The sequence below is a fragment of the Lepisosteus oculatus genome, chromosome 1, assembly GCF_040954835.1.
Source record: "Lepisosteus oculatus isolate fLepOcu1 chromosome 1, fLepOcu1.hap2, whole genome shotgun sequence".
In the NCBI taxonomy this organism is placed as follows: domain Eukaryota; kingdom Metazoa; phylum Chordata; class Actinopteri; order Semionotiformes; family Lepisosteidae; genus Lepisosteus; species Lepisosteus oculatus.
The window spans coordinates 59,057,696-59,173,689 of NC_090696.1; the positions used below are offsets into that span (position 1 = coordinate 59,057,696).

The 115,994-nt window shown below is 37.8% G+C and overlaps 2 protein-coding genes across 7 annotated transcripts in view; one reads left to right on the forward strand and one right to left on the reverse strand.

The window, feature by feature from the left end:
• The window catches only part of anp32b (acidic (leucine-rich) nuclear phosphoprotein 32 family, member B), a 17,229-nt gene extending 5,457 nt beyond the window's left edge, over positions 1-11,772 (forward strand). Inside the window, exons 2-7 of one of the 2 annotated variants that reach the window (XM_069190806.1) lie at positions 2,843-2,992; positions 5,447-5,569; positions 6,000-6,192; positions 7,357-7,475; positions 10,217-10,286; positions 11,208-11,772. In XM_069190806.1, coding sequence (XP_069046907.1) covers positions 2,843-2,992; positions 5,447-5,569; positions 6,000-6,192; positions 7,357-7,475; positions 10,217-10,286; positions 11,208-11,281 — 729 coding nt within the window. In that variant the 3' untranslated portion in view covers positions 11,282-11,772. Of the gene's footprint in view, positions 1-2,842; positions 2,993-5,446; positions 5,570-5,999; positions 6,193-7,356; positions 7,494-10,216; positions 10,287-11,207 lie in introns of both variants that reach the window. The other variant, XM_069190805.1, reaches the window with a different exon arrangement.
• A 6,183-nt stretch (positions 11,773-17,955) lies between these two features.
• On the reverse strand, positions 17,956-95,389 carry coro2aa (coronin 2Aa). 5 transcript variants are annotated; one of them, XM_015345282.2, is made up of 13 exons: positions 95,106-95,389; positions 57,840-57,862; positions 41,890-42,090; positions 36,388-36,504; positions 33,346-33,495; positions 32,456-32,635; positions 31,224-31,340; positions 29,123-29,227; positions 26,894-26,990; positions 25,779-25,891; positions 25,206-25,296; positions 24,065-24,327; positions 17,956-23,344 (listed from the first exon to the last, which is right to left on the reverse strand). In XM_015345282.2, the coding sequence occupies exons 3-13, from the start codon at positions 42,088-42,090 to the stop codon at positions 23,213-23,215; spliced, it is 1,566 nt and encodes a 521-aa protein (XP_015200768.1). In that variant the 5' UTR covers positions 57,840-57,862; positions 95,106-95,389; the 3' UTR covers positions 17,956-23,212. The 5 variants fall into 5 exon arrangements, with proteins under 5 accessions (XP_015200768.1, XP_015200766.1, XP_006629904.2 ...); XM_015345280.2 differs by lacking the exon at positions 57,840-57,862; XM_006629841.3 differs by lacking the exons at positions 57,840-57,862; positions 95,106-95,389 and adding an exon at positions 62,218-62,318.
• Between the last annotated feature and the right edge of the window lie 20,605 nt (positions 95,390-115,994).

Here is a 115,994-nt window from a genome sequence, read left to right on the forward strand (position 1 = left end):
TTCCTCTAGTGTTTGCCTGTACTTTGCTCTATCCATTCTTCCTTAACTCAGTCAGTCTGTGCCAGATGTAACTCTTGGCATTTAGTCCATAAAGGCCACATCATCTTTCGCCACATGCTTGGAGTATCACTAAAAATCTTTGTGGCAACCTCCATGATCAGATGGCCATTCTGCAATACAGACCAGTTTTCTGGAATGACTGGGATGTTGTTGACTAATGGACATTTTCTGTTAGCCAGAACTCTGTAATAATTTCTGTTCAGTTGCTACCGTTGCTGGCTCTCAGTCCTGGGGGCCCTGGGTTTAGTTCTCAACCTGGGGGGCTGTCTGTGTGGAATTCGTATGTTCTCCCCTAGTTCGTGTAAGTTTCTCCTGGGTGCTCCGGTTTCCTTCCAATTAGGGCTGGGCGATATGGCCAAAAATATTATCACGATAAAAATGTTCATATCAGTCGATATCGATAATTATCATGATAAATGTCAAACCATTATTTCTTTCAAGTTTAAAGGCAGATTTTTTTCTCCTGAGTGAAAGTTGAAGAAACCAGACAGTTAATTGGTAAATTAAACAACTTTTTATTTTAAGAACACAACAAACACTTGCCAAACAGCAGAAACATTAAACAAATCTGTTAGCTGCCCGGTCTGCAACACGCACGCGCACTCGCGCAGTATTTTGTGCGCATGCGCATTTTATGCACAATGCATAAACATATATATCGAACATTTATCAAACTTTTGTTAAAATTATATCGAGGAAAATTATATTGCGATAATTATCGTTATCGAATTATCGCCCAGCTCTACTTCCAACAATCCAAAGCTTTACTGGTTTAGGTTAATTGGCATCTGAGAAAATTGCCCTAGTGTGAGTGTGTGGCACCCGTTACTTATTGGGATGGGCTCTGGCTTCCCTGTGACCCTGTATTGGAGAAAGTGGTTAGAAAATGGATTGATGGGCGATAGGTATTTTTTGTTTTTGTTTTTTGTTTCAAACATGTGAAGTATGTTATATATATAACATCTATTGCTACTTCAAAATGTCACAACTGCAAGCTTAAAAGCAACAAAATGTGAAAGCTGTGCAAGAGTGTGAATATTTTTGTAAGGCTTTACATTGTATATTCCTTTAAAGGAAGTTTTGAAACAAACCTCTGAGGACAATAACCGCCTCACAGGAGAATGTGAGAGTCGGAGCTGTACAGTGCAAAGATCCAAAATAATTGCTCAAACAGCTTGCTTGGTAAACAGGTAATCTTTTTTGGAATTGAGAATTAGGCGTTCCTGAAACAAACGGCAGACATGATATTAACTAAAGTGGTTCAGGTGGGTAGCTGCGTCAGCATGCGTAGGCTGCAAAGGAACAAGTAATAGGTTTATTCCATGCTGAAAAGAGAAAAAAGAAAACACAGCGTTTCCGCTATGGAGCCATCTTTGGGTGTTACTTGTTCCGGCACTCTTAGTATTAAGGCATAGGTGCCTTAAAGGTGCAAAACTAAGTCGAACCATGAAATGCCCCATTTTGATATTTCTTAAAAAAGTGCAGCTGAACAAATTCATTGGCTGAACTGAGCAAGTTAGTCCACGTTTACTCTACTACCATTTTTAAAGTACTTTATTACTCAGAACTCTCAGAATCTGATAAATCTGTCAGGGTTCTAACAGAAAACTATTCTCACAATGGCTTTGGTGGAACTAATTTCTGAATGTTTAGATATTAATGCCTGTAAGTGTACTGAGAGGCATTTAATATGCAACACATGCTATTGGTTGGAGTATTCATTTTTTGTCTCTCCTCTTAAATAACATTTTCATGTTCTTCAATGGCATGTAGACAAAAGATTCACCTCATTTGATCAATTACGTTTTAGTCTATTTTCTAACAATATTAGTGTGGGAGACAGCAAACACAATTGTCCATTTCAGCCTGTCTGAACCGTCCTAAGCTATTCATGATCAAGTAATAGGTCTATTAGTGGTTCAGTTGGGTAGCTGCGTCAGGAACGAGTAATAGGTTTATTCCATGTTGAAAAGAGAAAAAATAAAACACAACGTTTCAGCTATGGAGCCTTCTTCAGGTGTGCAGGCTCCACGGCCGAAATGTTGTGTTTTCTTTCTTCTCCTTTCAGCATGGAATAAACCTATTACTTGTTCATTAACTAAAGTGGTAGGGTGTTCAAACATTTATTTAGGCTGTATCAAATTGTAACTGTATTACAATTTAATTGCATGACTCATTGCATTTTTCATTGAGTATGTATAATAGGTTATTTACTTTTTAATTGGGAATTCATTCACTCTTTTATGAGATTAATATTGAATAATTTTCAGTTGTTTATAGTATAGAATATATTAAATTGGTTATTCATTTTTTTTACATCCTATATTGCATAAATGAAGCAATTTGAGTAGGTGGTGTAGGATATGGAGATGGATTATAGTTATCATTTGTTGTTTAGAAACTGTCAGTGGAAATTAGAATAATGGTCCAAGTGTCATTTCCATGCCAAAAGATGCATTTTATATTTTATTTATAGTCTAGGGGCTCAAGTCAATCAAATGAACAGAATGGTGCAGCTGCAGTCCTGGTTGGGAAAAACCCATTGACTTTTCATGTTAATCTGAATTTCAGTGTTGTGCCTGATGCAGTGGTTTAACCCAGTTTAGCTGGAATTAAACCTAGAAGAACACAAGGGAAACTACAGATACGATTCTGTGTTCTTGTCTGCTAAGCTACAAGAAAAGTAGAGACCGCGCTCCTGTTCGATTAAGATCAGTGCGTCTTTTCAGTTCCTCTGTGGTGGTTCTTTCTTTTCACTGGTTTACTTTCTTATATCCGACAGGTACGAGAACTGGTCCTAGACAACTGCAGGTCCAATGAAGGCAAGATTGAGGGCCTCACCGCAGAATTTGTGAACCTCGAATTCCTCAGCCTAATAAACGTTGGCTTAATCTCCGTGTCCAACCTCCCCAAGCTCGGCAAATTAAAAAAGGTAAAGTGTTGTTCCCTTTCAAGCGTTGCAATGGGAGTAGGAATTTCCGGAATGCTGGTTTAGAAGGATGAGCAATTTCCCCCTTGAAACACTTTTTTTCCAGTATGGTTATTATTCCTTCAAAATGTTTGATGACAGGCATTCCTTACAACGCACACAATCATATACTGTGTAAGTCTAAAAAGTCCCTGCACATTTATTTGATGATCCCATCTGAAGTTGGGGATTGTTTGGCTGTAATACGTCTAGTAATAATCTGTGGTAAGGCTATTTCGATATTGATAAATTAGTTTGAAATGGGTCGGCCTAGTGGCTCCGTGGTTAGCATTGCTGCCTTCCAGGGTTGAAGGCCTATGTTCAGTTCCAGACCTGAGGTACTATCTGTGTGGAGCTTGTATGTTTTCCTCTTGTTTGCATCGGTTTCCTCTGTGTGCTCTGGTTTCCTCCCACAATTCAAAGACATGCTGGTAGGTAAATTGGTTTCTGGGAAAATTGGCCCTGGTGTGAGTGAGTGGGTATCTATGTGTGTCTGTGTGTGCCCTTCAAAGGCTTGGCCTTGTATTCAGGGTGTGTTTAGCCTTGCGTTTGTTGCTTTGTTGGATTAGGCTCCATCTCCTCCATAACCCTGACTTGGATTGATAGTATGAAGTCAAATACTATATGTAACATACTTAATAAAGGAGTAGTATCTTTAACGTGACAGTAAATGCTCACTTCTAATTAATACAATATTACAAACCCAAAATATAGACGCTTAATCATGGTCTATCAATGACTTTAAACTGCATTAGACTTGATAATGATTCACTAAACTAGCAAAGGGGCTCAAAACACAGCACAAACCAATTTTGTAAATTCACATATATTGGGCCAGCTGTGTAAAGTATTAAGAAGGTAAACTTTACATTGTTTTAAAGTAGTAGGCAGCTGACTTTTGGAAAGTGGAAAGACAGTGAAATGAGTAGTTGGTTTTATTTAATACCGTTTCACAGAAATCAGGTGACTGAAAGTTGAAGGCACTAGGATCATTAAGGGCTGGTAATTTTGAAATAGGTATGGAAAAATTGACTTGTGCGTTTATCAGAAGTATCATTAGTCTTTTTATGTTTTCTCTAATGCATTCCAATGTTTTATGTTTTGTTTTCATAAGATGTCTTTGTGACATGCTTTCTTTTTTAAATAAGATTACGCTGGTTTCTATTTGCAGTGTTATTGCTATCTAGGTATCTTTAATGTTTACAGTATTGGACTATTAAAAATGTTAGGTTGAAGAGTATACCAAAATGCCAATAAAATGTTTTTAGGCTAGTTTCAGAAACCAAGTTGGTTTTGGTTTTTCACCTGTTACCTTAGTCCAAATTCAGTGCTTTATAGCCATAACGACTAGTTGCATAGAATTTGGTTCTGTGAGCACATACGGTTACAGACATACAAAGTATACAGCTTAAAGCCAATAACAGAATGCATCCACCTGACCTGGTTCACCTCTGATCACATTAAGAAAAATACACCATCTTTGAGGATTAGTTTATCTTTTTAGATAGAAATATCTGTGTATACAACAAACAAAGACATCGCTGTGTAATTATTTTTTTGCTCTGCTAAAATATCTCTCTACTCTGTACTTCAGAGTTGATTGTATAGTCGTAGACTTCCTAAGGTAGATATATTGATTTTTTTATTTAACAAATTTGTAGTCCCTGTGAGTCATCTTATAGCCTATTGAATAAGAAACAATATTTTGTGCAGTACTTATTCTTAAATTAACTGAAGTGAGAATGATTTTATCTATGCTCTCTAGTATGTGCTATTATGAGCAGAATTAATTTCCTATTATAACGAGCTAAAGCTGCTAAAGCTGTTGACATGTTTTGTTATTCCCTCAACTCAAATTAAATTTGATCTGTACATTTTTTTAATTCAGTCTTGCTGCGTTGTAGCAGTCTCACAGCATAATGTGCAGTAGCCTAGAATTTGATATCAGTTTTTATGTCTTGAGGATAATATTTACAAAAACAAAAATCACAAGATTGTACTCTTAATAGGCTGAAACACTAAATCCACTAAATTAGTTGACTGTCACTGCAGTGTCAGTCACTACTTACTTTGAAATAAAAAGGACTGACACGATGAAATGGCATCCAGTCTCCTCATGCACAAGCCGGCTGTTACAGTCTCTAATCCTAGAGTAGAAATGTTGTGTTCCAGCACAGGTTTAAAGACAAACTCGAAATAAAAAAGAAGGTCAATTTTAATCTTTATTCTTGCAACGTCAATAATACACCAGCAAAAGGCAGAGTGTTAAAGTATCTTGTTGCCGTCTGAGACTTCTAACACCTAAAACTGTTTAAAAAGTAATATCAGTCACCGTGGAATCGCCAGCATGATGACATACGGGCCACAACTGGCTTTTTGAGAGTTAGGTTAATTTAGCCGTCCTTTCTTCTTTTTCAGCTGGAGCTCAGTGACAACAGAATTTCTGGTGGCCTTGATGTTTTAGCAGAGAAACTCCCAAACCTCACACACCTAAACCTAAGCGGGAACAAACTGAAAGACATAAGCACGTTGGAGCCTTTGGTAAGTGGATGTGCTGAGAGAGGTCCGTTCACTCGATTCCTGTTTATTACTATGCCATTACAGGGTGATTTTCAAAGCTTTTAGCTCCAGCGAAGAACCCCAAAAGCGGCCCATTTTCTTAAAACCATCGGGAGATATTTGAAAGTCGGGGTGAATTTTTGGTAAACTTGTCTATTCTTTTAAAGAATGTTTAAAATCATCCTTTAAAAAAGGGCAAGAAAGCAATAATAGGCCACCACTTGTCTCTTCAGTGAGACATTCACAAGTGCTGTGTGTTTTGTATTAACCACCCGAATAATTAGACTTTCTCTCATTGACTTTTTGACCCACAGTGTTCCTTCCATCCAGGGAAGTAAGTTTGTTTGCTGGGGAAGCTCTAGCTGATTAGGAAGTTTGCAAAACCCATGTCGTCCTGTGCTCTTCCCACTAGAAAAAGCTGGACAACCTGAAGAGCCTGGACCTGTTCAACTGTGAAGTGACGAACCTGAACGACTACCGGGAGAGCGTCTTCAAACTGCTCCCGCAGCTGACCTACCTGGACGGCTACGACCTCGAAGACCGGGAGGCGTCCGACTCGGATGGCGAGGTGGACGGAGACGGCGTAGACGAGGAGGACGACGAAGGTGAGCCTGGCGCAGAGCCCGGGCGGGCTTTTGTCAGAAAGGCGGAAGGTGTTGCACGTGGGGATGCTGTTTAGTTGAGAAGCTGATTTTTTCCCTGTTGCACTGGATGCTTGCTGCACAGTTAATAATAGTAATTAATATTAATTGCTCACACTTACATAGCACTTTTCTAGACACTCCACTAAAAGCACTTTACAGGTAATGGGGACTCCCCACCACCACCAATGTACAGCTATAGTGCTCCAGTACGCTCATCACACACCAGATATCAGTGGGGAGGAGAACATAGATGGGGATTATTAGGAGGCCATGATTGGTAAAGGCCAAAGGACAACGAGGATAACACCCCTACTCTTTTTGAGAAACGCCCTGGGATTTTTAATGACCACAGAGAATCAGGACCTCGGTTTTATGTCTTATCCAAAGGACGGCACCTTTTAAACTGTAGTGTCCCTGTCACTATACTGGGGCATTAGGACCCATATGGACCGCAGGGTGAACGCCCCCTACTGGCCCCACTAACACCTCTTCCAGCAGCAACCTTAGGTTTTCCCCAGGAGGTCTCCCATCCAGGCTCACACCTACTGACCCTCAGTGGGTATTCAGTCTTGAGCTGCAGGGTGATATGGCTGGTGGCTGAGTGTGATGTGTATTTGTGCCCACTATGCGGTGAATATAGTTAGAAGAGCTCACAAATTCAAGGCAGCCTTCTTGGTTATTGGACTAATAACTCTACATTCCCTTAAAGTAAGACAATGCATAACTTGAGAGGTTGTATTGAAGCATTTGTTAATACACAGTTGTCGTTTTAGATGGTTTATATTTCCTTAAATTCACACCAACCAGTTTGGTGCAGCATACTCTCAATTGGGGCAATTGAATGGATTTTGGTTTCCAGTGATCTCTGAGATAAGATCAGACCGGTATGTAAAACCAGAGATGGACAGCGAATAAAAGAGGCATGTGATTAATTAGATATGATGAGACTAGGCCATTCAGCTGTTCATTTAGCTTGCAGGGTACTGATGCGAGTTATGCAAATGTGCATCAGTGTTCCAAGTCACTGCCGTAAAAGGGCAGCGCCTGAATATGTGCCATGCTGGCGAGTGGTTTAACATGCATCCTCATGTCACACCCATAATGCTTTTTTTCTCTCCGGAGCAGAGGGCGAGGAGGAAGAGGATGAGGAGGAAGATGGGGAGGAGGAGGATTTTGATGAAGAGGAAGACGAGGACGATGAGGATGAAGAAGAGGAAGGAGAAGGCGAGGATGATGAAGAGGAGGTCAGTGCAGAGGAGGAGGTAGGGTCAAAGCGTATTCTTTAGAGTGACTGCGGTAGAGATATAGTTGCAGGTAGGATAGTCATTATGTATCATTAATGGGTTTCATAGTACAGTACCAGAGTAGCATGATGGCATTATTTCCAGGAATCTTGCACGTTCAAATCCCCTATGGAAAGAGAGTTTGAAATAGCAGGGTTTAAGCAAGCCTGGCAGAGGCGGAAAGCTCAGAAAAACCTTCCAGATTCAAAAAGACCAGCGCTGTGGCTTGGATCATACTTTCTCTACTCCAGTATTATTCCTTTGTTGTTGGCATTCCACGTGTGAGGTAGCCGTTATTTAAAAAAAAATGAATCATGGAATAAACAACTCCATCTGGCCATATATTTAATTATCAATTATGTTTTCAAAAACAAGTAAATATATATGGATCCACATATATTCAAGTATAAATACAAAAAGGCATAGTTGTGTCCACTTGTATGATTTCTGGCATTCCCAAAGGTGTCAGAGTTATTTGTTTAAGAGCATAAGTGAAAGGAAGCCATCATCCTCACTTGGTTGCCAGCAACACATTGACCTAACAATCTTAATCAGCCACTTCCTGAGGATTCCCGGGCTATAAACTTTAACAACATGTCTTGGCAGCTTGTTCAGGATAACCACCCTGAGATCTCCGGACACATACAAATCACAGCTGAGCTGTACACAGTTTTTAATAAGTATAGGGGTTGCATGGTTTGTCTGTTTTGTGGTCTTGAGTTTCATGCACCTTGTTATGAAGTACAGAGAACCATATGATAGCTGCGGAAGGGGAAATGGGAACGATTGGCGATGGTGTCATGGGCCGGATCAGCTCTGTGTTCTTGACTGTGAAGGATGGTCAAAAGAATTCACAGAGTCAAAAGCAACGGAACACTGAATTTGTTGTTAAACTCTTATCACCCAGTTCCATTTTTAGCTGCAGAAGAAAAGTCATTTATTTAAAATCACTCCTCCAGCTGCTCTGCCAAACCTGTAAAATCGTCCGGACCTGATCAACTTACACAGAAAATTCACAAGTATTTATTTTTAGTTTTGGAAACTTAGCAGTTGGCACTGTGTTGCAGTGTGTACTAGTTCGGAGGCCTGTAGCTCCCCTGGGTTAGTTGGCCCTACAGGAAGCAGGGCCAAAGCTTTCCTTATGCATTACGTCCGGTATTTCGTTTAATCGTCCATCTACTTAAGAGTGCTGTAGCTCCATAGTTTGGGAACTTGACGTACTGATTTGCTTGCAGTGAAATGTTTTTGGTAACATAATTCTTTGTGTTTAGTGTTATGAGATTCAGAGATAATCCATCCATCCATTTTCTAACCACTTCATCCTATTTAGGGTCGGGACAGGATCCCCATTCATTGCAGGGCACTCACAGACACAAGCACACACCTCACATTGGGGCCGATTTTTCCAGAAGCCAGTTAACCTACCAATATGTCTTTGGACTGTGGGAGGTAACCACAGCACCCAGACCAAACCCGTAGCATACAGACTTAACACAGACAGCACCAGAGGTCTAGAATTGAACACAGGTCCCCAGATCTACGAGGCAGAAATGCTAACTATTGTGCCACTGTCACCCTTCAGAGATGATACAAATGCTTATTATCCCTGAAAGAATATCTTTTATGGGTATTTGGCATACCTTTCTTATAGCATTGACTGTTCTTTCTGTCTGTCAAGCCAGGTGTGATGTTTGGGGGGAAAAAAGGTAATGCCTGCTTCATACACACCTGGATCGTGTCTCCTTTGTTGGACTCAACAGAATTTATAAACAAATTGCAGGATTGACCAAGGACTTGTAGATTAATGTAATTTCCAGGTTTTGTGAGTTTCTGCAGTTGTTTTTAGAGGTTAGTGTAGAACATTTACTGTGGATAAAGGAAACACAGTTACACTGTCTTGTTTTGTAAGGGTAATGTTTTATGGCCATGCTAAAAGCAGTACTTTGGCCTCTGTTTTTTTGTTCTATGATCAACTCCCTTACTGACAGACTGGGGATGTGGTACTTTTCCTTGTGATTTGCCCCTTTATTGCCACCTACTGTCTGTTTTCTAGATTCCCTGCTAGATTTCTAGTTTTTATTCCTTTTCCTTGTTTTCATTATTCCTACAGTACGTTCTTATATGTCTGTTTGTGTATATGTTGAAAAGAAATATGTGCTTTCCTGGGATTTGTAAATCTGTTTAATGTTGACCTTGTGGACCCTCTGTGAAGGGTGCAGTGTGTTCAGCAAAACCAGCTTTTGAAAATATGAGCAGATACAGACACAGGAACGGTTAGTTTGGCTGGACAGCAGGTTTCTAGGTTTTTCACTTTCTTAATTAAAAAAACTAAAAGTTTGAGGAAAACGGTTCAGCTATGTTAATGAACTGAGGTCTTTAGTTAAGATGACATTCCACTTAACACAAACTTTTAAAAACTGATGCTCATTTGAAATGAACACCACTTCTCTGTCTCTTTATTAACTCTTAACTGAAATTGCAGTTTGTTTAAAACGTTATCAGCACGATTAGTGTCTACACCAAGGTGCTGTTGTGCAGTCTGTCTGCAAGCACTGATTATTGCCAAAGGTTTCCAAAGCCATGGAAAAAAAGTCTTAAAACCCACTATTTTTTTTATTTTTAATTCTGAAAAATAACCCGATCCAGGAAAACATTCCTGTTAGTCTCAGGTCTCCCAATCTAACTGAACTCATGACTTCCAGGAGGAAGACTTTGGACAGGATGGAGAGGTAGATGATGAAGAAGATGAGGATGAGGAAGAGGACGATGAAGGTGAGTTCAGAGTTTGAAATGAGTATGCTTTTCTGTTATCTGCTGTCTGAAGTGTGTTATGAATTTAGAATCCTACAGATGTGCACGTATGTTTACTTGAACACTTTTGACAAAAAAGATTAATTGTTTTCCACTATTTACAGTTTAGTGGCTTAGACGAGAGATGACTAGTGTTTTAAAAGCAGAAGGGGCTGATTTTTAAGTTGCGGTTGTTTTATTCCTTACCTTAATTGAAGTTAAAGGGAAAGAGATGCACATAATTGAATTTCTGCATTAAACAGTAAATGAGGAAAAACTTTCCATAAGGAAAATAAAAGCTTTTGTACCAGATTTGGCTGGTCTTGTGCTTAGTTTTTTGTCTTGGTGAGGGCTGTATGTGACTCATTTGCACAGTGAATACAGCTTTTATACTGAGTTTTCAAACTAACAACTGATTTAAGGCATTCTAAAGCTGAAATTAGTACTTTGCATTTCTCTCTCTATATATAAATATAGTTTGAATTTGGGGTGCAAAAGTGATAATTCTATCACTGATTTTTTTTGTCTTTTTACTTGTTTTATATTGTTAACCATAGCTGTCTAAATGAATGGTTAAAACCTATTCTATAGCTGGGATTTAAAATGGATGATTTTAAGGATTTTGACTGCATGCAGACTAGAATTTGCTTTTCGAAAGCGTACTGTGCAATCATGCAAACAGCCTTAAGATGCAGTAAAGTATTATGTGGGTTTTAAAATTCATGAAACAGATTCTAAAATACCTACAAGCCCCCATTTCCCTGTACTAGGTTTTGTAAGTCTTTGCACTCATTCATATTAATAAGCCTTCTGGTCTCTGCATGAGGCTCAGTTCCTCTGTTCCTCCTGCTGGCACTGGGGACCTGCCGGGAAACTGTAACTCCTTTCATTTTTTTTTTTCAGATGAAGAGCAAGCCGGCAAAGGTGAAAAGAGAAAGCGAGAGGCAGATGACGAAGACGACGAAGATGACGATTAAGAGCAGATGCCCAGTTGGTCCCCTCCCTCCCCACAACTTACTTTTATTCTTCCTTCTTTTCATCCATCCCTCAAATGAACTGTATTGTATCAGATGAACTGACCCTGTGGAAGTGCAGCTACGGAACTTATTGGAGAATCTTCTTAAGAGCAACGTTCCATCCAGCATTCCACAATTTCTACTGTCAATCCCTAGCGTGATCCTGTTTGAGGACTGTTGGTAACAATGTTTAGTTGGGGTCAGCGTTTTTAATATTTCGTTGGGGGCTCCTAGTTTTTGTTTTTGGTTTTTGGTTTGTTTTCTTTATTGGTTTTTGTTTTTCTCGGTAAGATTATTGCTATAGCAACAAGGAGAACGAAAGGCTGTGATTGGCAAGCCATGGTTTTCGAATGGCTGCCTGTTGCACAAATCAAGGTTGTAGCAACATTTTTACTTTCTGTAAGTCAAAAAAAAAAAGCTTTGTAAATAAAATCTTAACATTTTGTTCTTTGCGCTCTGTGCTTTGCGTTCTTTTGATCCCGTGATTCATGTATGGTAGTAGTCCTTCCTCCCATTTTTTTAGCCATGTACATTTTTATGGATCACGGGTAGTGTCAAGGTAGAACTAGAGCCATACAGCAAAAGCCACAAGTCCGGAATCTGTTTTTCCTGAGCTACGGGTGCAAAACATCAGATAATGGCCTACTTGTGCTGTGGTGTTACCACCTTCCAAATCGGCTTCATCAGAACTGAAGGGCTAAAGAGCAAGTTTATTCGTGCCACATCTATGTAACCTGAGCTGTAAGTTTCACAGAATTAAAAAAAAAAATTATGATGAAGAGGTTCCGTGTTTCAAGGAGCTATCTGCACATTTCTGTTAAAACCTCTCGCTGTTGAGTTTTCAGCACTTTAACCTTCAACTCCGTTATGAAGCTTTCAATTTATTTGGGATTTTCTGCACAATTGCATTTATGTCAGAGAATTGCAACAGACACTGTTTTGTGCAGTGTGATGTAAAGTTTCGCAACAAAGATTGCTGTTATTTTTGTGCACCATTATCGCAATACTTCCGTTAATGAGCCCGTCGGGGTACATACAGAACGTGTATCCGCGGTCTACAATATTTTTCAGTGGTTCTTCTACTTCAGTCACTGGCCCCTTAGACATCCTTGAAAGGCTACAGAACTGTTTTGAATTTTTTTATAATGATGGACATAGGTTGAATTTCAGATATATAATTCTTCTGTTAGAACCTTGGTGATCTCGGTCTCATTTGGACGTCTGTCGTACTAAAAAACCCTGGTACGGCTCTTGGATTAAATTGCTGCAGCCTTCTGCCATTATCCTTGTGCTGTACACAGTTGTTTCACCTCTTACTGATGCTTTTTTTTGAGCATTTTATACTCTTCAGAGTAAAATGTTTTCTCATGGTTTGTTTGATTGTGCCTGTCATCTATCCTGTTTTTCTACCTTGTTTTGAAAGGGTGTATTCGATCTTTAATTTAACTCTTAAATGTATAGCTGCTTCTTCATAATGCACAGGGCAGTCCCCCCTGAGGAGCCAGGAGTAGGATTCCTTTTGAGATTCCTGAGGGAGTGGAGTTTGAGACGCTGTCTGCATACCAACCTCTGCAATTTTCTTTTTCTGAAGTTTTAAACTATTCATGAGGTCTTGAGGAATTTTAGCAGAACATGTGCAATGCAGCAGAGTGCTGTCTTATGCTTCCTAGAAGCTGTTTGTGCAGAAGACAAACTGCATTACAGAGATGTATTTGTGCAGATGATGGCTCTTCTCTTCTAATGCGTGGAGGGCCTTCTGCATGTGTTGGGGTTTCACATTACATTATGCTGTGGTAAAAGCAGGCTTCTGTAAAACATGCTTTGTCGTGGAGAGCTGCAGTTCAGGAGCTTCATTGCCAGCACCTTAAAATTTAGGGAAGGTTGTTAAGGCAGGGATTAAAGATCATGGTTAAAATAAAAATGTGAAGGAACTATAGTAAGACTAAGGCTTTTCCAAAGACAAAATGTCTCACGATTAGATAAACAACGTCTACAACAATTATCTTGCCAATCTGTACTTACCGGTTTCTTGTGATACAAGTGGTGCAAAGAAAACCTTGTTTTTAACATTTTTAACACTATACTGTTAGTTCAGGCAATATATTAAAAACCTTTTATGCTGGAAGTGCTCAAATAATTCAGAGACTGACATTTTTATCAGATTATTTTATCTTTAACATATTTTGATGTTAAAGATAACTTTCATAAGGTCCCAGCATAATCCACGGGTGCAAAAGAAAAGAGATTCAGTGGTTGGATTGTTGTAAGTCCATCAGTACTCAATGAGGAGAAAGTCAATTGGTCAGATGTGGCCAAAGCTAATACTTTGTTTGCTTTAGATGGAAGAATTATGAGTTGCTAATGTGTCAGGAGGGGATTTATGGCCTTTATGATGCAATAAATCATGAATGAATGTCTTTGATCATTTTGGATAATGATTCTTAAGTACCCATTTTACAAATGTTTTATGGCAATAAAAAAGTTTTTTTATGTGGAATGTGAGGAGTACAATTATGATGTTCCTTTTAAATCTTGCCATAAATACTTTTGTGTTTACCTGAATTTTCAATATACTGTTTGTCTATCTCCTGATAAGAAAATATGTATTATTTTCTGACTTGTAAAATCAATTGAAGATAACTATGCATGTTAATTAAGCAACAATAGTAATTTGGTAGGGATGCAGTGCCTCATTTAAACCTGTTTAAGGGTAACTAACCAACTTTTAGACCTTTCTGGTCTAATTACAATTCAGAGTATGCAGGACTGTATCGTAATTCTGGGAAGAATTTAAAAGAGGTGTCTGCAGTCAGTGAAAACTTGCTGGTGGCCATTTTAAAGTTTGGTGATGTTGTGTAAGTGGATTCTGTTGAAAGCATGGGGGGAATTCCAGTACAAAGACACTCCTGAATCAACCAGTTTTAGGTCTTGCACATTGAAAGTTCCCGTTTGGTTTGGAAAGAAAGATGTGAAGAAACTTTTGGGATAATTACATGCATGCCTTTTGATCGTATTTGAACGGGAGCATACTTTGTATTCAACCCAGCGAGGACACAAAATATAGGGACATATAAAGTACACGAGCGTAAAAATTCAGTAATTGGTTGCATGATTCATTTAACTTGCGAGTTTCTTCATAATCGTGTGAAATGCTTTGTTGAGCTTTTGTTGCAGTCACCTTACATTTTTGCCTGTTCTTAGAGAAGGTGTTCTTACTTCAATTTGCTCTTCAGCATGTAAAATGGATGCTCAGTTTGACCTCTTGATGATGTTTTGGGTTATTGTACTTCTGCATGGTGAAATTCACCCAATAATTATAAATACAGTAGTTTTGTCTTCTCGAAAAGTCAAGTTCAAGTAGGTAGCTGTGTCAGCATGCGTAGGCTGCTAAGGAACAAGAAAAGGTTTATTCCATGCTGAAAGGAAAGGTCAAGAGACACAATGTTTCGGCTGTGGAGCCTTCTAGAAAAGCAGACAGTTGTCTCTGTACGTTTCAGTTTCTTCTGCTACTGCCATAATAAGGTCCATCATCTATAAAGGTAAGAAAACTGGTACCAGTCACCTCTATTATGTTTCACAGATAAAGAGGTGTTCTTTGGAGCATCTGTAGGAGCATTCTTTCTCCACACTTTCCATCATTTCAATAAAGGTTTACCTTGGTCTCATTTGTCCATAGAACTTTGTTTCAAAACTTCTGGCATATTATAAATCTTGGCAAATTCTTATCCGTTTTATTTTGTTCTCTGTACAGATGGTAGGTTTACATCTTGTAACGCAGCCTCTGAAATTCTGAAATCTCAGTCTTCTGTGAAGGATTTTGACACCTTCACCTCTGCAGTCTGAAATTTATTGCCAGTTTCACAGATAGACATTTTGGGGTTTTCCTTGACAGCTTTCATATTTTTTTCAGTCATCAGTTATAAAAGTTCCATTTGGCTGACACAGTCTTACATGATTTGTAATTATACCTGTGGTTTCTTTCTTCAGTGTTTTCCCAAATCCTTGCTTTTGGTTTAGTTCCCAGCTTTAGTTCCGATCGAGTTTTTTTCATTCCTTTCAGCTTTAAATTAGCTTGCTTTTTAAAAAGGAAAGATATTGGTTTCCATTTTGACTTGACTTCACTACAGATGCCTGAACACTGAAATCAAAGCTAAGCAGGTTGATATGATGTTTACAGCTCTTAAGTGAATGTTTATTATCAAACAGCTCCTTCAAAATAAAGAGGTTCAGCACCATCAGTTTAATTGACCCAATACTGTAGATCTGAATTGACTTTCTACAAATACTAAAGTGTACTTGACACTCATGGTTTATCATGAGAAATTAATATTAGTGTTCATTGTGAAAATCCCAGTTTAGATGTCACTGTGCCACTGTTACAGTTGTAGATTTCTAAAAAATGACAAACTGTATTTCACCAAATCAAGACAAACTGAAAAAGCCAATTAAGGTCTTTTAGTAAAAAGAAAGTCAGAGTGTGTTATATATAAACTGGAAATCGCTGAATCCAGGCTTTTCAATTACAGAAGTAAAGCTGGGTGATCATTGCTAGGATAGCTTTAGACTAGGAAATAATGGAGTTTAATCCCAAGGTTCCCCCCATCATTGTCCTGTGGGGGCTACTGTGTCCAGGACTTCTTAATTTTTGCTCCAGGTAAATTCTTATTGCTCTCAATTTCTTATTCAGACATATTTTAAAATTTGCTTTCAGATCTTAAAAGGTGAAACAGCACCTGTAACTCGTATCGAGCTTGTACCCCTTGCTGAGTTTCAGAACTCACCCCATTCAGGTGTGCTGCCTGACATAATGTGGGAGTGTCCGATACACGGTCACTCCCAACTGTCTTGTCTTTACTTGATAAACAATCAAGCTGTTCAGTCAAAAATAAGAGTAATTGTGTTAAGGAGAGACTGCTCAAAATTCTTTATGCCAAAGATTGTGAAAACTACCCTCGAAGTAGGTAAGTAATAGTACGAATGAGTACAAAAACACTGTCCCTGAAAGTCTATACCACAAGCAGATGATTGTAATCATTTAAACTAGTCATCACTGAGCACTAGAGATTAAGAGCTCAGCTGCAAACAAAATCCTGGAGGCACAGTCATCTCCCAGAGCCAAGGCTAGTATCACTGGTTTACATTATGAAGAGTGCACAGAATCTAATTTTACTAAAGTTACACTAGACACCCTCCATAGCAGCTTTGTGTTTCGGGCAGTAGATTTTATGAGGCACACAGATGAATTAAGAGTACTTAGAGTGAATCTATAAAGTTGTAAATCACGTTTTACACAAGAAATAAAAAGTTAATACAATGTAAAGTGAGTAGTGGATATTGCTTTGAATATTAACTTTTTATCTTGACAGTAGAGGGCACCAAAGATCAAAACAAAGTTGTACAAAACCCCAGCACTACAAACCAGTGGAACGTACAAATGATCCTTAATGTGGATGGAATTAAATTAATTCTTTTAGTTTTTTTTGTTTTTCTGAAGGCTTTTCATCAAGTTCCTTTTAATATATTAAATTTTTAGTTGAAAGCCAGGCAGTAGATATTGAAGGCATGTATTTAGATTGATTACTAGATAATGAGTACAGATAAGAGATGGATGATCACAATGATCCTGGTGTGATACTATTGTTGGAAAACCACAGGAATCTGAGAGTGGTCAAACACCTGGCAGAAGACATGTAATGATTGAATGATACATGCAGAGTATTCCATTCAAGTATTAGAAGTAAACTATAAATATATAATCCTGAGCATGAAGAAGCTACTTATGAAGAAAACTTAGAGGATTATGATTATGTATCACTTACCTCTTCTAGACAATGTGGCAAGCAGAATATTAGAACATGTACTGTAGCCAGAAGCATAGATTTTAATCAAGAGATGTTCCAGTAAAACCTGATTTAGAATACTGTGTACAATGTTTTGGTTACCACATTACAAACATATTGTGCTGCTCTAGACTCAGAGAGCAGATACATTTCTATGTTTAAAGGCATGGCTTGAACAGAGAAGACTATGGGGGGGACCCCAGTATTCAAAAACCGTCAAAGGCCTTGATAAAATTAAAAGCTGAAAAGAAACCACAGGACAGAAATGTAACATATAGGGAGGTGCATTTAAACCTGAGAACAGGAGACACTTTCCTACACTTTCTTCAAAGGGTTGTGGGACTGTGTAAGAGGCAAACCTGTCATGTTGTCAAATTTGACACCTCACCTGGATGAAATCCTGGGATCGATGACCTGCTAGAACCCAAACAGGTTAGGTTGGCCTCCATTTGACCATAAGCATCGTGACACACTCCTATTAAATTACATCTGTACGTCATTTACTTAACTTGGGAGATTAGTAATTGTATTAGAGGATGGTGTTGAAAGGTGTTCTGTACAAATAATAAAAAATAGTTTGATATTTCATAAGAAAATGAAACAATATGTAATATTGCATTGCATATTTTAGAAAACAAATGTTTAATTTTGTTTTTGCTACCTAAAAGTAAAAGTCAATACAATATAAATGACTAGAGGTCTTGTGAATAAGCCTTATTTTAAAAAATGAATAGGATTAATTCGGATTTTTATTATCAAAACAGGAAAACAGACAACTTACATAAAACATTGTTTCAATTGGTTTTAATTCAATTCTACATCTTCAGTGTACAGATTTTTTCAAAGAGGAAATAAAAATTATTTATATTTTTGTAAAAGTACAAGGTGTTTTTCAATACAATATCTTTCTTTTTGTGTATTTGTAAATAATGTTAAAGAATACAAATGAAAAAAATAACAATAATAAAATAATAATGAACTGAATTAAAAATTTAGGCACAATCGTATACTAGGCAATATTGTCCAGCAGCAACATCCAGTGATAAAACTACTGTCATTAAAAGTATCTATTTTAACAGTGAGCTGTTCGTGACTTCATATATATAACAGCATGATATGAAAAAGTATGTCTATATAATTATTAGTATATTATATATTTATGTATAACATACAGCACTGTAGAACAGGGAATTGCAAATGCTGGAAAATAATCTCTTAAAAGGTACTAGCTAAAGCTGTTGTTTGTACCTCTCCAAAGCACAGGGTCTGAGGGTCTCATCATTTTACAGAAGTGAACAGAAACAGTTTTTGAAAACGACATTAACATTACTCCTGTTTTTGAAACTAAAGGAGGATCCAGAAAGTTTTTTGAAGCTCGGCATTCATACTGAGCTATTTAAATTGTTTTGTCACCCTATCTTGGAGACGCAAAGAACTCTAAACAAAACCAGATCATTTTCTTTTAGTGTTCAGGTATCTTAACACACAAAGTAAAAACAACATTTCTATTTTGTACCTGATTTGTGCATATTGCTTTACAGGAGTACATGAATTAGTAACTGCAAGAGTCTGGACTGATTTTATTTACATTAAAACAGTTTTCAGTGCTGCATCTTTTGTACACAAATCTCCAGCATACTGTATGAAAGAGATTATGTTTTCTTTAACAGCAATGGCAGTAGTCTTTTTATTTATAAAAAGCCACGACAAGAGTATAACTTGTGAGTAAAGAGCTGAAGGAAGTTACAAAATTAATAAAATTGTTGGTGTTTTGGAAACCCTGTTTTTAAAAATAATAACAATGAAAAATACTGAATTCAAAGTCACTTACGGCAGCAATCAGTATAGGTTGGGAACACTCATGATCTCATTTTCCCCTGTTAGACTGCAGATTTAAATTTATTTAGGCAGTGTGTATTCTCCAAACAATTATGGATTTAATAGGCCTTCAATGCTACATTATTCCTGGTTGAATAGCATTATTTGTTACAGGATTACAAGAGCATGACTAAAGAAACAATATGTAGCATATGGGCTTCATTACACTGCTTGTGGATTATATGTTCAGCAATATCATCCAGCAGCAACATACAGTGATAAAACTACTGTTATTAAAAGTATTCATCCACAGGTATAGCACAAAATGTTGGATGATTGGTGATGATTAACAGACAAGTGGTGGTGACACTCAAAATCTTACTCTTCAGGATGAAACTTGTATATTTATAACTGAGTCCAAACTGAGTTGCGGGGTGAATCCACAAGTGAAAACAAACAGGGCAAATGTAAAACAAGTAATATCATACTAGGCGGGCATACAATCATTAAATATCTGATGCTCATTCAATGTAAACTGAAAAATGTAAACTTGACTGCAAGAAAAAACAAGGAAGATTACCATTAGTAAACAAGAAGGTATTAGTATTTTCTTAAATACATGACCCAGAAAACAGCGCAGACAGTGCTCCTACTTTTGATCCACTTTCACCCACTTTCCATTGTTGCTTGAAAGAAAGAAATAACAATGAAACTAGTTCTTTCTGTAAAAATGCAGAAATAACATTTGAAACTGTTGTGAGTTTGTAAGGTGCTCGGAAACACTTTATTTTCAACTGAAAAAAAGGCTGCTTTAAAACTGAAACTAAAAAACTAAAAAAAACAAAAGAATGATTTTCTTGCTGTTCTGTTGTTGAAGTAAAATTTTGGTTTTGGTTTTATCCATCAACTTTAAATATGAGTCCGGACTACTTAGCAGAGACAAGTTTGCACAATCACACAACAATATACCAACTTCTAGAAGTAGACATCACATATATTTAAGGTGGTAGAGAAATAAGTACTGGAACAATAAGTAATCAAAAGGGAACTTAGAATCTAGAGTGAATAACAAGAAATAACATTAGTATGAACAAGAAATGCAAAATTCTATTTAAGTTGGAGGAAAAATTACCGCTTTAGCTCATCTCTTTGAATTCAGGATCCTGTAACATCACAAATGCTAAAAGTTTAATTTAAACAGAACAGGCAACTTCTAAATGCTTTTTTTTTCAATCTCCAGTTGATTTCTGTGAATGGAATCCACATACTCAAACTTTGTAAAGCCTCTGCTCAAAATACTACTGCTCTCAGATTATGCTACCGAACTCATTCTAAACGTTTAAAATTACCTTAAGGAAAACCCACAGTTAATATTATCAAGCTTTAAGCATTTTTAAGGTAGAAATATAAAACCGTCATTCCCACAGTAGATAAAAAACATGTTATGCTTTAGTGAGAAACATGTGTAAATTTCAGTGAAACATATTACTCACAAAAGTGATACAAGGTATCAATAATGTTACAGCTCTTGATTATTGACTTTGTCCTATCAGTGACTGGATTTAAGTTTACAGTAAATGGATGGAAATCCCACATGTAAAAAATATGCTATTACATACAAGAAGATGCACAAGACAGAATAGCTATGGAACTGTAATATCCCTGACTTAGTGAATGTTTTTTTTAAATATGGTCACCAGCCAGTTTGTTTACCATAGCCTGTTTTTGACAGCATGCCATAGCTAAGCCAGCTTTATCTCAAATAAATATTTCAGTACTACTCAACTGTAATGTGGTCTGGAATTAAAGCACAGTATAACACATAACTCCAGCTCTACAAAGTGGGCCTTGTCTTTTGGCATAGTAGTATTGGATAGTAGTGCTTAAAGTTCAATTTTTAACTAGTTTCAGATTTCACTTAAAATCCAGAGCTGTAGCTCTGTTATAATATAATTTCAACAGATTTCAATAGCTGGCCACTATTGGCATAGGCATTAAACTGCAAACCTGTGTACAGTTTCAGAAAGCATAGTCTTTGCTATGACAGTTGAATATGCAAAAATCAATGCATTCTGGGCATTATATTTAAAAAGCAAATCTTTAAACTTCCAGTACACTAAAGCAGCTACACTTGTATTCACTTCATATTTGCACCATGTAAACCACTTGCTTTGTCTTAATATGTACTTAATGCTATATGCCATAAACAGAACGAAACACAGTGATATTTGGATTGAATTTGGATTAAAGTGATGAACAATTTAAGAACGGTTAAGTGAAATATTCTACAATGCTCCTTTTAACACGTTTGAAAAGGAAGAGAATGTTAACAGCAAACACTTTGTGAAATGGTGCAAAACTGAAAAGAACAGTGGTACAGCTCCATAAAACAAGAACAGCAGATATTACAGATGTACAGCTATTACAAAAGTAATCAGATTTTGGGTTATACACGAAAGATTTGCAGACTTATATATCCAGTTTTTCCACATAATCATACAACAAACAGTGTTTAGCAGGACCAAGTGGGTTACACCAGTGTTAAATTAAGAATACTTTGCAAAATGGCTCTTTTTCTGATTGAAGGCTTATAATCCTGAGCTGATTAATCAGACACAGCGCCCACCATGAGTCACAAAAGTGCTAGAATATAGATTTTCACTGGTGCCTTGAAATATTAAAATATCTGAAACATTCCCAAAATCCTTAGTAAGTGAAAACAAATTCCCAGACCAACTTTCTTTAAGACGCCTTATTCTTAGCTAGTACTGTCAATAGATATTGTAGTGATCACTTGTCTCTGAACATTTTATAAAAATTGGCATTACACCCTTTAAAACTTTACATATCATTCATAAACAGACTATTTTTTTTTTCAAAAGTACCATTTAAAAGGTTTGAGCGCAAGCATATCAGTGTAGGAATAACTTATGTTCCATTTACAAATTTTTCACTCACATTTTTTTTTCTGAAATTCATTTTTACAAATAACATACTGAACCATCCATTGCTTCTGAACTTGGAATTGCTTTGCATTCTTCTTATTAATAAATAAAACATTATTTATTAATTACAGTGAATGCACACATTCACTGTAATTTATCTAACTATAATGACTAAGGCTGCCTCATTTCTTGAAGCAGACTTATTGATACGTTCTAAAAATAAATATTCAGTGTTCTCCGACCTGCAAATATATTCTATTAATCTCAAGTACAGTATCTTAGACAAGCAGATTCAGAGTAGAGCAGAATAAATTCTGCATCTTATAGAAAGGTATTAATGTGGTATTCCTACAAGTAGTCTGTTAAAAAAAGAAAATGATTACATCATAAAGACAGGCACAGATTTAACAGTAACAAAACCTGAAAAAAATCTTCAAAGTAACATAATGATAAAACACTTAGCAAATTTAAAAAGCAGACATGCTGTACTGTAGAATTTGTACACTGAGCTAAAGCAAACAGCTTTCCAAACTGCTGTTTCCACATAAGACTGCTCCAGTTTAAATCATCAGAAAGCAAGTTTGTGAAATACCCACAAAATGTATCCGGAACTCAGCTTGTTCATTACATGCCTTCCAAAACTGCTTTCAGTTTCAGTTCAGTTTTGTTACACTTTTGAAACACCTTTCTCTAACATTTGCATCCATCTCTACGTTTTGAAAGAATGTGAAATACATTCACTGATACACGGGGTATTTGCAGGTGCTGAATTCTGTTTGCGTTGTTTTTCGTACAACCCTAACACACAAGTCAAGTTCCGTATGCCATTTGGAGCCTAGCAAAAACAAAACCAGCTTTCTAGAATTTTGCCTCAAGCATCATCTTCTGTGTTTTGCAAGAAGGAAGCAGTCGTAGGTAGAGCAGCACATTTGGCAGACCGACATCTTTAACCCTTTCACCTTCTGAGATATTTTTTTGGCTCACTGTCCAAACTGCCTTTTTTTTTGGAAAGAAACGTTAAAAATTGACCTTACTTATGTAGTCTTGGGGATGTGTGGAGTACCTTAAAAAAACCATACCTGCGGTTTTAGAAAACGTGAGAATTAAAATCTATTTACATGACTGCAAACAACAACAAAAATGTGCACCATGCATGTTTGGTAAGCTTAAATTATACTTCCTCTAATAAAAATATATTATAATTGTACAAAGAGCAGTCACAGACAGGCCAGGTGTGATTGCATACTGGGACTGTTGTCTGTCCAGTGGCAGGGGGAGGGAGATGCCTCTCAGGAGCTTCCCTGGGAGTTCCTCACATTTTTTATTTCCAGTTCCAACTGTTTTATCCGGACATCCCGCTGGCTCAGCAGATCTCTCAACCGCCGGATCTCATCCTGTTGCCGATAGAACATTTGCAAAAGCTGGAAGAGCAATAATAATAACTGTTACACCATACTGTGTATTTGTCAAACTCTTGAACACTTACAACTTTCAGTTAAATATTTGAACTCGCAATTCAAACGTTTGGGGACACCTACAGCCTTTTAACAGAATTGTATTAGACATCCAGTTGAGTTGTTTTGGAAACGTTTAGCTCAAAACACAAGGAATTAGCTAAATTAATTTGCCACCAAATAAAAAACATATGTTTCATTTGGTAGAAAAGGTTTCCTGAGATTAAGTTAAATAAATTCTGTTGGGGTTGCCAAATTTTTAAGTGCTTGGGGAAAAAAAGCTTCCAAAAGCTTCAATCTCAGCTCAAACACAAAAAAGCATATGCAGAATTTCTTCTTGTAGTCCTTTGTGGTAGAATCTGAATCTACTTCTCTTTGTAGCAGCAGAGAGTTAGCTTCATTTAACTCGCTAAAAGTTTAACAAGAACACCTTTTACTCAACACACGTACTGCTCATTATGCAATTGTTTCAATAAACCAACTAACCCTATCATCTGCCTCAACGTGTATCAAAAAAGGCACCCGTCAGAAGACGGCGAACTGAAAATCTGTAATTGTGTCCTTGATTCCTTCACCTTCATTCAAACATTCAAACCAGTTCCGCTAAATTGAATGGTGTTATTTCGATACAGATTTATGTCCACCTGTGAAAAGACCACATCCTCCGCAGTTCCCTCATTTCCATACCTCATTCTCAGTTTTGGGAGGGGTGCAGGCCAAGGGCTCACAGCCGTTCGACACTCCACTGCGGCTCTTGTCGTGGGCCTTCAGGTCATTCAGCGGCTTGGGCTCGTCCGTTTTCATCCTCTCCTGGATCACCATCACCTCCGTCTGGCCCTGGGGGCTCTGGTAGCACTTGGGCTCCAGAGCACCTAGAGGTTCCTTGGGCTTCAGCACAGGGTAGGGCTCAGAGAGCTTGCACCCGGGCTTCAGAGACATCAGAACTGGGTCTGCTCCAAAAGAGTCCAACATATTTCTGTTTGAGACTGAAAGCTTTTCTCTCACCTCCTCAAAAAATATATATTTGTAATCACCAATCCAGTGGGGTCTACACACTGTAACTGTCACGGACGTCCAAAGGGACTAACCGCGGAGAGCAGGAGAGCGGAAAAAGACCATATGCGTAGAGGCGGAATGGGAAAAAGGCCCGGGCTTGTTAGTGCAAAGAGTTCAGGAGTGCCGTATAGAAACCAATGCCCTCAGGTAGCCGACGTGGGGCGACCTGGTGCTAGGCGGGTCTCAGGACACCTGAACGTCAATGCTGAGCGAGGGCAGAGTGCAAGACCCGGAAATATATAGCCCAAGAGAAAGAGAGGGACCAGAAGGACAGCAGGCAGGAAACTACGGACAGGACAGAGAAGGAGCGCCCTCTGGCTGAAGGGGGCGTGACAGTAACTTTCTCCACTTAACTAAATTCATCCGCTTCCTCAGTTACCTTAGAACGAGACACACTGGGATGCTAAATCCACCAAAATCTATCTATAAAGTTTTAGTAGAGCGTTAGATACCGGTTTCCTCCCACAATCCATAGACATACTGGTAAGATAATTGGTTTAGAAGAAAACTGGCCATGGCGTGCGTGCGTGCGTGCGTGTATTTGTCTCTCTTTGTGCCCTGTGATGGACTGGCATTCCAGAACATCCCTGTTGTTTGCTGGGATAGACTCCAGATCCCGGAAATGGATAAAGTAATAACAAACAATAACAAGAACAAGAAGAAGATTGGATAGAGAGTTGATATGTCTAAATAATTCAGATATGTATCCTGTTATATCTCCTGGGAATGCTTTCAAAGTGGAGGGAGAAAAACATCTGTACAAGGATCTGACCTTTATTGATCCCTCTGAACCACTCGTCAGCAGTCATTGCCGGCTTATTCCCAGCTGTCATTGGGTAGATGTCCTCTTGGTATGACTCAGACTGCAAGAAACAACAAAAGTACCTGCTGTCAACAATCCCCAAAGCTGATCCTCGTCAGGTGTGTGTGACACCTATGAATCACCCCAAAAACAACAATCTCTACATCCTCTGTTAAAAGAGTAATACAACATTGTAAATTTAAGCACAAGCAGTCAAATCATATCTTATTATCAGATAATATCTGATCTATCCATCTGTTTACATTAATACTTATTATACGCTTTATGGATGAGGGTGATTTACCTGTCTATATGATGGTGTAAAGAGGATGATGAAATACCATAGATAGGCTTGAGCTATTTAAGAAATCAAGGCGTTACAAGAAACAAATATGAGAAACAAAAAGCTCAATATGTCTGAACAAAACAATATTTGCTACAGCTACATGCTTGTACATTGGTTTTATCTTAAGCGCGTGTTTTATTGCACTGGTTGAAACAGAGCCACATTAAGAGCTTGCAAAAGCTGGTGGAATCTCCTACCCGTCGTGGCACGATCATGGAGATTGGTTCAATAAGGCTTTTGATTGTCACCAGTTTATAAAACCTGAAGACCTCACAGGCGCTCACATCCAGTCCTCGCTTTGGCATGATTCCTGAGGGAGAGGGATGTGGACAGAGGACAGATGCTGACATGCAGTACTGTGTTAAAGGGGACCTGCAGTCCCAATTTCGCAGACCAGTTATTAAATCTCAGTAACAAAATAAGTTCATTGACATTATAAAAAAAAGCACATTTCGAATTAAGCACAAAATCTTGAACTTTGTGAAAGTACTGGAAGTCAGTCTGTTGTGGCAAACTGGAATTTGAGTTCTCATGAACTGCGATGTGATGTGGCCCTTCCTGCTCACTAGTCACTCTAATGACTAATGTAATATGATGTACAAGCGATTAAGTACAGGTTGTGCAGCAGACATTTCACCACAGAAATGTTCCAATGTGATCTGCATGCAGAGTTAACAAGTTAGTAGTATTTGCTGGCAAAACCATCTTGAAATTGAAAGCAATATTTCTATTGGATTAAAAGAGATGTGTTCACAAGCCTGCTTGTTTACAATGTAATAGGGCTGTTTCATGTCACCAGAAGTTTTGTTCTGGATCGTCGAACACCTGCAAATCTGGTCTACTTTTGTGATATAAATTGGAAGTTTTACGAGTTACTGTGTACATTTTACTTTGATTGTGGTTAGATCATTCATTAATGCTGATTCTTTCTCAAAATATAAAAATAGCATTGCAGTACCCCTTTAAAGCATGCACACTCAGGGATCTTAAAACAGAGAAACAGCTCTTGACACAGTTTAAGGATGGGGGGATGTTAAATAGTGTGGATTCTGTCATGAGAGTGATATGATTGTGCAAAACAGGAAGAAAAGGCAGCTGGATTTGTGTGTATATTATTAATCCTTAAACTGAGCTTCTGAACATGGTGATTCAAACAAAAGGTACCAAACATCAATACTAATAATAATATATATTAATAATATTGATTAACTACCAATCAATATTTCTGTGTTCAAAGTTTTATTCTATAGTGCTCAATAGTCTTTTACAGACTCAGAGGAAGCCCTATGGAGAGTAGAAGTGGCAAACTTACCCATTCCTTTCTGAGGTAGGTGTGATCGGTATTCTGTTAGGAACTGCAGGTATGGCTTCTCTGAGCTGATTTCATAGTACCTGATATTGCCATCACCCTGCAAGCAGACAGACCCACACTGCTTCAATGACAGTGAGTTCAGACACACATAGAAGGACATAGGACAAATTACATTCCTCGTTCACTATCTGAAAACAAAATAAGAAAGGTATGTTTACAAATCATAAAAATAAATTTAAGTTTCGCTATTAAAAATAGTTTTAAAAAGAACCCACAAAACAATTTCATTATTTTTACATTAGGTGACTTATGATGAATATAATCTAATAAACTTGGTGCTGTAATTTTTACAAATGCTTTAGAATGCAAGGATACGATAAGTGAAATAAACATACACAGAGCTCCCAGATTTTACACTAGAGGATCTTATTATAGACTTTAGCCTGATTTCAGTACTGTAAGTCAGCCTGCTCAACTAAGGCTCCAGCAAAGCTCCTGATGCTTATTGAGATTTTTACACAATCACAATAGCTAAGGAGAAAGCTTACAGAATGCTACAGACTATTTTGAAGTGAACATTCAAAAATATTACGTTCTGCCAATTCATAGCTGGCAGGGATAACCTTTTTTGGTAGTTTAATTATTTGTAAAACAGTCCTAAACTGCCAAAAAATTGTAAAACAGTATTGATCGCTATCATTTAAGCACAGACCTTAAGATTAAAAAAAAAAACACTGTAGTGACGGTGTTGAAAGTTAAGAGCTAAAAGCATATTTTGTTCGAAAAGGCTGTGAGATAATGGTAGAGGACTGCCAGCTAAATTTGTGGCCTGGTTTTACAGGGATTGAAATAAGCATTTAAATGGTAAGTCTGAGTAACCAGCTGTGCAGGCAAATCAGCCTACAAATTCAAGCAAATTACATTCCTACAATGGCTCTGTTAATACCTGAGCAAACAGACACCCATGGAACAGTCAAGAACAATTGAAAAATCTCTTCCGAGGGCTTTTCTCAGTGTTTTATTCTGTCCAACAGAAATTCTCCAATGAATGTTACTTGTAGCGCAAGAGGGATGACATTTTTTATTTCCTTTTAATCCAGGGCGTTGTGTTGTTAAACGTTCCAAAACCAAACAAAAGTAATCTCTAAACTTACAAATAATTATAATGGTTTTAATAATTTTAAACACTTAAAAGAGGAAAATAGCTTAACTAGGAAAAAGCAATTATATGTTATAAGCTACAAAACAAAATCCCTACAAATTCACTTAGGTGATTAGTTCCATCCTCTACAACAAAGACATGGACAACTCCTGGCTTCCCATAGTACCTTCCCCCTCCTGATCTTAAACCCTATCTGGACCAGGACCCTGCTATAAGGTCTGATATGCCTGATTGATCAACCCATTGGAATGGGACACACTCACTGCCACTCACACTACACATCGGCTTTCATACACTAACTCCAACAGAACTCACACAATCACAACATAATGCACACACATGCAATCATTCTAATACTGCCTTACTACACAGAGCTCGTCCCTGGAGAGAAGGCAATTCTTGGGAATTATGGAGAGGAGAATTCTTCTCCTTAACAAGTTTGGATTTTTGTCTACTCTGCGCCTATGGTACCTTAAACTATATTACACTTACAATTTCCTTTTGACTTCTAGTACTGTATAACCCTGTTTGTATGTGTAAATAACTGTCAAAGAGCTCTGTGACAACTTGTTGTGAGAAAAAACTCAAACTAAATTGAACTAATTACTTAAAAGTAGAGCCCGATTCCACAGTAAACAGAAATGCTCACAGCTGGTAAGTGGGAAGTCTAATTCAATCAAGTTGGTTGAATCAATCACTGATGGTACTATGCCATTTTACATAATGCCTATTGAAGGTCCTAAATCTACCATTCCTGGGGTATGAACATTAAGAAAAAGCACTCAAATATATTATTCAGGTTTAACAGTAAGTAAATTAATAGCAATAGTGATTAATAGTAAGAGCAATATAAGGACCTTTGCTCTCAACATTGGTACACGGACATATTTTATAAGTGAAAAAGGCACAAAAACTCAAGATAGGTCAATGCCACATTAAAATTGCATAACCTGCACCTCAATATACACTCCAAATTGTGGAAAGTGTATCCAGGAATTCTGTGAGAGTGTTCTGTCTCCTTGCCCATTTCATCAGATTGCTCTACTGCGGACTGAGCATCCACCCACCTTCCCGGCGATGTACAGCATGTGGGTATCGGGGTCGTAAAAGGGGAACAGTACTCCTGAGGAGCCATCCAGGTCCACTTCCAGCAGAGACACCGACAGGTCGTCCTGCAGAGCGGACAGAGCAATCAGTCACAGGAGCTTCAACACAAACAGTGAGGTCCAAGTACACACAGGCACCAGGAGGCATTCTCACCCCAAAATACCACGTCAAAGGGTGTTTTTTTACAGCAAATTTGAGAAATTTAGGCCTGTTACTCAAACACCTGGAACTGTTTAATTGTAGGACAAAAGAGGAAAACAGAACTGGTGATCTAGAGATGGTGCAATGTACAATGTGCTGGACTTAACTTGCATCAGACAGTGGTACTTCAGGAACCTTTAATAAGTCACAAGGAAGCACTTGGACGTGTTATATGTCCTCAGACTATTAGAGCTGTGATGTATGATGCTAGAAAACACTGTTTCTTAATTTTAAACACAATAGCAGTCAAACTCCTTTTCTTCCAAGGGATATTCAACTTGCCAAGAGATGGGTAATAAACATGGGCACTGATGGTGGTCCCATTAACAAGTTTCTCGATGAGATTCAGTGCGATGTACAATCGAATAAGTACAGGTTGTGTGTCAGATATTTCACCCCAGAAATGTTCAAACATGATCGGCATGACGAGTTAACAAGTAGTATTTGTCAGCAAAACTGTCTCAAAGTCTAAATGTTGAATTCAATTAATTCAAATCAGCTGTTCAGAAGACGGTAAGGTCTAAGACACAACAAGTCTTAAAATTTTTCTTTTAGGTGTGATTTACCCTAAAATAACAATGTAAATGATAGAGCACTTTGCTCAACTTGAGTATATTTTAGATGGTTGGTAGGTTGCTTTTTTTTTTGCAATACTTAGATAAAGTAAATATTTATTTGCTGCAAGAAAGCCCGTCTTCAAGCCCAAATATCTTACTTGCTGAAAACTGCGGGTGTGTAGTATAGTAAACAGCTTACATGAATGCATATTTGGATACAGAAATATTTTTTTGAGTTTGATCTGTCTTTGTCAGAATTCCTCTGAATCTAAACAAGAAACGGAGTCAAAAATGGCACTTGAGAGATTTAATGGATGGTAGAAAAGACCAGATAGTCAAACCTTCTTATCATTGTTGAGGCCAGATGTTGATCGGGAATGTACAGTCTGCATTATAAAAGAAATCCTATTTTAAGCTCTATTATGAATGTGCAGACCTCTGAGAAAATGGCATCATTAGCAATAGTAATAATTCACCTGACAGCAGCAGGTCTTTGAGGTTAAGCAAGGCTGGGTCTAATCAGTACTAGGTTAGGAGACCTCTAAGAGGAACGAAGTTGCCACTGTGAGTGGTTTTGATGGAACAGGTAGGTGGCACTCATTTCTCTGAACCACAGTTTCATTCAGATGGTACAAGTACACGTTTGTTTCTCTAGAAGTTCCCCTCGATTCAAATTTCTCATTTTTCCATTTCATCTGCTGAGTGGTGGAGCTGCTGGTATAGATAAGCTGCCAGGCATCAGCTAGCTCTGTTCTGTATTTCAGTGGTAGATTAAGTGGGTCTCCTCCTTTATGGAAAGCACTTTGGGATTAAATGTGGTGTATAAATGCAAATACAGTAGAGTCTCGATTATCCGACATTCCGTTTTATCCACCAAACAACCTGCTATATACTGTTTGCGTGACAAGTGAGAAGGGGAAGGAAAGTAGTCCTTTCAATCAGAATCAGTCATAGCGAAGGGGTCAAGGCTCTCGAAGCGCCACTAGTTTACAGTACATTGAACAACAACAGGAGGCAACTGCTACTGATGTCATGTTACGAGACCTTGCCGCACGGAAGAGAATCACATCAGGGAAACCGATTCCAATCACTCATTTTTTTAAATAATAAATAACAATAGCTCTATACCCTATTATTTTAGTAATACGGTAGATTAACCAGATATCATACTTATACTGCACTTCCATTAATCTATGATTTGTCTACTCAGTTTACGCATTATCCGACATTTTCGCTTCTCTGACATACTATCGGTCCCGTTTAGTTCATATAATCAGGACTCTACCGTAATAATTATTAATACCTGATCCCATAAAGCTATTTGTCTGTGATTCCATCGTGAAGTTCCAGTTGAAAGCAGCATCTTCAGATTTCCCAGAAACAAGACCTTGCTGGCTTTGTGTGACTTGCAGTTAGCCTCCTACAACCAACAAACATGCAGGAAAATCACATTACTTTGCCTGGTTTGCTGCCACTGTGTTTCCTGTAATACCAACAAAGGTTACATTCCACAAATTACAACTAATAGGTGCCACATATACAAACAACAACTTCTTCATACAATTTAGCATTCAGAAGACATCAAGGTCAACCTTTCGAGCCATCAAAATAATTTAATTTCATGAGAATGCATCTCACTTAATATTTGCTGGATGAATTATGCAATATTATGACAAAAGGAGCTCACTTTGATACGGTGAAATTTTCTTTTTCCAATATTATCACTCTGCTAATATGAAATCTACCATCTACCAATACTTGGAGTGACCAGCATAGATAGCTTGGATTAGATAGCACAGATCCTGCTATTTGTTTGTAGGTACTATATTTCTTTTTGTATGAAGTACAAGTAATTTTGACCTGGATTTGAAAAACAACATGGGAGGATTTAAGACAAATATCTGTTTTCCCATGATAGAATTAGATATAATTAGGGTTCATGTGTCAAAATGAGTGCTACAGTCACAGACGTTAATGCTTCATGCATTGTTTTGTTAAAATATGCTTTAAGACTATTGTGGAAGCGCCAGGTCTAATTGGCAAGACACTGGATGACCTGCAGTGAATAAACCTGAATAAGGGAGACGGTGGAAAAAAAAAATTTGAGACTCAAACAACCCAGTGTTCGGGAGAAAGCTTGGATATCACAGGGAAACGTGTTAGGCAGATCATCCTTTCCGAATGGAAATATTTGTGAGAGCTGATACAGACCCTGTACTTTTAAATAGCCTTGAAGGGTAGGAAAAACCTTTTAATATGAGCTATAGCTCAGTGATATTCACTCATGAACCTTAAATGCCACAATACTGCCGGTTTTAAAGATAATCTAAAAATATTAATGGATGGAGATCTAGAAGCAGTGCCAATTTAGACAGATTGAATAAATGGCTTTTTTTCCCCATATACAACTCAACTGAAATGAAGTACACAAGACCCTATTGCTGTCCTGTACCACCATCATTAACACATCCTCTTTTCTAATATAAACTCACACAAAAACATACATACACACGCTGTCTAAACAAGTCTACATACCTGCAAGAGGGATCCTGTGTGGGGGTCAATGACTCTGGTCTTTTTGTCCTTGCAGGATGTAGCCAGCAGGCTGCCATCTGTATTGAAAGACATGGAGAGGACGACGTCGCTATGGACACTGATGGTCTTCACTGGGTTCTTGATCACCTGCTCTGGACAGTCCAGGTTCCACATCATTATCTGCAAAGCAACACACAGGACCATGGTCACAGTTGTTTTCTCTCTGTGTAGCAAACTGAGCAGGCTGATCAATGCAGATCATTTATTACCATCTTCCAGTGTGAAGAATAACTGATGACCATGGCAATTACAATAACTAAGGTAAACTGTTAATAACATACATTAAACTGATCTAGGTCAGGAGTGTCTTCTAAGTCTTTGGCAAATTAAAATGGAAATCAACCTTTAGAAAAATTAGCTCTGTTCATACATTGATATGTAGAATCTGTGTCTAAGTACTCCTTTTTATCGTATGTTGAGAGTTTTGCTGCTATAAATACAATGCATATAAGTATAACATTTGCTATTTACTACAGTTCTTACTACTACTTTACATTTCTGATCTCACATTATTAAACCATTTTTGTTTAAGTACTGATGCAGTACTCGAAGCAATAATATAGAATCAGATATTTTTCGTCATATTTCTTTAATCCACCACTTAACTTATACTGTAAGTAGGATATAGGAATTAGCATGATCTTATAAAAAATGAAAAAGCTAAGGTGACACCTGTTGTTATTCTACACCAATAAAACTCCAGAATTAAAAACCAAATCACAGAATTGATTTTGCTGATGAGAAGCTCAGTATCAATTTCAGCTTTGTAAAACAGAGGAATGTACATGAGTGAGGTCAATCACACATGAAGAGTGAGATGAAATACTTACCTTATAGTCATATGCAGTACTGAAGAGCACATTGTTAGCAGTGGGGTGCCACTCAATAAGCCCCACTCTCCGGGAGTGACCCTGAAGCTCTTTCCTGGGAACGGTGATATTTTTCAACACCCCATGCTTTGGAATGTCCCAGATTTTAACCTGTGAACCCAAAGACACAACCAGTTAATATCTTACATTCATAAATTACATACAAGTTACAAGGTGCATTGTCTTTGGCTTCCTTGTAAAAATGTTATTTTGTGAAAGTTACCTGTAAAATTCTAAAGGTGCAAAATCAGGACGACAATGACAAGTAATCAAAAGAGAAATGAAAAAAAGTTTCCACTGAAGAAAATATTCCACAGGATTTTAATAGGAGTTAGAAAAAAGCTTTGGAAGGCATTGCGTGACACATCTTTGTGAGCTGGGTGATGACATAATGTTTGGAAAAGGGAACGATCCTTTATTTTTAAGGTTCCAGCTATGACAGGCAGCTGAAATAAAAGGGCTTCTATGCACTGCAGAAATCACTTAAATACTATTTCTATGGGAAGTTTATATTGTAGTACAGTAATATGATCCATCTGGCAAAGACCGTCTTTGGGAAGTTTATTTTATCCAGACTGCTTTATGATTGTTTTTTTCCAGGCAACAAAAATGTATATCAGAAACAAATTGCCATGTAATTTGCAATTTGTCCCTGAAGGGTATGACCTATATTTAATAGTTACAAACCACTCATTGAGATTATGAAATTAATTATTTATTTTACAAGTAAAAGATAGGGCATGCACTGGCTTTTGCTGAAGCATGAGAAAAAACAAAAATCTTGGATGACAATTCAGATTTCTAACTATAAGTTAACTTCATAGTTTCTGTGTTATGTCTCTAAGGCCAAGTGGATTGAACTGTTAAAGTTCTGTCTCACAATGCAAAGCTGATGAAACTTCAATTTATCTACACCTCACAGTCAGACTATCATACACAGCACCTGAGTGATGAGACAAGCTTAGTTTTAAAAAAAAAATACATAGGGTATATGAAATGGCTTTTTTAATAGTGAAATGTAGCTTAGACTGGCATGGCGGGACAGTGGTTAGCATTGCTTCCTTGCAGAGGTGGGGTCCAGGGGTCAGTTCCTGGGGTGCTATATGCATGGAGTTTGTATGATTTCCCTGTGTTCATGTGGGTTTCCTCCAAGTGCTTCAGTTTCTATAAACATAGTGGTAGGTTAATTGGCTTCTGGAGACAACTGGTGAGAGAGTGTATGTGTTTGTGTCTTTGTGTGCCCTGTGACCCATCCAGGGTGTACCCTGCCTTGTGCCGATTGCTTTGTGGTTAAGGTTTCGGCTTCCCAGGGACCCTATATTGGATAAAGTGGTTAGAAAATTGATGGATATCAAGCTTAAGTCTTGACTTAGTTTTGTTCTAGGATACCAGATCTTCCCTTAGGGTGGGATTTGCCATCACTGGTTCAGGAGAGCTGTAATCAGGCAGGTCTTGAATTTATCCATTAAATCATCAATCTAAAGAGTAAAGAGTTGGAGGCATTTGATCAAATTAAGTTAATTAACTGGTTCCATTAAGTTGGTAATGGCCAAATAGTGTCCTTGGGAGCTTCAGGATGTTGGTATTTTAATCTCAAATTATCCTCTACTATTTAAGTGAAATAATTACCTGCTTAAACTGTTAAAAAGACATTTTATCAAGACTCTGGAAACTACTAATTGAAAAGGTGACCCATGAGCTCCACAGTGTAGCACAAGGTTTTACAGTTCTGAACGGACAGCTAATAAAGAGTATGTGTCAGGTCAGTTTGAATTGCTTTTAAACATTTCAGAATAGAATACTTAACTGCTTCTGAGTTACTGATTTTAGGACTATTCTGCTTGACAGAAAGAGAATCGATTAATTAGCAGAATTGGTTACCCAGAAGCTATCCTGGAATGCAAAGTGCGCAAGCAGGGCTATATAATAATAATTAATAAATATTCCTTACACTTATATAGCACTTTTCTGAACACACCACTCAAAGTGCTTTACAGGTAATGGGGACTCCCCTCCACTACCACCAGTGTGTAGCCCCACCTGGATGATGCGATGGCAGCCATAGTGTACCAGTAAGCTCACCACACATCAGCTATCAGTGGGGAGGAGGACAGAGTAATGAAGCCAATTCATAGAGGGGGATTATTAGGAGGGCATTACTGGTAAAGGCCAATGGGAAATTGCTGGATGCTGGGGTAACATCCCTACTCTTTTCGAGAAACATCCTGGGATTTTTAATGACCACAGAGAGTCAGGACCTCGGTTTTAGGTCTCTTCCAAAGGAGGACACCTTTTTATAATATAGTGTCCCCATCTCTCTACTGGGGCATAAGGACACACACAGACTGCAGGGTGACCACCCATACTGGTCTCTCTAACATCTCTTCCAGCAGCAACCTTACTTTATCCCCGGAGGTCCCCCATTCAGGTACTGACCACACCTGCTGAGCTTCAGTGTGTTGCCAGTTGAGAGTTGGACAGGATAAGATATCATGGACAGAAAGCCAGTCCGTCACCGGACTTGCATACAATGAAAATTCTGAGACAAGAGGTAGCCAGTATATTTTTGGAAGGTGGGGAAAAATGGAGCCTTCAGCAAAAATCAATAAGAATATGAGGGTACGGATGTTGTGAGACCCGCCTTGCACCAGGTTGCTCCTGTTCGTGGCCTGAGGGCATAGGTTTCTACACCAACTTCGTCCGACCCCCCTGAGCCTGGGCTAACCTCCATGTTGCCCTTTTTACCACTACGCTTAGGGTGGGTCTTATCTGCTCTCCTTCTCATTCCACGGCTTGCCCTTCCGACATCCGTGACAGTGCCTCTTCATGTTGAAATGAACTCAGAACCCAGGAGCTGCAAGGCAGCAGTGCTAACCTGCAAACCACCTGCATATCTGTGGAGCACAGCTGCCAAGAAAGAGGAGTCATATGAAAAAAAGAACAAATCTGTGTGTGGGGGGGGGGATATCTATTTCTAACAGCATGGAAAACAGCATATCTTACTGTGGTATCCTCTGAGCAGGAAGCTATGCAGTAATCATCGAAGGGATTCCACTTGACATCCAACACATTTCCCTTGTGACCAGACACGCGTGGGTGGAGAGGGTCGACTTTTCCTGTCTAAGAAGAAAAAAGGAAAGAGAACGTGAGACAACTGGTAATATGAAGCAAAGCATGAAAGCTCCATTTTATGCTTTGTTGTCCTCTTCAATGATAAACTATTTCATAACATAATGTTTGTGTATTACTATAAAATCAGAATTAAAGCAATTAACAGAATAAAAACATATTATTTTTGTAATGCAGAAAGAGGCTGAAGCTGGTATTTGAAGTTGACTATAATGTAGCCAATGTTACATACTGCATATTTATAATGTTTTATAAAGAACAGTATAGCAGTATAACAGCAGACAGGGCAAATACATGACATCATTCAAATCACAATAGGAAAGGTCTGATTACAAAATGTGTCAGTGTAAATTTGATGGAAAATTCCAAAAAGGTTATATCAAAAGACCTAGCTGCAATTTAATTTGCACATGGACTTTCCTTCATCTGAAGAAATAAAAATAATAATTATCAGGATATTTCTGGTTGGAATGTTTAGACTAAAATGCTATTTAAAGAAATAATTCCATCGCATGTGGCAAACTTAAATGCTACCCATATAAACCATTCCTATAACGGACATACAGTACGGTATAAAACACAAAGTCACTTCTGTTCTCTAGCCTTCCTTAACTTTAACCTTCATTTTTGTAGGACAGACATGTGCAGTCCAGGATTTGAAAAGATAGGGATGGGTTTTGGATTTGGCCGAGTGGCATTACAAACACAGGATTCAGTCCACAGTGTTGACTTCAAAAATGCCTTTGAGGATTTTCAATACATGAATCAGGTCCCTTCATAGCTCAAGACTAAAAAGATTTCTAAGAACATAAGAAAAATCACAAATGAAAGGAGGCCACTCAGCCTAAATTATTTTATTTTTAGATGAAATTAATTTGTGGATTTTACTTTGTCATTTTTGTTTGAAAGAAGCAATAATATGGGCTACGGCATCATGGCTGGGCAGCTTGTTCCAGTATCCCACAACCCTTTCCATAGAGAAGTGCACTCTGTTCTCAGTTTTAAATGCACTACCCTGTAGTTTCCATTTGTGTCCTCTTATTTGTGAAGATTCAAGGAAAATGTGGTTTCACAACCCGTTGCAAGCAGAATCAATTTTTCTGTGCGTTGCACTTAATAATAAAGCTGTGTTTTTTAAATCCATTCCATTTTCCATTTTCCATCCAATTTCTAACTGCTTCAACTATTTCAGGGACGTTGGGGAGCTGGGCCCTATCTTTGCAGGCCACAGCCACAAGGCAAGTAACACCCTGGATGGGATGCCAGTCCATTACAGGACACACACATACATTTCAAATTACTGTCAAACTGCAAGATCTACTGTACATAAATATAATTCTGAAAACAGCATTACCTTTTTTGGTTTAAATGGAAATTTTATGAAAGATGAGATGCAGAAGAAACAGCTCTCAGGAATTCCAACTTGCAATACTGCAAGAACAGTGTCTAAGAAACTGACATTGTGAAAGAGGCCACTGGAAGAAAGTTACGGTTGAAAGCTACATCTTGGTAGCTTCATGAAACATTAATAACCCTGCCTTGTTCTACACAGTCTGTGCCAACAAACATTCTTTGATTGTGTTTGGGATAGACGTATTGCAGGCATAATTTCAAAAGGAGAGTGACAGTATTACAATGTTTCGGACACACCGGAGACACAACATTTTGGCTGTGGAGCCATGGAGCCTGAACAATCCAAATACATACAGCTTTTGAATACGTTTTAAGGGTCAGGTATGTGTTAAGCATCAGAAACTCATTCTTTTATTTTATTTTTTTTGCTTTTTAAACATTTTGCAAGCATTGTCATGACTGGATCCAAAAGTTTTCTTGAAAAAAGGTGCCATATGGAGGTCAATAACAGGATTATTGTGTATGCCCACCCACACACAACCTTAATGAGCAGAGATAAACACATTCCATAATACTTTACAAGGTATGTATAAAAGATCCAGCTGTCATAAGAAACCACTTGTCCTTTAATGCCCAGCTCAATATCATAGATTAGTCACAGCTTACTTAAAAGCTTCAGGTGGGATCTTTATCAGGGTGATGCAATTAAGACCAGAGACAGCTCTATGATTAAAAGCTTCAGAATACTAGGAGTGGGAGAGTAATAAATTTCCTCTTGCCGACATAACCTAGTTGATAATGTAGGTGTTGTCTGACAGGAGTTATCATAAAAAGGCACAATAACTGAGTCATCTCAGGTATTCATTTTTCTTGTGCTTTTTCGTCAAGGGATGAGACATTATGACATTGCTAAACAGGTATGCAACTCTCATGCAAACTGAGGGAAAGAGAAATAACATTTTTTTTAATGAGGGACAGACAGATCTCTTGGTGTACCACACACAGGTGGTTCACTTAAAACGTCAGTCATAGCCTGAAAAAAAAAACACATGATGTTGTATCTGTGGCTAGACTAGACTGAAGAAATGTTGTATCTGTGTTCAGACTAGACTGAATCTGACCCAAACCACTTAGCACATGTACTGATGGTAAATTCTATAGGTTTTACCCAGCCTTTGGCTAAAAAATGCATGCTGAGTTTCAAAATAAAGTCACCATTCTATTCATGCATTTATGTTCTTAGAGAAATGAAGTACACAGATGTTGAATATTGAGCAAAGATGTTTGGGGTCATTTTAAACTACCTGATCATTCATGACTGACTGTGATACAGTCAAGTAGCTTTGACTGCCGTGTAACAATTAAATCACCTCATTACCGAGAGCTCTGACTGAGTAAAAGGGATGAGATTATTTAACCTGCTGATTGTCATGCTGGTTAAAAATCAAGAAAAAGCAAAGAACTAAACCAACATGCCCCACCTGACAAGACAACAACATCAGAAAGTGCAGTGCAAACATGCAGAACAATATATTAATTGGAGACCAATCAATGGGGAGGTCCAATTGTAATGATCTGTGCAAAAAGCATTTCTTCCAGGCATGGACAGTCCTCGTAATAGACAGCTGGTGTATCTACAGGTTTTCTAGTTCTTTTCAAAGCACCAGCATCTGAAGTGCTGGGATAAGTTTTTTAATTGGTTCTATGTATGTATTAATGAGATGATTTAAGCTAATGTTTCCATGATATTAAAATCCTGCCAACAAACCAGCCTTCCACAAAGAGGACAGTCCATTCCCTGGCTGAATTCCTACAGAACAGCATTTCTGTAGCACAATGTGAGATCATCTCCTGAGATCCCACTGGCTCCCCTTCCTACAAGCTCACCCTGACATAACAACATTTCAGCAGGACAACACTTCATGCTCCTCATGTAATAACAACTTTCTTGCAAGATGATAATATGACAGCTATGCAGTGGATATCTTACTTGCCACATGTCAGCCCCACTGAACAGTTTTGGATAACAAAAGATTGGATAGCTGGGATAATGTGGGATTTAGGGCTCAGAGACCAGGGAACAGGCAAATGCTTTACTTGATGGCAAGAGAGGAATGGGGCATAGACCCTTACAACAGTTTTTCCAATCTGGTGCAATGCATTCACATCACAGACATATAGTATGTATTTCTTCCAGTAGTGGCCACACATGTTGCTAGCCTGAGGCTTTCACAGAAGGCTGACTTCCTGTTGACAAATGATAACTAGTGTAATTAATTAACCTATCCCATATCGGTCAATTCAGCTTTTCCTCCTGCCCTTCCCCTTTGAAAGTTGACATTGAAACATATCAGAATTTAATTCTTTTGACATGTAAATAACATTGCAGGAATGCAAATAATGGCTCATAACAAGACATAATTTCAGTTCAGTGCTAAAAGCAGAATTCCAGATAGAGAGAAGTAATGTGAAAATCATGGATGACAACAAAAAGGACTTGCAAACTGATAAAGACTTTCTGCACATGCAGTTACAGTGGTCTTGGTCTGTTTGTAAAATTTTATTTTACAATATTGTTTTTATGCTGATTTATCATGTTGAGTAGTGTTGCGTAGTAAACGTAGTTGCGTAGTAAACTGTGACACAGCAGAGCCTATATCTGGAAGCATCTGTCTTGATACAGTGCAGAAAATCACAGTGAAGGCTTGATTACCCCAATGAACCACTGGAAAAATTGCAAAAATAGCAATTCTCCATAGCAAAAATTCATCAGGGTAACCTTCCAGCTAAGGTCCTGAGAGAGATTCCAGTTAGTCCCCAGAAAAGCCTGGAAAAAACTTTGCAGAAAATGTAGTGAGTACTTTAATTACATATGGCTTCCCCAATTCCCCCCATGCATATTCTTGAATATTTAGTTAATATGAGCACTGACTGCCATTATTGTAATCTCATTTTTAATGGCATTTTAAAATGGGGTGCATTCTTGAAAAGAATGGACTGAGGTTTTATCTCCTCCATCAGAAGAATGTGGGAACCCCATCTTTACAGGACGTTTGTGGTCTAATCTCAATTTGTGCTGAGCTGTTGGAACTCTGCATGGTATAGGATTCAATCAATTATTTTTGTTACCGAATGAACTAGCATTTTCTTCTATTTTCATTGCCAACTTTAATGTCAGGATTTATCTAATTAAACATATGCCATTGTCATGTACACTGATTCGTCAAACGGAACAAGTAACGGAGCTCAATGAAACAAGTATAATGTACATTGTAAATGTTCTTCAAAGGACATAGAAGCAAGGCAATGCAAACACAAAGCTGCTGTGTTTTCTTGTCAAACTGGAGGACATTGTACCATCAGTGCTTGGTTTATCCTTGATAAAGGGCTTGTTTGTGTCTGTGGTGATCCAGTACAGTATTCTTCAGAACAGGCTGTATCCAAAAACCCTTTTTGTAAATCTGATTTCTGGGGGTGGCTCAGTGAACTGAAGTGATGACATATGCTATGAGTTAATTCTTTCTGAAACTTGAATTTTGAGAAGTATTTTGGATCCAAACTAATTTGGCTGCTTAATTATTGAAGAAGAAGTATATTATTGCACAGGAAAAATTACAAGTATAGATTGTTTTTAAGAAAGAGACAATTATGGACTATGTGCTATATACGATGTATAATTATACAATATGTTTATTTCCATTCCTGCAGTGTTATGACTATGAGTGAGAGGTTGCTTTTAAGATATAATTACCCTGTCATAAATCAATTCCTCATTCCTGAGCTCAGTTGTATTAGTTGCACAGTAACCTTGTAAAGAGGATTGTACCACCCAATGAAGGGTAACATAATGAAGAACACTCAGCGATTTGTGACCTTTATGCTCATCTGGAGATAAGCTGAAACTTAAACAGTAATATCTAGTTTGATCTTTGTGAGAGCATAATTATAGGAGTAATTCAGCAAAAATATTGCACCTCGGCCATGATAAAACAGGGACAGTTTTCTAAAGCCTGTTTTTCTTACATGGTGAAGAGATATGACAAGGAAAGCTCCTCCTCCAGCGCACTCTGTGATGACAGCAATGAACTTGGGGTTGACTGCACAGAAGTGGTTGTCATGGACACTCCTGGTGATTGGCACCCCATCGTAGCAGTTCTCTTTGGTGGCAGGCTTACCAAACACATGGCGAAATTTGGAGCTTCGGTACTGAGGGCGCCATGTCATCTGAAAGAAAAGACAGACATCAGCTGGTTTTCTGAGAATCCGAGTGGGTACCATTGGTATGAATCAATACACATGCTGCAAAGGACCACAGATCACAGTGGCTTGTAGCTGCATTTAGCACTGGTGTGTTTGCCTTAAAAGTTGCAAATTAGAGCATGCAGTTCTGCAAAAGTAACACAAGACTTAAAAACACCAGGGACTGTTGTAAACATTTAAAAATATGACAGAACATTCACATTGCATTTTCTTAATGTATTAGAAACTGTGCCATCAAAGTGACAAAGCAAAGTAAATCTGATGTCTTGGAAATGATAATACTAATACTTTTAAGTATATTCCTGCAAACAAACCCCAAAAAACATTGATGGGTCATTATTCTCTGAATTTGTGACACCAGCATTTTTTGTCATTGAGTAGATTGAAAGAAGAAAGCAGAGGTCAGTAAAGTTAGAGAATTTGTAGTCAGGTACATTATGAACCTGACCATATCGTAAGATGGGAAAGTCAAGAAAATCACATTGACTGTAATAACTCAAGATGTCCTGAACTGAAGGAACCTTGGGAGAAGTCAATACGTCCACTTTTCAGGCCCGATGTGACAGTTAATCTATTTATCTTTAAGGGTTGAAATGCTCTGATCACATCTATTGGTGTAGTGTGAATGAGGCCAGCAGAGTGAGAATATGAGCCTAGGGTCATTCCTGATGACAGAACACGACATAATATTAATCTGCTCCACCAACCAGCCCTTTTGTGAGAGTACCCACGTCATCTGAAGGACTTTGGCACAGCAAATGGAAATTTCCCAACCTCAGACAACATACAGGACTGTGGGTGGTGTCTTTCTTGTGCCATTAATAATTATTGATGGCAGTTTTCCAATAAATCTGACAGAAGTTAACACAGGTAATCTCTGAAAAAAGAAGCCTTATTGGAAATGATGGGGAAACCTGCAGAGGACTGTACTGACAGTCTTGTGTGTGAGAAGCGTTTTTGTGAAGCACAACAGTATTTCCTATATCTAGTACTATAGGGCACACACAAACAACTCTGTTCTGTATCCCATCAATCCCTGAGGTAGTGGAGGCTACCCTCTGTCCTTGAAGATAGAAATACTTTCTGGTTTCTCTTCCAACCTGGGCTCCTTATTTACTTGACTGAACCAATTATTTCTTAAAAAGAACAAATTAAAGATATTTTACTCATTTCAAAGAAAGCAGGACTACAAAACAATCAGGGTTGCCCACTGCTGTCAGAGACAATCATTTTATAATCTACATGACCTAATGCTGCACTTAAAAGAATCAAATGGACAAATACTGAAAATTGCTGTGAATGAATAATTGTGCAACACGCTCATACAACCCACACTCCCTGATTCGATTCTGAGCACAGGGAACTGGCATCTAGTTCTTCCACAGCCCAACAGCCATTTTCAAAACATGTTTTAGAACCTGAAGTGAATTACAACCTGTGCTTAGTTGCAGACACTGTCACCGGGTCTCTGCAACTAATGTAGGATTGGCCATAACTGCTCTACACAACATACTGAAAGCTAGTGCAGTCTGTGGAACTGTAGGTGTACACGCCCTATCTCCAATCTGCACACTGTGCTGTGTTACACAAGCTCAGACAGGCACCCTGCCTGTAGGAGAATAGCCAACTACAGAAACCCTGAGCCAAATTGCTCAAACCATCTGGAGAACGCCCACATCAACCTTGAACTGCACACTTCAATCCACTCAAGTAGCAAAAAAGCAAGAGAGAAGGTGAAAAAACGACAGACTGTGACCTTGCAATTACCTTTAACATTACCTTCTTTGAAAAAAAAAACTTTCACTGCAAGAGGTGAAGTATACGTTTTCTCTTTGATTCATAAATCTTTTCATAAGCAATAATTTTGGCTTACAAATAACATCTCATTTCCTTACAATTGGTAGGATACTAGAAGGCCCAGGAGATTTTATAATCATGAGTTTCCAGTACCCAAAATACTTCTGAAGTTTCTACGTCAACACAATTTTATACAGAACATTGTCCTTCCTGTGCTTGGGGAATGTTGTTGACTTCCTCCTGAGTGGACTACTCATTTAAAATATAAGTCATTATCCTTTCATTGTCTAGAAGCCTCCCATTATTATCCCACATGCATTTAACTTCATCATTTACTGCACTTTTGCTGTCATAAATCTAAAAGCTTTTATTATTTATTAATTAATGCCTTGATGGCAACATTCTTTTTTCCCCTCTCTTTGGCCTTTCCAATTTCGTTAACAAGGTCCACTTATTTTTTTTAAATTTTGATGATAAAATTATTTGTTTTATTTTTCCATACATCGTTCTTAATTGATTTGTGAAACCGTTTAGGATACCATTTTTTTAATTTCTTACTCTTTGGATAAATTTGGTCTCCACATTAAGGTGAATCTCTTAAACTGTTGGCATAGAGTCTTAACTTATTCCACATCTATTCTGCCCCCATTCTATTTCTCTTACGCTCTGTCTCATTCCCTACAAGAAAGTGTGCTTTGTTTTGATTTTAACTTAAAAATGTCAGTTTCCACAAACTGTACACTTCAAACATCGGCATACTGTGATTACAGTTCCCTCATGGCTCTCTTTGTGCTGTTTGGATCACAGTCTTAATTGTTGGAAAAATGGGATCAATATAAAGCAGTCATTATCAATGAAGATAGCACACCTAAAGGAGGCTCCACAGCTGAAACATTGTGTTTGTTTTCTTCTCTTTTCAGCATTGAATAAACCTTTACCTGTTCCTTCGCAGCCTACACATGCTGATGCAGCTACAGTACCTATTCTAAAGTCATTATCAATGTCCGCCATTTCGGTTTCTTTATTCATTTCGTTGTTCTATAATCTTCCCCCATAAAAAAAAACTGTTGTTCTTTTGCATTGAAATTCTTGTTTTGTTATAGAATGTTGAATTCTTGTTTATATCTGAATTTTTGCATGAAAAGTTTGGGCACCCATGGTCAAATTGGATGTTTCATAGAATCTCTAAGTGAAAAAAAGTTAACACAACCTCTGCTGGGTATAAACGTAGTACACAGTTACTCTTTATTTGCTGAATTTAACAGTTATAAAATATAAAACAGTGAATGTGGCATACAACTGTATGCAGGGCTTCACCTCCCCTCACCTAACTCTCCCATCCCTCTGGAACATCATACAGTATATCCACCAATCTTGTATACATCCCCATCAATTTCAGACAGCCATGTTTCTGTGATTACGACATCAAAACGTCCTGCTCATGTGTACCTTCTATCTAACATTCTTCTACACAAATGTTCTTAACACAAATTTCTTAACACAAATGTTCAGAAACATTTTTCTAATTAATCAATGTGCATTTTTATTTATGTAGTGCCTTTTGATGGTAGGTACTAGCCAAAAGTACCTACTAGTACTTTTTTTAGCAGCTACTGTATATCAGCCTACAGCTCACAACTGGAAACCTACTGAAGCTAAGCAGGTGTGAGCCTGGTCAGTACCTGGATAGGAGAAAAACCTAGAAAGTTGCTGCTGGAAGTGGTGTTAGTGGGGCCAGTAGGGGGTGCTCATCCTATGTCCTGTGTGGGTCCCAGTATAGTGACGGGGACACTATGCTATAAAAAGGCACTGTCTTTCAAATGAGATGTAAAACCGGGGTCCTGACTCTCTGTGGTCATTAAAAATCCCAGGGCATTTCTTGAAAAGAGTAGGGATGTTACTTCCTATTGGCCTTTACTAGTCTCCTAATAATAGGCCTCCTAATAATACCCATCATTGAACTGGCTTTATCACTCTGTTCTCTTCCCCACTGACAGCTGGCATGTGGTGGGTGTACTGGCACTGCCATCGCATCATCCAGGTGGGTTCTACACATTGGTAGTGGTGGACAGGAGCCCCCATTAACTGTGAAGCACTTTGAGTGGAGTGTGCGGAAAAGCACTATATAAGTGTATGGAATGATGATGATGATTATTATTATTAGGCTACATATGGGGATATGAATGTGCAATTCTAGAATACAATGAAACAAATAAGTCAAGCGGAATGAATGATGTTGTGTGAGTTAATCCCTTCTAAAGCACTGTAGGCCTCATGTCTAAGCAGACACAGCTGTTCTAATCCCTTTTCAAAACCACCACCTCATTTGTATTGTTTACGAGCCTGTGACAAACCCTCTTAACAATATGGTTATCCTGCCATATAAACAAATACACATATTTCATTAAGAACTGGAACTCCCTAGAAGGAATCAATGTTTTGCATAGGCCAAATGAACATGGTGAAAATCTGATTGAATCTTTTGTTTGCACATCATTAAAATGTAAAGTCTTTCACACACCTGAGTGCCTCACAAGGCTGAGGTGAACCTTGCTTCAGCAGCATGAAGTAGGACGACTGTAACATTGTCTGGGTGGGATGCTTATTTCAAATATTGGTTTAGGGGGCAAATTTTGGGCAGCACAGTGGAAAGCATTTCTGCATGGCAGCGCTGGGATCCTGTGTTCAGTACTAGCCCTGGGGTCTTATATGTGTGGAGTTTGCATGTTCTCCCCAAGTTTGTGTGGGTTTCTTCCCACAGTCTAAAAGTATACTGGTAGGCAACTTGGCTTCTGGGAAAATTGGCGTTAGTGTGTGCATGTGCATATCTGTGTGTGCTCTACAATGGACTGGTGTCCTGTCCAGGGTGTACCCCACCTTGCTGAGATAGGCTCTGGCTCCCCTGTGACCCCATAGTGGATGAAGCAGTTAGAAACTGCTGGATGGATGGATAGTCAAACTTTCCCAAAGCAACATGCTGAAAGAAGACATTTTGTCATGAACAGAGACAGATATCTTAATTTATATGCCCTAAACAGGTTAATAATAGTAATGATGGTGATGATGATATGATGTAGCTCCCACCGGGAGTATGTGAACGCAGCCAAAATACTCCAATTCACTCACCACACATCATCTCTCAGTCGGGCGGAGAACAGAGAGATGAAGCCAATTCATAGTTAGGGATTATTAGGAGGACATAATTAGTAAAGGCCAGGGAGGGAATTTGGCTAGGACAAGGGAGTAGCATCCCTATTCTTTTTGAGAATCACCTGGGATTTTTAATGACCACTGAGAGTCAGGACCTCAGTTTTACATCTCATCGGAAGGACAGTGATTTTTTTTTTTACCGTATAGTGTCCCCAACATTTTACTGGCACATTAGATCCCACCGCAGAGTGAGCGCCCCCTACTGGTACCACTAACACCTCTTCTGGCAGCAGCTAGCTTTCCCAGGAGGTCTCCTATCCAGGTACACGCCAGGCTCACAACTGTACATACCGTTTTGAACAAAGTGCAATGCTCGCATTTGAATATGTTGACACTTATTCACAATAAAATCAATCAGTTTTATATGTCAGATAAATAAATCCCTGTGCAACATAACATGCTATATGCTATTGGAATCTTACATGACTACTTGTTCCAAACAAGTCTGAGAAATCCACGAAGGCAGTTTCTCAATTACTTCAACACTTCTATCAAGTGTATATGATAAAAATGAAATCTAATCGGCAATTAGCCCTGCAATTTCTTAATTTGTTTGTACAAATAGCACAGTTACAAATACAATGGTATACCAAATTTCAACCACAATCTCCATTTCAATTAAACTTTAAAAGCAATTAATTGTACATTATTTTATTTGATTGCACCACAGAATGTTCTTTAGTTTTAGGTACACTGTCTAATTGAAGAGCCTACTTCTCATATACTACAGTACATACAAGCTAATGCCTTCAGCATGCCAGAACCAAGGCAAACAGAGCACAAACCTTTCAAATGCACATTGCATGAAAATCTGAAAAGAAAACTATAAATGAATGAATCCCGATCTTCAATAAAAAGAAACCCTCTCAGTTGGCACTTTTACAGTCCATCCTCCAAAATCCCCCATGGACAGATATGAGTTTCTAAAAAAAGATATCAACCTTGTTCACTAACCGAAACCACAGGATTAGGTTACATACGTAAAAGCAATAAAACTGAAGGGCACATCACTTTGAATATCAATAAATGGAAAGCAAAACATATTTTGACATACAAGGCCTGTTTTTGATCAAAGTGGACACAGGAGTCTACATGTGTCTATATGGCATAGGCCAAATAAGTAGAATCAGTTTTAAACTGACCAAATACAGTTTATGGCTAATACCACTTCTTTATTTAAACTTAGAACCAACACATTTATATTATATTATATATATAACACTGCATGTTTATATTATATTATACTATATTATATTATATACAGTGGTGTGAAAAAGTGTTTGCCCCCTTCCTGATTTCTTATTTTTTTGCATGTTTGTCACACTGAAATGTTTCAGATCATCAAACAAATTGAAATATTAGACAAAGATAACACAAGTAAACACAAAATGGAGTTTTTAAATGAAGGTTTTTATTATTAAGGGAAAAAAAATCCAAACCTACATGGCCCTGTGTGAAAAAGTGATTGCCCCCCCCCTGTTAAAACATAAATCAACTGTGGTTTATCACATCTTTGGAAAGCTGATTTCAATTTCTCTAGCCACACCCAGGCCTGATTACTGCCACACCTGTTCTCAATCAAGAAATCACTTAAAGAGGACCTGCCTGACAAAGTGAAGTAGACCAAAAGATCCTCAGAAGCTAGACATCATGCTGCAATCCAAACAAATTCAGTAACAAATGAGAGAGTAATTGAAATTTATCAGTCTGGAAAAGGTTATAAAGCCATTTCTAAAGCTTTGGGACTCCAGCGAACCACAGTGAGAGCCATTATCCACAAATTGCGAAAACATGGAACAGTGGTGAACCTTCCCAGGAGTGGCCGGCCGACCAAAATTACCCCACGAGCGCAGCGACGACTCATCCAAGGTCAGAAAAAACTCCACAACAACATCAAAACAACTGCAGGCTTCACTTGCCTCAGTTAAGGTCAGTGTTCATGACTCCACCATAAGAAAGAGACTGGGCAAAAATGGCCTGCATGGCAGAGTTCCAAGACAAAAACCACTGCCGAGCAAAAAGAACATAAAGGCTCATCTAAGTTTTGCCAGAAAACATCTTGATGATCCCCAAGACTTCTGGGGAAAATACTCTGTGGACTGACGAGTCAAAAGTTGAACTTTTTGGAAGGTGTGTGTCCCATTACGTCTGGCTTAAAAGTAACACAGCATTTCAGAAAAGGAACATCATACCAACAGTAAAATATGGTGGTGGTAGTGTGATGGTCTAGGGCTGTTTTGCTGCTTCAGGACCTGGAAGACTTGCTGTGGTAAATGGAACCATGAATCTGCTGTCTACTAAAAAATCCTGAAGGAGAATGTCCAGCCATCTGTTGAACCTCAAGCTGAAGTGCACTTGGGTTCTGCAGCAGGACAATGATCCAAAACACACCAGCAAGTCAACCTCTGAATGGCTTAAGAAAAAAAAATTAAGACTTTTGAGTGGCCTAGTCAAAGTCCCGACCTGAATCCGATTGAGATGTTGTGGCATGACCTTAAAAAAGCGGTTAAGGCTCGAAAACCCTCCAATGTGGCTGAATTACAACAATTCTCAGTGGGCCAAAATTCCTCCACAGCGCTGTAAAAGACTCATTGCCAGTAATCGCAAATGCTTGATTGCAGTTGTTGCTGCTAAGGGTGGCCCAACCAGTTATTAGGTTTAGGGGGCAATCACTTTTTCACACAGGGCCATGTAGGTTTGGATTTTTTTTTCCCCTTAATAATAAAAACCTTCATTTAAAAACTGCATTTTGTGTTAACTTGTGTTATCTTTGTCTAATATTTCAATTTGTTTGATCTGAAACATTTCAGTGTGACAAACATGCAAAAAAATAAGAAATCAGGAAGGGGGCAAACACTTCCTCACACCACTGTACATGCTATGCTTTTATTTAGGAGGGCACAGTGGCATAGTGGTCAGCATTGATGTCTCTCAGCACTGGGGCTCTGGGTTCAGTTGCTGAGGTGCTATCTGCATGGAGTTTGTATGTTCTGCCCATGTGGGTTTGTGTGGGTTTGCTCCAGGTGCTCTGGTTTCTTCCCACAGTTCAAAGACAAACTAGCAGGTTAACTGGCTTCTGGGAAAACTGTGTCTGGTGTGAATGTGCACATGCATGTGTGACTTACTGGTGACCCATTCAGGTTGTATCCTGCCTTGTGCCCCTTGCTCTGCCTCCCTCGCAAATGCTGAATTGCATAAAGCGGTTAGAAGATGGATGGATGGATGGATATTTTTATATAATTCCTTTAATATCATAACCTTTCCTGTTTAACCCTCTTCGCCACAAAGGCCAATACAATCTAAATTGCACAAGACACACCTTTTCATATGTGTGTTGTGTCATAGGAAAATACTGTAAAAGTGCTACTGAAACTTTCCAGAGGAACCAAAGGTCTACAAACATTTTATCCAGTTTCCTTATTGTTCACCCTCGTAATAACATGTGACAAATAAAATGTGTTTGGTTGATGTAACTACTCAGAAAATCAAAATCATTTCAAGACCAAAGGAATACAAAACAACATCCATCATTCACCTCCCTCAGGTCTAAGAAGACCCATTCTTGTGACGATAAAGGTCAACATAGCATTTTATCAGAACCCTGTTCCCTTATGACTAATTTATGAAATGTTAGCATTTTTTTTATGTCAATTCATCAGCTAAACATATGGACTGCATGAAAGAAAATAAGTAATTGTGTCAAATATCTTTGAATACAAAGAGAAAAGTTTATATTGCATATTTAATGCTACATCAGTGAGGGTATTTTGAAAAGACAAGATACTTTCAAAGAAGTGGTCAGGTTTTCTTCATAACTTATTCTTCTTGGTGTGCTTTCTAGACTCTCCTCAAGAATAAAGATCAATATACTACCATTGTTTGATGCATTCATCACACGCAGTCAAAATTTAATGCAAAACAGCAAACAAGTGCAAAGTGCTTTCTGCCTGTTCATATCGATTAAATGAAATGTTTTTTCCTGTTCAAACATTCATGAAGCCTCTGCAGAGAACACTGTGCATGCTGAATGACCTTGGTTCCGTATATCACTGTTAGTGTCATTACCCAATTTACAGGAGCTCTTCCAAGATTCCTCTTCAGACATTTGCTCTCATATATACCCTTCATGCAAGAATATCCAGAGACACATTCTTTTTTCTTGTACTACAGCAATCTCTGAGCTAACATTCCTCTGACACTTCTTATTAACAATCTACAGAATTATTACACACACACACATGCAGGTTTTCTATTTGACTCCAACCAAGAAATAATAAATTCTCCTCAGAAGCAAAATCAGGCCGAAATTCAGGTTTTATGAAAAGTAATACTGTGTGGCTCTCATCTACTAAAGTTCTTGTTTCTGTCAGTTTGGAATGTACTTTCTATTACTATCAACTAGATGATTAACTACAAAAAAGGGTCTTGGTACGACTGACATTGAGCAAGATCTTAAGCAACAGAAAAAAGACATTTGGAATGGTTATATGTTGCAACCTGACCCAACTTCAGTGTGAATCTTAATAGCCTGGAATGTTCTGGTTTAGCACTTCGAAATACTGGCAAGAATTGATCAGTAGTGGTAGTAGTGGTAAATAGTAATAGCCTTAATAGGTTATAATCATTACTTACCACCAGGGGATGTTTTAACTGACCGCTCCATGTCTAAAAAATACTGTTCCTTTTTTGTAAACAATACCCTGCTCAATCCTAGTTTTAAATGTACATACTAACTGCTCAAATCTACACAGCCACCATTGAACTACATAACAAACCTATGTTTTAGTAATTAGCCACTGTAACGTGGCAACAAAAATTTAAGATAAATAAAAATAAACATTTTAATTTCAGCTTAAAATAGGTAAAATACTGTGCAGGCCTAAATGTTAGACCAACATCCTTTGATAATGCCAGGAATTAAATTTATCACTCTGAAGAACAGAAGCCATCCTTCCTGTGCAAAAGACACTGTGCAGGCTAAATGTCACATGGTCAATCCAACTCAAATTAATCTTTCACTAAAAAAACTGAGAAAAATCAGTGCATTTGAGGGTCTCCAAATGAACTTCAAGGCACAATGATTGGGATGGCTCTGTGTTGTACTTTATTCTGAATAGCAGAAAGTGAACCTCAGATAAAAATCAACAAATGTGTGGATATTTTAGGAACTAAACAAGACTGGTCAGTACAGCAGTGTGACATTCGCAATGGTTCTGTGCAGAAAAACAACACAAATTCCTCTTCCACATCCAGCAGTTGCCCGCACTTTCTCTCTCTGCCCTCCGAGTTATTTCCCTGCTCCCTGATTAGCACGGCCACTGTAATGAAAAGGGCAATAAAACCGTCAGAGAGCCTGTAATGTCGTCTCCAGCCTGTCATTCCCCACACTGCTGACACAGAACCTTTAGTGTTCGTTATAACAGAAACACAAGACCACACTGAGATGTGGAAACTGGGTAGTGGGTACTTGGGCAAGCAGAAGCTCTTTCACTCGCTAGATTTGTCTCAAAGATCTAATCCGTTCCCTGACTAATTTCAAAGCTGCGCTTAACAGCTTTCGGCTCAGTTTCATCCTGTTCTGCTCCTCCATACAAGACTCAGTCATCAAGGATCACAGGCTACAACATGAATAGTTATAATGCTGTTTGCGACCACTTGTGGATTCCTAGTCACCAATGACATACAGTAGTCCAAATTGAAAAGCCTAACTAGCCTTTACCAGCTGAACTAGTTTAATTATGAATGTCAAAGCACATGCTGAAACTAGAGAACTACTTTTTCAATTGTAACTGAATTCAAAATGAATCATATCTGTTGTATTTCCGGTATACATTTCACATGCATCTGTGTCTACGCCAATAAATTAATTTCTGGCAAATTAGGAAAAAGAACCAAATGTTCCTTAATTGTAAATGATGTTATTGATAAGGAATAAAAACTTTCCATTAGCATAAACATTATCTGCCACCATGTAGCTTAATGTTCCAATTTACAACAGTCTGAAGGCCAATCTCCCGATGTAATAAGAGAAATCTGACCCAGTGATTTACATGCCTAATAAGAGATGAATGGAAAGCAGTTTTATAAGCCAAGGCCTGTACAACAGACACAAAATGGACAATAAACCAATCCAATCTTGATATGTGAAGGTGGATAATTGTAACCAGTGCAGTATGATTCTGCTTCACAATTATGAACTTCATTAGTGCACAGCACGGCACACTAAGTACTGATCTTATTTCAGTTTGATTGAATTACCTCCCCTCATTTGCTAACTTGCTTATGGTTTTTCTTACAATCAGACAAGTTCTCTTAAGTTATGCATTTTACATCGGTGCCTCTGCACTGAGAAATGTAATGATGTTTTATACCAAACAAGCCTTTTATATATTGACTTCTGCACTGTCTCTAGGTTCACACTGAAAGGCTTCAATGGACTGGGCTCTTCACAACAGTTCATAAAGCACTACATTTAGAAAATTAACACATTGGACATCAGGCCAAGAGACCTTTCTAGTCATTTATGTAATGTCTTGCATAGTTTACTCTCAGGACAAGTCATCCTGAAAGTATTTTATGTAAGACATTAAATTAACAAACTGGATGAGCACAGTACATGCAGTGGCATAGTGATGAAGCAGTTAGGACTGCAGTCTCACAGCCTTTTGTATCCTGGGTTAAATCCAGGCTGCAGCACTGTTTGTGTGGGGTATGCATAGTCTTCCCCACATCTGCATTTGTTTTCTCTGAGTGGTTCAATTTCTTCTAACCTCCCAGTGGTATGTTGGCCATGTATGGGTTTGTATGTGTGTGTGCCCTGTGGATAACCAGGCTTCCCAATCATGGTGTAATCACCCTTTACACCCTGTGCTTCCACAATAGTCTCTAGCTTGTATCAATCCTTACCAGTGAATTGCAGGAAAATAAACAGGTGCATGGATGCGCTCTTCAGCCCAACCGTCACTATTCTGAACCTCCGTCATGTTAACATCTAACTCTTATTGACCTATAGGTAAAGAATGATTGGAAGAGTGCAGATTGAGAACATGAGAAAAGAAGAGAGAGGAGATCATTCAGACAACTCGCCCATTTGATTGTTAGACCTGGCTAAAGGTCTGATCAAGCCTTTTCTTGAAGGAAGGCAGGGCATGTCTGGGTTGCTTGTTCCAAACGCCCACAACCTTTTGTGGAGTGTCTTTCTTTTGCGTGACAGGGTAAATAACACATGGCTTTACTTTAACAGGCTTTGATTTTTCATTTTAGAAATAACCTCTATAGTAGGTATCGTTTCCAGTACTATGGCCTGTGTAATTAGATTAAAAAATGTTGATACATATGGGTGTGCATGGTTGTGTGTTCTTTTACATATTGCAACTATAGTGTGAAAGATGCCTAAACTAACCTGTAATTAATACAAAAATGGGTTTAGTTCTGTCATTCAATAATATTAGCTTATGGATTGAAATTGCATCATCGTCTTCTGGACCTATTCTCTATTGATTTTATAATTGAAATTAGTACAACATAAACCAAACTGAACCTTTTTTCTCTTAAATGCCAAGCAGGTATTGCTTTAAATAGGTGTATAAAACCTGTAGAGTTGCAGCTTTTGCAGCATAAGAGCTCCTTCACAATTTCTGGTGTTTACACCCAGCCTGCAATTCTAAGAGGGCTCAGCTGAGCCTGTGATGGTGACGTTATCCCCTAGACACACAGTTACAATTTCTCCCAGGGTGCAGGAGATGGTATCTAGTGTAGTGGAGCGTGCCGCTGTCCAGAAAGTAGTGCTTTGTAAGCTCGGAGCTCGTGAGCGACTGTGGTCGAATCCCAGCAGGGGCAGAGCAGAGCTGCACCCATCACACAATCATCATCATATCTCTTCTTGACATTTGAAGTGCTTATTAAAGGGAAACGAATATCATATCGCTTGTCCCTGCGTGACCGTAACTTTACAGTCATCTCAAGGGCACAATCCTCTGTGCAGTCTAGAGAAGGATGGATATTTTGCTGTGACTAAGACAAACACTTTTATCAATTGGAAACAAAGTTCTTCATCACCTTAACAAAGACAAAACAACCTTTGGACTTCTCTTTGCAACTGAGCGACTTTCTGCCTCAACATTCCGAGTGAGAAAACTGCTAGGAAAGCAACATCCTGCGCCACATTTTAACAGCTTTAAATAGTGATACTAATGGAGTTAGGACCAAAGAACTTCGTAGACTGATGTTTTATCCATTTTTTGACAAATTTATGACGGAATGCATGTGCCTAACTAGAGTACAATTTTCAGTATTGATTCAAATGGTCACCCATTCACTAGTGCATATCTTCAGCATTAAGGCGCAAGACAGATACAAAGATCTGTGCTGAGGTTTCAGCCCACAGGTCAGTGAAGTGGATTGTCGGAGATAAAGAAAGACTTGTGAATACGCCTGACTTGTTGTGTATTTTCATTCCCACGTCAATTAACCAGCTTGATTTGGACGATTGTAAATTTCAGCTTTATTTATTCCTTATCATCATACACACATATCTCTAATTAGTCAATGGGTTCAAATTGTGTTAAATGTATTGTGTGTCGTGTTATGTCTTTTACTTGTCTTCAGAGCAAATTTTCCATTTGGGACAATAAAAGAAATAAGTAAGACATATCGCATTTGTCTCTTGTCTATTGTTTATAAACAGAGAATAGTACATTATTATTTTTTATTTAGTATTGATGTAAATTTACTCTAAAACAAGGAGCAAATTGCATCCATGTTAGTATCTTATAGGTTTAATCAGAATAGGCCCAAAACACTATATTAAAAAAAAGCTGGTGCTTCTTCCCTATTGTGTCTAGAGTGTGAATGATAATTGCTTGTGCAAAGTCTATGTGCTTCAAGTCAGAAACTGTGCCTGAAGCAAGGTCACCGACTCCTTTTGCCTAAGAATGTATGTTACTGTTATTACATTCTAGGCTTACAAGGAAATGGGCCAATTCTACTAGGACGGAATGTAAGTGAGATGCACCAGCCTGGGCTGAGCAGTCGCCTGTGCTGTTGTGTAAGCTTTGAAATGGAAATTTGAACTTGGGGGTGTCCAGGTGATTCAGAATTTTGTCTACATTCCTGTCTGACACACCACCAAGCACTGGCTCGGTTTGTAAGACACAAGGTTCCTGGAAACCGGATCACTTTTAGACATTCAATAGCCCCCAGCTGTGTGTGATACATAAAACAAAATGACATTTATGGACACACTATAGATGATATGAAAAAAAGTGCTTGTGGTATTATGATGAGCTTACAAGCCCTCTGGACTAGAAAAGTGGCTTCTATTCTTATAGCCTGTTGTCTCCTAAGAGCTACTCAGCACAACTAGATGAAATTGAACAGCAAAGGAGTAATGACGTCATCTAAAAGGTTGGAGATGCAGCTTCAGCACAATTAATTTTGAGCACAATATCCCCAGTTGTGGGCGGCACAGTTCGCACAGCTGCCTCGCAGCGCTGGGTCCCTGGGGTTAATTCCTGAGGTGCTATCTGTGTGGCGTGGTGAGTGTGCGTGCGTGTGCCCTGTGTTGGACTGGTGTCCTGACAGACTGTACCCTGAGTACATCCGTTTCGCATAGAGATCAGCTCCAGCTCCCCCTTGACCGTGAAGTGGAGTAAGCGGTAAGAAAATAAAGGGATTAATCCCTTGTTCCAGTTCTTGTATGATAATGATACATGGAGTCCCCTTCTCACCTAAGAGCTGACTGTATCGTTAACATGATGTCAGTTTCGGCATTCTTGTTGTCTTGCTAATTAAACTGGAATTTGCACCTGGTGCTCCTGTCCAACTTAACTGATTGTTTCAATTTCTTCCAGACTATATTACCATTTGCCACTGTATATTTTTCTTGTTAAAATAAGTCCTACTGCAGGTCTATTTATTTAGCATTTTTATGTAACATCCTGGCTTTAACAGAATGAGAGATTCACTATTACCAAGAGAGTCAACCTGAGTTTATGGTGAAATATACCATGAAGGCTACAACAAAGCCCAAGCAGGGTACTGCACACCTAGTGTAAATATTTACTACACCATTTGTTGTTTTAAAGGAGGTCCTAGAGGTGAAGTCCTTGTAATGTCAACAATTTCACATCAGAGAAACACCTGTGTACAGGTAAAGCAATCGTTAATCTAATGCATTCTTCATCAGAAGGTGCTCCAGGTCAGAACAATCGGGAAAGCCAAGCTTTTTGTTTTATTTAATAACACTCTATGGAGCCTATGGAGGCTTGTGATAGAAACGCCAGAGCTGGTTTTACAACATATTCCATGAAAACACCAGGCTTACAGCACAGTTTTCAAATACTAAGACAAATCAGAGAAAGGATGGAGCAAATACTACATGAGGATTTCTGGATTTTTTTTTAATCTCACCTGCCCTCCCATTCTGGTAAAGAAAATCCTAAACATTACTGTTGCTTTCTAACACATCTGCTTTAATCCCTCTAATGAGCCTCAGAACGTAATCTGACAGCACAGTGGAAGTTTGCTATAAACTACACTTTTACAGGTTGCTCACTTACCTGCTAAGCTTTAGAAAGAAAGTGCTGCCCGGTTATCTTGGCTCACATTTCAATTGACACGCAGGACACACTTTAATGAGCAGAACCTTGAAAAGCAATGATTCGTAAGGCTGAAGCTACCCTGCAAGTACTCCGAAGTCTACTCACCCTGTCTTCGTCACGAAGATGTACTGTAAGGAACAGAAAGAGGTGGGAGGGTTAGAAAACGTGGGCGGCAATCCAGTCCAAAGTGGATTTTCACCAGTTCCCAATCATTTGTTGTAAACCTTTTCAGCGCAGGTGATGGCTGGATCCCTGAGGTGGAGAAAACAGCCTAGAGGGGAGAGTATCTTGAAGCTCCCACTTCGATATCCACAAGAAAAGATTTTGCCCACAATCTGTGAGCATGCAACATTGCACGGGCAAATGCAGAGAGCTCTGAGGCAGGCAGTGACTACGCGAGTCTGCGAGTGTGTGTACACTTCTGGATGGGAGGTTCTTAGCCCTGCAGTAAGACTATGAAAGCAGGTAATCAGAAACCTGACTGCTCCCCCTGAGCCACTCCTTCTTGGGCTCTTCCACTAGGCTTGTTTATTTAGAAGGCCATCTCTCTTCAACACCTGTGGCAACTGACTGTGACATTTAAATGAAATGGTTTTGTCTCTCCACACTCTTTTTTTATTCCACATTTTCCTTACTTGTCATGTGCTGTGCTCCCACCTGGCTGGGCCAAAAAAAAACAGTCACTCACTAAACAAGAATTACAAAGTTCTGTCTCATACTCACTGAGCAACCCCAGCCACTCATTTTAACATTGAAGGTCCTGTACCAGGATTTCTTTGGTAGACTCATGCAAATTATTTTTTGTACCCTCTAGGAATAACAATGTGGGGCAGAGCAGTGGATAACATGCTCACATACTAACAAGCATACCATCAGGATTTGACCAATATAAAGACATTTTATTCTCGATGATTGTTTGAGTAACAGGGATCATTTTCATCTCAGAACCCAACCAGTTCTCTGCCATCTTGAGGTGTTTGAGACATTTATATCATCCACCTAGATTATTTGGGATTTTGTTCTACATTTTCAACATTTCAGTGAAGGACTGAAGGACCTTTGTTTCATGTTGCCAAATATACAGGTGTGTATTGCACAACAAAAAGTTTGAAGACGCTGCCATCTTCAGTTTTGTATGAACCAGTAAATATTGACTTATTGCAAAACCTTCCATCATTTACTGCATCTTTAGTTTTCTGAAAAGCAGAGGCAGGGATCAGATGGGCTCAGGTCAAAAGAAGCAAACATTAAGATAAGATCACAAAACAAAGAATTGTTATGGGAAAGGGACAAGTAACTTTCTGAATTACCGTGTAAAATTGTCCATAAATACATTACAAAAAGCTGGAAGTTCATTCCTTGCCTAGGGCTGATGAATATCGAATATAAGCAAAAGCTCTGTTGAATTAGTCAGAACAACTGTTCCTCTTCCAAATCCTGCTCCTTCGAAACCTCAATTTCATAAACATCCAAATCCAGTACATTTTACAGCCTTTCATTTCAGTTTACAGTAAAAGTTTGGTTTAAGGACTAATGGAGATGGAAACAGGTGAGGATTTGTTATTGCCAAATGTCTGCTGAAATACAAATGACGATTTTTCAGCTCAAAAACAAGCTATTATGTGAGATACTGTATATATATGATTTCTGGATTTTTTAACAATTGCAATCAATATAGTCAATGGAAATTGTGCCTGTACTTTGTATCATAAATGTGTTGTAAATATGCTGTATTGAATTTGCTAAAGCATACGAAGTGCAAACACTCATCATAAGCAAGGGCACCCTTGATATTCCTTTATTTTTAAGTTATGGAGTATTGATATTTACCTTGTTTAATTATTTGTGTATTTTAAAGAGATTTTTTACATATTTCTAGTATATTTAGTGTATTTTGTAAAATGATTGTTTTTATTTTAATGGGCTAAAGCATTCAAAACACATAAAACCAATTCTCCTACCCCTATACCAATGCCCTATATATTTTCCATTATTACAGAGAAAGTCCAGTATTTATAAAATCCAAAGTCCAGTAAACCAAGGGTTTACTGTATTCAAATAATGGGCAATAATTTATCAAGCCTTGTGGTAGGAAATTACACCATTCTAAAATTCACATCCTTCTCACTTGTAAGTCTGAATTTCAGTTGAGCATTCTACAAAAGTATTTCTTCTTTTTTAAAATGTCACAAAATTATTCTTAAAAACATGTCTATCTACAAGGTGTAATAAGACATACACGTATCTCAATGATACCTACCATTTACATTTTTGGTCAGAACCAGACTGAAACTCTTAACATCTACCAAACAGTGAAATAGAGTCAACTGTATTTAAATCTTCAGTCTCAGATAATAGCTTCTAATATTGTGAATGCAAATGTTCTGGAATACACTTTTGTGAGTGGTATCCATGAGTGCTTGTATAGTACATTTTTATCCATCCATTTTCCAATTGTCATGGACGTCCAAAGGGACTAACCGTGGGGAGTAGGAGAGCGGAAAAAGACCCATATGCGTAGCGGCGAGACGGGAAAAAGGACCGGGTTCATTAGTGCAAAGAGTTCAGGAATGTCGTATAGAAACCTATACCCTCAGGGAGCGGACGTGGGGCGCCCTGGTGCTAGGTGGGTCTCAGGACATCCGAACGTCAATGCTGAGCGAGGACAGAGTGAGAAACCCGGAAATATATAGCCCAAGGGAAAGAGAGGGACCGGAAGGACAACAGACCGGAAACTAGGGACAGGACAGAGAAGGAGTGCCCTCTGGCTGCAGAGGGTGTGACACCAATTGCTTTATCCAGTACAACATCATAGGAAAGCCAGAGCTCAACCTGACAAACAATGGACGCGAGTGGAGGTACATCCAGGGTGGACGTCAGTCCATCACAGGGTAGATACACAGACACAAACACAGACGCACAGACTCAAATCAGGGCCAGTTTTGAAAGATTCCCATTCATCTGCCATTTTGTCTTTGGACTGAGCGAGAAAACCAGAGCACCTGAAGGAAATCCATATGAACATGAGAAGAACATACAAACTGCACAGAGATAGTACCCCAGGAATTTGAAACAGGGCCTCAGGGTGGTGAGGCAGCAAAGCTAACTACTGCACAACGTGCTGCTTCAATAGTGCATTTTTGGCCAACAAATGTCTTTTTTGATAATGGATTTTGGATCTTGGATTTCATTCTGTTTACTGCTCCTGGAAATTCTTTAAAAAATGACATGTTGGACATACGTGTTCAGGTTGAGCAAAATCTGGTTGCACACAACTTGAGTACTAGATGCACAGAAAATATTGTAGTACATACAATGGTGTAAAATAACATTGGCACAATCTGAAACGCTACCATGAAAAGAAAAAAATAATGGAAATCCTTCCATTTATAACTCTGTTCTGTGCTAATTTATGTAAAACAAAATGAAGAAAGGGAATTCTGTGGAGAATCCAAAAATGAAAATTATTGTTTTAATTTGTTTCATAGCTTCCAGCACAAATATCTGAAAAAAAATATAATTATGCAAGAAAAACTGAGACAAGTGCTAACATACTCACACCGATGTATAGTAATTCAAGCACATTGTATCAATTAACAATGAAAGCACTCGAAATACGGCAATAGCTTGTTCACATTGTTTAATGGAATTGAAGTAATCACTAGGACCAGGAGAATGTAACAAATAATTTGAAAGAACAGCTGACAATATTGTCACCTTGCTCTCTAAAAAGCAGTCTTACTACATTTCCATATTATGTGTGCCTGAGGGTCACACATTCTGAATAATTTTTTACTTGTTTTTGTAAAAGAACAAAGATATTTCTCTTTAAATGAGTTCAGATGTCTTTCCAAAGCACCATACATTGTCAATTAGAGCTTGGTAACCGTGAGTTAAAGTTCTTTTGCAAAAACTGAAACAGAATGTTGTCCCATGAAAGTCTCTGACTTTGTTGTAAGTCGTGGCTGGAGCTTATTGTGGAAAATTTTAAACTGTTCCTGTGGACTGGGATGGGGTCTTTTTCAGTGAATTAGCATTGAAGCCCAGTTTTTATTGGAGCTGGAAGTAAACTCACAACACAACAGGCATTAATCAGAAACACACAAACTTGTATCTAAGAACAAATCCACAATAAAGCCTAAGGAATTGACTTAACTGACCATCTTTCTAAACCCATGTTATGCTCAAAGTGGACAGGTACAACTTTTCTTCTAATTCTGCTGCACCAGTTAGCCTGAAACTCCCTGCCCTGAGTAATAGGGACTAACTCTTTTCAGCGGGTCAAAACGCAGTTCAGCCCTTTTATCATTGGCAGTTGTCTTTGTTGAAATGCGTGAACACTCTTGACTTATATGTGTGGTGCCCTTTTGTCGCTTAAGCCGAAAGAAAACAAAGCCCTACCCAGATGTAACAGAAGCTTTTCTTTAATAACCGAAGCATTAAAAAAAAAAACCTCTTAAAAGGCACAAAGCGTTATCTTTACCTCAGCACGGGTGTTGGCTGCAGTTGTGTTGCCTGTTGTTGTTTTAACTGCGTCCAGGGTGTTCCCCATAGTTGTTCAGCGTTTCACAGGTGGTTAATTGGGTAGTTAATGGGGCTACAGTACTTATCCCAATACACCTCTTCCTGATGCAACAAGGAGGGAAGAGCCTCTTTTATGTGGCAAGTTTTTCTAGTCACACCTGTTTAGAACTCTAGGCCCCACAGAGCTAAACAGACATTCTTGCGTGGTGGAGTACAAATTTTGCTTAACATATTTATAGAATGCAAATTTGATGAGCACCCTTCAGAAGACAATTGAGAGAGAAGAGTTACTGAAAGCTAACCTGACATTTAATCAACATTACCAGAGGCAACCGCTGTTTGTATCAACATACAAACGAAAATTGACAAAATTATGTCTCAAAACGTGACCTAGGGACAAAACGAAAGTTGCTCATCATGGATTTGTTCAAGATGTTTTAGTGCAGAGTTTCTCAAGCCTATCTTCTGTTTTTTATTTCTAAAGAGCTCTTAATTAGCAAGGGTTATCACAACTGTAACAGAATTGGTTAACTGTGTGTGGAACAGTACACATAAAGGGTTTTTAGTGTAACCAAGAAGATGATAGAGTTTAATGCTGAGTTAATAAAACAGATTTTTTAAAAGTTTCTTAAAAAAACAATGGTTCAATGGATCCATTAGGGTTAGCTTCAGTAAATTAGATATTCTGGGAAAAACTAGCCTATCTAAACCAAAATTGACAATCAGTAAAAGGAAAAACATAGCATACAGTATTTCAAACTGACCTTCTTTATCTTCTTGTGATAGAAGTGCTGAACAATATAGCTGGCAAATCATTTAAATCAAATCAGATTAAGTTTCTTTAGCCATTAAATACTGTCAACTATACAGTTACCTGCCCAGATTAAAAAAAAAAAACATTGGTGATACACCAGCAGTGTAGAAAGTCTATGAGTCTGTTATTTTCCTATGCATTGGAATTTTAGGTGTGTACTGTATCTATACATTTCACTGCCGCCTATGATTATGACTTTATTGATTATGACACATACTGGCAAGGTTAAGCAACTCATTAGTGCTTAAAATTTGATTTGGAGTAGTACTGTATGCATTGCAATTGGTCGACAACCTCAGCATCATACTTGACAAGATCTGAAATATAAAATGATACATTTCAGTCCTTTAATGATGTCTTTTACTGTTCTGTCTATTTCAAAAACTTTTTTTTTTACTGTAGTACTGTATATAACTGTAGTACCATTCACAATCAATCAAGGTTTCTTCTCAAGAAAACAAAAATGATTATGTATCAGGCACAAACATTTTGGGATTTCTTGAAACTCAAGAGAACTTTTTTCCCCGCAAATTTCAATAATCCCAAGAAACGTCTTTACATAAAAGCTGTTATTTTAACATTAATTACACCATTCTAAAATTAACATTTAACAATAAACCTTACCACAAACATACAGCTGCCTATATACTATGCCCTGTTTGACTCATATTTTCCCTTGCCTGTGAACTTTTATGTATGTTCAGATAAAGTAAAAGAGATTAATCTTCATAAATTTGAGCTTCAAGGGCTAAAGCACTAATGTCTGTTTTTCACTGTACATGAAGATGTTAAAACAATAAAACAGGAATTTATTCATATAGAAATAGCTCTTCAGAATTACCATTACCAGGTTTGTAATATAAATACATTATTATTTGTGTGACTACAAAATTCACTCGACATCTCTTTTGTGCAATATGATAAAAAGGCTTTGAAATCACCTTTTAAAATATGGCTAAATTTTAAGAAATGTCACATTCTGGTACATGCTCTAGTAGGCACCATTTACTAAATTGAGATAATTCTTAACTTCATTTTTAAAAGTATCTTGCTCTGCTTTTAATATCTAACCACTGACCACTCCCTACAGGCTTCATGTAATGTCTTGTGAGGCTTTATGTATTACTCAAATCTTAAGCAGGAATCCTCACAGACTCAAAAGTCAATACATACAGGTATGCCAGCTGGACTTGCTCTGTGTTGCTGCCTCTCTGACTCACTAATCCTTCATAAAGCTTAACAAAATCAGCTGTTGTGTAGCTGTTGTGAATTTGCAAAGACATGTCATACAAAGTTAGATGCTATTACATGTTATTTATTTTTTGCTCTTTTGCATCTGAAGCATTGACATGAACTTTTTTTTCTAATGTATTAACTTGTTACACATACTGTACAGTACATCCATATCGCAGCCTAGATAATTCAACATCTTCTTTTTAAGTGAGATATCAAGTAAGTTTATTCAAGAGTTTTGGAAAACATGACAGAATTATAATTAATAGCAGCAATTCCATTTGTTATAGCCAAAATAACGGTTGAAAGAGCCTCTCTTTAAAACTGGAGCGAACTGAATTGTCTCATTAAAATACCTGGTAAGATTTCAAGGAATTTCAGTACAGAATAACATAGGAACAAACAAATCAAACATAGGACAAAACTGGACAAGGACGAAAAACAAAATGAAAATCTGGCTGTATCTTCTTTTAAGAAGGAAAAAGATGTCGGTTTATAAACAGATGGAGCATTACATGAGGCTACAATTCTTTGTCATTTATCATAATAATGCAGTGCTCTTCATACGCAATCCGATGCAGATTATTATCCAGTAATGGACACAGGTCATTTTATGTTGTCAATGGGTGACATTAACATCCTTTTTAGTAAATGCTGGGTACTTTTTTATATATTTTTCTCCTTTCTCTTTTACACTCACACGCACGTACAAGACATTAAACTGAGGTCCTGACTAATTAGTCATTAAAGAGATCATGTTGATGTCTGAAACCCTTGTGCCCTGGATACATTCCACTCTGTGCTTGCACAACCAGGCTTACCCATCCGTTCAAATGATTAAGTCATCCTTCACTTTTTCACCTGTTCTGCTGTGTTGTGGGGCCGTTGCAGTTTAGTGGTGGATGCAGAGGGTCCCCTTCTATATGAAAAGAGCTTCACAAATGCATGTAATTAAAGGGTAAAGTCCATAAAAGAGCCACAGCAGCTCATCAGGCCAGAGCTCACTCTGGTTTCCATGAGTTCAGCATGTATTACCCCCCCAGCAATGAATCCCCATTCATACAGCTGGGTGGATTGGAGCAAACAGGGGTAAAGATCCTCATTCAGGGGTACAGCACCAGTGTCTGTAGTGGTCACTTCAACCCACAATCTGTCAGTTATGAGTCTAGTGTTTTACCCACTTTGCTTATGCCACCGATGAATACAAGCAATTATTGCTTAGAAAAAAATCATAGTAAAAAAGCTTTAAAATGGGATGTTATTTTTCCAGGATTATCAAGGTAAAGAACATATTTAAATGAAAATATCTAAAATTATGCAGATTATGTAGTCATGCCTTTTTTTCTGCAAAAGTATTAAGTGCTAAGAGTATCTCATCGTTGGCAACTCAAAGCAGAACAAGCTCTTTGTGATTATTAGGCTCTGAGAATAGATGTGGTACTACTGTATACACATTCAAAAAACTGAAAATTGTAGTTTTGTAGCTATAGAACCTTAATGGGGGCAAACATTTGAATCTGTTAATTCAAAGGCATCTTTGGTGGTTAAGTCCATGCTAAAAAGTAGAAAGAAGGAAACCACAATGTTTTAGCAGTGGAAACTTCTTCAGATATGTTACTTTGTGGGTTTTTTTTCTCTTTATACCTTTCAGCATGGAAAAAAACCTCTGTGTGTTATTTTTGTAGGCCTCACACTGATGCAGCTCCCCAGTCGAATAACTATCCAATTAGTTCAAAACTTTAAAGTTAAATGCAAAGCCAGAATTTAGCCAGAATTTCTACAAATATATAAGGAGGCATTTTCCTTTCCATGCTCAGCAGCATTACTGCAGACACAGTGCCACACAGAAAGAGCAGCAGGAATTGCTGGCTATACCATCAGAAGATGACAAGTTAATGAATACAGCCTTTGAGATTGTTCATTTTTCCAAAAGGCTTGCTGTTTTTCAAAAACTCTGCAAAACAGATAGAAGAGCTATTCTAATAAAACAGTTCCCCCTTGGGCACCTTGCTTTTCATGGGATAGCACTGTTTGTAGGTCACATCAAAGAATATCTTGTGGTGGATGGGAGATGGCAACAACTGCCATAACCTGTGTAGAATCATGTTTCCAGAGATCATGCAAAGCCTAAACAATACACATGTTATGGAGCAAGATGTAATTCTAAACAGGTAAACCTACTGCAATACATGTATGTGCCAGATCTACAATAATATGTAAAAAAAAACATTTCAATGTCTTTCATAATATGGGTGGTAAGGCCAAGAATAAAAAAAAGATGTAGATGTGAGGAACCTGCAGTTTGCCAGTAGAGAAAGTCCCCTCCTCTTAATGCAAGATCATGAGACTGTTTTCAGCAAAAGCCCTTGTGCCCAAGGACAGCTGTACATGTGTCACCTACGGCGGTCGACAAAGAAGTGAAGAAAACAGAAACGGCGGCGAAAGAAAATGCACTCGCTCCTCGAGAGATATCAAAAGTAGTCTGTATTAGGGCAACTGTGTCGCGTCTCCCAGCTGCCAAGAGGCTGCCTCCATTCTGAATGGGTGCTGCAATATCAGGAGCAGGTAGCACATAGGAGAACTGAATATCAAACAGAAACTCTAGACAGGGCTGGCAGGGCTACTCTGCCCACAGCAGGCTGCAGTAACCCGAACCCCAGTGAATAAAGGCAGAACGGCGTGAGCACAGCTAAACCCTTTTTATTGCTTTTCATATCTGGACAACAAAAGGCTTTTCAGGCTACAGAAACCAAGTATTGTAACTCCAGAGTCTAGGCAGAATCCGTCCACGTATACAAACATTCACACATCCTCATATCCATGTTTGCTGGCTAGTTTGAAAGTGACACACTAAATGGGGTAAAAACTGATCAAATAGATTTTTTTTGTCACTTGTAAATTTTTAAAAACATTTGCTTGATTTATTAAAATTCAAGTTCTTTATTTACTCTGCATGGAAATTCTGGGTTTCTGGAGTAATAATTTTTGTTGGAAAAGAGTAATTTTCCCATGACAGTAATACAGTCAGAATTTATCCTTACATTCATAACACTATTATTATTTGTTCAGCAGGCATGTGTATCCAGGGAAAACGTATAATATAGCATCACAGACACACAGTACTGCACAGGGTATTTCAGACAGCCACTTTATTTAAAGCCATACCACATAAACTATACTGCTAATGAGTTAGATCTACATTACAAACTAATACCAGTTCTGAGTAACTACTATAGTACAGTAGCGAATAGCTGTAACTATTAACATTTTAGGTAACAATTTGGATGAAGTTATATTGGTAAGGGTTAACTAGATATTCTACCGATGGTCAGTTTGCTAACTTTGGAGGTTCTATTAAAGTTAATAAAAAATAGGATTCAGAATAACTTAAAACCAAAATATAATCTAACCTAACCACTACCGAGTATCTATAAATACTTTAATAACATTTTATTAGAGTATCTAATAGTAACTAATTACAGCAACTTAATCTAAAACTACATTCTGATTTAGAATTTAGTTTGTTTACAGTGGTGTCCTTTCATACAGTTAATGTCCATGTTGTTTTCTATCACCTTTAAATACAAACTTGTCAGATATAAAAAACTAAGCAAGGTTGGGCCTGGCCAGTACATGGATGGGAGATCTTGGTGGAGCAGTACAGTAGGTAGAACTCTTCTCTGAACCAGAATTTTCAAACCAAATCCCCAAATGGTGACCGGGGATATTAAATGGAGGTCTTGACAGTGTGGTCATTTAAGATATTTTGGCATTGTTGGAAAGAGCAGAGGTGAATTTTACAATCTGGAGAGGCATTTTTTATCTTCTCCACCTGATCTTGTGTGTAGTGGGACCGCAGGTTTATAATGGCAGTTGTATATCAGTTCAGTGATGGATTCCTGTATGTAGGGCACTTTGCAATGACACGTACTGTATATGTGCAATTAACATAATATAGCCTTTTTAAAAATACACAGAGTACTTTTATAATATATTTGTAGATACTGTCTGGTCTTTTTGTTTGTCCTTTGTTATTTCTCTTGAAATATTTAAAGCGGGACAAAATGTAATATCTATTATGTAGTTCTCCATTTTCTATGCTTATGTTTTGTGCATACACTGTGTAGACTTTGTCCCCATATCAATCCAATGTCATAAACTGCTACAGTTAATTATTACTACCATTAATATTGAAGCACAACAAGCGCTCAAGTTTGATGTCCAATGTGGGATGAACAATAATGGCAACCCTTGCCTTTCACCCAGCCCCCACTCCAAACACACATGACAAGAAGTCTGGTGTCAACTATTCATGATGATTACTACAAATATCATATGAGAGCATGATACGTGAGACTAAATCAATAATACTAATGACCTGAAAACCAGGTTTGCAGCTGCAGAGGACCGTATAATATGGACCACAAAGATAAGGACTAGGTTACTGTTATCAAAGATGTATTGTATATATGAACTTTGTCAAGGAAGGCTAAACTGAAGTGCTATTAGGTTATTAGTACATTATACAAATACTATTCAAAAACAACTGGGGATTTTATTTTTGAACAAGATAACTGACACCAAAGCAAAAGTCAAATGCTAGTTAGGATAAAAGAATAATCTGGGAATCATTATCGGTTCCTCACATATACTGTCATATCCGGTGCTTTTGGAGATTCTCTGTTTTACCATTAAATCTTTATTTAAAAAAAAACATCAAAAGCAATCTCATTTTCCCCCATGTCCCCCTCCCTATAGTAACCCATCCCCCTCCAACCCCTACCTCATTGTCTCTGCCAAGGAGGAAAAACCCCACCCTTTCCCATCATGTATCAAGTGGGACAGACTCACCAGCATCAGTGTTTTCTTCTACGCAGGTTGCACAAGTATAAAAGCTATGTAATCAGCACTCAGGGTTGGTCCTCCTATTTCAGCAAATGTAGCATTGAGATGATCTGATGGGAGATTATGGCTCTATACTTTTGAAAAGAAGATGAGTATCAGGGAAGGACCCCATGATGAGGTAGTGATTTTCTTCTTATTTATTCGAAATGCTAGGTTAAAATGAGATTCGATTACACATCTGGTCTAATTAAATAATTGGCACCCAAAGAGTGTGAAATACCACATGAAGGAGAGGGACACCCAGATTAGGCTCTAAATAGAACTGGCCACTCTCCTGATTTAACAGAGAAGTTCATAAAAAACAGCCAGGAGGAAAAGGGTCTTCAATCTGTATCTAGCATCCAGTTTGGGAGGAAGGGGAATTATATTACATTAGCAATGGGTTGAGCTGAACTACCTGTGGCTTGTGGGAACTTTAGCTCAGGCTCTACTGAGGGGCATCACAAGTGCTGGACAGGCAGGCTATGTGGCAATTCATTTGCCAGGCACAACGAAAAAGTGTGCTGCTGAAGAATGGGGCTGTCCAGATGAATCAGGGCTGACAGGAGGCATTAGCACCTGAAGACGTAGGGCATCCCGTAACAAAGTAGCAGTTTAACTTCTCCCCACAACTGAGAGATGGAGTCTAGACAGCACAAGTGGAGTTCCTTGTACCCTCTGACTATACCATCAGCACACAAGTGTGCAGCCTGACAGGGACAGAGTGTGAGAGAGGGAGCAACAAACCAGCTGCTGCTGTGTCAGGGGCACAAGTGGGTTAATGAAGACAGAGAGGTGTCGCTGGCCAAACAGGATCAGCCACTACAGTTTGAGTTGAAAGATGCCAAGTGTTCAGGCAAAACAGAGTGACTCAGGAGAATACTTTAGTGCCTGACTGTGTTAATAGTGATTTATGGAGAAATTAGTAAAAAAAAATCAGAGTGTGTGAAGAACAACTATAAAAAAAGACCAGACAGATTTCTCAGAGAGAGAAACAATTAAATACTTAGGAGCCTGGAGAAGTTAAGTCCGTGAGACTGTACGACAGACCACTTAAAACACAAAAAAAATTGTGGACACGTTGGCTGGGCGTCAATGAATGTGCTTAATGTGTTGGTGTTGCTACAGATCCCAGCAAAAAGGTGTCAGAAAAATCAAAGTGAGAGTATTGTAGAGTGCTCACCACGAGTGAATTGTGTAATACACAACCAGATATCTCCTGTCCTGAGACAACACCTGGTCAACCAGCCAGAGAGTTTGCAGCAGGTTCACCTTCATGTTCATGGAAAACAATCACCCTTTACCACAGATAAATTCCAGGTAAATTCCTGGCTTATAAGAATGTCCTACACCGATCTGACAGGCTTAAAGAACTGAACATCAGGCTTAAGCAGAAAAGCAGATCTGTTTCAAGTAAAATATTCAGACAGTGACATCCATTGTCCTTTGTTTCTAGAATAAATGAGTATGAGGGAATCCTAAGGAAATTCTAGTTTTAATGGCATTTTGTTTTTCAATGAGATAATTAATTAAACAACAGAAATGTTTTAAAAAAGCAGATGAACACATTTTCCCAGTTCTCTTCAGGCTCACATCTCCATAATAAAAAATGAATACACTTCTTCACTTGAATTTTTTTTGTTCTTATTCATCTCTCTATGCCTTTAGGCATAGATATACTGAGATAAACAGCATGATAAAATTAATACGGAAAGGAATGTGACCATATATTAAATTCTCTGCTCTGCAGTGTGATGAAATTTTATTTCTACTCCTAGATCTGAGATTTTTTTGGTTTAATATTGATACTGTAGAATGGACATTAAAGAAATTGAAAAAAGTCTCTTCATATATACAGATAGGATTTATACTGGTGTTCCCCTTAGATACTGCAGATTACATTTTGAACCTATAAGTATGTAATCAAATACAAATTGGTTATTAGTGGAAAGATTTTTTCTCTGAAGATACCCATTTTCCATAATCATAAATGCCTTTACAATGCAGCTAGTCCCCTCTCTATTACTTGATAAAACTAATTTTACACTCTTGAAAATTGTTAAGGCAATTGTTAAGGCAAGATGGTCACTCCTTGTTCTTGAACTTGACACCACAAGACAAGCTTACTACCACCTCTATTTTTTTGTACACCTTTGTTTTGTAATGTGGACCTATAATGTCCTGGGGGGGGGGGGGGGGACTAGATTATCTATACATTTAATGCATGACCTGCTGAAAGCCTGGGGCAAAACGCAAAGATTAGCTTCCTCTGTATTTTTTTATGTTAGAGACTTTGTAATAGCTTTTAGCAGCTGTTACGATCTGGAATACAGATTTGAATGTTATGGATTAGGAAATTCCCTTGAGCAATAATGTAACATTGTAGATCTGGGTTCCAAAAATACCAATCATGAAATGAGTCACTTAATTATTTTTCACTATGTACACACTACCATAAGATGCTCGTTCCTAGTCTGTTTTGAGAAAAGGTGTCTTCTTCTTTGTCAATTATTCAGAACAAGGGCAGGCCTTGCCATCACTGAGAACCTTCAAAGATAAACGATAACGATACCTTAATGGCAGCCTCACACAACAGAAATGAATCTGGGTGGCTGCTCTCCTAAAAAGATGGTGGGACTGCATTGGTACCCTCCACACTCTCTTGACAGGCAGTGCTAGACAAGCCTATCTTGACATTCTTTACATGGAGCTCTCTTCCTGCTTGGATCCACAGTTTAGGGAATGGGATGAGGGGGTTTGGAATGCAGCTGACAGTCAAAACCTTATTACATGGCTGTTCTGTCATACCTGTCCGATTTTATTTTATTTTTATTTTGGAGGTCCCAACGATTGCTGGGAATGTTTTGGGGGAGGGGGGGCGTGTGGTATTGTTTGTCTTTTGAAAAATTTAAAACAAATAAAAAATGGTTCACCAGAGAATTCAGAGTATCTCTAAGGAGTTGCAAAGTACATGCAAAGGAAGCACAAGTGGGCCCTTATTAAAATAACAGTAAGGCACTTAAATTCTCATTACTCCTTACAAGGACCTAAGAATACAGGCATTTTTTAATAAAGCAGCCACCTCTGTTGGCTAAAATAAGAAAAAAAAGTGAAATAACTTCCAAATATTCTCCTAATGTCCTGACTGGTTACATTAAAAATTTAAGAAGCTAAGGTGAGAGGTGTTTTTTTTTTCTATCTGCTCATTTAAAGAGGTAAGAGGAAAGGAGGAGGTAAGAGAAAGCAGGCCAAAATAGATAGCACTAATGATAGTGCTATTAGTACAAACTATTCTTATCGAAAGCAACTATCAGAAAGGAAAGGTATTATCAGAAAGGCAGAAATTGCATTGACTCCCAAAGCCTTAAAAAAACATTCCTGAAGCAGAAGGGAGAGTAAACAAAAGGGATCCTGAAGTTAATGCATCTCATCCATCCATTGGAGTAATCGTGCCAACATAACTAGATCAATTCCATTAGCTAACTGCATTAGCTTACAGTTATGGCTGCTTACATTGCTTTCAGACAGATAATTCCACGAACATGACCTTCAGATTCCTGCTGTAGTTCATATGTATTGAAATGGGCATCCGGCCTCACAAGGGATCAAGTAGCAAGAGATTTCTTTAAAGAAGAAAGCAGCTAAACCAATTTAATTGCAGCTTCAGGGTGTTTTCACAAGTAGTAATGAGATATAATGTCAAATGTTTTTCTCAACATATACAGTATCTATACATTATGTCTAACTGGCAATAGATTATGTTTGACTTTAAATAAAACTCCATTTGATGAGGCTGAAGGCTCCATTTCACTAACAGCAACTATATTGATTTTCTGTCAGTTTTGCCTGCCTTACTATGTCTAATTTCTATCATGAATGACAGCACCTCAGTTTCATTTTTTTCATAAAACTGAAACTGCGTGACTAAGAATTAAATCAAATCGAATCATGTAGCTTGTACAGTAGCCTCCAAATCCCATTTCACAACCTTGTTCATTAAAAGCTCATTTAGCAAGAAACTGTAGATGTATATGCAACATTATTCAATACAAATAAATCATGCATTCAAAATCATATTTACAAAGAGAACATCATTCAAAAATGCAAGTAATAGGTTTATTCCATGCTGAAAAAAAGAAGAAAGAGAACACAACGTTTCGGCCGTGGAGCCTTCTTCAGGTGTGGACACATTACTTGCATTTTTGAATGATGTTCTCTTTGTAAATATGATTTTGAATGCATGATTTATTGTGGACACCTGAAGAAGGCTCCACGGCTGAAACATTGTGTTCTCTTTCTTCTTTTTAACAGCATGGAATAAACCTATTACTTGTTCCTTTGCAGCCTACGCATGCTGACGCAGCTACCCACCTGAACTATCATTCAAAAATAATGACTAATTATGTACAATTAATTGTAAAAATATTACAATATTTCTACATACAATAAAGGTGCTTACCTGGCAGCACCTTTATTATTCAAATTTGAGCCTGGGTCACTAGATGATTGTGACCAGGATTCTTCAGTTCTGCACCACACAACATGCAAAAACACACCTGGCTTGTAATAACACTATATGTTGGTTTGGAGAGCAAACAAGCACAAAAACACAATCCAGGAACACAGACAGAAACACAAGCAAGGGTCATAATTAAGAAGACAAAGGATCCAAGCACAAGGAGAAATCAAAAGGGAAAATCAAAGAGAAACAAGGTCAAACTATGCTAAGAAAGCTAAACCTAGAGACTATGAGTCTTCAGACTTTTTTTAGTCAGTTCCTAGTTTCACAAATCTTCAAAAAGTAAAATAGAAGCTTCTGGAAGTGACTTTGATGGCCTTACATATTAAAGGAGCTAATAACACAAAGCACCACTAGAATCACAACATCATGGGGAAAATAGAGAACAGCTTGAACACCTAAGGCAAAACGAAAGATTTATAACCTCAACAACTCTTATGATGGCTTCATGTGAAATTTAGAGTGGATGTTAAAATTGTGCTCTTCATGCACTGTATGAGGCTCTCAAGCACAACTATCTTAAGAGTTAGGACTTAACTGGACTTCTGCTGATTCAGGCCTTTTTCTGAAGATCAGAAAAGGGCACATTTTCTGTGGATCAGATTGCCCAAATCTATTGGAGACTGTGAAACTTACATTGCTTTCATTATTCATTATTCTGTTTGCATTATTTAGAAACACCAATTAAATGTAGTTGGTATGCCATTGGGAGATGGGAGGAAACTAGAGCAGACGGAAAAAACTATACACATTTTCACCTTTTTAATAACAGTTTGAGGTTTATTCTAGAAGCATAGTCTAGGCTTACCTCACTATGTCCTAAAAGTACAAATGCTACCTTAAGTCTAGAACAATGCACACTGCTAAAGGTATGAGCTCTGTTTCTGTATCAATAGTGATGTTAAATTAATGCTTACCTTTGTCCAACTTCAATTCACTCTAAACGCAAAAAATTACTTATATGGGTGGTACAATACTGTACTCCATTTCTGGGAATTTTTTGGTTTAGCCTTGACTTAGGGGAATGTTGCCAAACCTTACCGGTTTCAACACCGAGTAGGTCTATATGTCAATGGTGAGCGCAACAGGCAGTTATACAAATCGCATCTTCCAATTGGAATTAGCAAACTGACATATCTCAACACTCAAATATCTGTATATCAGTGCTGCATGTTACATTATAACATGTCCTTCTCTGCCTTATGTTTAAATCTTACCAGATTACATGCAAGTATTCTAGGAGCACAAACACAGTCTTCCTTAATTATATTATAGCCTCTCAAGCCCTTGTTAAAAGCTGACAGTTTAAGATCAGTATACATAAAACATTACCATATTATGCAGATAAATGCCTCAAACTTATCAACCCCTGCCTGTTTTCACAGTCTGATACTTACTGTGACCATTTTCTCAACACAATTAATTATTTTGCAGTTGCCAACCAGGGTCTATAGCTCAGTTTTTGACTGCCCAGTTGCCATACAAACTTCAGCTTACTAACAGCCTGTTTCTTTTTTATACTGCAACCACTGAAACATACAACATGCTATTCTTGCTTGCAGTTCCTACAAAAGCTTTTCTTCCTCCTGTTTATTTGTTTACCCATTTAAGCAATATTGCACAAAGGCCAGCTTATTGTTTCCTTTAAATGCCTGGTGTGAGTCCACATCTCACGCCCTTAAACTACCCAATAAACACCCCTAAACACATTACCACGCAGATCTTCAGGAACATTGTTGAGTTAAATTCAGTTCAGTGGAATTGTACCATACTGGCTTTGCCGTTTGAAAAAAAAACTAAAAGACGGAACTACGGAACTGAATGCAGAAATGGAGAAGCAGGAAGCAATGATTTCAGCCATGTTTTGCACTGCCTATATGCTATTCAGGATCTAATCATTATTTCAAGAAAAAGACAAATGCCTATGCGTAACTATTCTACATATGTATAGACTTCTAACCATCTGTTAACAGGAACCTGCATATTCATATGGTAACCCTGATCCTGTCCTGGAAACTTAGAGCGCAAGCACCTACTACACCCTGTAAGGCATGACAGTCCATTCCAGGGGACACACAGAGTCAAGCACACAGGAGCAGTTTAGAGACACCAATTAGCATGGCACAAAGGAACCTGAAACCCTGAGAAAAGGCTGGGAATACAAGTACCCCAAGAACCTGTGAATACGACGAGAACACACAAACTCCACACAGAAGGCACCCCAGTCCAGAACTGAACCTGGACCCAAGGCAGCAGGGTTGACCACTCTGGAACTATGATGCCTACATACAGTATAGTCACACTCTAAAATGATAAAAACAGAAAAGTTATTAAGACACATTTGATTAGTATGTCCAAAGATTCTAATTTGGTCATAAACATTAGTTTTAATTGTCAGTCTGGTGAATTCAAGTCACTGTTTTTTTGTGGTGTCACAGCCTGTGGCGGCAAGATTCACTAGATACACTGTATTCCTAACAGGACTGCCATTGCTGGTAGCCTTAAATGTCTTAATAATTTGGTACATCCATAGGAAGTGGTAGATTCAGCTTTTTGTGGATTCTTTTGGAGTCTAATTGTCACATGTGGTGGTCATGAACATTTTCCTGTAGTCTTTAAAGCGCTCTCTGACTTTAACCCTGATGCAGTATTTTCATTTTTTAAAACCCAGGGAAACAGAAAACTTTTAGAGGTCTCTACATACAGTAGCTACAGAGCTTTCCTTTGTACTTCCATTTTATATAGAGGGATAATTAGAGGCGTGAAAAAACGCGACCTCTGTGTTTATGTGTTGTGTTTTGAATTTAATGGAATCCCAGTAATTATTTATGGCATGTGTGAGTTTTACTCTTCACAAAGCTATTACAAATACAGTACATCATTGCTAATTTTTTTAAGCAAGACACTAATCTGTAGGCTGATTTGTCTCACATCCTGATATATGATGTTATATGATGAGTTTGAATTAGATATTTAAGGATGTTAGAGATTTAATTTGATAACACTCTCTTATCTCAACGCAGAGACAATATCCCAAGAACTATTTAACGGCCTAACTGAGGTAAAGGTTTTTTTGGAATTTTGCATCACAATGGATGTTTTCCCTCTGAAGGTCAGTCACTTAAATCCAGAAATAATCTAAAAGAGAGGGACAGCTGTCATTTTAAGAGGCCCAAGATCTTTAATGTCTGCTGCTGCAAAGACAGAGAATGTGTTAATGCAAAATACTTCTTCAAAGAGGCATAATGACTCTGTACTGTCCTTGTTGTGTCAAATGCACATTAACATCACAAGGGCACACTGATCAAATTTACAGCCCCGTAGAGCATGTTAAATAACCTTTATGTTATCAAAGCCTTGGGGGGAAAACCATTAACATTATGGTGACGTGCAACAGTCAAGGAAATGTTTTTAATTAAATCCAGTAATGTATTCATTGACTAGATAATCAACCTTACCTAGTCTTCCACCTTGATTTTTGAAAGCATTTTCATATTTTTAGTATGCAGTGCCTCTTTCATAACCCCTGAAGAAATTCAGTATTTCAGATAATATATGAAACAATTTTGATTAATGCTTAAAAAACTTTTTTGCTTATACGTACTGGTGGCCTCACCAGAGCTTCAGTGGGAGACAGAATTCCAGTGTGGTTTCTTTGATATTTTGTTTAGCATAGCCTGGCTTAATATTCAGCTGGGCACTGAAGGGAAGGCCAAATCAAATCCAAAACTATTTCTACAGTTACTTGAAAAACACCATAATAAACCATGAGGACTATAACATGCTTTCAGAAAGTGTATCATAAAACAAGTCCATTTATTAAATACTGACATAGGATTTCTTTTTTCCACTTGATACAGTTTCCAGGATGTGGTTAGCACTGCTACCTCATCAAGCTGGGGACTTGGGTTCAATTTCAGACCTGAGGTGCTATCTGTGTGGAGTTTGTATGTTCCCCCTGTGTTCATGTGGGTTTTTGGCAGATGTTCCAGAGTAATGAAGCCAATTAATAGATGGGGATTATTAGGAGGCCATGATCAGTAAGGACCAATAGGAAATTTGGCCAGGATGCCGGGGTGACACCCCTACTCTTTTCGAGAAACGCATTGAGATTTGTAATGACCAAAGAGATTCAGTACCTCGGTTTAAGTACCATCCGAAGAACGGCTCTTTTTTTTTACAGTATAGTGTCCCCGTCACTATACTGGAGCATTAGGACCCACACAGACCACAGGGTGAGTGCCCCCTACTGGCCCCACTAACAGCTCTTCCGGCGCATCCTTAGCTTTGCCAGGTTTTCCATCAAGGTGCTGGCTCTCTCCCTACTGGCTCCCCTAGCACCTACTAAGCTTGTGAGTTACCAGTTATGAACTGCAGGGTGACACACAGTAGCTGCTGGCCCTAGTAACTTCGTAACAGTTAATAAATGGTGCAAGGCCCTTTTTTCTGTAATCTGTTATAAATCTAAAAGGAAAAAAAAAACACCTCTGTATAACCGGTATTATGCATAATAACAAAATATATTAAACAAGGTAAGGTTGGCTATGAGTCACTTTGCAGCTGGTCTGCATGCATGCTTGCAGGATTAATATTATTATGAACCAACTTCTCAACAGCTTCAGCTTGCCTACAGTCTATTACCTCACACAGCACTGCAATCCCGGCCCACCCAGTCAAGCCATGTCTTGACAGACCTGGAAGCAATCCAGACTGTATCCTCATCTTATTTACGGGGATCTTAAATCTATGTTTGTCACATCAAACACTGTCACATAGATGTAATTCCCTGGTGGCTGCCAACTTAGTCATCGCATAGAGACGATAGATAGACGATAGGAGTCGGGCATGAGGAAGCTATGGGCAGGGAATAGAAAGCAGTCTACGGGATCCACCACTTTCCATTTAACACTGATTCTCATTGCTGTTGGATAAGGAGGAGCTGTTTCTTAGCTTCAACCCATAACTGACTGTTTTCAGAACGGCAGTGGGGAAACTAATGATAACTGTTATGTCCAGGTACAGCTCATAGAACTACTGTATAAGACTTCAAACTTCAAAAAATGTTCACGTGCCCTAAATAACTGCCCACAAAACAATCAGTGTTGCCACATGTAGCCTTGTAATTTAATGAAACGCCAATATTCTGTTTTTCAGGCCATAAATTAAAATTGCTTTCAGTAAGAAGAATGGTTCAATGACACATAAGCAGCTTTAGTATTCTGTGGTGTGAAACCAAAAGGGGAAAGTTATGGGTAAACATAAGAACTACTATGGGCAGATTTCTCAATTTCCTTCTCCTCACTACTAATTTATTTTTGTGACACTTTTGTCCAAAACAACCTTCTTCACATTTATAAAGCCAAACATTGTAGAAAAACTCAGGGACTGTACCTTAATAAAGGGCAGAACAGAAATACCTACCCAGCATTTTAACCCACAACCTTCCAGTGTCATGTCCAAAGCTTACTCTATAGTGCTGCCTGCTGGGATGGAGAAGGGGCATAACACACAATATAATAAAAGTCAGCAATACATTGGGGCAACAGCAATCATTACACTTTCAGGAAAAGTTAACATCAAGTGTATTACTAACAAGCAACTGTATGTATGACATGCCACTTTTTTTCATTTCTCCTAGATCGAGATGCCCAATTCAACGTTACAGGACGATGCCAACGACCATTTCTCAGTCCTCCGAACTCGGGAAATCCTTATCATAAGAGCATAAATCACAGATCAGTCAAGAGTGGAAAGGCAGAAGTTAGCAAACCTACTGTCTTTCCCACCTACAGGTATGACTGCATTAGCACAGGTAACTGGAAAAATATGTGGATAACAGATATTTTTTAATTTGGCATAACCCTCGGTAAAGTCAGTAGATATGTGTAAAGTCATCACTAAACTATTTTGCTCACAGGCTGTGAAGTAATCTTTACAGCTCAGAGGTCATAAAAGTTTAAAGTTTTAAAGTAACAGTAGTTTCTGTGCCCTGCTTGTACTGTGTCATGTCCCCCTTGTGTTGTCTTAATCAATGTCTAGGATGTCCTTTCTATGGCAGCGCCTTCAACACAGCTCCAACTTCACAGAAGGTCTCAAATTAGGGCTCTTAGAGAACACATAAATCTGCCAAGAGATGTTTTAAATTGGCGCCTCTGTGCGCATGAAAATTACCTTCTCACCACAGCGCTGATTACCCACGGTGTTTCACAAATGCATTACTTGGGGGGCACATTCTTGCAGGCTAGCAGTAATGAGGCACAATTCATATGTATCTGCCACTCCAAAGTGCACCTTCTAAGTGGTCTTGTTACATTTGGTCCCACACAGTATAAAACAGGTCTCTGAATGGGGATTTTGGTAGAGCAGGACCTGAGAGGAAGGTGGGGAGCAGAGGTGGCAGCCTCATTTATATACAGCACCACGGAATTAACTTTCTTCCTTGTTTCTGATGGGGCATAAGGCATTTAAAATTAAGAATAAACGTTAATAAAGGTTAAAACGTTCCATTCTTATTCAAGAGAATATGTACAGGTATTACTCCAATTGCAATTCAGCATTAGTTTTACAATTCAACTTACATTAAAAAAATGCGGCAAAAGTTGTTACATAGGTTGGTATTTGTTCTTTTAATTATCAAAATAAAACATTAGCACACCCTAAGAAAAACACAAGGTTGGGAAAACTGTCTTTTTTTCTTGTTTCATTCAAGTAAACTAGAATTGGTATAACATACATTCAGTGACATAAGATGTTAATCATAATTATTTTTTGTGCCTTCATTATTTGTAAAATGGTGCATAAGCATTTAACTGTGACTGAATTTGGCATGGACAGAAGTTTTATACATACTATTTATTTATATGTTAAGTTTCATATTATGTTTTATATTTTATTTGCTAACAAATTACAGCTTATATCTAGTAAAACACAAAACAGAATATATTTGTAAAGATTTTTACAGTGAAGAGCCAATATCGCCTATTATAATAAAACAGAAATCATCTAAGTATTTAGACCCTTTTTAATGGCAGTTTCCTAAATTATGTTAAAATAACCTTACAAAATCTTTAGCGAACTAGATTTTCAACAATTGTAAAACTGTATTTAATAGTTATAACTGTTTGCAATTAATATATAAAAGGATTTGGATATCTTAATTGCTAATGGAAAAGTGCTTTGTTTAAAGTATCACTCAATCATAGGAGTGCCACTGTAGTTTTTATAGGATTTTAATTGCTATGATTTCTCAAACCTAATCTTTTCCAGTTATTACCATATACTTTTATGCTCATTTGGGGAACAAATACAAGATGTTGAACCAAAAACGTCCTTACTTCATTTCATTGAGCTTCAATAATTATTTATAACTTCATTGCTTCATTACTTTTTTCTCTTCCCCACTGATAGCTGATAGCAAACAGGAGCATTCTGGCTGCCATGTCATCATCCAGGTGGGGGCTACACAGTGGTGGTGGTGGAGGAGAGTCCTCATTACCAGCAAAGCACTTTGAATGGAGTGTCCAAAAAAGTGTAACTATGGTGATCACAATGACGATTCATTATAATTACTTATTATTGTTGTTATTTTTATGATTGTTATTATTATTCAAGGCATAAGGTGTCTTATCATCATTTTGGGGGTCATGCGATGCAGAGGACAGGAAAATACAGTATACTGTATATGAGCTGCAGTCTCACGCACATAAACCAACATGCAAAACTACATTTTTCAAGCTTATCTTAAACTTTACAAGTCTTGTGGAGAATTTAGTCATTCCTTTGCTCCATCAATGAGATTTACTGGAGCCAGGCCAATATGACAAACACTACAAATTCTCTCATTGGACAAGAGTAAAATAGCATGACAGGAGCTTGCTTGTAAAACATGAAATAGAGGAAACTGCTGTGAAACTGGAATTTCTGTTCCATCCCTGACTCACACTGCTTTTCCTCTGCTACAAATTGGCACACTGTTCTCAATTCAGCTTCAGTTTGAAATAGACGTGGTATTTGAAGATACCCCTAAATCATCAGAACATGTTTTTTTTCCTTCACTGACAAAGTTTATAACTTCCTAATAACACATTTTTGCTTGCTAAGAACATACACTTCCTTCACTCATACAAGTGATATATTACTATTTATTACAATTATTATATTACAATATGATGTACAGTATTGATTGTCAAGAAGTAACACATACACAGAACAACGACACGTTGTATTCAATATGTGTAAATAATATAGCCTAATGAATTTTGGCACAGGAATACCTGCTCTCTATGAATTAACCAAAGGCTATTAACCAAAGATACTAGTCTCACTTTCTTATGGTGCCAGCACCTTCCTTACTGATTCACTGATGTCTACAAACACTGTTCCTGTCTCTTCCTGGAGTTGGCAAAAATGTTGAATTTCTGTTTTGTGTAGATGCACTAAATGGAGTGGAGAAGTGGTTTGGACACCCCTGCTGTTGTACTACTGAACAAGGAATCAGACATCTCTTGGTTTTCCCTATCTGTTTTGGAGATTACTGTATAATACCCGAATTAGGTCCTCTCAGCTTTTGCTGTCCAAAATTACACTCTGGCACTTCCTCAAATCAGAAAATATATCTAGTTGCTCTTCTGTGGACTGATTCCAGGACTCCTATGCCTTGTCAAAATAGCTTTTTTGTGATGTGGCACTGTACTTTTTTTATCTGGTTTCAGACTTGTTTCCAAAGAGCGTGCACTTGTGGAATTACATTCATGCATGTTTTGTGTAACTCTGAAGACAAGCAGCCGGCTGACCCTGTCGAGTAGGTACTCAGGCTTTCAAATTTTAAATTCCTCAACCCCTCTTGATTTATGTGGTAAATTTGTAAAAGGGCAAACAAGTAAATAAATAACATATACACAGCTCAAAAAACAGGATAAGTTAATTTCACACTAACTGGAAGGAACCATACATGTAATTTTACAAAAAACATATATTATATGGCAACATGGTGGCGCAGTGGTTAGTATTACTGCCTCACAGCACTGAGGCCCTGGGTCAATTCCAGACCTGGGGTGCCAACTCTGTGGAGTTTGTATGTTCTGTCTGTGTTCACATTAGTTTCTCCAGGTGCTTCTCCATCCAAAGACTGTGAAACCTAGCCCTGGAGTGAGTGTGTCCAAGTCTGTGCCTGTGAAAGCCCTGCATGGACTGGTATATGCTGGTATAAGTATATGAGATGGTTAGAGAATGGGTGGATGGATTTTTACATATCAGCTGGCATTGCCAGAACACAGAGACAATCCAAGAACTGCCTCATCATTGGATAATACTGTATTTCCTGATGTCAGTGAAAAGACAACAGTTTTTGGGGGGATCCCATTTTCATGGATTTGCATGGTAAAGAAATCCAGTGAATATTCAAATATAACGATGAACAAACATAACCATGCAATTCAAATACTGTTTTTTTTCCTTACTAGATTTTTAATTATTTTCCAAGAGCACCCTTTCCTTGAACCATATCAAAACAAAGTTGTAAACAATTAAATTCATATACTCTACACCTAAACCCTCTTAACACTCCTCAGTTCCTGTATTAAGCACATTAGGCACAGTACTACACTGGTATAAATGTACACATAGGCTCAAGCTTGTGGCTCAAGTCCAGCAAAACACCAGTAAGCAACATCCAATAACTTTCTCCAGCAGTCAACAAGTTCTCTTGATTTTTCTTTCTATACTACACATCCCAAATCTTTAACTATATTTTTCAGTGAATATAATAAATGTGGGTATGAACAAGATATTAGTTGCTTTAATGAACAGGGAGTGCTGATGAAAATAACAACATGAAAGAAGCCCAGATCTTTTAACTACATACTAAATTCAAATGCAGAGAATTGCTTTCCAGTGTCACCTACAACTCACTCCCTTTCTATTAATCCACATCTCATTTCTAAATTACTGCTTGGGATGTTTATTTTGATATGCATAATTTTAGGGAAACAAATCTCAGCCAGTAATGCTTGGCAAGAGCTGTGAAGGTGAGCACTTTGCTGGTTTAATCTTTAGAATATTAGTTTTCTGTTTAAAACCTTAAAATACTAGTTTAGAGACACTTCCATTTATCCTGTCAACCTGTTTGATCCCATTTAATCTCAGAGAATACAAAGAATGGTGCTGTGCAATAAACAAAGTGTTGGTGTTGCTGTTATAGGATTATAAGCACATAAGCATCACCATATTCAGTATGTGTGGAGTATAGAGTATAGAGTTTGATATTTATACATGTTAACCTTGATCTTTAAATATAATTACTTAGTTTTGTGGTTTTGAAGTATCTGCAACTGTATGTAAAAATACCAGTATCACAAAATAGAAAAACAGGTAATCAAAGAATACAATGCATGAGATCTATAACCTTAGGCATTACTGTTACAGGCACCTCAGTGTCCTTCCTATCTTTAAAATACAGTATTGCCAATACACTGCAAGAGGATGAATTCTCAGACTGCAAATAATAAAAAAATACGATTCCACCTGCTGTATCACAGATTTCGGGTGTTGTAGTTAAAGAATGGCCTGAAGTCAGTGCCTTCCAATTTACAGCTCTAATGCAGCACAATTTACTCACTCTGAAGTTCAAGGGTTTATTTGCTCTGGGTTCAGTTACCATGGAGGGAGTCTCCATTCTGGGACTTTGATACAGTACACAAATCATAAATACAATATTTTGCATTTTCTGTGGAAGAGATTTGTTTCACTGTCATTTCATCGTGCAAGAAAGACTTCAAAACCACCACTTACTTAGAAGTAAATATGATAACAATAGTGTCAGGAATTTGAAGGAATTTGTTTTTCTCTGTTCCTCCTACAAATGAAAGACACAAAACAAGGAAGTTTGTTTCCTGGTTTCACAATCAAGACTCTGAAATGTATATCCAATAACTATTTGTTACAATGTTTCCCAGAACCCAAAATTGAAAACAGATCTTGTTCTTATATAGAGCATGTCAGATGTTTCAGTTTCCAATGATTTGACAATACAAAAAGTATTGTGCCATTGTAAAATTAACAAGGAAAAAGTACATTGTTTTATTTTCATTTCTTCAAATTTAAAATATTTACAAATACTACGTCAAAATGACCATCTGAATAGATTGTCTGTATTCATGATCAAGGTGATGCTAGAGGGTTTGTTTTTCTTACGTGGTATTCAAGTATGCTTTAGTCTTCTTTACAATTTCCATATTGTTTAAAGTATTATTTTATTAAATACTAATATTTTATTTAAAATCTTTTCACATTTTCGTTTTCATTTCCATTTCATTTTCACCACGGGGCAATGGCACTGTGGCTAAGGATCTGCGTCTGTGGCTGGAAGGCTGCCGGTTCGTATTCCACGATGTGAAGTGGCCCTTATTGCTCACTAGTCACCGTAATGACTAATGTAATGTGATGTACACGCTAATAAGTATAGGTTGCGCAGCACACATTTTGCTACAGAAATGTTCCAATGCCATCTGCATGCAGAGTTAATTAGTAGTACTTGTTGGCAAAACCATCTCGAAACCAAAAGCAATATTTCTAATGGATTAAAGGAGATGTATTCACAAGCTCGTTTGTTTACAAAGTGATAAGGCCACAACACCTTGCAAGTTTTGTTGTCTGGTTCTGAATTGCTTACTTTTATTGCGGTTTGAAATGCACTCATCGATGCTGATCCTTTTTAACCCTGAAATATGAATATAGCATTGCAGTTCCTCTTTAAACCAAGGTCCCACTGTGAATGAAGTGAGCCCGTTCATATATGTAAAGCATTTGGGATCCTTTGGGATGAAAAGAATCACATATATGCAAGAAATTATTATTTAAAGGCAGATACAGCATGGATGACAGGAGTCTCTAAATAGTATTAAAGGAATTAGTGTTTCCAAACACCTTGAAAAAAGAGCAAGTGATGGAATATGTTTGAATGCTTAAATAAACTGCACAAACACAGCCTTGATGGACAATCACCATAAATCATTATGTGAACTATGTTACCTGACTTGCCAGCCAACATTTTACAAAAGAGGAGGAAAGTCAAAGAAAGCTCAGATATGTGTTTGCAGCTCTTGCAATAACACAGCCATGATAAGGGGATTGTTTATGACTCAAGATAAATGAAAAGCCCAGATTTGAACAATGCACAGAATTACAGTGGCCTCCTTATCTACACTGAAACTCAAAATCAAAAGAGTGAGCAAACAAGACAGTCATATCTGCATAATGCATCCATTGAAGCTAAATCCTTTTTCAGGCATTTAAATCAGTTGTAAACTTTTTTTGTTGTTGTGATCGCTCTTCTGCAAACAGAATTAAGGACCCATTTTAGTTTTTTTCTGATCACAGATCTCCAATATAGGATTCTTCTCAGTATTGAATTTTGAAAAACTACAGCTTATTTATACCCAGTACTGTGTCATTTGAGGGCTGACCAACATATTTCTCCTTTACAGAAAAAAACTGCATGGGCTACCAGTTTCTTACAGAACTCACTTTAAAATTCTCTTGTTGACCTACTGTACCAGACACTGAATACTCTATCTCCTGTGTATCTTCCAAAGTTACTATCCACTCACATCCTCACATTCACTCACTTCCTTGCACTGGTTCTAGGCTCCATGACATTCCAAGGACTTCACATCATACGTTAGAGGACAGAGATTTTTCAGGTGTAGTCCCTCATCTTTGGAATATTCTACCTGCCCACAGAAAAAATGCAGCCTCTGCCGATATTTTTAAATTTTGCCAAAACTTTATTTTCAAAAGGCCTTGAATTCAGAATCAATTTCTTTCTTTTAATTCTGTATTTACTTGTTTTTGTGTGTTTATTTTCTATACTTTTTATATGCATCACTTAGGTACCTTAAGAACGCCCTGGACTGAAGGGTGCTATGTTAGAATAAAAATGATTGATTTTCTTTTTTCCATGAAATGTTTTTTTTTTATTAAATGAGTACATCACTGCCTACCTCTGCTTGCGGTATCTGTATTATTACAGCGTACCTTACACCCGAAAAAGCCTCCACAGCTGAAACGTTGTGTTTTCTTTCTTCTCTTTCAGCATGGAATAAACCAATTACTTGTTCCAGTATTACAGCATATGTTCTTTTTCTTTCTATCACAATAAACTTTATTTCCAAAACAACATGTAACAATAGAAAACATTCTCACAATTCGTTAACATTCTAACAAATTATCAAACTAACATTGCAATAAAACAAAACATTCCAAGGGAGGTGATTGTCCATTATCAATCAGTGCAAGTGGATGATGGCATCGGATTTACACATTGTAAAAAGTCCCTCCAAGCCTTACCACTTGCTTTTGGCCATTTCCCTGTCCCATTATACAGTATGTCAAAATACTGACAGGGGGGTTTCAGCTAGCAAGAGTGCTGCAGGAAAGAACTCCATTTACCTTCCATCCATGTTTCATTAACTGTTTAGACAGAGTCATAATGAGCCAGAGCCTACCACAGCCCATCACAAGACACACACTCACTCAGTACATCCAAAAGACAATTCAGAGGTACAAGTGAACCTAGACAGTTGTCCAACTGTAAGAGGAAACTGGAGCACATCCTGAAAACTTACCAGGCCACATAAAGAACATGCACACCACACACAGAAGGTACCTTAGTTCAGAACTAAACTTATGATTAGGCAGAAGCATTAAGTAACCACACTACCATGATGCCCTTCATTCATTTTGATTTTGTACTTAATGTTCGAAGTGAGAAAATGCTTTCCCTTGGTATGTAAATCTGATTTCATATGGCATGCTTACTAACTGTTGACAGAACACTTTTTCTTGCCTTCAGGGCAAAGCCTATGCCTTTCAAACAATCAATGAATAGGCCGCTTAAATTATGAAAAAATTAAAATAAATTATTATTCTAAATAATGACATAGCTTACAATTCATATTCATATATTTGGCATTTTAGTATGGTTACAACCCACCAATTGTTCAGTTTAATTCGACACATACGACTCAATAATAACAAATGTTGGAGTTTATTTCCAAGAGACAGAAAATTGTGTTATCCACAAAATATCTCTCTCAATACAAAATACAAAAATCCCCCAAAGCAACAATCTATTTAAAAAGTCACTGAAAGGTGGCAGTCCTATATTCCCAGGTAGAGCAAAATCAGATGCCGAGATACACAAGTGACCTACACAGGTATAACCAGGACTCAATCCTGATGTGGAATGCCAAGCAAAATATCAGTCACGTAAAGACGACTTGTATGAGCATTATATAAGAGTTCTAGACAGGCAGAAAAACTGAACAGAATATAGAGGAGCCATACAGTAAAAAGCTCATTTATAAGTGCAGAGGTAAGTGTTGGGTGCTTCTGTTATCTCTTCAGGAACAGGAAATCTTAAATACCAGAACATAGAAGCAACTGATAGCGACTGAAATGTTGGAATGTACTGTAGCATTTGGATAGACTTAGCATCTCTGCTATATAAAAAAAAAACAGTTTTTTTAAAGAAAAAGGTAAAGGACAAGACAGGCTATCCAACTTGAATCCAGCAAGAATTAAAGATAAGAGATAAAAAATGTGGATGGCATGACCAATAGTAGCATGGGCCTTGGGTTCAATTTCAGACCTGGGTTGCCATCTGTGTGGAATTTATATGTTCTCCCCGAGTCCGCTCCAGTTTTTTCCACAATCCAAAACATATATCGGCAGGTTAATTGGTTTCTGGGAAAACTAGAAATGGTGTGAGTGTGTGTGTCTGAGTCTGTGTGTGTGCCCTGCAATGGACTGGCATGCCATCCAGGGTGTACCATGCCTTGCATCTGTTGCTGGCCAGGATAGTCTCCTAACCCCCTAACCCTGAATTGAGAGAAGCGGTTAAAAATTGATGGATGAGTGTAGACAAACAGGAATAAACTTTATAAACACGTAAGCCTTTAGTCTAGATTTAAAAGCTGTAAATAAGTTCCCATTTCTCCGACTGGTGGGCTCCAGTGAGTTCCAGAGTAGTGGTACAAGGTGGCTTGAAGCATGTTCCCTGAGATGCTTGGATCTATAACAAGAAACTAATTAAAAGATGTGTCTTAACACATTGCAGAGCCCTGCTTGGTACATACGGAGTAATGAAAGATGGTGAGAATCAAGGGGACTTGGTGTACAGGCCTTTAAATGTTAAGAGTAAACTTTCAAACTGAAGGTGCTGATGGGTAATGGGGAGCCAGTGACCATGTGTTAAAACTGGAGTGGTGTAGTAATAGATGCCTAAAGAGAAAACAAAAAGTACCGAAATTATGTGAATACTTTTGTCTATGCATTACATCTGTCGTTTATATAATACATCATTCTGGTTTTTAAAATATCCATAAGAATGTGATTACATATTTATAATACTGCATTCTATACAGAAAATGTAAATAGATCAAAACTTTTTGTCTTTGCCTTTAAAAGAAGTAGAACAGCATACAAAGTGTTTGAATTGAATGTTTTCTGTGGTCCAGAGCCCATGAACTCTGTGTGAATCAACTCACACTTTTTGTCAAACCAGCACACCATGTTACTGAAATCATCTTGTAAAACTCTCAATTTACTACTGTCACATACATATACCTACTGCAGAACACTTCAGTTTTGCTTTTTAACCTCTCACCAGACCCCATTAGCTGTAAGTGGATGAACATTATCATCACCAAAGTACTTTAACTGCATGCTATCCCATCCTATCCTACTGAAACAATAAAACACTGTGAAGAATGACACCTGGATGGTGACATAATGACTTCTTTATTCTGCATTCAGTATTCTGTACAATACGGGGGGAAGTGCTTGAATCTAAGCAATAAAGCATTGTACTGTTGAACCCCAAGCTACTTTAGTGTTGCACTTCTCAAAAGAGCAAAATAATATCATTCTCAAAGCCTGATTTATTTAACTTAATCAGCGGATTTCTTTTTTGTTTTTAACACATTCAGCAAGCAGTTTCATGGTATATTTCACACGAACCAAAGCTATCAGCATTAGCACCTTCAAGCTTGGTCTCGTCAGATCTCATAAACTAAGCGCAGCCTAGTTACTACTGAGATGTAAGAGTTCCAAGGAAAACCAGGTTGCCACTGTGACATCTTCCATTCTTCCTAATTGATGCCAAAGATTATAGGAGATGCCATCCTTTCCACAAGACATAAACCAAGATCCTAACTACTTAGTTATTAAAGATCCCAAAAATGTGTTCATAAAATCTAGCTTAAATCTTGGATGTCCTGGCTAAATTCTATTTTGAGCAAGTACAGTGTGGTTCTCTCTTAAACTGTTAAAGTAATTTCTCATTTATTCACCTATGCTACTGTGGGGCTGCTGGAGAGTACTATCTGATGTGTGTCACCCTGCTAACATAACATATAACATACTGTATGTACACTTCTATGGGGAAAGTGTTTTAAAAGTGCTACCTAAGTTAAAGGAATGATTTATTCTTATGATCATTATAATCAATGACACAATCAGGTTTAATTTAAGTTACTTTGAGACTTAGCTCATACTTTCTCATGTTTCAAAACTATGCTGAAAACAATCAGCAAAGACACTAGCAATAAGAGAGTGCATTTTAAGTTAAGTCCCTGTTGATGGGAAGCAGTAACATAACAAATGCTGCCCCAGCATGCTTGACAGTAAGGATTGTGCTGACTGAGTGATGTGCTGTGTTGGGTTTGGACCTGACATGACATGGCTTAGGGTTTAAACCTCAAAGTTCCTATTTTTTTCTGTCTGCCTACAAAAGCTTTCGCCACATGCTTGCAACATCACTTACATGCTTTGTGGCAATCTTCATGCAGGATTTTCCACTCTGCCAAACAGTGTAGCTTTGAGGAGTGACTGAGATATTGTTGATTTATGAACTTTTTCTCCCATCTCAGTTACTGAACTAAGCAGGTCTTTAAAAGTCACCAGTGGCCTCACAGTTGCATCCCTCAATAGTGTCCTTGCCTGGCTGGTCAGGCTGTATTGCTGTCTCAATTTTCATTTGAGACAGCAAGACCAAGACAGTGTGGGATGAAATTATCCACATTCCACTTCCTAAAGATTGACTTCTATTCCCTCAAAGGGATACCAATGCCTTTATTTTTTATACCTTTCCCCTGATCTGTGCCTTTCAAAGATTTTAAGAAAGATCCTTGGTCTTCAAGGTTGAATCTTTGTTTGACTACCCACTGGTGAGGGATCTAATGTATAGAAACAGGTTTATTTACTCTGAAATCACTATTTGTGAAACACTATTACTGCACGCAGATTGAGTCTATTCAATGAATTTTGCAACTTGTCAAAGAAATGTGCACCAGAACTAATTTTGGTTTGCCATAGCAAAGGGAAAGAATAGTTATGCAATCAACATGTTGTAGATTTGGTTTTGTTTGCAGTTTTTGCTGACATTTATCAGCTCACATCTCTCAGTCATAAAAGTGGTTAGTGCATTCAGGTTTTGATTAAAAACATTCAATTTAAAACTGCGTATTATGCATTAAATGTATAATTCAGTAAAATAATTGAAAGTATGTGAATACTTCTACTAGGCCCTCAAAACACAAGGACCACCAACAATGCATTTTCACAATTGTTTTCAAAACAATTTCCAGTATGCAAAAAAACAAAATAGTTTGTTTTCTTTTATAATTTTCTTAAGGGTAAATTTACAAAATATTTTCCTTGCATGTGGCATATTTGTTTTCTTTTGAGTTGTAAAATATTTACTTATTTATTTGCCACATCTGGGATTTTTAAAGGAAATACTAGCTAGTATTAAAGTTTTCCACTTTTTTCAATCATATAATTGGTTAATGAAAATGGTGTATAGATTACACTTTTATATCAGCAATATAAAGACGCTTGGCAATATGGGCATGGAATGAAAGTTACAGAAATAGCATCTTTGATAAATTTCCTGCCTAAATTACATTGAAATTTATCATTTTAAATTATATCCTTCCGCTTCATCAACCTATAGAGATGGCTGAAAATTAAGATAAAATACGTTTTTTAAGTTCACGCAATTAGGTGTTTCTTAAACAATATTATCCTTTTACAGAATCTGTAGCTAATCTACAGCCATTATTTATTACAATATAAGATGGTGATAACTAACCGAGAAAGCTCTCTGATTAAGTTTTTCCAGATCCTACTGTCAGGACTAAAGCAGGATACACTTCAGATCTCATAAACTGGAACAGAAAATGCCTTCCTATACACAGATCAGAAATGGTTGCCAATTACTGAATGCCGACATTAATCTTATGGAAGTGTGTGATAACTTCGGGTGTGGATGTTAAACATTACCTCAACAAAACAGCCAACTTGAAAATGAATGATGCACACAAAACAAACCTACAGTGTTAATCACAGTAAATGAGCTGTAAGAAAAGTTGACGTTACTTGTCCACTACATATACATTACATTCTTTAAAAATTGTAGCTTTCATTTGGACATATTAATAAAATCATTTATAATAATAACTTAGGAGAAAGAACTATAATAGGAATGATTATACATCATCCACTGGTTGAAGACCTTAATGAATGTATCAGTTTTTAAAACAATGAAAGGCTAAAAAGCTACAAAATAAAAACGTTGCCAAAGGCCTTTCTCTGAGAGTTCAGCCATGGAGCAACCATAACAAACCAAAGGACACCTTAAAGGTTAAGAATGTAGTTCAAATGAATATTTGCATGCTTTTATACACTTAAATACACTGCATCCATAAAAGTTTAAAGATTCATTTCAGCTACTTGTTTGACTATCAGGAAAAATCAAAATGTTTGCAAGTGTTCTAAAAGTATTTCTCTATAATGTGTCAATCAGCTTGCTTTTACATCTTTTCTGTTTTGTCAGTCACCACCCCAAGACCACTTCAACTACTTCAGTGTCTCCCAGTTCCATGGCAGCTATTCTCACGGGGCTTATCCTGTCCCTTACTGTTTGGTTTTCTTTTAAACATCAATCATCATCGATTCGAAAATTAGAAAAAATGTATAAAGAAGCATTTTATAGTGGAATGTAAAACCTGGCAATGTAACTGTCCACAAAGTTGTAAATTGATAGTTTCCTTATTATTTATCTCAACGCTCGATTGGCTTGCCTGAGGCAGCAGACAGTCTTTCAGTTTTACAAACTATTCTCTAGAAAAGAGCATGAAAGATCACACTGAAAGATCTGTTAATTCCAGGATATACTGAGCAGGACAGCATTGACTAACCAGTTTAACATTACATGCCATCAAGCTTCCTAAGTGAGAGAGGAACAGTTTTAAATGGAGCTGCCAAAACCAGGTTCTATACAAAATTATCTATTCATGGGTCTATACATTTACTATAGTTACTGCTCTCCATCTACAATTTCATGGGAATTCAGTTGCCAACCAAATTTAATCAGAGACTGTTTCCTGGCCAAAACAATCCCTGGGATAAATCTCCTGGGACTTGTAAGAAATAAACTAAAAACAGACAATACTATAGTATTACGAGACTTGATCACTGATTTAGCTTTATGGTCATATTTCCCACATTTTGAAACAGCCACGCAGGAGCAGACATAACTCACTGAAATGTATTAAAAATGTAAAAAGAGGAAACAAACTTAGGATCATGAATGTATCGGATTTAACACACCAGCAGGCCCTTTGAAATGTCAATCCTGTGCACTAGTGTCTTTACAGAAAAGCACCAACACCGTAGACTCTAACAGTAATTCTCCAGTCAGTTCTTTGAATCTTTCAAATTTCTAGCTTGGTTAAATCAAGATACAAAATTAACCACCAAGACCCAGGACTCGGTATGTTTTTTCTTAGAAGTAAAAACTAAACTGGCTCATGACAACAACTGGATTCAAAACAGACATGAATGAAACTATAAAGAGTATTTAAAAAAGAAACTGACTGTGACAGAAGAAATGCTTGTCAGTAAGCCTTGCTGAATAAAAGCAAGAAATATATTGCTGGCCACATCATGCTTAAAACTATTACAGGTCTGCTATTTAATTCTGCAAAGAGACCCTCCAGAAATAACAATCACCTTGTTCACACTCACTAAGTTTCCCACCAGCATGTACATTTTCTTTGATGTTATGAAAGTGTTTAGTTGTCACACACTATGATTCAACTTTTGTCACCTGTACTGAGGCATGCAACAGCTGTCCCCAGTACTTGGGACTCTGACTATGAGTTCCCTTAACACATGCAGATCCCCCGTCATGCACACACAAATCCCTTAAGGTCATAGAGATGAAAAGGCATTTAACTAGAAATAATAAAATAATGTTTCCTATTTTGACAGAAGTATAAACTCTGCTCGTTTCAATTCCATTGAAACCTTAGGTGCACTTCATAAGACAGAAACGCTTCCTTCACGGAGCGGCTTAGCAGTATTCCTGATCACGGACCGCTCTAAGCCTTCTCTGGAAGCGCTTTCAAAGTTAACTTATCTGTTGACTGTACAACACATGACGAAAAGGGAATTGCATATTCAGATTTCCACTCACAAAAAGGTTCTCTTTAATCAAGAGGCTACTGCACAACTACTTTCAAAACAATTACTATGGACAAGGTATTGAATATAAATTAAACTCTAACACCCCTGCGGGAGGCTGATCCTATGCATTAGTAATACTTTCTGTCTCTGTGCCCTGGCCCAGGTCAGGGTCAATGTGTTGTGCAGTTTCAGAGCGTATTGTGGAGACCTGTGAACCTCGCACAAAGAGTAACCAGAGCCCTGTGTAATTACTATTGAAACCGATGCGCGAAAATGGGGCGACGGACACGCTCCGGGTCCACTCACACACAGCCCGCATGCACCTAATAACCCTCGAGAGGGGTGAGAGAGCTCCGCTGTCATCCCGAGTTTAGAAACCAGCAAATCCCCCCAAAAAACGGGCATCACTTTCAAGGGGACACCGGAGAAGTGCCACAGAGACTAAGACAAAAAAAAAAAAAACCCAAGCGTGTATTTGCAACCACCGCGGGCATAACTGGATTATGATCCTCAATTCAAACCTACATAATGTATTTTTGTCCTGTCAGAATGAAAGGGTGGGAAGTTTGTGTACGTAATAGGACCCAAGATAACCACGCTTCATTGCCTTTCCCCAAAGAATCATATTCTTAGAAAGGGAGTTTGAACAATTAACGTAGATTCTACATGCATGTTTTGTTAGCCTTAGCAGAGGCTTTTTTTTGCTAATCTGTCATACAATTACAATTTGTAGATCACGCCTGCCACCTTTAAAAATAAATAAAATAGGCTTTGCTAATGTTTTAATTTTGATACTGTCGTTTTAAACACTCGTAACTACCAGATTTCTTTTTGCTTTTGTAGCAAGAGGTGTTATTTTGCTTCTTACCTTTGTGATGGTCATAAAGGATGTCTCCAGGTGACAAGGATTTCCGAGTAAAGTGCAAACAGCAGCAGTATGGCTTGGAAACAGAAATGGGGACTCGCACAGTGCAGAAAGTCTTAGTTCTTCTGGGTGCTAAGGTATCCAGCAGACGTTTTATATGTCAGTGGTGTAATGTTCATTCATAAATCATGACAAGCTGATTGCGCGAGTCTGACAACGGATAAAAAAAGGAAACCAGAAAACGCCGAACTAGACATGCCCCATCCACGCACCGCAGTGGCTCAAAAACTAGGCAGGCGCGGCATTGTGTGATGGGAGGAGAGACAGAGGGAGGGGCACAGTGAAGCAGCAGGACAAAAAACGTAGAAAAATGGGCAGATTTTCTTTGTGTCCCGTGGTAGTGAGTAAGAATGTGTTTGTAGGGCTCCCTGTCAGGATGGTAAACCTTCGGCTTTAAGATTTGCATTACTATTTAAAAAGCCTTGAACGTCTGACGTATGCAGAACATACGTATGCAGCTAGCGGGAGCTGCAGTTACAGAATAGACCGCATTAAGTCTGTATCAGCATGTAGTACGTTTATTATTATTTGTAAAACAAGGTAATGTTGAGATTAATCTATTTGAAAGCTACTATATCTGTATCGACAACTGTTCCACAAGTAAAGCATACAGTAGCTACACTTCTACAGTGGTTTTCGTTATCACTGCAAAAATCACATGGTTGTTTTTTTTAAACATTCTGGTATAAAATATTGTGAAAACATGGACATGATTTACAGATTAATAGCAGATCCATCCACAATGACGTAGAATATTTTAATCCCTTGATGAGAACAGGTTAAACCGATATAGTAACAGATGCATATTACACAGATAGCAAACTAGTGAACCTTCCAGTGTGGAGTATACGATTGGTTAAAGCAGTGATGGAGGGCAGAGTCATGTTCATAAACTGCACATAATCCTCTAGATCAGAGATAAACGAAGTATTTACTGAAGGTAATTCCTGTATATGGGTCAATGCTAGCTAGCTGCCAATAGTAAAAGCTGTATTCAGCTGTATTCTCCTGAACTATAGTGTTCTTCTGGACTACACATAGTAAATTAAATTTGCTTAAGAGCCAGAACATGCGTGGGAGAATACAACATTCTGCCTTTAAGGTTCAGGGCTGTATACAAGGAAATCTGGTCTTCCTTAGGTGTAATTTGAGAGATGTATTCAAATTCAAAGAGTTTTATTGGAATGGCTTTTGAATTATAGTGTTGTCAGAGCAATACGCATTAGCATGACATTTACATCTGGCAGGTGTGGGTATTCCAGGATTAAATTTGCTGTTTTAAAGAAGAATGTCTTCCAAGTACTTGTTCTCTGTGTTTCCCTGTAGGCTTCGGAGCACAGTCTGTACTTTCTGGGTAGTGGGGTCTGCTTGTGTTATCCCATTTCTATGATCGGGCTGTGGTCATTTGGCCTGTATGTCACCTGTGTTTCTACTTGTTGTTTCTTGCCCTGGTTAGATACTCAGTCAAGTAGCATTCTAGACAAATAAACCTCCCTGAGCATTTTTCAACCAAGTCCAAAAACAATTTCAACACCTGGAGTGCTTTGAAATGCTTTGAACTTTTTTTGCTTTCTTATAAAGGGGTTCTTCCTTATCTCTTAACACCACCCCACGTCTCATCAACACCAAAATATAAACACAGGTGATTTAGACATGGAATAAATCAAAACTGTAACCTGCTGGTCATAGATTTTCAGCTTTGTACTTAATTTCCTAATTGCTGCTTTTCATCTCAATGGAAGTTCATTTTCACATACTTTATATAGGGGTGGCGCAGTGGCTCTGTGTCTAAGGATCTGCGCCTTTGGCTGGAAGGTTGCCGGTTTGTATCCCACAGCCGGCAGAGAAATCCTACTCCTTTGGGCCGCTGAGCAAAGGCCCTTAACCCCAACTGCTCCAGGGGCGGCATATAAATGGCAGACCCTGCACTCTGACCCCAAGATTCTCTCCCTGTCTGTGTGTCTCATGGAGAGCAAGTTGAGGTATGCAAAAAAGACAATTTCCTAATACAAGAAAGCATATATGGCCAATAAAGTGATCTTATCTTTATGTGAGCCATTTTCAGCACAGCACTGTTTTGTCGAGTTCTACAGCCTTTCCTGCTCCATTTAGGAGAGGGAAAGTGTATATACTGTGAAACACCTGTATAAGATCATAGTATTTATCGCAGTATTTTTGTTTTATTTACAGAACATTTGCACATGGTTAGAATTCAGCTGGTGTAAAAGCCATCCTAATCAGTAATTTCAAAAATGATGTAATCAAACATTATATTAATCTGCCTTTGGGGTGTATCTTTGATTTCTGGAGCTACAGTACTTGTATCAGGGTATAAATTAGTTTGGTAATAATTTCTATGATTGAATATCAACATCATAATCCATAGGAAATGTCACAGGCAAAATATATTCAAATTTTGGCTGTGACATTAGTTTGAAAGTCATATGACATGGGTCACTTGACGTACTTTCACGGTCCCAGAGAATGCTATAAACTCAATAAGTTTGCTCCAAGCTCAAAAAAGAGATGCTGCACATGGACATTCCTGCAATTAGAATTTAAAGCAACTGCAGTCTTATTTGTCATTCCTGACTTTGTTGTACGTGTTTACCAGTTTTAACCCACTGATGGTTGATTGAGATTGGACAACATAGAGGGCAAGTACCTGACATTGGTCCTAGACAGAAGCAGAAAGTGTTGAATTTGCTACTGTGTTGAAATATTAAAGGATTATGCTGGTATTGATGTTACTGCAACAAAGATTGGAGCACAGGTGTCAAGCAGTTGTCAAAATGGTACAGTAAAATGAGATTATCATTAGCTATAAATTAGCTTTTAAAGCTACTGATATCATTATGATGTTAATACCATATGTATAATGTTACCAGTATGTTGCAAAATGTTGTTCTTATGCTCAGAAGTCAGTTAACCATTTAACCTATGTATCCTGCATACACATAACGTACTTAAGCATAAAAAAGTGCTTGTCATCCACTGACATAAAAAAGTGCAGTTGTGTTGCCCCCTCACTGAGTCATGATGTTCATATCATAGTGGTCCCTGGTGATAGAACTGAGTGATAACTGCTTTTAAGTTAGGACTTCCATGATGCTGAAGGTCGAGTCACAGGTGTTGTTTTGTGATATGGATTTTTCAGGTTCTCCACCTGGTGTGTTACAGGCTATTGAACAGGTCTGGGCCACTCATGGGTCTTACCAATCCCTATCACTTTGTAGTCCTATTATAGTGTAGTAATGGTGGATAGGTAAAACCTGGACACTCTAGTGACTCCACATTCCAGAGCAAGTTACAACTCTCTTTCACTGAGCTTTAACATACAGTATTTGCATTGTGATTAAAAGCAGAGGACCGTTTGTGAGTGTAGTTTTGCATGTGCAAATTTAACAGCACACATTTCTTATCATGACACTTTCTGTCATTTAAGAATTCACAAACTGCAGAATAGACTCAGAAACCTGTAACATTTTCTGCAAAAGGCTTAGTGGGTGCCATTTTTCCTACAACAAATGTAGCAATCCTAAACATAACTGTTTTCTACTGTTTGTAATCATCTGAGAAACAACAATTCAAGCAAGTACACTGAGTAACCAGAAGGTGCACTTCTTTTTTTATTATTTATGTTAAGAATGACAACAGTTTCAACATAATTTTTAAATCTCCAAAATATTGCATAGCTTGGTAGTACTATATTGAAAAAACTGAACATGTTCAATGCAGTGCAGGCAAATAAAGACAAGGGGTTACCAATTGGGGACGGGTGAGTGGAAAAAGTAAAGTATTTATCTAAACCTTGCCTGGGGGTTTCATTTCATTTCACATTGTTGTAGCTAGCCTTTCAACCTGGCTTACAGTTTCTTTGCCCTAGACATCTGCCTCAAGCCTCTCACCTGGACTGATTTAGGTATAGCCACCCCTTGAACAGGTTGCAAAGGCGTTTATAAATAAATAAACTGTGTAACACTTATAAAAGTTGTGAACTGCACAGAACAGAAATAATAAGCTAAATAATCATTGAATAAGTTTGGAGTATGTATAAAATAAAACGTATACTCCGCTGAAGAAGACAGCTATTGTTATTTTCCCCTAGGTTACTTGAAAAGTAGCAAAAAAAAACTTTTATTCCTTAGCTTTTGTCTGCAAGCTGACAAGAAGTCAGAACTTCATCTCAGACAGTACTGCTGATATACTACTGCTACCTCAGAGCGGTTGTAACGGAGTAATCTTTGATTACAAGCATGTGTTGTAGAAGTAAAATAGGATCTCTTAGAAACCAAACAAAAAAGCTAGGGTCTTGCTGACATCTAATTTGCTTCTGTATGTTATACAGCTGATTTAAGCTCTGGTGTGTTTAATCTTTTATTGAGCAAATAATCCAGTCAGATAAAGTTCAAAGGAAAGGCTTTTGTTACTGAAAATAAGTAGGTATTGTTTCTTATACAATAACCCCTTGACTGAGTGACCTAAGTGCTTTAAGAGGACAAGTTTGTCTCTCCTGATACAAGATGAAAAATACCATATTGTAAAACAGAGGGGCAGTAATTGAATTGGGACTAATATGTGGTGCCTAGTACTGAGACTTTCATTTTTCATTATTAAGTAGCATTTTTGTTGACCAGGCAATGCAAGATGGATGGATTTACAGTTAATTTTCATTATCTCTTACCATCTAAATTACTTTTTTCTCTTCTAAATGTCTTTTTTCTTTTTATAGCTAATTAGGCTGGTCATATCCTTTGTGGAATCAAGAATTCCAGAAATGGTCTTTCATTACTTCATAGTACATAACTTTGAACTGATGTCAGAAACAGAGGCCTAATTAGTATTAGGGCTTGTAGCTCTTAGGCTGTGGAATCCTGGAGTCAGCTTTGTAGCCTGTAGCTAAGATGAGCTGTTCTGTAAGTTGTACTCTACAGATGAAGTCATTGTGGCACTGTGATCCATGCATTATTTGGAATGCCAGTTTAACATCTACAATACTGTATGGTAGACAGTCCCCTATAGAGGTATGGAAAAATAATCCTTGACGTTTTGATATTACCTCCTTAACTTAAACTGGGACCCTGATATCAACCCTTAAATTTAAGGTACTTGTGCTAACCCTAACCATGAGATTGAAACCAAAAGCATAAGCTTCAACCTAATCTCCAACACTGACACAAACCCCAAAACAATCTGTAAACTTGTCTTTGATATTAATCCCTTATCTTTAAACAAATCATACCCACTTCCTTAATCTGAAACTTACAACTGATCCTGCTTCAACCAACAACTCCTGACTTCAATTTTTAACTCATAACTATGATGATCATCTTATTTATACTTCGAGAACAAGTCCATCTGCAACTAATGAAAATGCACAATTTTTTATAAGTCTATTTCCGAGTCTACTTTAAAGACCCTTCAAAGTAGTTTATGGTTAAAATGAATCTATTGTTAATATAATATTGTACTTGTATTCATTACTTAGAAACAAGTAATAGATTTTTTCCATGCTGAAAAGAGAAGAAAGAAAACACAACTTTTTGGCTGTGAAGCCTTCTTCGGTGTCAAAAAGGTGTCAATCATTACTTAGACCTGTTCAAAATGGGTGTTAATATTGCCAACTATATGTAAAGCAGCCAGCAGCCATATCACTCTGCAACTCACAACTGGCAACCCACTGAAGCCACTGGGGCGTTCACCCTGTGGTCTATGTGGGTCCTAATGCCCCAGTGTAGTGATGGGGATGCTATACTGTAAACAGGTGCCGTCCTTCGGATGAGATGTAAAACCGAGGTCCTGACTCTCTGTAGTCATTAAAAGTCCCACGGTGTTTCTTGAAAATAGTAGGGGTGGCCAAATTTCCCATTGGCCTCCTAATAACCCCCCTCTATGAATTGGCTTCATTACTCTGCTCTCCTCCCCACTGATAGCTGGTGTGTGGTGAGCGTTCTGGCACACTATGGCTGCTGTTGCATCATCCAGGTGGATTCTGCACATTGGTGGTGGTGGAGTTGAGTGGAGTGTCCAGAAAAGCGCTACATAAGTGTAAGCATTTATTAATTATAATTATTATTATTATTATTAAAGCAACATAACCTTAGACATACAAGTAACTCCAACCATATTCCCAGTGGCACCATATATTAGACCTGCTAAAAACCATTAGTTTAACTCTTATCCTCTAACTCTAAATAAATAATAATTCAAATGAAACACAATGCTAACCACAATCCTAGCTCTAGCTCACCTCTGTTAACTTAGCTATAGAAAAAAGACTATCCTTACATATGGCTTAAACCCTGTTATGCTCTTTTGTTTTGTGATGTTTTGATTGTTTTTGTTTAGTTTTTTGATTGACACATCTTCCCACTTGTATTATTTCATATTAATATTCCTGTAGTGTTTAAGGGTTTCTTAGGTTAATTACTAAATATATAGTATTTTAATAATGGTATTGTAATTCATATTTCCTTACACTTATATAGCACTTTACAGGTAATGAGAACTATTACACCATCACCAACATGTAGCACCCACCTGGATGATGTGACAGCAGCCAAAGTGCATCAGTACACTCCCCACACATCAGCTATTAGTGGGAAGCAGAACAGAGTAATGAAGCCAATTCATAGATGGGGATTATTAGGAGACCATGATCGGTAAAGTCCAGGAGGAAGTTTGTCCAGGACACCAGGTAACACCCCTACTCAGAGTGGGGATCTCGGTTTTACGTCTCATCTGAAAGACGGCGCCTTTATCACAGTACAGTGTCCCATCACTATACTGGGGCAATAGGAACCAGACAGACTGCAGGGTGAGCGCCCCCTACTGGTCTCGCTATCACCTCTTCCAGCAGAAGCCTTAACTTTCCCAGGAGGTCTCCCATCCAGGTATTGATCAGGCTCACACCTTCATTTCTTCCATGTGTTGCCAATTGTGAGTTACAGGGTGATATCACTGCTGTTTTGGTCTTCAAAGGATGATTCATTTTTTTCTTTTATAATTAATGTTATGTGCAAAGTAGTTTATCAGTTAAAATTAATTAATTTAAACAGTAAATAACTGTCAAAATTATCTCATTTAGGGTTCTGAAAGCTTTTCTGTAATGTCAGCAAATCACATGACACAAAAAGTAGTTCTTAAGGACTATATCATGCTTAATGTTCAGAGTTAAAATAGCTTAAACTGATAAAAAAGAAAATGCTTGTAAGCCTGTGGCTTTAAACAGGCAATGTTCAAACAAAAAAATAAGCTTGAAATATTAAGAGTAGAGGTGTAATACTTCAGCTCCCTCTACAGGAGACTAAGATAAATTGAATACAACAAACATTTTGAAATTGTTAAATGGTAATGGAAATAAGTGCTTCTTCCAATCTGACCACACAATTGTTAAACTTGCCTTTAGCATATAGAAGAGCATTTTATTTGATATTGCTTTAAACAGAATGTCTCTATTTAACATGTCAATTGATTGTCCCTTTTCTCTTTGGAATCTGTTTTCTTGACTGCCACTTAAATTTACATCGATAAATTGGATGTGGCAGACCCCAACAGCCCTTACGAAGGTAAAATTATTATTTTCATTGTTCTTCTTACTATTTAATTGTTTCAAAAGCATTTACGTGTTGGATGTTGTAATATAAGGCAGCATGTTAATGCATTTAGATAATATAAACAATTGCGGATACATGACTGTTTTCCATACAGCTGCATTGATAATATCAAATCCCATCTCAATTTCTGACTGTTTCTCGGAAACTGGGGTTAATGTGAAATTGAATTTGGAATTTTTTAGTTGAAAGTAAATCAAATCTACATACTGTGTCCTCACAAACATACATTTGTGCCCGTCTTAAGTCAAGCATTTTCTCCCTTTTAGACTATATAGCCAGCAGAAAATGTACAAGATGTACTTGGGCTTGAGCAGAATTTGCACATGCTGACTTTGAATGCTAAAGCATAGTAGTCTGAAGCAAGACAATAATGGGTGGGTAGCAATTTCATAACTGAAGGCAAAAATATCATCCCCGAGTTCTGAGCTCCTGGTTAAAATTGCTGAAATTTGTGAGGTATGTCAATTGTTTTGTGACTTGTGAACCTGTTTATTTGGTCTTCTCCCAATTGGAAAGGAAAATTCTGGTGTGAAAAACCTTTTCCTTTCTAATTCTGTCTTTGTCCATGAAGATGTTCACACCAGATCAACAGAAATTACAGGGGCTGTGATTAGGAGAAAGTTTGTCCACATACCTTGTTTTTTATTCTGATTGCCTGTAGCATCAGTACAGAAGCTGATTAGCTGTTTTTTTTAGTTTGCTTTAAAACTGTATAAAACTATCTTACGGACAGGAGATCTGCAATTGGTAACAGAAATAATTTATCAGAAAGAATATATGAGATCCCATATCTGCATAATTGGTTCCCAAATTAAATGGTCTTTTTTGTTGCTTTCAAGATTCGCATATGCATGAGTAAAGTGCAAAGAAATATTAGGCCTTCAAATCATGACTTAATAGTACATTTATTTTATGCTGCATGTTTTACATCATAGAAATGCACAGCTTTTTATAAATCTGTTCCTGATTCTACACTATATTTTGTCAACATAATCAATCAATCTTAAATTTGTCAGTTCCTATTCAAAATAGATGATTTTTACATTTAATGTCTGATATTTCTAGGGCAAGTCCCTATGCATTGCACTGTTAGGTTAAGCACTTCCGGTAGGTAGCAACTCAGGAAAGTCAGTAATTAAGACAAATGTGAGTGCCCAGGATATACATAAAGGACTAGGTCTCAATTGTGTCAGGTGTCAGGGGCATCATATATCATATGTGCCTTCCTTTTGTTAACTATGATAGACGCTCATGAGCTGATATCTTAAACATTGGCTAAATCCTTAGATTCTTTAGATCTGCACTGGCTACACCTGGGTCTCCAGTAGCAGCTTATCATACTGCCTGGTTCATTTAATCAGAGTTGCTCAAAATTCCAATAGCAAAATATTTAAAGTAGACACCTAGGAACCTCTAGTACACTTAATTAAAGTACATGAACTCTGGAACCTTGGGATGTTGTGTCAGATAGGTAAGGGAGACCCAAATTATGGAATGAATTTAAAACTAATGGGAAGATTTTCTGCAGTTTGCAGACTGGTTCTCTCTTGTTCATTTCCTCTCTGGTTGAAATGCACCATGCCTACTAACTACTCCAGAAAACATAGCTTCTGAGAGCACTTCTGAAAGCTCCAAAGTAGTGAAGCATTAAACTTTCCCATGTCATTTCCACTAATTCAGCTTTAAGCCATGCTCCGAGCATCTATGCTTTTGCAGTAGCAGTTAGTCACCATGGAAAACAGAAATAACAGCAGGAACAACAAAACTGAATCTGCCAGAATTATTATTTTGGAAAACTAAAAAAGCAAGGGATAAATATCAAGACGATAAAAGCTGTACCTTTAAAATACAGAAAATAAGCTTAGTTCAGAAGGTAAATTTCTTGAAAGTTGTAGGATTTCAATTTCATCAGGATATGGTAAAAAAAATCAAATTAATATTCGAATTTAAAAACTATGTAAGTAATGTCACAATTTATCATGTTTTATGAGCAGCCAGTCTCATTTTCATGATGTAAACTTGCATTTTATAAGATTTATGTACTCAAGACTACTCTCAGTTTAATGTCATAGTTAAAGGAGAAGGCTTATAATCTTTTCCCCCCAAATATTAATTTTGATATATATATACAGAACATATTTTTATAGTAGTCAAATCATTCTTTTAAGTGTATTGTGTTGAACAAATTGTACTGCATGGTATTCAAAAAAGATTGATCTCATGATTGTTTGAGAGCCTGGACAAGCATGCACCTGTTCACTGGTCTCTGAGGCCTAGATGCCGCATGCTGTCGCAGTTCTTCCCACAAATTGTATTTGTGTGTGCATTGTCCCACAGGAATGTTGTCATGTTAAGATAGGCCCACAGGAAAGTGAGGTCCTAGGTTTTGATCCGGGTATCATCAATCACCAGTTGCCACCTGCATTTCTAATGCTGTGGAGCCAGCACTGTGGAGTAATCACCCTGATGAGCATGGTGTTGTTGTGGTAAGATGATCAACCAGATGGTGGTCTGTCACTGATGGATACTGTTTGCCTGTAACATCTTGCCAAGTTAGAATTGCTGGTTGTGAATCTCTGGATTGCAAATAATAGGGCATTTACCTAGTTCAGTTTCAGTAATATATTAAGGCCTTATTGTCCTGATTGGTAGTGCATATCGGTTTCTTTTTGTGCTTTTCTTTCTTGATTGGCACAAGACTTTATACTGAATAAGTTAAACCGCCTCATCACCTGTGCCCAGTTAATACTGCCGCTAGTAGTGTGATTTAGTACTTAGGCAATGTTTAAATCTTGCATGCAGAGTAAGTTTCTTTTATTAATGTGCTTTACAGTTTTAAAACACACATTGTTTTCAATTAAGAATAACACAACATGGTTTATATTTATTTTCTTAGGAACAATAGGTTTATTCCATGCTGAAGAGAGAAGAAAGAAAACACAACTTTTCTTTTGCTTTGGAGTCTTATTCGGGTGTAAGCTTTTCTTTTTTTTAGTTATAAAAGGAAGATGATGTGGAGCTGTTAGTCGTAACAATTCCTTAGCTTCTTTGATGTTGTTGTCAGAAAGGGTAATCTGTTGTTCGAGGGAGAAAATGGTAGAAAGCATTAGCTTCCTAGAAAATTGTTGTAGAAGTCTCTTGAATGTTACTCTGGGTGGTGTCAGAGTCAAGTCAAGGTAAATTTCAGGCGAAATCCTTTAGGAATTATATTATAATGACATCTGTAAAGGATTAGGAGGTGGTGAGAAAGCCTGATCTTGGAACAAATCGCTGTGAAGAGACGGAATGCTGGTTTAGTGAGAGAAGGGGGCAAGTAGACCAGGGGTAAAGAAGAAGGAATGATGAAGAGATCTAGAAAAAATTTAGTGGAAGTAGCTCAGGTGGGTAGCTGTGTCAGCATGCATAGGCTGCAAAGGAACAAGTAATAGGTTTATTCCATGCTGAAAAGAGAAAAAAAACACAACGTTTCAGCTGTGGAGCCTTCTTCGAGTGTATTTTCTTAGGCAGGGTTTCTCTAGCAATTTGCAGCCCTTTTATACATGTACCCATTTACCAGCCTATACACTTGTAACTGTACCCGAATTGACCCCAGTGTGTTGTAGCCTACTACCTTTCTCTCTCTGTTGTGGTTGCTGTGCCGGACACACGTCCGATAAATAAAGAGCGCCATGTTCTCAGTTAACAAGAGCATGAGTCCCTGTCTCTATCCTCGCCGAATCCGCCTCGCTACAGTTTTTTAATGAAAAATGCAACCTTAATTTAGAAACCCAAATGTGGTGAACAAAAGACACTTGCAGTATCTGACCTTACCACTAGATGTCAGGATTAAACTTGTAGCAAATTATAAAAAAGTCATATCACCTAAACTTTTTTCATTCATATGCACTCTTTCTTTTCACATTTGTAGAGTTTCTTGTCCTGTTATATTTTACAGTTTTTGATAATAAAAAATAATAAATTATAGCATTTAAATTGTTGACTACAGCCAGTAATTCCTGGAAATGTTTGAGTATGAGTTTGGAAGCATTCCCTCTGCCCTTTGAAGCATTTAGTAAGCATGGGTTGTGAATGTTGTTCTTTAAAATAACATTCTTTGGCACATAAAACTGCAAGACATGTTGCTATTCTTTCAGGCCAGATGAATTAGCCGGAGCTTAAATTACACTATTCAATTTTAAAATGTACTTACCTCTTAATGTTAATGTAAATGAAAAACGTTTATGTTTAAATAAAACTAGATTGCATTTTTTTCTTCTGGCTCTCACATTCAAGGGCAACAGTTGTAGATTTGGGAGACCTTCATGCTTATAGTAGACAGTTTCCTGAGTGGTGTTTGTGTAACTTTATTGCCAGTTCCACACACATGATTTAAACTTAAAGAAAAAAAAATGCAACTTGTACAAATGTATAAATACGAAAACAACCAAAGGGATCAGGTTTTGTGACAACAAAGCAAAATTTAAAATGCAGAAAATTATTCTTCAAAAACAGGACATTTGGATTTGTTACTAGGTTACAGAAAATGGTTTTGGTTAGATATTGAAGTGTATTTTAAGCATACTGGGAAAATAAAATTTGACATAATTCTCTGTAATATACTTGGAGCTACTCTTGTAGAGAAAAAAAACTTTGTGAGAGAGTGTTGCTCTGCTTTGATAATTCCTTTATTTTGTAGAGGTCTTAGACAGTGAGCTCTACACTGTACTGGTAAGCTCTACCAGTTATGGTAGCTTTATTTAGCTTTATTTAGACAGGAACCTTTCTGTCTTTCTAGGGCAACAAAACTGTTGGAGAATTTTAGACCATGAAGATCTAGAGAAAATAAGAATATCAAGTATCATCAGTTGGGTAAAAGCTCAATACTATACTTTTGCAAAGACTAGGAAATGCAACAATGCTCTAAGTGTAAGGCACACAGACCTACTTTTGTCTTGCATTTTTAATGATTTTACATAAAGTAGCCTGATTTGTTTTTATTCAAAATCTTGTTAGACTGTTCATTCACCTTAAATCCCAACCAACCCTGAACTATCAATGTAAATACACATCACACAGACTTTACAGAGAAACACAGATAAATAATATACATACGAACATGGCTTCATTTTAAATTCTGAAAAGGTGTGATCAATAAATTCACTGATCCTGCAATTTCACTAATATCTTTGCATGCATGACCAGATAATCTGGTGAAGTTCAAGTGTGCTGGAAGTCCAATATGTACTCCTTCATCAAGAAAAAAAGAGGAATATCTGTGTGTGCCTGATACATCAGCTTGATTGTGAGCTTAGAAGCTGAACTGTGAGTGCTCAGAAATATTGATCAAGGGGAGGGTATAAAACAGCACATCCTGTAGAGTGATGTGTTCTGAATGGTAAGATGATGGTAAAATGGTGAAGAAGCTGCCTCCATCTGCAGCGTACTGTACCACAAATTGGAAATGTACCACGAACTGGAAATGGCAGTGTGATGATTAGAGGTTGTGTTTGTTAGAGTCTGGCTAAGACCATTGGCTTTTGTCAAAGTTAACCTGACTGCCAGAGTCCCCATAAAACACCTTCTGGGTGTGGTCCTGTAATAGCTGCCAGTATAATATTATATCATAACGTGAAGATGGGAATGAAGCACACAGATTCAGGGAAAGTACTAAAAATATGTTATGAGCTACAGTACTCCTAGTCCCGATCTCAAAGCCATGGGACACTTGAAGTGGAGGGGTCACAGAGAAAAATATTAACAGAGATCAACGCCTCTTATGTGGGAGGCACGATGGCGCAGTGGTCAGCATTGCTTCCTTGCAGTGCAGGGGCCCCGAGTTTGGTCCCAGATCTTCTTTTCTTCAGTGCTATCTGTGGAGAGTTTGTATCTTCTCCCCGTGTTCATGTGAGTTTCCTCCAGGTACTCTGGTTCACTCCTGCAGGCCAAAAACATACTGGTAGCTTAACTGGCTTCTGTAAAACTTGGCCCTGGAGTGAGTGTGTGCCCCACACGATGGACCGCATCCCATCCAGGGTGTACCCCGTTTTGCACCTGTTGCTTTCCTGGACAGGCTCAAGCTACCCCACAACCCTGAATTGGAAAAAACGGTTACAAAATGGATGGATAGATATATATAATTAAACTGATTTTTTGCAGTTGTTCAGTTTATGTTATTGAAAATCCATCATGTTGATGGTGTTTTTATTCATTTCCCCCTTTTCACAGTCACACTGTAGGCAGTCTGTCACACAGCTGTAGCAACTTTACTGCTTTTTATGTTCTTCATTTGAGACTTAGTTTGTTATAGGTTCTCACGTCCAGTGCCTCCTATTGGATTTCAGTGAAGTTGAAATGAGTGGACTGGGGTGGCCAACACAACAGTTTCAACCTTGTTTCTTTCTTCTGTCTGCGTTTAAGTAACGTGTCCTTAGTTTGTGCGTTTTGGGTTGTTGATCATTTTGCAGAGCAAACCCATCGCTCATGTGTCACCACAAATACTTTCATATTCATATTTTACAATGTCTTCCCATAGTCCAGTGACATACAGGTGAGTTAATTGGCTCCCGGAAAAATGGACCCTGGTGTGAGTGTGTTTGTGTCTGTCTCCCCTGCACTGGACTGGAGTCCCATCCAGGGTGTATCCTGCCTTGGGCCCATTACTCGCCGGGATAGGCTCCGGATCTCACTCTGTCCTGTCTCGGATAAAGCAGACTGCAGACTGCACAAAACACACAGGGCAAAAATCTTTGCAGTTTATCACTTTACTTCATTACTCAGTCACAACACACTGCAGTTGTTTAAGAGCTATAAAAAATTAAGTGCTGATTAAAATGACATGGAGATGTTCTGGGAAGCTTTAAAAAATCTTATCAGCAGTTTCACATTTTGTTCCTCGTGGTGCCGGAAAACCAAATTAAAGGAAGCTTTTGTGTCTTTCTTTTACTTTCATTTTTCCTTGCATATTATCATCGGCAGTAGCTGCAACATTACACAACGAGAAGCTAGGCTAAATGACAGCAGTACTTTTTTTACTTATTCACTTGTACAAATAAAAAAACAGATTTTGACAGAAGACAACTTTAAGATTTCTTACTTAATGAATTTCATGAATTGTTTGTATTCATTCAGACGTATTAATGGGTTGCTAGTGCTGTGTTTCAGTGAAGTAATGTTTATGATTCACTACTAACCAGAGGATCATAGGTTTAAACTGCAACTGTACCTTTGAGCCAGGTATTTTGATCAGAATGCTCCAGCAAACCATAGGTAATTAGAAACCCTAGATAAAAACATCTGCCAGATCTGTTATATTTTCTTTTCTTCCCGAGTAGGACATACAGAAGTTATTACTAGAATGTGATAGCAGTATAATGTGTCAATTTGTTGTGTAACAGATTTTAAATAAGCTTGATTGCAAATGTAAAAACGATACACAAAGCCAGATAAGTGTGTCATACAAAAAAAAAATTCTGTAATATGTTCAAAGTGTCAGGGCAGATGTGTTGAACAAACTGAATGGGGGAATCAGAGGTGAAAAGAAGTCTACCGTTTACATTTCAGAATTTTGGATAAAAAGTAAAATAATATACTTGACAAATGTATGTTTCTTTTTAGATCCTCAGTTGAAAAGCTGCAGCCACATTCAGTCTAGAAGGGATATTTTGAAATCAGGAAAGAAAAGATTTATGCTATCACCAGTATATTGTTTTCCAGAAAATGCATTATTTAAGGGCAGTATGAATTTTGAAAATGTGCACAAAGCAGTGCAGTCGCAGTCGGTTTTGTAAATATGCTTGTTATGTTAGATTTCTATTAACTTAAGTCTCTTACACACATTTAACTTAAACCTGTAACATATCTGAACCCACAGTTGTTGTAAGAGGAAACTGTTCAGCTCTTGTGAAACCTGGATTTTTTGAAAAACTGCAACAGTGATATTTTGTAATTAGTTTTATATGTAACTTTGTCAATTTCTTCCAAAGTAACTCTTAATCAGCTTTGTGTAAAGTTTTTTTTTTTTCCGGGGAGCTACAACTTAATTGCATTAAAATACATTGTCTTTTCTTACAAGTCTTCAATATTGTGACTTGTAATAATATGAGTATTGCTACAATTTCCTCAGGGCATAAATCATTACTCTTGACTAAGGTGGGTGTTTCCTTACACAATCACCCTTTAGAAACCAAGATTAAAACTGGATAATTAACCAAATTATTATGGCTACTGGGATGTTTCTTATCGGTTTTGTCAAGAGACAAAATGCAGATTAAAATCAAAGATTTCCTTTTCCTTCAAAATTAAATGTTAGGGTTAATGAATGAGACAGGTGGCTATGGTTCCTTTTCCAACCTTTATGTTACAGTTTCTCTCTACCTGTTTTTTATACATCACTCTCAGATTGCATACTTCAGATTACCTCCTGTCTTCTAACATTGTGCCTGCCAGTCTATCAATCTGGCCTGCTGACAGACAACATATTGACTCTGACCTCAGTTGATCACAGTGGTGAGGATGCAACATTCAGTACAGGATGCAGTTCACAAATCAAATGTTTAAGCTGTGAAAAAATAAGAAAATGAAATTAGATCACAGTCAAACCTGAACAAAAATACATTTGTGAGTCTGGTGCAAAAGCAAAAATCTACAAAATTTCGTTCTCAATTTTTGAATACTATATTCTCCTTTAAATGTAAACATAAATGAAAAAATACATAATACAGTACTATATTTTGAAGCTATATGGACTTACGTAGAATTGTGGGAGAAAGGCTTCATGTTGAATACAGCAATTTCTTAATTAAATATTTTAAAATAATGTCTGACTTTAATCACCCATTAATAAATGTTTGCAAAATATTACAATTGACAGTATTATGCTGGATTTTGCATTTTGGAAAAAAAGCATCTGACTGTTTCTAAAAACATTTGAATGATTCCTTTGAGGAACAATGTGATACTGGCTGCATTGAATTTAGAATTGATAATGTTCCAACTCAAGACAAGCTGGTAGTTCCAAAGTGCTAGGAAAAGACACCAGAGAACCACTACTCACAGAACATTAATCACGATTCAGGAAACCAAATGTTCCAATTTCTCTAAAATTACCACTTACCCTATTTGATACATCTGTTCTTTTTCTTTTTCTCGTTTACAACCGTTTTTGTGCAATATATGCCAGGGACCTGTGCAATACATTTATATTTATATTTATATTGTGCAATACAACTTTTTTGTGTACTGTTCTGTTTTGTTCTTTGTGTGTTCTGGACTGTGCATAACTCTTCTTAGTGCACTTCTCACTGTACTGATTGTATTGTATGTATTGTATTATTATTATTGTATCATTCGTTACACTGTTGCTGTGTTGTCTTTGTTAAGCTCCTGTTGCACTGCAATTTCCCTCAAAGGATCAATAAAGGATCTATTTATCTATTTATTTCGATTGCATTAAGTAAAAAAAGGATTTAAAAAGAATAGTTACAAATAAGAATAGTTCATCTAGCCATTTGTTTGTTAGTATTTTATTGATCCAAGGATATTATCCAGCTGTTTCTTGAAAGAAGCCAGTGTATTGACTTCAACAAAATGGCTGAGTAGCTCGTTCCATACTCTCACAACCCTTTGGGTAAAGAAGTGCATGCATCAGGTCAGCTCGTAGTCTTCTCTGTTCAAGATTAAAAAGGTTAATTTCTTTCAGTTAACATAGGATGTTCCCTTAAGTGCCAAATATATGTCTGGGTTTGTTTTTTGTCGTACATTTTTCACATCACACACCTTGATTTAAATTCTATGCTTTTACCTATATAGCCTAGCATTTTGTAAGACTTCTTAATTGCTTCCCAAAAAAAAATGCTCTTACATCTTAAAATAGAATATACAGTTTATACTGTATATAAGTACACAGAGGGAATTTCTTTTAACGAATGTCCAAAGAATTATGTTGTATGAATAAAATGTATTTTATTTCTCCTGCATGTATTGCCCTTGTATTGCAATACCAATGTTAAAGTAAAAGCATGAAATCAAACTACCTCATGCTTGGCCACAAACATCATGTTGTTATTTTCATCACACCCTCAACCACATCCTGATGCATTAATTCTGCTCTTATCATGGTCTCTCACTAGCTCGTTCCTTCCTATAGGCTTCAGTGTTACCCTAATTAATATACTGCTTTCATGTTTGTCATAAACTTTGGCACCATAGAACAGTAGTACTAAAAAGTGGTACTCCAGCTAGACGGACAGAGGCTACAGGGAGATTTTACACAGATTTATCCTCAGCAGACTGGCTCCTTATGAAATGGAAAGTTAGATGGATAGATAAGACTTTATTGATCCCAAAGGGAAATTGATGTGTTACAGCAGCCCAAGACAAGCAAAAAACAAACATCAGAATACACGAAACATTAGAATATGTACAGTACAAAATAAATATAAAATAAAGTAAATAAATAAAAATAAATACATAGGTGTGTGCAAAATATGATCATAGTCACTGTAAAAACAATAAAATATGTGCAAAATGTGCTTAGGTATATGCAGATTGAGTGTCCAAAAAGTACAATGGAGCAAACATGCTGTCCATAGACGAGCAAATGAAGGGCTAACAGTCCTAGCCTAGGGCAGCGTTATACACCCTGACAGTCGCCGGGAGGAAATACCTGCGGAAACGTTCTCTTGAACACCGTAGCTGGAGCAGTCTGTTGCTAAAAGTGCTCCACTGCCCAATAACAGTCCCATGAAGCGGATGAGAGGTGTTGTTCATGATGGCTGTGAGCTTGGTCAGCATTCTCCTCTCAGCCACCAAGTTATGTCACCGCCTGAAGACAAAACAATTACAAGGCAGCCGGCCTACTTTGAACGTGTTTTCCATCAGCAAAAATTTGCACCTCGGTTTTTCTCGCAAAACCTCTTGCCTATTTCTCCCAACAATAACAAAGAGTTCCCATTGCACATTGTTTATTGATGAATGTACCACTTACATTCAGTTTTAAAAATAGCTTCCAGAAAAGGGAAGCAAAAGATGGGGCAAAATGCTTTGTCTGGTGCACTTTTACCCTAAAAGTTTATTTTCATGTTTTTTAATTATACATATTCAAGGGCTCATGTACCAGATACTGTGCATTTAAAAAAGGGCGGGATTCTGTTGTGTGCCACATGTGGCTGGATAATTATTCAGGATTATTTTGCAGTGGCATTGCTAAAGTTGACACAGTCTTTCCCTATCAGACAATGAGTTCAATTTCGTGTGCAGTGGATGAGAAATTGATATTTTGGATGGAAAAGAAAGATGACAGTTATGTAGTTTAAAATGAAATTGGACTAGAATTAGGATTTTATCAAATTGCTAGAAGGTTTATCTTTGCCCAGAAACTATTATATGCACTTAATAGAATCACAGAATACATTTGTAGACCAAACCAAATGACTCAAAGGCCGTGGTACAAAAAAAAGACAGAGCTGAACACATCTAAAATTAAGACTGTAATCAGCTGAAGCTGATAATATCTTTTCATTTAAACAGTCAGAAAGAATAAATCTTCTGAAAAATTATACTGTACACTGCCGTGATGTTAAATGAAGGAAATTTCATTTTTGTTTCAAAGCAGAAATTGCTCCTATTCTGATGAAGACGTATGATAAAAGTATTAAAATGCCAATAAACAGGAGACTGTTGGTGTTTAACACTTACATGTAATTAGCAATTCACTTGAATGTAAAATAGGATCTTAGATGGTTTTTATGAAGAGACAGAAAATATGACACAAATTGCTTTTAAAGTTCTACTCTAATTATTAGAAAAAGTAGGTGGAGTTTTTCTAATTGTGCAGTCATGAGAAAATTATGTATAGTACATATGCTCTTCACTCAGTTCAAGAAATTGACCTTTTCACAGACAAAAAGCGACCACTTGGTAAGCTTTTAGTAATGTTCTAAGAATGTTCCAGTCACAATGCAGTCTAAGCAACGAATGGTTTTATATGTGAACAAATATAAACAGATATAATGTGTTGTATTATGAAATACATAAAATACATGTATTGCCAATAACCACAGAGAAATTGCTGTTTTGGGATTAAAACTCTACTTCTGTTTGGCTTAATTGCTGTCGAGGTCTATAGGGCTCTGATGGTTCCTTCAGTCCTGATGGTTTAGGTGATGTTGCTTGTAAAGCTGCCATTCATAAAATGTTGGTGAAGTAACACTTATTAACCATTATAACCACCAAACAAACATTATTTCAAGAGGTCAGGTTATTTGGATCATAAAACAAAACAGAAAGAAATAGTGTTTGCATGACTCCTTACATCACATTTAAAGTAATGTGAAGTCTTCAAAACAGGGTGGCTCAAAAGGACTGACTGAAGTTCAGTCAACAGATTTGCAGATATGAGTGTCCGCACAGTTTATTCCAAAATAAGTACAACTGGTTTATCTTAAAAGTCGAAAATACACCTGGACCTCATGCCTCCAGGATGATCCTGTAACGCTTACGGCTGACAAGCACTGTGTGTAAGAGCCAGCGTACCAGAGCGGGTGACGTCACCGCCCTTCCCTGTGATAGCAGGACCACAGCTACTGGGCAGTAGAGAGATCTCTCTTTAGCTCACAGGGCTAGGTCGCTGCAGAGAGACGCGGAAGTCCCGGGTTCAAGCCCCGGACGGTGCAGGGGCCGAACAGATGCGGCAAGGGCGCCCGCCTAAGCCCCCGTTGTGTTACATTGGTGTCAGTAGTGGGATGGGATAGCCCTTCGCCGGGGACGGCGATTTAAGCGGGGGAGAGTGTAACGCTTACGGCTGACAAGCACTGTGTGTAAGAGCTGGCGTACCAGAGCGGGTGACGTCACTGCCCTTCCCTGTGATAGCAGGACCACAGCTACTGGGCTGTAGAGAGATCTCTCTTTAGCTCACGGGGCTAGGTCACTGCAGAGAGACGCGGAAGTCCCGGGTTCGAGCCCCGGACGGTGCAGGGGCCGAACAGATGCGGCAAGGGCGCCCGCCTAAGCCCCCGTTGTGTTACAATCCTAACCCTCTGTATGAAATACATAGAATTAAGTAAGAATTTTAAGTTGTTGCAAAGTGCTAATATGACTGAGAGCAGCATTTCACAGAACAATTAGTCTTCTTCCAATTAAAATGTATGCTGCTTTGTATTTAAAAACCATAGCCTGTGATAGTACAGTTTTCCTGATCCTGGAGGTTGTCACAGTGTGCAGGCAAAAAAGGGACAGTTGT

Excerpts from the sequence above, each read along its gene's own strand:
- coro2aa (XM_006629841.3), bottom strand. The coding sequence starts at position 62,286 with ATGGGGAACACCCTGGACGCAGTTAAAACAACAACAGGCAACACAACT. Across the intron at positions 42,091-62,217 it reads CAGCCAACACCCGTGCTGAG|ATGACATGGCGCCCTCAGTA; the intron begins GTAAAGATAACG and ends CTTTTCTTTCAG. Across the intron at positions 24,328-25,205 it reads GTTCAGAGGGATCAATAAAG|ACCCAGTTCTGATGTCTCTG; the intron begins GTCAGATCCTTG and ends CTTTTGGAGCAG.